Source organism: Haliotis rubra, unplaced genomic scaffold (assembly GCF_003918875.1).
Source record: "Haliotis rubra isolate DU_JTF1 unplaced genomic scaffold, ASM391887v1 Scf15, whole genome shotgun sequence".
NCBI classification, from domain to species: domain Eukaryota; kingdom Metazoa; phylum Mollusca; class Gastropoda; order Lepetellida; family Haliotidae; genus Haliotis; species Haliotis rubra.
In genome coordinates this window covers 1,997,781-2,141,959 of record NW_025765447.1, presented here as the reverse complement: position 1 = coordinate 2,141,959, position 144,179 = coordinate 1,997,781, and the positions used below count along the sequence as shown (strand labels likewise).

Sequence of the window (144,179 nt, the reverse complement as noted above, 5' to 3'; positions counted from 1 at the left end):
GAGCCAGGCTGGATGCAGTTCTAGGTGTACTTTAGTTACATCATGGTGTGTCAGCTTAATGTAAGTGCAAATTCTCAAATTGTAAACATTTGCCACTTAACTAGCTGAGAGACACGTGAAGATCCGGGTTAGAATATTGATCTTCAGTAACCCATGCTTGTCGTACGAGGCGACTAAGGGGATCGGGTAGTAAGACTCGCTGACTTGGTTGACACATATCATCGGTACCCAATTGCGTACACTGATGCTCATGATGTTGACCACTGGATTAGACTCAATAATTGACAGGGTGCCATCATACAGCCAGATGTTACCGAGCGCTGCTTTCAACAACAAACAAACCACACTTCAGTGGTATTCCCACCAGTTAACAAGAATGACCGACATGTTATTAAAGACCCCGAGTGGCTCTTCCCTCACCTTCAGTGTTATTAAAGTCAAGATCTAGACAGTAGATCGTTTATCAAGCACCATCACACATGCTCGTGTGATGAAGGAGTCGTAACCACCAGTGTCTACAGCAGCAGCTACAGCAGGTCAGTTATCATTCCTGACCAGGTACAACTGTCTACAGTCTCTCTCACTGCTGCAACTGCTGAAATAAATCTGCCACAACCCTCCCTCCACCCATCCTTGATCGGTATTCCCCTCCCCTTGAATGTTTATCATGGCCATTCCACTACGGCTTACACAGCTGACTCTCAACAAACATGGAATAACATCCCATACAACACATTGTACAGGCGGTAAATATGCTGTATATATCATGGCAATTGTTGGTTGGTTCCCTTTGGGAGATATGTTCTTCTTCACGATTTCAGCACATTTCATTAAAATAAGATACCATAAGGTTATACTAAGAAGCTAAGACATACTGCAGACACACTGCACAGGGCAGGGGGCTATACCTGATACACAACAAAAACATAATTAAAAAATGTAATAACACTTGAAAATTTAGTTATTTCTGATGCAAATCACTAATGATTTGTTGAATGTTTTTGATGCATTTAAATGCTTATTATGTTACAGGTTGGAGAGTAGGGGTTTGTTAATCCTTGAACCCAGTATCATCAACTTCTGTATTCACACACATAATGTTGTAGAAGTCTCACCAAACTGATGGCCACTTGGTACTAACTTAAGTGATCACTGGATTGTCTGGTCCAGGGGGCCGGTGGGGTCGCCTAGTGGTTAAAGCGTTAGCTCGTCACTCCGAAGACCCGGGTTCGATTCCCCACATGGGCACAATGTGTGAAGCCCATTTCTGGAGTCCCCCGCCATGATATTGCTGGAATATTGCTAAAAGTGGCGTAAAACTAAACTCAGTCAGTCAGTCAGTCAGTCAGTCTGGTCCAGACTTGATTATTTACAGACAGCTGGAATATTGCAGGAATATTGCTGAGTGTGGCGTTAAACAACAAACAAACAAACCAATCATACAACACAGACATGACATTTCATGAAAACCTTTGTTTTATATGTCACTAAACTGGGAAAAAAAGTTTAAAAAACAAACAAACAAGAATTGAGTTTGAGTTCGGCATTATTCCAGCCATACAGTGACGAGATCAAGTCTGAATTCAGAAAAAAAGAAACATGAACATGACAAATACTGGAAAGTACCTAACCAGAGATGGTATTTACGAAACTGATGTCTCAGCAGAACTCTCATGAGTCAAGGTGAAGGTCACAGTTGATCCAAGCATCTTAAGGGACTGATGATTTAAATTCTTTGGAGGCCACCTGGCAATTTAAAAAATACTTTGCCTCAGGGGTACCAACAAAAGAAAATTGTTTGCTCGAATTGAAAATAAATTGGTGAAGCACTAATAAGTCAAGGAATTAGTTTCATCTGAAACTAATTTACGAGTGAAACATTTTCAAGTTGAACCGAAGGTGAAAGGTAGTTGGGTATTGTGTGAAAGATAAAAAGTAATTTTTAGGAACTGCCATGAATGGAACTGGGAGACTGTTGTTCCCTCTGATGAACTCAAGGCAATCCTACACACTATCCATACATCTTTAATGACAGAGCCTATAATTACTTGTGGACATTGATACTTTGTGCTTGTACAGCTCAACATTGTTTCCTCATATCCTGTTTCTCAGTCACCATTTCTCAAGTTTTTGTCCACTCAAAGGAAGCCATGGTAATAAATTGGTGAAATAGTTCCTGAAAGTGCCAGACTACAAGAGCACCTGGCAGATCATAAACTGCAACTGGACCCTTTGCATGGCACCAGTGGTCATCTGTCTGGAAGTGTTACGCATGCTTCCTATGCAATAACGCATAGTCTGGGTTACCCAGGGCATATCTACCTGGTATGCTACAGGAAGGTTATAAAACACCGTATCTTCCCCAAATGTCTTACTGGCTGTTTGGAAAGTCATTTCAGCAATGCCTTGAAGATCATGATTTTGTTACATGTTGGAAGATGTAGCTGTCAGCTGACAATATCATTTACCTGTACTTGGAGAATGATCGTACAGAGTAAACATATAACTCTGACATGACAAAAGATAGGTGTAGAGACACTCTGGGATTGGTTACAGTATACACAGGCCAGATAAACCAATGGAACCAAAGTTTTAGTTTGGCAGACTTTTTAGAGTCTATATATATAACGGACATGATATAATTGGGGATTTAAGTCAACAACAAGGACCATCTTTTAACATGGTTCTTTTAACATCTTTTAACATTGCTTTTTGTAGGACATGGTTGAGATGGTCAAGGAGTCAGTCCACCATCTTCTACAATGTACATCATGTATATGTGGAATACATCTGTATATTTCTATATCTTTGTACCTACTGTGTTCATATTTATAGTTTATAGAATATTGCCACTGTTCCTGCATGGAATGCTATGCAATAAATATCTTATCTTATCTCTCAGCCTTTATTCATAAACTGAGAATCTATACACACTTTTATCCGATAATTAACTTACAATATGTGGGAATACAGAAAGTTTGGAATTTTTCATTTTGGGGTGATTGTTTTGAAAAATAAACCATAAAACAATACATTTGTTAGTCAACGTTCAAATGTGATATTATCCAAAATGCTTCCAAATTCATCTCTAATAAACCTTACTGTCATGGAGTAGAAGTAGCAAAGGGAGTTATTGGAGGCAGTTTACGACCTTGTGTATCAGACAGACAGGTGTGGTTGAGTCAAGCATCCTTGGGCAATTGATCATATTGTGATGCCGACTACAAGTTAAACACCAAACAGCCACTCTTCCTCCTTGTCCAAAACACAGACCAGGTCCTGTCAGTCACGGTTGAGACGAAGTCAAAACAGCCAATTTGTTCAAAGGAAACCCTAGAAGAATCTTACATCCTGTTTGGATCCATCATGGCCTCCCAAACTTCTTGGATGCAACAAAAGGTCAAGGTCATAAATTCTATTCAAAATAACTGTGAAACATCTGTGAAGATGATAAAACAATATCATGTGCTAGGAAATATTGTAATTCATTTATGTTTGATTTTACAAGAAATACAAGTGAAACCTATGAGATCAAATTCCAAACAAATACTGCCAATGTTCGGTTTTTGCTCCTTGTTTGAGTTGAACATTCAGCGCCCCCAGCATATGAAATCAACCACTTCCAACGGGCAACCTGACACCACTTACAATGTTGATAAGCTGGAAAGGAAATTTAAAAAGCCTAAAGCTGAAGAAAACATGTCAAATTATAAAAAGCTATAAAAACTTTTCATACTGAGCTAGAAAAGCTGTAGGGGTTGGGTTTCATTTGAAGATTTTACTTGTTCCTGGAATAGGGAGCATCAAACATAGAAAACTGCTTTGGGTGGGCTGCCAAAAACGAATACTTTTTTATTGACTGAAGATTATCAAGACAGTGTGCACATGATTACGCATCGCAAATGATAATTAGTTTAATTATCGTAATTATTTGAGACTAAAGACTATAATGCAGAGCTCTCTTAATTAAGTGTGTAAAAAAAACATAAGTTAATTTATCTTGATTATTTGAGGCTACAGATTATAATATAACAACAGCTCTCAGTTCAGTGTGGCAAAACATAATTAGTTCAGTTATCTTCATTATTTGAGGATAATGGCCACGTGTCCTGCTTGCTTGCTGCTACACAATGCATCACGAAACATGGGGGTGAGGGGGGTGGTGGCATCGTGGGAAGATGACTGGAAGGGGGTGGGGACTTGCATTTAATACTTTAGTCAACAGTATTATTAGACTAACATGAAATAACGCCACAAGTGATAATAATGTAATAAATACCATAGGCGGATCCAGAAAAATTCAAAAGGAGGTGGGGGTGGTTCAGGGGATTCGAACCCCCTGAACCCCACCTTGGCTCTTCCATTGCAAAACATTAACTTCAATGTGGTCTTTAGTCTTTTCAAAGGGGGTGGGGTGGGGGGGTGGGTTCAAACACCCCCTCTGGATCCACCACTGAATAAAAGGGCTGCGCAATATAACCGGTTTACCGGTTTTTACCGGTTCGGACATGAAAACAATATGTATACGCTGATCGAAAACCGGTATTTTGACATGCATTCGAAAAACTTCGTAACACTCAGATATCTTGATGATTGTGGCAGTTGTGGTAATGGTGGTGGGAATGATCGTGATGAAAATTACATTTAACTGGATTGCTAAGTTCGATTTGAAGTTGTGTCCTTAATTTTTGTTCAAGTGTTTTGCAATGTTTTGGATCTGAATGTTTTAAATATTTACTCATTAATGACCACAGATCCCTGATATGTCCTGACCAGGTCAAGTTGGTGTTCAAACTAATAACCACTGTATTGATATTAAATTGTTCTTTTCCTTGTTTCATTTGTGCCAAATATAATTTACATTTTCATTTTGTCATGATTAAAAATTTATATTAAAGCTTAATCAAGCATAGTGATTTTGTTGTGTTTTTGCTAAATAAATCAAGCATTAACTCAATTATAAGTAGTTTTTTGTTAAACAATACATATCACAATATATGCTTTCACATCACAATCGCAATATGTAAATTCTCTGCAATACCCACCCCTAATGAATACACTCTTAAATTAACTGTCAATATTCTCATAGGCTGACAATGGTATTAATTGTCCTACAGATGATGAAACAATAGATACAGTACTTGCAAGACTATGATAATCAGTAATTGAATAATCCTGCAGTTTTGTTCAGTATAGTGTCTTTCCAATCACATAGCCAGACTATTTACCAAGAGATGATGAATATATCTCCAGAAAACCCACAGGGTGATGAAAGAAACAGGTGAAACGGTGGGTAACAACATTTTAACGACACATTGGCAATATCTCAACCATTTATACCACAGCCGCAAAGGTAATATCTCAACCAGTTATACCACAGCCACAAAGGCAATATCTCAACCAGTTATACCACAGCCACAAAACCATCTTGGACCCCCCCAATACAGTTATCTCAAACCCATGAATATTGCTACCAATTCCATAGACTATAAACCACTACGTCTTGACTAATTCACCTCCTACTTTTTGATTTACATAGGACAGTTGTCTATGCCTGTCTGTTAATGGACTCAAGGTTCTACCCATGGCTGATAGTTGCGGGCTTGGTTCTGTTCAAACTATTCACAGGGATGAGTATCAGCTTCTCCTGTCATCACACTGAATTATACCAACCTAAATATACCTACATGTCCTGTCTCCAGACCCTACATCATACATACAATACTGATCCAACTAAATTCAAGAATAACTAATATCTAGGTTGCCTCAGGAATTTTAAGCAATCTTATAGGCCTCATTCAGATTTTATTTTAAAAATTATTAGCCACTGTTTCCATTAACTGAATTTATTTCAGTTCGTATTACTGACACAGTACATTAAGAACCTATTGGTCATCTGGCAAGTAATTAATTCTTTAAATCCAGAAGTGGATCACAATGTCTTTTTGTCCTATATTTGTCAATTTTTAGAGTGTTCTTTTTCAACATTATTTAAAAAAGAAACATTCCAGATCCTCTCACTACAGACAGAAATGGTCCTATTCCTGAACACAACCTTCAAACAAATGATTGAAGTGTTCTGCTGTAGACCGTTTATGTAACACAGGCTGATGACTTCATCAAAGGTTTTCGCCCCAGACAGTTGCTCCAGGCATTTCTCCCACAATAAACATACCATTGTATTTCTTCTCAAGAAACTGCTTGACTGGCACCAAACCAATCAAGCCATCAACCACAGCCAGGGCTGTCTTAGACTAACAGATGGTCCCCCATAATAAAGTTTTGTACAAGGTCAAACAAACATATTTCTGAAAGAAACTCTTGACTATTATGGATCAGTCAAGTGTCCTACTTTCCCCGAGTTGGACAGGGGACAGGTATTGGCTGGAAGGGATAAGTGACTGAGTATGGTTTTACGCCACTTTTAGCAATATTCCAGCAATATTATGGCAGGGGACACGCCAGTGAGATATGGGCTTCACATAGTATACCCATGTCGTGAATCGAACCTGGGTCTTCGGCGTGACGAGCTAACACTTAAACCACTAGGCTACCCCACTGCCCCTTAAGGGATGAGAATGGAGTCTGTTAGAGAAGCTGCAGGGTATGCTAAGAGACCTGTTTTATTAGGTCCAACTGACCACATGATCACTGGCCAGGACTGTTTGTCCAGCCTGTCCGAATCTACATGAGTTGTAAGGAATGTTGGACCAAGTGTACAAGTTATGCTATCACCCATCAGACAGAACAGCCACACATACTTCCTCTTACCACTTCAGAGAGTATAATCAGCTGTTTTCCTGGAGTAACTGAAAAATTCCAGCTGTTTCTGATCTATTGGCATCACAGGTCTGTACAACACAGCTTCCACAAATGAGTAGTGGTCAAGAAACTATTACAAGTGCATTGAGAGACAACAAGAACTTGATCTTGTGTTATTTCCTTCATATGTTAAAAGTCCTTAAAAAAATGCACACCAAAAAAATCACACTTAACATCCTGCTGATGCAGACAATGTTATTTCATTTTTTTTTTAAATTATAACATTTTATTATTTTGCATTTTACAGTGCTTTATTTTACAAGCATATTGAAGCATATCATTAAATCCCAATGGCATAAATTGATGCTCATGGTGTCAAGCACTGGATTGACTGCTCTAGACTTGATTATTTACAAAGCGCTGTCAACTAGAAGGAAAAATTGCTCGGAGCTGAATGTAAACAAACATGCTGTTGCAGTACATTAAGAGAAACCTAAACAACAGATTGACTGATTCGTGGAATATCTAGTGTTAATCATGGAGTCAGATTTATCATGCCTTTGAACACTATTTTATTTATACCACGTGGGAGCTATCACTTGGAATAAGGAGTGAGTGAGTATGGTTATACGCGGCTTTAAGGAATATTCTAGCAACATCACGGCAGGGACACCAGAAATGGGCTTCACACATTGTAACAATATGGGGAATCGAACCCAGGCCTCCAGCGTGACAAGCCAAAGCTTTAACCACTAGGCTACCCAGCCGTCCCTGGAATAAGGAGGAAAGGTGATCCAGGGAATTGGCACTTCGTACTTCAGTGAACACAGGGACAGGGCTGACAAGATCCTGGCACGGGAAAGGATTGTAACTCGGAACACTGATGGTGGCATCTGATGCACCGTTGGACTACCTGTGTCCCTGCCAGGTAGGAGAAGGGTGGTTAGGTGGCCCAATGGTTAAAGCATCTGCTCATCACACCTGAGATCTAAGTTCAATTCACCACATGGCAGAAATATGTGAAACCTATTCTTGGTGTCCCCTGCCATGATGGTGCTGGAAATGTGCCAAATGCAGCGTAAAAATCTACTCACTCACAGTAGGGAATCGGCATCACATATTGCAACCACTATCGCCATCTTGATGCCTTAACCATTCAACCACAGAACCCAGGCATTGTCTGAGTTGGTCTGTCTAGGTTAACCCTTCAAATACCACTGTGATCAGTGTGACAATCACTGAGTGCATTCTTAATATTCTGAATACTTTTGTAGATTTAATTTAAATTTTGTCCTGTTAAACATATGATTTGATTTGTTGATTATATTAGAGCGCCTTAAGCATGGCTCAGTGCTTTCACCATCCCACGCACTTATCAGCTCTAGAATCCCGCTCTAAGCTTTATGATCCCTACCCATGAAGGTCCGGGTTAGAATGAGCCTTCAGTAACCCATGCTTGTTGTAAGAGGCGAATAACGGGATCGGGTGGTCAGGCTCGCTGACTTGGTTGACACATATCATCGGTTCCCAATTGTGCAGATCGATGCTCATGCTGTTGATCACTGGATTGTTTGGTCCAGACTCAATTATTTACAGACCACCGCATATAGCTGGAATATTGCTGAGTCCGGCATAAAACTAAACTCACTCACTCACTCTATGATCCCATCCCCTTATCAGCTCCAGCAACCCAAACCCCTTACTCCTGAAATTAACAGAAAGTTCAAGCGTTCCTTTATAGAATTATTCTTACATTTAGCTTCCATATTTAAAATCATATTTAGTCCCAAGTATAGTGAGTTTCTACCCTGCCCAATAAGCATGTTCTGTACAAATACTAATTTGACTTATATGGTCATTTAGGGATTACATGTTATTCTAGAGGAGCCCCTATTTTTCTAACACCTCCATTGGTGGAATGGCATGGTGAGTTGAAGTGACCTTCAAGTTTGGGGTCAGCCATGTTCCAGCTGTAACCAGAGAGGACTGAAGTAATATTGACAGAGTTTCAGCTTCCCCTTGCCATCATGCAGTCCTCATCAGTGGGGCTGGTGACAGACTGACTGCTATCACAACACCCCCCCTGGTCTGACGAGGCAGGGTGGTGAATGGCAGGGTACACTCCAGGAGTAATAGAAGATCCCTAAAGAGATAACTTCATGTACAGGGGAAAGGCAAACAGTTCCCTCTGTACATAAATACAGCTCCATTTATCACCCATGTGGGACAATTTGTGAAAACACTTAGAATATTGGTTGATGGTCTTTAACCACAGATGGTCCAATTAGTGAGTGAGTGAGCTGAGTTTTGCACAGATTGAACAATATTTCTGTTAATCCAGTTTAGGCCAACCTTGGTCCAGGAAATAATGTACATAATTATATATCTACAAAATAGAGAATGAATATGAATATAAAAATAAATAAAAAATATATAAAAAGAATTAAATCCACATGGGTTAATTCAAAGAGCTGAGACAATCTAGACATTAGTAGGATTCACCTTTGCACATATTCTCTTAGGTCTGTGATAAATTGACATTTTGATAGATTGATTCCTTGAAATAAAGTTATCATTTTTATAAACTGAAAAAATATATATTCATTTACAAAACAAATAAATTTATATTTCTATCACATCTTTCATGATCTAGAGGTTAGGTTGCTTTTGAAGGTGCTCTTGAAAACCTAATGTGGATTCCTTCCTAGGTCCTATGCAAAAACGTTTTCACTGTGTTAAATTACTTAGGCATCCCTTATTTTTTTTAGGCATTCCATATTTTTTTAGGCATTCGTCATTTCCAACCACAACCAGCAAGAGAGCAGCCAGACAAGAAAAAAAGTGAAAAAATATATTTTAATAATTATTAACTTACTTTATGAAAATTTAAAATTTAGATCACATGGTAATCGCCAATAACTAAATTATGATGTAGATCTAGCAGTTTTCTTGAAACACAATTATATTTTAATAATTGAAGATGAAGAAAGATGAAGACCTGGGTTTTCCTAGTGTTCAAGGGGTTAGTATTTTATTTATCACTTAGGGACATTAATTTCCACAAAGGCAGAGAAAAATAAGATTATTTATTATTGGATATTTATATAGTGCACATATCCACACACTAGTGCATGCTCAAGGTATTTTTCCCCTCGATCATTGGATGTCAATCTCAACGGCACATCTTCTTATCAATCTCAACTCCCTGGGGATCATACAACTCTTGCTGCCACAAGGCGCACCTAGTTATCGCGGCTTTCCCATGCTTACGAGGCACCCTTTCACAGCTGGGTGGACTGGGACACATAGTCACAGTACTTTGTCCAAGTTTACTGCACGTTGCTGTACCCTCAATTAGGTGTTTGCACATATTCATGTGGCCACCATCTGGTCATATACCAACGGATTCGTGGGTTCTTTTAAGTGCACAGGGTTGTGTACTGTACACTAGGGGTTGTGATAACCCTGAAAGAGTCTGCATACAAAATTGACTCCAAGGTTTTTACACCCTGTTACAGGTGGGCTTGATCCCGGCACCTCAACCCGCTGGATCACTGGCCTGGCGCCTTAGCCAGCTCACCCACCGAGCCCTCAACTGACACAACTTTTTATTATTTCACATCAGAATAAAAATTCAGGAAAGCCTTAGATACAGATGGAACCTGATATTGATCACATGACAAAAACATAGAGGTGGTGGGTGGAGGATAATACACAGATTTAAGTTGAATCCTCTCCATACAAAATATAATAATCACAAGAAGCCAAGGACCAAATAATTCTTGCATATTACTCATGACAGATTAGCTACAGGTTTATGAAAGAGTCACATTGTCCTTAACTTCTTTTGAGTGGTATATAAGCATAATTCTGCAAAGCTACATATTTTGTATGTGGTAATAATGAATATTGCCAGTAATACTTTTGATTATGAAATTGCAAAATGTCTTAACCAAGCATTTATTTTTTTCTAAGCCTCATCAATCTTCATGATGTACACAGGTATCTTGTACTAAAGTTAATGAGCGCTCTGTTTCCTGCATCTCCACTCCATCACTCATCATTGTTGTTATCGCCTGTGTTAATCGTCCTGCTAGATATGAGATGAACCGATTGGGGTCAATTCAGAGGTTTCAAATGAAATATGTCTTAAACCAATCAAACCCTTAGTCTGTCTAAAGCCCTAAATGAAGCAAGTCTACATTTCCTCCTCTGAACCTCTCATCTCACTGGGGCTCCTTTTCAATTTAAAAGAAATTAATTGTTCCTATCAAAATTATATATATTCAGAGTGAGTGAGTGAGTTTAGTTCTCACCCGGATCTTCACGGGTCATATATTCATAGAGTAAGCATTAGTCTATCAAACCCTTTGCATTGACACACATATAGCTTATGGCCTTACTGACTTATATACAGAGAACATGTAGGAGAGAATCCTTCATCAGACAAAGGTTACGGAAGTGTACGGAATAGGTCCCAACAGTACATATATCGCCACTTGAAGGCAGTATCAGGTTATCCTGGGGTTGAGACTGTTGAAGAGAGAACAAGCTTAGGTGGAAAGACACCTGAAATGTTTTCTCACTTTACTCCCGGAAACTGAAGAGTGGAAGACAGGTAAACTATTTATAAGTAACTGCCTACATCATTACTTCAGGTATTTATGACACGAAAGAATCCAAAAAACAGAACACCTGAAAAAACATTATCTTTGAAATAAAATGCACTTTACACTATATTTCTTGAAACTGAGATTACCTACTTTATTTGCAATTATTTCAGCTTTATTGTTACAGGTAATCCTCTGTCACAACAAGCAGCATAAATATGTTTTTTGACGAAAAGTGATTTGAAAAGTAGACGGCATTCTTCACCCATACTCAGGATAGGCAAACATATAACCCATGGTCCCTATACCCTGATACTAGCCAATCGCTAAGTCCAATCCCTATACCTTGACGCTAAGTCCAATCCCTATACCTTGATGCTAACTAATCATGCTAATTCTTTCAACACCAGTCAACCAGAAGTATTTACTGCTCCGACACAGTCCATATAAGGGCCTTAGTCTGTCATACAGACCCTGAAGCAAATATATCAAAGAAAGACCACGCAAGTCTAGAAAATGTGTCAAGTCTAGATTTCCACAGCTTCAGGAAATGGAAATGAAGAAATTCTCAGGGCTCCTTTTCCTTATATTTTTTTTTTTTTTACAATGAGCTTTTTTTGGAAAATATGTTCATTTCAGAGACTAGTTGTTAGTCCAATAGGACCTCTGTGGTGAAGGATGAAGCCAACATTTATCAAAGAAGATATCAGCTTGTAAAACATCATAGCTACTACATACACCATTTGAGGGGGCGGTGGGGAAGCCTAGTGGTTACGGCGTTCGCTCGTCACGCCGAAGACCCCGGGTTCGATTCCCCACATGGGTACAATGTGTGAATCCCATTTCTGGTGTCCCCAGCCGTGATATTGCTGGAATATTGCTAAAAGCAGTGTAAAACTAAACTCACTCACTCACATACACCATTTGAAAAGTCTAATCCTACTGTTAATAAACATGAAAGTATTATTTAAATAATACAGTTTATACAACCTAAGTTGGTTTTCAATAAAAATGTAAACTTATGTATTCATAACATCCAGAATAATTTACCACAACTCATATATTCGTCCTACTGCCACACATAGGTTTACAGGTAGAATAACAACTAGTCTCTGAAATGAACATATTTTACAGAAAATAAGCTCATAGTGAAAAAACAAACAAAATATAATTAAAAGGAGCCCTGAGATTTTCTTAATTTCCTGAATCTGTGGAAATCTAGACTTGCCACATTTTCTAGACTTTTCTTGGATATATTTGCTTCAGGGTCTGTATAACAGACTAGTTTACAGGACGATCTGTGTGTGATAACATTATGAACTTCAGCTTGTCCCAAACACAGAGAAATACACTTCTTCTTATCATTGCCTGCAACTGTTTGGCTGCTGTAAATCTGTCTTCAAGACAGAGAGAATAAATGAAATACAAATCCTACTCAAGTCTAAAATGCTTTGACAAGTCTAGATTGCCTCAGTTCTTGGCCAGAAATTAAGGATTGTTAATGAATTGTGCATGGTAGGTAAATATGATTTTTCCAATTTTCTTATAAAGGATTTCTGGGCCCAAATGTCAGTCTAGAGTGCTATGTTTCATCCTTGAGTAAACAGCTTTCCATCCCTAGGTGACCCAGTAAACCTTCCTATCTTTCCACGAGGAACTCAGATTGTCCATGGAACACAACCTGGAGGAACAACGAGTGTTGCCAGTAGTTCCCTTCAGGGGAGAGATATACTTCTTACACCTGGTCAGGTAAGCTGATGGAGTCCAGCTGGAGGGGCTGGCAGTTGGGGTCATAAATGGGGAAGGTGTTTGGTAGGGGGGTATATCTGGTTGGTTGGGTTTGGTTGATGGTGTAGGTGTTGGGTATGGGGGAGAAAATGGGTAGGGGTTGGGTGGGGGTAGAAAGCGGGTAGGGGTTGGGTGTTAGTGATATGGGTGAGGGCTGGGTCAGGAAGGAGGTTGGTGTCAGACTAGTCATGGAAGTTCTATGGCAATGTGGTAAGGAGTGAGTGAGTGAGTTAGACTAACAACTAGTCTTTGAAATGAACATATTTTACAGAAAAAAAGCTCATGGTAAAAAAAATAAAATTTAATGAAAAGGAGCCCTGAGACTTTCTGAGATTTTCAGACTGAAGCTGGGGAAATGTAGACTTGCCACATTTTCTAGACTTGGGTGGGCTTTCCCGGATATATTTGCTTCAGGGTCTGTATGACAGACTATGAGTGAGTGAGTGAGTGAGATGTTTATTACATTGGCAAAAAGTGCAAGAATTTTACTATCAAGATGAAGATCATAAGTAGGTCAAAAGCTGAGATTAAACCTAATGGTCATAGGATCCTGGCACCATTAGGGACCACAACTCAGTACAGGATTTGGCAGTGACAGAGAGGTGTCAATGAGATCAGCTATTTAGGCTGATCCAGTGATGGAGAAAGCTTGTGTTCTAATGTCACATTTTAACTGCCAACACAAGAGTGCAGGCACCACCCAGAAATATGGTTGCATCAAGCCTGGATAAAAAGCAGGTGGCCTGTTCCAAACCTGATTGCTTCAAGTTCAGTTTTTTTCACAGCTCGCACACATCCATGAAGAACAGTGAGTTGACATAATGTATGAGGAGATAGTAGCGGTGGGTACAGACACTTCACATGTTTACAAGATCTTCCTCTCTCCATCCTGCCATATATACAGAGACGTCTGCTTCCTTCTTTCCTGGTTCCCGCCACCAACCCACACAGCAACATGTCTGCTAGTAGTGCTACACACATGGCCATCACGCCCTGGCCGACCTAGGTATTGTTCACGGGATGTATTGTCGTGTTTACACAGGTAATAGAACACACCTACCCTACCTTCTCCTCCGCGGCAAGAATCGGGGCCTTCACGGCTTTATCAGATGTAATAACACTGCCTTAATGTTGACATTGTTAAGAAAGCATACTGATGGTTAACATACATTCTCAGGTATTCTGAACGTTTTGTCCATATTCATGTTTCATTACCTGAGAGATTTGGCCAGTAATGCCACTATCTCTTGCAAACTAAAATAAAGTACAGGGGCGGTTGGCCTAGTGGTTAAAGCGTTCGCTCATCACTCTGAAGACAAAGATTTGATTCCCCACATGGGTACAATGTGTGAAGCCCATTTCTGGTGTGACCCATTGTGATATTGCTGGAAGTGGAATAGTGCTAAAACCACACTCACTCACTCATGCACTTAATGAGTATATTATCTCTGTGTATTGTGTGTTGTGATGAAGAGGAGCGCCATATCTGCCCGATATCAGTTTCATACAGGATTACAATCCAGTATTGTTCAAGAATGCTATTGTATTGAACCAACCCATGATCAGCTGATATTTTTGCTTTCCTGTAACAGTAATACTATTAAGAAGTTTGGAAAATTTGTATTTGCTTAGAAAAAGCAAATAATGATGTTCCAGTTGTAAAATCAGTCAAATTTTCTGATGTAAACTATGTGTTAAAGTACATAAATTTTGTATCTGCACATGAATGCTCCTGTCGAGGGACGCATCATAATGTTCTGTACATGTATCACGACTCAGCGTTTTTAAATAAACAGCTAATCGTGTTCTGCCATCTTAAAACTGTGACAACTGCAACGCCTATTTCTCAGAACCCCCGGGCTGTGCCCTAGATGTGTGGGCTGTTGTACAAGATGCAACATGAGACGAACAGGCTACATCTTGCCCTTGACAAAACAACGGAACATGTCCTGTGCAGGCAGACATGACATTGATACCATTCCGGAGTGCACCTCCCATCTCCCTGCTCCAAAAGTCTGTGGGACTGCTAGACACACTAGACACAGTCACTGTAGAAAGAAGACCATGATAAGAAGCACCACCCTCACTGCTGCCATCACTGGACAAAGACTCTCTTTCCCGGACAACATCACAGTTGCCATCACCACCACCATCACTGAAACCCTGACTGTCGACATCATAATCACGATCTCTGTCACCATCACCAAAACCATCCCTGAAGCCATGGCTGCTCCCTTCACCACCCCCACCAACAACTGAAACCATCACTGTCACCATCACCACTATCATCACTGAAGCCATGGCTGTCACTTTCACCACCCCCACCAACAACTGAAACCATCATTGTCGCCATCACCACTATCATCACTGAAGCCATGGCTGTTGCCTTCACCACCCCCACCAACAACTGAAACCATCACTGTCACCATCACCACTATCATCCCTGAAGCCATGTCTGTCACCTTCACCACCCCCTACAACTGAAACAATCACCATCACCACTATCATCACTGAAGCCATGGCTGTTGCCTTCACCACCCCCACCAACAACTGAAACCATCACTGTCACCATCACCAAAACCATCCCTGTTGCCTTCACCGACCCCACCAACAACTGAAACCATCACTGTCACCATCACCACTATCATCCCTGAAGCCATGGCTGTTGCCTTCACCACCCCACCAACAACTGAAACCATCACTGTCACCATCACCACTATCATCCCTGAAGCCATGGCTGTCACCTTCACCACCCCCACCAACAACTGAAACCATCACTGTCACTATCACCACTATCATCCCTGAAGCCATGGCTGTGTCCTTCACCACCCCCACCAACAACTGAAACCATCACTGTCACCATCACCACTATCATCCCTGAAGCCATGGCTGTTGCCTTCACCACCCCCACCAACAACTGAAACCATCACTGTCACTATCACCACTATCATCCCTGAAGCCATGGCTGTTGCCTTCACCACCCCCACCAACAATTGAAGCCATCACTGTCACTATGACCACTATCATCCCTGAAGCCATGGCTGTTGCCTTCACCACCCCCACCAACAACTGAAACCATCACTGTCACTATCACCACTATCATCCCTGAAGCCATGGCTGTCACCTTCACCACCCCCACCAACACCTGAAACCATCACTGTCACCATCACCACTATCATCCCTGAAGCCATGGCTGTTGCCTTCACCACCCCCACCAACAACTGAAACCATCACTGTCACCATCACCACTATCACCCCTGAAGCCATGGCTGTTGCCTTCACCACCCCCACCAACAACTGAAACCATCACTGTCACCATCACCACTATCGACCCTGAAGCCATGGCTGTTGCTTCACCACCCCCACCAACAACTGAAACCATCACTGTCACCATCACCACTATCATCACTGAAGCCATGGCTGTTGCCTTCACCACCCCCACCAACAACTGAAGCCATCACTGTCACTATCACCACTATCATCCCTGAAGCCATGGCTGTTGCCTTCACCACCCCCACCAACTGAAACAATCACTGTCACTATCACCACTATCATCCCTGAAGCCATGGCTGTTGCCTTCACCACCCCCACCAACAACTGAAGCCATCACTGTCACTATGACCACTATCATCACTGAAGCCATGGCTGTTGCCTTCACCACCCCCACCAACTGAAACAATCACTGTCACTATCACCACTATCATCCCTGAAGCCATGGCTGTTGCCTTCACCACCCCCACCAACAACTGAAGCCATCACTGTCACTATGACCACTATCATCCCTGAAGCCATGGCTGTTGCCTTCACCAGCCCCACCAACTGAAACAATCACCATCACCAGAGCCATAGTATCACCATCATGGACACCACCACCACCATCAATCATTACCTCTTTCATCATCAATACCTCCTTCATCACCATCACGAATACCATCATCACACCCCATAACCATTCCTTAACATAATCAACGGCAGTGCACAAATTAGTCTGTCATACAGACCCTGAAACAAATATATCCAAGAAAGACCATGCAAGTCTCGAAAATGTGGCAAGTCTAGATTTCCACAGCTTCAGGAAAATGAAGAAAGTCTCAAGCCTCCTTTTCATTATTATATATTTTATGTTTTTACTAAAATATTTTTCTTCTGTAAAATGTTCATTTCAGAGACTAGTTGTTAGTCAATGCACAAATTACATATGCAAGCTTCCAAAGAGGCAGAATGTGTGAATATCTACAGAGTTCCTACAGTTCTCCTACTGACTACCTAAATATTAAACAAGACTGAAGCCTTGAATTACTCATTTGAGTCATTCCACACACTTCATATGTAATCTGCTTGTGAAGTGAAGCACAACCCAGGTCTACATGGTTGAGAGTTTCAGCATGTGTTGGCGAGAGTGTATATCACATATATCCTGGTCTGTGGGCGATGACATACTGATAGACTGACACTTGACAACTGAGTCTGTCAGCGATCTGAACCTACACCCAGTATACTTTACAGGTACATGCCTTAATCATCAAATGTCACATCTAAATCTAATTGGGTGGTGGATGTTTCCCTGGTAAAGGCCCACCTTCCTCCATGACTACAACTGATTGCTGATAATGACAAATTTCAACTGACAACTTTGTACCTGACCTTGACCTTGCAACTTCCAACATGTCCATAAATTAACTGCAAGCAATCTCCTTGGCAGGGGGGTCCCAGGTGTCTGTTTGATTCTATTAAATGGCTATTTAAGGGATCACAAATTACCCACCGGCTCCCTTCCAACCCATCCTAACCACATACCAATCATCCTCCTAGGACCAGCTAAGTCTCAAAACAAGTGCAACAACGATCATCAAAGAAATACTCCGTAAGTATACCAGCTCCCATGATGGTTATAGCAGAGCCTCACAATGACTTCAGTCATGTAACAATACAGCGATACAGAACAATATCGTAATACAAGATGCACAATACAATACATTTGTTTACAATAGCTGTATTGCAATACATTTCATTACAAATTATTTTTGTTTAAAACATTTGAATAACCGAAATTATTCAAGAACATCGGAATAGATTCTCTACCATTTCCTGGTCATGTATAAATAGCATTCACACTGCACTTCAAGGTTATAACAGCTCCCCAGCAGGGATGTAGCAAATCCACTATGAGGCAAACATGACACATCTCACGAATATTGGGTAATGAGGTGAGGTGAGGTGAAATTGGGTTTAACGTCACGTTTGAGAATATATCGCTCATATGACGACGTGCGCGTGTGTATGTGTATGTGCGGCTGCTTGTACTAGCCCAGGCTTAAGCTGGTTTTATAGTGCTAGCCCACTGAGATACATGCCGCAGTGAAGCATGAATACCCCACTCAGACACATTATACTGACTCCGAGCCGACCAGTCCTTGTTGTACCCATTAATACTGAACGCCAGGCAGGGACCAACAAGTACCATATTTTAACGTCTTTTGGTATGACGCGGCCGGGGATCGAACCCGCGACCTTCCACTCTCCAGGCGGATGCTCTAACCGATACACCACGGAGGCAGTCAGTATTGGGTAATGAATACAATAACAAGTTAGCAGTATTATTCATTATATTCAGTGAAATGATATCAACTGATTGCGTTTTTATTCTTCTTTGGATATTAATTTATCACAATGACCAGTGACCACATTACTGTCCAATTAAATATACAGATGTGAGACTATTATCTTGCCTGGCCTGGATATATTGCATTTTGCATGTCTCACTTTGATAAATAACACACAAAGTCAAGTAGAAGCAGCATGTTATAATAGTTCAGGACGAAAGTGTGCTTCGATCCTACGGAAAATAGCATTTGGAATCGTTCAAGTACAAGTAAATGTTCAAATGGTACGTGCGAATGTTAACTTCCGCGATTTGGTAAGATGTGTTTTGATTGGTCAATTCAAAAGGTTAGCTGATGTGACCTTCTACTAGGGTTTGTTAGACTCAGTATAGCAGTGTAACAAATAATACTGAGCCTAAGTTTACTTTGCCTGTTCGATTCTAGTGACTGCCATAATGAACTCATGAAGAGATACAGTTTGATTCGCCAAATACGCGAGCGAATCACAACAGCCGTAGTTCTCAACAACCTTTGCTTTTCTTCAGAATGACCAGATGGATCAGACATGGTGATTGAGTTGATATCATAGGATTCTTACTCATAAATTTTTCATCACTGGATTGTCTGGTCCAGACTTATATATTTGCAGTCCATGAACGTACAGCTGAAACATTGCCGAGTTAGGTATTAAACAACAAACAGTACTGTACAGGACAACATTTCATTGAACATGCATAGTGAGAGCGTTCTAAGATGGTATGCCTGCTGAATGAGGAAATAAGATCAGCATACCCATACCACTCAGAAACAGAGAATCATGTGGTCATTGTAATAGTCAATGGTAATACAAAACATTGAGACACTATCTGCTACTTTGTTGCAGTTCGTGTTGTGTAATACATCCTGCATGGTCAATACAAACCCATATATCCCATGGTAAACTTGCTAAGATTAGACTAAGATAATGGCCATAAGTCCCTGTATCCCTGTGGTCCTGGTGCGTATTACACATCAAAGACGTGGAGGAATGTGTTTGGTATACGAGATCTGTGTACACAGCTGGTCCAGATACTTATCGGGCTTATGGTCTTTGACTTACTGGATCACTGATCAACTAGACAGTTAATTAAATTACAGTCATTAAGGCAGACCAAATTGTCCTCATATTATACAGAACTTGATGGTTAACGTGCAAAGATCCCTACAAAGTCAGTCAATATGGCTGTAGACTCACTAGTTGCCACAACATGTACTTCTACATTTTCAGTAAATTACAGCATTAATACATAATGGGCTATTTGCCAAGTTAACAAGACAGAAGAAATGGTTTGAGGCTAAGACACTGAAAGCCTGTCAAACACTGCAATATTACAAAATCTCCTGTAGCGACAGTGTTTATTTGAAACCGATTTCCTGAAAAATAGCTTTTGAAATGAAAATGAAATATGTCCAAATTGTGTGTAACTTATAAGCAATCAAAATTCAGGTTCAGCTTCAACCTTTGTTCTCAAACTTACTCCACATTCACTGAATAATATGTTGTGTGTGATAGTGGTGGTCCGATTAATTGAAATAATCAAAGATTGGTCGTAGAGACTAAACGACCAAGCAATCGATCATAATTTCTCATAATCGAACACAAACAATTCTGGAACACTTGTTTTCATTAACAATATTTTTCACATGGTTGGTTTTGTCTGTTACATTTTGCAAGCACTCCAAGCTCGTTTCAAGTCATGATTGAATTTATCTTAAGATTCCAAGAAATTTATGTTCCCAACATACTATTCATCCTTTAAAGATGTGAAATTTTGCCAAAAAAACCCTAAAAGAACTACATGTTTTTTCCTTATTTTTATGTGCATTAACAAATTTCATAAATGACGCTAACCAATTATTTGCAATGATTGATCGGTAGTAATGAACCAATCATCAATTATGAGATTTGAACCAATTCCCAACACTAGTGTGTGATTATCTCATACCTAAACAGGCTTAATATATAGAACATCTTTATTCGATTTTTGTGGCCACTTACACAAAAATAGGAAGAAGCAGTTTCAAAGTGTGTCAGTATATATTGTGAGTCAACAAGATCAAACACATCATTTTCACAAGTTTCATTTACATAGACAAGAATGTAAATGGGTCTAGCAAAGTCCCATATATCATAAAACAAGCATGTGTTGACTTTCTTTGAAAAATATCTCCTAGGCAAAAACTTGATATGTTCAATGCTTAGGTTTCAGGTGTTTTTTCTACAAAACTGCAAGTAGAAGTTGTGACAAGGTGTCAAACACAAGCCAACCAATGCCTCCAGACGTCTGCTTGACACAAGGGAGTCACAGGGTTGCACTACTGACACACAAACACATCCAGGGGATGGTTCGTTGGAAGATGTCCAAAATGTTCGTCACTACTGTGAAATGTTTAGGACAAAAACTCTGAGCAGACACAGCAGACGCAAACTGCTACAGTCATAACCTTGCTCCAAAAGAATTCTGGGTATTTAAGAACAGACTTCAAAAGTGTTTGCATTTATGGTTGTAAAACTTAAATATACATGAATCACATTTAAGCAAAATGTGCACACCAATTTTTATTTAAAAAATATATAAAGGTCAATTCTTAAAAATAATGTGTCTGTGTCAACTGGCAAAAGAAATATAGTCAAAAGTACAAGACATCATTTAGCCCAATCAGCAATGCAGTCATTATCAGGAAACAGCAGTCTGTTTGGTGTTGCCTATTCTATGCAAATCAATTGCTCAATTAGCCAATCATATTTACAGATATTTGAAATATATTTAGCGTGTCTTAGTAATCACCCAGGCTAGATAGGCCAAGATGATGTATACACAAAAATTGACAGATATTTTCATCAAAACTCATGGAAGTCTAGCAGCACCACTGCCTGGCAAGAAGAAAAAAAAGACAATATTGTTAGCATGTAACCAAGCAAGTGCCCCACGTTCTGGCACATTCCATGTTGTACAAACAAAACAAACCCACAGAAGAGAGGGGAGCTAGGGCGAGTTTATCCCATGTTTATTACAACCTATAGTTCATCATCAACAAGTAAAAAGCCTCCTCTAGGTATAGAGCAAAGGTGATGTTTTCCTTCAACTGACATTCAAGTCGGGGAGAGGCAGAAAATGTTCCTATGTCTGAACACTGATTTATGCTTGACGTGATTATTTGCCGGGTTCTGTTAACAGGGTAAATGCTGAATCCACAGAGATGGTGTTGTCTGTTGAAGTGGAAATTGGTATATTTATATTTCCCTGTTCTCTCAGCACTAAACTCCTGATGGGTATTCCAGACCTAAGGTGTGGTGTATTGGTGAAACAATATGTCATGGTTAGAGGTTCCATGGTGAAAACCTGTAATTCCAATTCTGTAGGATACTGAAATGTTTCTTCAAGCAAGCTGTATTTTGGATAAGAATGAAGGTAAAGTAAACAGTTATCATCGTTTGTTTTTATTTCATTAGGTGTCAGTTTTTATAGTTTCTGGGGTATGGATTCAACCAACCAGAGCCAAAAGATATCATCAGAAAATAAACATAGACATCTTTTATTAGAAACCTCTTTTCCTGACAACTATTTCTAGGGGATTAGAAAAAAATGTGCAGACTGTAAACTCTAACAAACTGTAGCCCTTGGTTATATTAATATTATGCAAATAACTGCCTTGTATGCACACAAAAGATGTATATTCAAAGGCCAATGCAAGAGATAAAGCTTTCAATAACAAGTGTGCGCATAAAAATGCTAGAAAACTTACAATTCGTTAAAAACAATAATTTGATTTCCCTGTGAAACCTACTGACCCTACACAACATTATTTTAATCTATATTTGAAACTGCGAAAACCTATTTCTAAGCTAGTAACCTGTAAGTCGTAAATATTATGTTTGGCCCAATACCAACTGGTTATTTATGATGCCGTAAGGAGGATCTTAAGGAAGGTATAAAACGTTTTTAGTTGGAATACAATACAAATCAAGAAAAGTTCAATTAGGATGAAGAAAAATTGATTTTTTAAAGAAATAGTATTTAACTCTTTAACAATTAGGCAGAATGAAAAATTAAATGTTTTTAAGCAAGTCTCAGAATCACAAGATTTTATTGACTTATGTTGATATATTTGATATCGAAAGACAGTTGGATGATATAAAAATGTCATATTAATAATGATCCAACAGCTGTTATGCAGGACTGTGAGTGAGTGAGTGAGAGAAAGAGAGACAAAAAGACAACATGGAACAATATCCCGGTATATTACAGGGGTGGTGGGGTAGCCTAGTGGTAGAAGCGTTTGCTCATCACGCTGAAGATCTGGGTTGATTCCCCCACATGGGAACAATGAGTGAAGCCCATTTATGGCGTCCCCTGCCATGGTATCGCTGGAATATTGCTAAAAGCAGCGAAAAACTAAACTCACTCACTCACTCACTCACTAGTATACTACAGAGTGTCACTTTAACGAAAAGAGGAATCCTGTGCTGAAGCAGGTAGCACATGATTACCACTGCAGTGAAACACATGTGAAAGGTAGTCTCAGACAAATATCCGCAAGGTCCCGAGCAAGTTTACAATTGTTTGGCAAGTATAAATCAAAAGACAATTGAGGTGTAGAGAAAAAGGACATTTTAAAATATTTGGATTTCAGAGACTAAATATTGCATGGGGATAGTTGCAGTGTTATTGTGTTGCGGAGCAGCTGCGGGATGTATGGACACTGATGGAGGCCCGGCAATGAGTGTTGATGAGAGTGAAGTGAAAATGTGTCGTAAAACAGAATGTTGATGGTTTTATATTTAGCTCAACTCTGACAGCTGCAAAATCATGTCACACTTCCTGAATGTTTGACTTTACCTCCATGTTAATCACGGAAGTGAAGAATGAGTAACATTCAGGAATTTCTCACCAATTTCTCCATCAACAGCTGAGAGTGACTGTTGCTTAACACCCAGTAACATACCTGGAATCAAGGCAGCCAGTACATACAGAAGTCTGGATCCAGCAAACCGATGACTGAATGCATGGGCTGTGTCCATACTCAGGGAAAATGTTACTGAGTTTAGTTTTACGCCGCTTTTAGCAATATATTTCAGCAATATCATGGCAGGGGACACCAGAAATGGGCTTCGCAACTCGTGTGCTTCGCACTTCGTACCCATGTTGGGAATCGAACTCAGGCTTATGGTATGAGGAGCGAAAGCTTAAACCATTAGGCTACCCCACCGCCCTCATGGAAAATGTTAAATTTCTTAAATATCTTAAATACACCTAAGGGACCTGGCTAGCTATTCTCGAAACTTCTTAAGCCCTACGAACTTCTTAAGCCCATTCTTAACACATTGGCTACGATAAAAGTTAAGAATTCTTAGGGCTAGGAACGTTTCGAGAATAAGGGCCCTGAACATGAAACATCGATTGAACACTGCTTAAATAAGCTTTGAATGTGGAATAAAAATATCATAAAAATACATATTGTTGACATCAATGATTCAAAAGAAATCTAGTATACATAAAGCAATCTTGTTATAAATGGTGAAATTGTAACATTACATTTCATATAAAATAGTTCTCTGCACTTTGTATTCCAGATAAAACATAAGATTGTTTGTTGTTTAACGTCTCACTCGGCAATATTTTAGCCATATGGCAGCAATAGATCAAATATATGATTATCAGCATTTGTTTTCATGCCAATAGGCGATACTTTGTCGATCTGTCACTTCCTGGGTTTGAGCAACCAGAGACAAAAGGTATGAGCCAACACTAAATATAGATGCCTGGTTGCTGAAATATATTTTCCAAACAACTACCTCCATAGGATTAGAAAAATAAATACACATAAAAAAATCAAAAACAAAATAGCTGTTAACTTTTTAAATAATTCTCCATCAATATTGTATCAATTATCAACTAACAGTAAATAATCTCTTGTACTTGAGCATGGGAATAATTGACCCATGTATGCTACAAGACTGAAAGCCTTCAGTATAGTAGGGTATATGCTTCAGTCACGCACTCTACTTTTTTGGTACAGCAACATATCATTGGGATTTGAGGATGGTCCCTGGCTGGTGAACGTGGCAAGTTTCAAGTATTCACATACTCCTCCACTTAGGTGCCCAACAAATTCCACAGTCAAATTATCTGTGTCGTATTACAGAGCTGTATTTTGAAAACTTGTCATAAAACCTTCCTGGTGCCTACAACCTTTAGCTACATCAGATTTCTCCTCATCCCAAAGAATGTATCCTCTCAAGTAGAACCATCAAATTGTCATATCCCTACTTCCTGTTTGTCTTTCAGCCCACTATTGTGTCCAGGGTCTATCCATTCTACAAACTTTTATTGTCTCTTGATTCGCCAGTCCTTGTTGCCAAACTCTGAAGTGCCGCATCTATGGCAACCACTGAAGACTTCAGCTCCCTGGCACTAAAGACCTGGGTGTGTTTTGGAAAGTAAACAGTACCACTGGTCTATGGTCAGACTAGCTAACAGAATTATAAACAGACAGTGAATATCTCTGCCTGATCGGTCCACAACCAACCAAGGCAGCAGCCATTAATCCATGCCATATTGTCCATGTCCTGGGCTGAGGGAGGAATTTCTAACCTTCGATATTTCATTGGAACATCCTGAGATCACTCTCTATGTCATAATCAGGTTATGTATATATAACATTTATTTTGGGAATGGAAACCGCCTCCTCTCAGATTCCTCCCACATGGCGCCATTTTTTAAAAAGATTTCTGCAGCTTTGTATTGTTTGCAAGAATTTCCCTGCAGATGCAGATAATGAAACTGACGGCGCCTCATGCAGTGACACTTTTTCAGAACAATGTTGTTTTTAAAAAGAATTTCTTTGTTTATTTTGCAAAATGTGGCGTAAAACTCAACTTACTCTTTGTTTTAATTATTCTTCTTTGGTCAAAGGGGCGGTGGGGTAGCCTTGTAGTTAAAGCATTTGCTCGTCATGCTGAGAGCCCGGGTTTGATTCCTCACAAGGATACAATATGTGAAGCCTATTTCTGGTGTCCCTCGCTGTGATATTGCTGGAATATTGCTAAAAGTGACGTAAAACCATACTCACTCATTCTTGGGTCAAAAGGAGATAAGAAATGGCTGAATAGGATATAAGGCTTCTGGAAAGGGTTCTCTTCCATGACATATTTGTGTCAATATTTTCCTGAGACATCAACTGAAATATGCGTCTGTCTAATAGTTCCTGTACCATAGTAACTTCCCATTCTGCCCAATCCTATCTGTAACGCATAAGTCCGTAGTAAAGCAAGCATATTCTTCTCTCAGGTCCTGCTGAATGTGCCATCACACTGAGGCTCCTGTTCAGGTTAAGTGGGGTTATTAGTTCCTTCATAATAACATATTTTTGGAGACTAAGCATTAGTCTTTAAATATTATGAACCTGTTGCCAAACAATGTTTCACTTAGGTTTAACGTCTTTGGCAGTGTTTCAGTCCATAGCTCAGTATGTCAGTTTGATGTGGACAGTAATCCCAATCTAACGAGGGCCAAAGGCCCACTTGCACAAAGTGAGCTTAGCGCGCTATGATGATCATAACTTCCATACTCTAAGACTTGCGATAGTTGTGGTGCAAAGTGGAGCCTGATCCACAAAGTGATCCTAGTGCAGTGATTAGCGTTAGTCTGTGTTAATGTATGGGAGGTAAAATTGTTTGAGTGACAAGATAAAACTGTTTGAGTGAAAATATAAATTATTTGAGTGGCAAGATAAAACTGTTTGAGTGACGATATAAAATTATTTGGGTGGCAAGATAAAACTGTTTGAGTGACAACACAAAATTGTTTGAGTGACAAGATAAAAGTGTTTGAGTGGCAAGATAAAATTGTTTGAGTGGCAAGATAAAATTGTTTGAGTGACAAGATAAAACTGTTTGAGTGACAATATAAAATTGTTTGAGCGACAATATTTACTTGTTTGAGTGGCAAGATAAAATTGTTTGAGTGACAAGATAAATGTTTTGTGGAATTGGGCCTTGGTCAGCTGATATTTCCCTATGTAGGAAATATCAAAACAAAAATATCATAAGACTTGGACAGTACCAACAGTTGTGCAATTCTTCAAGGAACCATGCTGAAGTAATAAGTTGCCTTCAAGTTGTTTGTCTTTACTGATGTAAAAAAAAATCCCAGGAACAAAATAGACTGAAATAAATGTGAGAGGTTTTCCATCAACTGTACAAACATACAACACTGCCTGTCAAGTAGGTGACCACTGACATGAAGAACAGCTCATCCAGCCAGAATAAGTGAGTGAGTTTTATACCAATTTGTGGGAGCAGAGTATTACTGCCCGTTGCACCCATGTTGGGACTCAATCCAGGGTTTTCAGTGTAACAAGCTAATGCTTAAACCACCAAGGTGCCCTTCAGCCACAATAGGAAGAGTTCCTGGAATACTTCATGGTGTGGCTGTAGAGGATTACTGCTCTACACCATGCTTGAATTCAAACCAGGGTCTCCTGTGTATCAAGCAAACACTGAACCCGCTAGACTATCTTCCAACCAGCCATGATAGTGGAAGAGCTAGTCTGTCTCACAGTCCCTGAACCACATAACTTTCCCTACTGCCAAGCCCTCTCTGCAGTGCTAAAGCCCTAAATAAAGCAAGTCTAGATTTCCTCAGGTTCTGAATCTCTGGTCTCCCTAGGGCTCCATTTCAATATAAATGGGCTTGTTTGTTACTATCAAAATTATATATATTCAGAGACTAAGCCTTAGTCTATGGAAGAGCCTGCAATACTTTCTGATGAGAGTCGGATTCTGGAGTAGGAATGCTGCACTATGTATGCATTGTAAAGACAATGATTTACGGACATTAAGGGCACATGGATGTTTTTCTACCAGTCTCTTCCGTTCCACATCCTCTATGCAAGGCCGTGTGAAGAACATTGTCTGGACTTCCAGTCTAGATGATAGGCTGCCTCATCCTACAAGATCCACATTCCTTCTGTTGGTTTGTGACAGATCTAATTAGAGCCAAGCCCTACATGAAAGGCAGTTGTAAGTGTATGTAACATGTGCATGCATGTCTCTCAGGCTGTCTGGTTAGTGTTCTTGGTAAACCCAAGCCTTTAGGAATTAGCTGCATCATGTTTCCATGAAAACTGTCTTCCTGTGACCACTTCCTGTCTGTCTGATGATAAAAAAAGATATCAACCAATCAAAGTTGAATTAGATAATGAATTATGCTGCTGCTGTATAACAACTGCAAGCCTGTTTCACTTCAGCATGACCACCCATGCTTGTAATCTCATTATCAATTACTGCCATGAATACAAAGTGTCCTCGAAAGGTATCAGCCAGGCGGCCATATTGAATTGATAAAGCTGGTAAAGCACAGATGTTAACATTACTATTTAATTTTCAGACACTCCTTTCTTCCGACTTTATGCTTACACTCACTTTGTCTGTTTAATGTAGGAGGGAAGTTCCTGAAAACCATAGGCACTTACCACTCCTGGGAACAATATTCAATGGTGATTTAGGTGACACAAAACCTTGCTCAGCAGATCCTAAATGGCTAAGGGATGCAACTCTCTATATTTTGCCACCTGAATAAAATATCACTGCTTTCGGAGGGGGGTGGAGTAGCTGAGTGGTTAAAGCATTCGCTCATCATGCCGAAGCCTGGGTTCAATTTTCCGCATAGGTACAATGTGTGAAACCCATTTATGGTGCCATAATATTGCTGAAGTATTGCTAAAAGGGGCTAAAACCTTAGTCACTCACTTGCTGTTTTTGGCTCCCTAGAATGAAATACAAGCATATAGAAAAAGGTTGGAAATACTGGTGGAAGCATCTGGGTCATGCAATCACAAAGAAAAAACTAAATACATTTAGATAGTTAGGTGAGTTTCAAGTGCTCACATCAAATAGATTTTGTTCATATCAGCAGGAATGGTAAAAGATATAACTATCCCTGCCAACGCTTCCACCATCTTACTGTGTGTGATACAACCATTATGACCTCCCTCCACACAGCTGCATGCTGGGACCTTCATAGCAATATGCTGAATATTTGCTATCTGGTGATAACAGAAAATTTAATTACTCTCGACTCATGTGTCTATTATCACTAGTCTTACAGATGTATTTGCAGTTAAATGTTCAACTGCGCTATTCCTCTGGAAACAAATTGCAGAGTTTACGTTTCACCAGAATTCGAAACGGGTGCTGTGTGTGATAACGAAGATAACACTGCATTCCAAATCTAAGTAAATGTGGCTTAAAGTAACAATCCAATATTGCAGTTATACCACAGTGGTGGTGAAAACTAGTGGTCGAAGGTATGAGCATTCTTTGTCATTGAGTTTGATGAAACACAATAACTCACAATTCCCATGAAAATCCCTAAAAGTAATATCAATTTAAATGAAAAGGGAGGAAACAAACTTTCTATATATCTGGCTGATGTTGCCAATCGCACAGAAAATTGGCTTTCAGCAAGATCACAGTTGGATCATAAGTATTCTTAAACACGTAAACCACACTTATATCACACTTAAACCATGTGAACTTGCTAGAGTGAATCTATAAATATCAATGAATACCTTGAACACATTTCTGCCACAGATGTCTGAGAATGATCATTTCAAATTCGTCTCAAGTCAGAAAATGCTCCATAAAATATTTTATGAATAAATAAGGACTTCCCAACGTTTGGGACAAGACCATCCTTCAAAGCCAGTCCCCTGACTGAAGGCACAAGAAGTTGAAATATGCCCCCAGAGTCATGTGTTTTCAATTAGACAGATTGCCAGTGAAGAGATTTTGAGAGCCTACAAGTCAGTGACTAGCCCACACTGTCTTCCTGTGTTATCTTAGCCGGATCCACTTCACAATGAAAAGACCTGTGTTGTTAAAGACAAAGATAACTAAATTGCATTCACATTTTCTAAATCTCGAATATTACCAAGACCTTGGAACCCAGTTCACATCTTTAGACACATCTGGTCGTAAGTATGGCTTCAGGATTAGCATCATTTGGACATCAGTTCAAATTATTTTTAGTAGCGCCATTTCTCCGGTGCTTGAAGGCTGACCTAGCTGGGTCTTCTTTCAACACAAAGTTTAAGTGCCAAGACACTTGGTAAAACATCACTGAATGAATGTGATAAAGTTATCTTTCTTTGCAGTTTAGATATTTAAGTACTAACACTTTTTTCTCCTTTAACTACTGACAATTCTTAAAAAAATATAACGGTGTTAAACTGCACTGTGAACCACAGAACTTTATGGGGTCATATTCATAATACATGTTCAGTTTATTTAAAGTTAGCTAGTTTTGGAAACAAGAAACACAAGTCTGGTGTACAAAAGGACTGACTGACTGACTGAGTTTGGTTTTACACCGCTTTTAGCAATATTCCAGCAATATCACGGCGGGGGACACCAGAAATGGGCTTCACACATTGTACCCATGTGGGGATCCGAACCCGGGTCTTCGGCGTGACAAGTCAACGCTTTAACCATTAGGCTACCCCACCGCCCCTGTACAAAAGGAAGAAACTGAGGGTGGAAAAGTAGGAGGATAAATGAGAAGCACTGGGAAGATAAGGAGATTATGGAGGGAAAGAATGTAAAAAAGGGAAGAAAAGAAGAAAGAGTGGATGAGAAGGAAGAGAGGAGGGGAGAAGGATGTCAATGTGAAGAAGGAATAGAAGTAGAATAAACAGGAGGAAGAGGGAGAACAAGGATGAGAAGATGTAGAAGTTGAACAACAAGAAAAGCATGAGGAAAGGATGAAGAAACAGAAGATAGAGAAGTAGAAGACAAAACAGAAGATGGAGAAGTAGAAGACAAAACAGGAGAAGATGGAGACGTAGAAGACAAAACAGGAGATGGAGAAGTAGAAGACAAAACAGGAGATGGAGAAGTAGAAGATAAAACAGGAGAAGATGGAGAAGAAGAAGATAAAACAGGAGAAGATGGAGAAGTAGAAGACAAAACAGGAGAAGATGGAGAAGTAGAAGACAAAACAGGAGAAAATGGAGAAGTAGAAGACAAAACAGGAGAAAATGGAGAAGTAGAAGACAAAACAGAAGATGGAGAAGTAGAAGACAAAACAGAAGATGGAGAAGTAGAAGATAAAACAGGAGATGGAGAAGTAGAAGACAAAACAGGAGATGGAGAAGTAGAAGACAAAACAGGAGAAGATGGAGAAGTAGAAGATAAAACAGGAGAAGATGGAGAAGTAGAAGACAAAACAGGAGAAGATGGAGAAGTAGAAGACAAAACAGGAGATGGAGAAGTAGAAGACAAAACAGGAGAAGACCAAGAAGTGGAAGACAAAACAGGAGAAGATGGAGAAGTAGAAGACAAAACAGGAGAAGATGGAGAAGTAGAAGACAAAACAGGAGAAGATGGAGTAGAAGACAAAACAGGAGAAGATGGAGAAGTAGAAGACAAAACAGGAGAAGATGGAGAAGTAGAAGACAAAACAGGAGAAGATGGAGAAGTAGAAGACAAAACAGGAGATGGAGAAGTAGAAGACAAAACAGGAGAAGACCGAGAAGTGGAAGACAAAACAGGAGAAGATGGAGAAGTAGAAGACAAAACAGGAGAAGATGGAGAAGTAGAAGACAAAACAGGAGAAGATGGAGTAGAAGACAAAACAGGAGAAGATGGAGAAGTAGAAGACAAAACAGGAGAAGATGGAGAAGTAGAAGACAAAACAGGAGAAGATGGAGAAGTAGAAGACAAAACAGGAGAAGATGGAGTAGAAGACAAAACAGGAGAAGATGGAGAAGTAGAAGACAAAACAGGAGATGGAGAAGTAGAAGACAAAACAGGAGGAGACAGAATAAAAGTAGAAGAAACAGGAGATGGGGACAAGAAGGAGTTGGGGTAGACTAACATCAAGTCTCTGAAATGAACATAGTTTACAGAAAAAAAAGGTTCATAAATAATAATCATGAAATAAAATGAAAAGAAGCCCTGAGACATTCATCATTCCCTGAAACTGTGGAAATCTAGACTTACCACATATTCTAGATTTGCATGGGTTTTCTTGGATATATTTGTTTCAGGGTCTGTATGACAGACTCGAGGTGGAGAGAAGGAGAAGAAAAACTATACACAATGTAAAAGGAACAATTATATTTTAAGGTCTAGAGAAGAGATGCACATCTTCTGTACATGATGAAAGTGATGTGTATACCAGCATGTGTTTAACCTGCTGTAGCTCACTAATTACACCACCATCATGTAACTAATACCTGTAGCATATATACCATGTCTAGAGGATACGGGGAGAGGTGGGCCCGGCATGACAGTTAATCAACACCAACTGCAATGAAGTAATTAGTGTGAACTGATTTTCTCTCTCATTAACTTGTCAGACGAGTACCCTGGGATACAGCTTTTATTAGCGGAGATACTGTTACCGTCTTGTCATTCAGGTATTGAATGTTCATATGCAAATCGTCATGCTCACCCTGTTAGGAGAGGGCGTTATGGGCTCATATCCCTAATACACACTATTACACACAATCTCTGTATTGTCCGAGGCCAGTATACATATTTGTTTTAGTATATGTATTGTTACTCTGATTCATTATATATCTCGTTTATGTAGTTTATAGAATATTGTCACTGTTTCTACATGGTACGTTTGCGCAATAAAATATACTGAGAGAAACAAATAAAGGATCACAGGAAAATTCAAGTATTTCTTTATTATTTTCCTGTTTTCATCACCACAGTGCCTTTCAAAGCTGGTGATGAAAAGTGGAAAATATTAAAGGAATGCTTGCATTTTCCTGTGATCCTTTATTTGTTTCTCTCAGTATATATTTTATCTTATTTTATTAGGACAGGACATCCATTTTTTAACATTACAGATCAGCCTACCTTACAATTTGTGAATGAAAACTAAATGTGTGATCTTCCTACAACTAATTTCATATTTTGCCCATTAATACCTGTACAGAATGAGTTGGATTTTACTGTCTATTTACAACTTCTGTCTCTCCCAGCAAACATAATACAAATATATGTTACAGGGTCGTTTAGTCTTTTTCATATATTGGTCTACAAACAAGATTTCCTTCAAACAAAATTATGTATAATTTTTCAGATTAATACCCCCGTTAAGGCAATAAACACAAAGAATGATTGCAAATCGATTAAGAAAGATAAATATGTCTTTTTATGCGATGACATGATTGCAAATTTCCATATACCACTACTTGAACTGCAGGGATTGAATTAACATTGTAATGAAAGGAAAGCCTTTCACTTGGAATAGACTATCAACAGTAAACTAAACTTGCACGCAGTTCCATGAACACATAGAACATATTTTGTGGTAATAATACAGCTCAGATCAATCTCACACTGAGCATGGTGTGCGATACCTGGCATCTGGAAGGCATCTACCGCAAATGGCTCTACCATCTCTCTTTCCCTCTGCCTTTGTGGTATCCCTCCTCCAGGCCTCTTCTCTCCTCCTTAGTTCCCATTTCTCCTCCTTTGTTCTTCCTCTCCCATCTTTCATTCTCCTTCTCTTCTTTGTTCCCCCTTCTCTCACTCCCTTGTTCCCTTCTCTCATTCCCTTGTTCTTCCTTCTCTTACTCCTTTGTTCCCTTCTCTTCCTCCCTTGTTCCCTCCTCTCAGTCCCTTGTTCCTCCTTTTCTCCTCCTTTGTTCCCCCTTTTCTCAGTCCCTTGTTCCTCCTTCTCTCACTCCCTGTTTCCCTTTTCTCACTTTGTTCCCTCTTTTCTCACTCCTTTGTTCCCCTTCTCTCCCTCCTTTGTTCCCCTGTCTCCCACTCACTTGTTCCCCTCTCTCCTTTCTTCTCCCTTCTCTAACTCCTTTGTTCCCCCTTTTCTCACTCCTTTGTTGTCTCACTCTGTTTCCCTTCTCTGACTTTGTTCCCTCTTCTCTCACTCCTTTGTTCCCCTGTCTCTCACGCCCTTGTTCCCCTCCCTCCTTTGTTCTCCCTTCTCCCACTCCCTTGTTCCACCTCTCCTCCTTTGTTCTCCCTTCTCTCACTCCTTTGTTCCCCTTCTCTCACTACTTTGTTCCCCTTCTCTCACTCCTTTGTCCCCTTTTCTCACTCCTTTTTCCCCTTCTCTCACTCCAATGTTCCCATTCTCACACTCCTTTGTCCTGTTTTCCCTTCTCTCACTTCCATGTTCCCCCTTCTCTCACTCCAATGTTCCCATTCTCACACTCCTTTGTCCTGTTTTCCCTTCTCTCATTTCCATGTTCCCCTTCTCTCACTCCAATGTTCCCATTCTCACACTCCTTTGTCCTGTTTTCCCTTCTCTCACTTCCATGTTCCCCCTTCTCTCACTCCTTTGTTCCCATTCTCACACTCCTTTGTCCTGTTTTCCCTTCTCTCATTCACCTTTCACCCTTTTCTCCCCCATCTCTCATTCTGTTGTTCCCCCTTCTTTCACTCCCTATTCCCCCTTTTCCCCAGCTCTCATTCTATTGTTCCCCTTCTCTTTTCCCAAAACCCAGCTCTCATATCATGTAACAAATCAGGAAAAGCCAGAACCATTGCAAAGGTAGAAGGGCAGATGAATGACTTCTGACCACAAATCGGATGGAGGCATATCGGGGAACATTTATAGAATCCCCCCAGTGTATTCCGTCACCTGACAATCATACTGCCATTTAGATGAAAGCATCACCGTTGTTGTCTGGCATCAAAACAGCAATAGGGTGGCATTTCTACAGCTATTCGCCTTCATCGGAATCCATTTTACCACCTAAACTATACTTAACCGTTTTTCTTTTCCCCATAATGCTTTGCAACAAATCATTATTCAGAGGCTTTATCTCCATCACGTAAAAACGATAGTTCCGTTGGAGGAATTGTCAATGTGGTTATCAAGGAAACAGAATGGAACCGACAAAGCTATTGATAAGACTGCGTAGTGTGAGGAAGAAACAGGATGAAATCAGGCGTGTTCAGAACAGAATGACAGTATTGAGAGATGAAGGCTGCCTTACATTGAGTGTAAGAAACATACCAGGCCAGTGGTGCTACTTCACTTCCTTTACCATCTGTAAAACACTTGAGGCAATGATAACGCTTATATTTAAGCTCCAGGCTGATTGTTAGTTGTTATGCGCTCAACAACAAGGCTGTTCATAACAGCCCGCTATCATCTTTGGGAACATGAAACAAAATTATCGCTGCTACCTTACAGTGCTCTGCTTGTGCTAAGATTAACAGTATTCCTTTCTTTATTCCTTCTGGAGTTCCCTATTCCCATCTCTGTGTATTTATTCATTCACTTTTTCCATCACCTGTTCTGAACAAGAAAGGATTTATAAGGGATCCCAAACTAATTGCCTTGGGTTGGCACATAGGAAAAACTATTGTGACATTGTCCAAAATTGGATTATTTTAATGTTCTTAATTTTGTAAATACTGATAAATTTGGAATTATTTTTATTCAAATTGTTAATTTTTATTGTCGTTTGATGTAGGCTTGGGCCTGAATATCAGGTATAGATAGATCACATCAGGGATGACAGGGCTAATGTCTATGTGTTCTACAGCGTCGTAAAACTGAACTCATTCACTCACTCGCTCATTCAATATTCCAACATGGCAGCATGGCTCTTTCAAAGGGCTTCAGAGGAAGCGTGTCTAAGGGCAAACAGGTAAAATGCAGAAGTAATTCCTTGTTTTTTTCAGATTGGGATCAACATGCCAGCAGACAGGTGGACAAAATATTTAAGACTAATTTACATTTGCAAACATAAGGATAGGCTGACCCTTTAAACCAAAATATATACCCAAATTGCTCTCCTAATGGTCAGTGGTGACATGGCAAACAAACTCTTAAAATGTCTTTTTTGTAAAATCTACAAACATAACAGCCATAAAAACACTGTTTAATCCCCTTCTCTGGGTGAGTGTCTATAGTTACATGCCAGCAGTCACTATCTCCATGTCCCGACAAACATGTCTGACTCACATGTTCTACATTAGTATCAAGTCTCACTTAACCTACATCTCGTCTGTCCTAAATCTTGCCACATTCAGTACTGATTAGACTTGCATAAGTCTCTAAGTTAATAATTAATAGTTTAAATGATAATTTCTAAAAAATATGTGTAAAACACATTTTCCCTCTGTCTGGCGTCCTTAGAATACTGTCTGTTATCCATAGGGTTCTGTATTGGCAAATAAATTGTATTGCAATACATTGCGATTCAGGTACCCTTATTGCGATACGTATTGTGATATATTGGGAACTTAAAGGTCACATGCAACGTAAAACACAACTTTGCAGATTCTGATACCTTTCGGTATGGACGTACCGAAACAAATCATCAAAAACGCAAATTCAAGTTATAAAGTTGAAAAATAACGCGATGGAAAAAAACGCGCGAAATCGGAGTTCAAACGATTCACTAATTTCCCCCCGAACATTTCGGGGGAAAACGGGTTTCAACAGCTGGGCTGCGCTCATAGCATGTGCGCAGTTAAATAGGTTCGCGCAACTTGGAAGCGGGCTGTCTGGTGAATACTCAGTGAAGGCTTTGGTGTGAGCTATTTGGCGCGAGCTTTTTATATGTTATGACAGTAAATAAACTGTTTATATAATTTCATTTTTAAATATTTCACAGAGTCACTTTCTTAGTTCGATACTTAAAAGCAATTCCATTATTTAGCGTTGACAGAATTTCTAACTGTGATATAGATATGTCGTTGTCACAGACAAAACTCAATGTCTTGTTTTATTGACACCTGTGTGTCTGCCTGCCTGTCTGTTAATGACAATATTCAATACACAACTGCGATCACTGACCACATGCAATTTGAACTTAACACCAATCAGGCTATACACCATAAACAAAACGCATTGATTTATGGCCCGAGTTCGGTCTCTGTCACATTATGTAATTACACAGACAGGCAGGTGTGATACTTGAACACATGACATGTTATGATGTCTGTTGATTGCAAAATGTTATACACAAAAAATGAGCATGTATTTACAAAACCCAACATCTCTATATATACACACACAATGAGCTGTGAAGGCAGCATCTGCAAATGAACCAGCCGTTACACTTGAGTGCACACCCACCCGCTCTGACTGGGTTCGGTATCCCGGCTGCTTCGTTTCGAGGGAGGTAAACCCAAGTACAAAATATTGCACTTTTGATTTGCGATTATACGCTTATAATTTTGTTTATTTGTTTTTTCATAATCAGCAATGCATATTATATGTCATGAAGAAGTGATAATTGTGTTTTAATTATGTTTGATTTTTTGGTTGCATGTGACCTTTAAAGGTTTGACAGTGAGTGACACTAATTGTGCATGTCAATCCTATTTTCTACATTATAAAATATATATAAGCCCCTTAACATATATGCTATGGTTCTGATAACAACAATCTCAAAAATATGTTGCATAGTCAGGGATTTAATTTCTTTGTCATACAGTTTATAGTATGCCATTTTGTCATTGAATAACGAAGGAAAAAATATGTTGTGAAGCATAGTATGTGTAGATTTTAATTTATACCATGAAGATAATCACAAAACTTCATATATGTTCTTTACCCAATATATCATTTCTCAGAAAAAACATTCCGATACGTATCATCTGAAAAGCGTATTGCGATATACACGTATACTGGTAATACCGTGCAGACCTAGTTATCCATAAGTTAACGTTTGTCAATATTGCACTCGGGGGACTCCTTATACTGTCCGCTACCTCTAGACTTGCCTCTTTAGAGTTACAAGACATCCATGGACTTAGCACTCAGTACAGCTGTGGAGCAAGGCTGAGTACTTATCTACGGTGCCCACAGTTAATGTCACGGTACACATACTGTCTCGTTCTCGATGCATGGATGTATAGTTTGGCGGAATGGCATGTCAGTCTGTTGATTTCCGCTTGTCTTGTAACAGAATATACATGCCGAGGTAAATAGCATACACTGAGCTGATATTTGTTAACGCCACATTCAGTGATCAGGGCCTAGATTTTCGAAGCTCTCTTAGCGCTAAGATAGTCGTAAGTTAATGTTAATGTATGGCACTTACGACTATCTTAGCGCTAAGAGAGCTTCGAAAATCTAGGCCCTGGACTTTGTATGGCATTTAGAAGTGATACACATAAAGTGGTAATTTTATGGATGTCATCTACTGTAATATGAGGTGAGGTGAGGTGAAAGTGGGTTTAACGTCATGCTTGAGAATATTTCGCTCATATGACGACGTGCATGCATGTGTATGTGTATGTGCGGCTGCTTGTACTAGCCCAGACTTAAGCTGGTTTTATAGTGCTAGCCCACTGAGATACCATGCCGCAGTGAAGCATGAATACCCCACTCAGACACATTATACTGACTCCCAGCCGACCAGTCCTTGTTGTACCCAGTAATGCCGAGCGCCAGGCAGGGACCAACAAGTACCATATTTTAACGTCTTTTGGTATGACGCGGTCGGGGATCGAACCCGCGACCTTCCGCTCTCCGGGCGGACGCTCTAACCACTACACCACGGAGGCGGTCTACTACTGTAATATGAGGAAAATGACATTTCAGAATATAGTCTTACTCCTTCATCAGGTGAATGAAAACTTGGAAGGAGATAGTTATATGTGTAAACAACAAAAGTGATAACATAGCAAAGGCGGACACCTGACAGTGAGTGAATTTAGTTTTACGCTGCTTTTAGCAATATCCTAGCAATATCACTGTGGGGGACACCAGAAATGGGCTTCACACATGGTACCCATGTGGGGAATCGAATCAGCATGACGAGCGGACGCTTTAACCACTAGGCTACCCCACTACCCTGCTTAGAAGTTTAAATATTTGAGGTCAAGTGAAATTTTTGTTTCAGTTTCCACAAACTTTACCAAGAGAATGACGACACTTAAGTGTTTTGTAAGTTAGAGTCCCTTTTATATAAAAGTGCTTTCCACAATACATACATTCTCTCTTTATACTAACATATAGCCTCAAAATATAGCTACAAACCAGGTTGAATCAAAATATTTCTAAAAAATAATCCTTGGGTATTTAGGAACCCTCAAACTGGAGCTGAGGTGGAAATAAATAGAGGCTGAGAAAAGAGTGGCATGAGAATACAAATGTGTTGATTGTTCAATTAAAATATGCGACAAGCACGGGTTGCTGAAGACCAATTCTAACCCGAATCTTCATCGGTTTATTTCATACTAGGGCTGTGTAATGGATCAGTAGAGGCTGAGAAAACAGGGGGATGAGGATTCAAAATGACTTGTTTGTTCCATTAAAATATGCTTGGTGCACATAGACGTGACAACTGAACACAGAACCTTATCACAGAGTATATCCCTGTATAGTCTGTCATACAGACTCTGAGATAAATATACCCAGTGCAGTCCATGCAAGTCTAGAATGGGTGGCAAGTCTAGATTTCCACAGTTTCTAAAAATGAGGAAATTAGCTGGGCTCCTTTTTATTGTATTTTATTTCAATTTACAAACTTTTTTTTCTGTAAAATATGTTCATTTCAGAGACTAGCTGTTAGTCTAATCCCGTACCAAACACTTGGTTAATCATTACGCCCTATGGTCTCCTGGGACAGGGAACTTGTCATCAATTCTGATTGGTTCTCCTCAAAGCTGATGTCCGTGATTACATGCAGTATCTAGTTACACAGGTTACAGTGGTAATGGCTCCACTATGACTAATGCTACAGTTACATAACATCTCTCACAAGCTTCCACTGGTTTCATTATGAATCCATCACACACATGGCTACACTAACCACAAAAATATGATGTAGAAATCCCACAAATAGCTCACAAGATAACAATTTCATTTTCTGAACTGCTGTCAAGACCACCATTTCAGTCTCAGAAGATATGCTACAAATAGCCCTCTAGATTACAATATCTTTTCTGAAGCACCAATGGTATAAATCATTCAATGAAAAAAACATGATACATTTTGTTCACCAACATGTTCTAAGTACTAATGTACCTGTTCACCTCTGGTCTTAATATGCTTAATGTATAGAAGTCTGAAAGCCATATATCATGTATATGTGCTTTAAAACTTTCCAAACCTTGCCTCAACATTATCAGATTTCTAACTCAAGTTTTGTCCCATGTGTTGCTTATCATTTAGGTATGGGAGCAGTTTAACACCACATGCACAAACCTCTGCTTGCACAAAAGCAATCAAGACAGGTTTATGTACAACTTGTATTGTGTGGCCGTGTGTGATATAAATTTTGGCGCTAACTTCAGGGAAAAAAAAAAAATCTTTAGAACTTCTCACAATGCACATACATGTATGTGGGTGTACTTGTGTTAGAGATTATCAAACTATTCCAAGGACAAATAACAGGATTAACTGTTTTGTTTCACAAACAAGTCCACTTTACAAATGATATAACTGTTCTAAAAGATTTTCTGAAAATTAGTTTGAATGAAAATAATCGCCATCTAACCTTTGGGAGGTTGTGGGGTTTTTTTTTTTGTAGGGGATGTTTGTTTTAATCATTGTTAAGAGCCTAACCTCTTAACCTGAAACAATGGCAATGGGATAGACAAGTTGTTTAAGTGCTTGCTTGTGTGAAGTCCATTTCTGATGTCCCCTGATGTGATATTGTTGGAATATTGCTAAAAGCGGTGTAAAATCCTCACTCACTCACTCTACTACATCAATATATCATTTGTATAGTGTTTTCCATTCTACTTCTTGGTGAACTGATACATAAAAGAAGATTTTAAAGGCATGCAGACTAAAAAAACATGTATGCCACCTCAAGACATTCACCATACCTGCTGTCTTCATGAACTAGTTTGAACATATTGAATTCAGAAAACAGAACGAACAAAAGACCATTGCGCAAACAATAAATGGCAAAACAAGCTGCTTGACAGATCTGTATCAAAGTTAAACCCACTTGAAGACATCTTTCAACATGTGAAATGTTTATCAAACCAGCAACCTTTTACCCAACGATCATCAGAAACAAGAAGAGACCCAGGTGTGGTGAGACTTTCAGCGGGCCCACTGTTGTACACCCACGGCAAGCACGCGTGTTGTACACCCATGGCAACAACGCCACACAGCCTGTGGACAGTATTCCTTGTCCCCTAAACTAAAATCAGACCCAGGTCCCCTGGACAATGGAAGGAAAAGGTCTATCGGTGTAATGGCCTATTGTTCCACCAAACTCCAACCATTTTACAAGTTCTCCGGCAGTAAATAGCACCACTGCTGCTACAGAACGGAAAACCAGCATGATGAGTCAAGATTCTTGAAGCATGAAAAGGAAATTGCTACTGTTAGCAGCTGGGGGGACCGTTTATACACAATAGTAACGGCAACGTGCACAAACTGCCTCGGCATCTGGGCTGACACACCCACCTTCCGACGTTTTCAAATTTAAGTGAGGTGATTTTCAACTGTAACCAATTGTATTGTTACTGGAGCTATTTTAAATGTTCCTGGGGTTGTTCTAACATATTTTTTTGTAAAAGAAATTCAAAATGTGATTCACTAAAGATTTCTACGTAGTTCCAATTTAGTGGCCCTAGATGCTGCTTCTTCTGTCTTATACTCTAACTTTATCAGCAGTATTTTTTAATAAATACAAAACATTAATTTACTCTTGGCTTCAAGCCTTTTTCTGTGTACTGTCAGTGTCATATACATGTGTATCAACACCTGTCAAATAAAACTGGTAGGTTATACAGCAAACAACAGTATCAGGAATGTTGTTCCTCATCAATACATTTATAAAAACACTAAAAAAATTAAGGAATTTATGTTTTGCTGGTAAATACACTTTTCTCAAATGCACATCAATGTATATGAACATTTTCTGTTGCTTATTTCATGAGTCAGTCAGAAATATTCTAGCTACATGATAGCTCTGTCTTAAATAATTAAAGCTGGACTAAACAAAAATCAAGGCTGGACTAAACAATCCAGTGACTTTTGTTTGAGGTTATTAAACATTGCACTCAGCAATATTCCATCTATATGATGGCAGCCGGTGAATAATGAAATCTGGGCCAGACCATCCAGTGACTGTAGGCCTGTATTGTCATTGCAGGTGATGGTTCAAGTGTGTTATTGTGAATATGTCTTGAGCAGTCTTCATGGGTAATAAGATAAGTGTCTTAACGGGAAGTGACCAGGTATTAGAAACCCACAGTCTTGTGAAACCAACAAATACAAGTACAGCTCTAACCAATCAAAACATCAGTCATGGATACTTTAGAATCAGAATCTCAAAGCGGCAGATCCTGGCATTGATAAGGGATGCAACTCTACACAGCACATTGTGCTTCCTAGACCACAGGGCCAATAATTCCTCTAATGACATATATACTCATGGAAAAAGAATAAGGGAACACATGAAAGTACAAGTGTTTCTTTATTCTTTTCCAGGTTTCTTCACAAGGTATGTATTGCACTGTGGGTGAAATTCTGGAAATAAAGGAATACTTGTACTTTCATGTGTTCCCTTATTTGTTTCCATGAGTATATCTATATATGAAGGAGTTTAGTTATGTGCCTCTTTTGAGTTATATTTCAGTCATGTCATGCCCAGAGCGAGTAGTACATGCATGGTGGTTTGAAATAGCAACATTTCCTTATGTTGTCCAGGTGCTATTACACATACATGCTCTCAAACAGTCTCCCAGCAGAGTAAGGACCATGACTAATATGTAATAAGTATATGAAGAAATCAGTGGTCCTTAACTTCTTTGTGTAGTATACAATTAAAATGTAATAGTAAAAATTCTAAAAAAACAATATTTTAGAAACATTTAGTGTTGTTCCATGCCATAATATAAATACATATTGCATCAAAACAAAAGATGTTACCTGTGGCTTGACACCATCTTGTCCAAATATTTCATGTGATGCCAGTGAGTACTCAAAAATTCTTCCCACAAACACAAGAACATCTGGTAAGCCGTGTGATATATGGGCTCCCTGGGTATAAAGCGGCACATTGTCTGGGACACCGATGCCTGCATCTCCATGGCCGATGTTGACAAGAGAAAGAAACAGCAACACATATAGCGGAATGTTTGGGAGGGATATGCACTGGGGATCCATTCTGTGTTTTACTGCAAAAACTTTCTTCTTTTCATATCCAAGGAACATCCTCTTTCATACCATGTCCTGAAATTAATAAAAAACAAACACACACAACATTAGCAATGTAACATGTACAAATCAACTTTTGATCTTTTATGACAAGCTTGATGGGAAGGACTTGACTACAAGAAAAACCCTTCTTGCCATGTCATCTTCAACAGTTATTACATGTATTCCTATAAACAGACAGTATACCACAACTTAGTGTGCCATAATTTAAAAGATGTAAAATGATATAAGACACAGTTTTACTTACTGTTAACGAGGGTCAGTCATGGTTTTCTCAGCATGTGATATATTGTGGAACAAATCAGTCACACCCCTCCTCTACTGTAACGAGACCCAGGTGTCGGTAAATGGGACAACCCATTAATGGACTGGTCCAGTCAAAGACATGTGGTATATGCCAGTATGACCAATGTGCAAATCCAGAGTTCTCGACGTAAGAACTAAACGGGAAGTTCCTGCCTCAACACTTTCTAATACTGACTGTCTTTGATTACAGTGGCTTAGACATTATACCCCGCTATAGGAGCAAACTAAACGAGTTCCCACTAGTCTGCAAGAAATTAGGTTTGTCAGCCGTCGGCGTTAAATTTAGGCTTTGAAATACGACACTCGCCAGACAACTCGCTTTCACCGGCACCATTCTTCCCAGTTCACTCTACGAGAGATGTACGATGCTCCACGCTTTCACCAATATCGCACAGCGTTGGTCCATATACTACCATATTTAAACACGATCTATTATGTGTTATTTCAAATATAAATATATCTCATAATTAAAGCCACGTATCAAATCAGGTTTAAAATACTGTCACTTCCATTCATCAATGAGCATGTTGCCGTTTGTATATCCCGCAAGTTCAAAAACGAGAGTCACGTGACCAATCACATGACCGGTAATACAACAGTTATCAACAGCCGGTGGTCGCAATCAGGTGATTGAGGTGCGATTGTGTTGATAACAATGAGTGAATGGCTAGCTGTTGACCCGTACGATCTTTGTGAAGGGTTGGAGAAGGTATCTGTTCACTTCGAAGACAAAAAGCTGATTGAAACGGCAAAAGAATTCAAGGTTTGAGACGCCACTACGGATGTCATGTCTATGCGATAACGTTGAATCATATTATCGGGATGAAGAGAATCATTGTTATTTTTTGGCAGACAGGAAGATGGTTGACTGGTGAACTAGACTACATGACCTGGAAAGTGTTTTGTTTAATCTTCGGCATTAATGATCTGTTTGCGGCCTAGAAATATGAAACCAGTGGTTTCGCTAAACTGTTTGTTACAAAACACACACAAATAATTGAAGAAAAACAACTCGCATCTGAACTTCCAGAATGGCATAACTCCATTCAAACATCGTCATAACAAATATATGGAATATATTGCCAGTGGTGATTGCGTAGGATTACTTTCTAAGGGACCGTTCATATTCATAATTCATGGTGTGTGTGTGTGTGTGTGTGTGAGTGTGTGATATGATATGATTCTATGGAGAAGCATGTACAATATGAATGACCCCCCCCCCCTAAAATTGATGTACAAAGTAAGTGACATCCCCCTCACACACACCTGCATGTCATGTACAAAATCAATTATCCCTCTTCCCATAATATTTAAGCATTATTTTAAAATATTTTTGTGTGCAAAATTGCAGATCCCAACCCCAACCCCTAGTTTGATGACCCCCACCTCCCCAGAATAAAATGGGTGACCCCCCTTAAAATCATCATCACTCCCCCTAGCCATAAATTATGAACAGTCCCTAATTCTGAAGTAGGCCAATGTCTTCATATTCAGTTACATTTTATGGAAAATATACTATTATTCTTATGCTCTATTACCATGTTCATTCTGGCAAATCCTTGATATTATTCAAATGTAACGTTTCTGTAACTAGCTTCCTGTTGCCGCATAAATGCTGGTGTATCAGTCTGTTGATGAGCTGCAGCTGTGCCAGTTGGGAATACAATAACAAGTTCAAAACACTCCATCTTGTTGAGGAGTTTGTACTTTGACATAGTGATGTAGTGTGTTGGTCTGTTTCCAGTTCTGTCATCGAGAACTCAATCATTAACGATGTCAGATAAACATATCTCATGGCAGTGAAACATCTACTCATTCGTTTTGTAATTAACATAGTCTGTTATACAGACCCAGAAGCAAATATATCCAAGAAAGCCCACGCAAGTCTGGACAATGTGGCAAGTCTAGATTCCCACAGGTTCTGAAAATGAAGAATTTCTTAGGGCTCCTTTTCATTATATTTTTTTTTGTGTACAATGAGCTTTTTTTCTGTAAAATATGTTCATTTCAGAGACTAGTTGTTAATCTATAATGTTACAGTCTGACATAAGTATTCACAATTCTAGTGGTCGCTGCTGTGATATGGCTGGAGTATTGCTAAAGTGGTATAAACCCAACTGCTGATTTACTCACAAATATTTGTTATTTGAAACTCCTCAGTGCATTGTCTTCATTAGAGTTGTCTCCCTTGGTTTGTGAATGTGCATTTCAATGAAAGACATGATCAACCAGTGTTCATTTATGTAAAGGTCTGACAATGATGTTAAAAGTTGCTCCCAAGGCAGTCATTATAACAGTTTTCAGGAATTAGTTTTAAATTATTTTGGGGTGTTTCAATTCGTAATTAGGTTTAAAGTGAGTTTATTTTATCACATTCATAGACAGTGGATTACATGTTTGTATTGTGTTTCTGATTTTACTGGTGCTTCAGTTTGAGCCGTCATTCACTCATGTTTGTCTTTTATATTTGCAGTATGTAAGATCGAACATACCTCACAAAGACACTCCTCTGCACGACTTTGAGACTCAAATTTCTGGATGTAACTGTCAGACAATGTGCACCGAAGCCTGTCTGTGTAATGCAAGATTTGGACCAAACTATTCAACCAACCACAAAATCTTACCTGAACTCCTCACAGTGTCCTCAGTGAAACCTATATTTGAATGTAACAGCCATTGCTCCTGTCATAAGACATGTGTTAACAGACTTGTACAGTTTGGAGTTGGTATCAAAATGGAAGTCTTCACATCAGAAGCTAAGGGACATGGCTTAAGGACGTTAGAAGACATTCCAAGTTTTTCATTTGTTTGTGAGTATGCTGGTGAAGTGTTATCTGATAAAGAGGCACAAAAAAGAATTGATTGTCTCACCCAAGAAGATATGAATTACTTGTTTGTACTGAAAGAACATTATTCTTCAGGAACTGTGAACACTTGTGTTGATCCGAAATATATTGGAAATATTGGACGATATATGAACCATTCCTGTGATCCAAATCTAATAATGGTTCCAGTAAGGGTGGATAATAATGTGCCGAAATTAGCCCTTTTTTCTCGATGTGATATTCCAGCCAATCAGGAACTTTGTTATGACTACAGCGGCCAATCAGATGACAGGAACTGTACCGAAGTTGATGAAGGAACCAGGAAGCCATGTTTGTGTCTCTCCAGTAACTGTAGGGGGTACCTACCATTTGATCCCCATATTCTTGAATGATGGCACAGCAATAAAGTAGTGTCAGAAAATGAAAGGATTATTGTCGATGTTGAGTGAATGTGAATTTTTACTGGAAATCGTGGTGTACTTCTGTCTTTTCTCATGCATACACGCACTTTACCATAAAAATTTGGTGTTTTGTTACCTTTGTGCCTGAGTCATGACCTGCGTACGTTTTTTTCATCAAGGTTCAACGGAGGTAACTCTCTCACTTAAACCTTAAAGTGTATTTTGGCGATAAAACACTTTGTGATTCATATTTAGTCGAGTCAAGGCGCATATAGGCCTGTTTTTGGCCAATGTTGCCCCAAAACTATATAACACTACCACTAAAAGTGGATACCATGCTCGAACAATTAGAGAACAATTAGAAACCAAAGGTTTATTTAACAGCAAAAAATTAAGGATGTCGACTTATGTGTGAGGAACACAACATTTATGAGTATATTCCAACTCCTCCAGGATTTAGAGAGCTCATGTGTACAAGTGATGACAGCAAAAATAAGACGATAACGAGGTAGACAATTTAACAAGGGAAGCCAGTTGTTTATAGTACTGATTATAGATCGACAAATGGAAGTAAATAGGAACTGTCTGGTAATGAACACAAGGAAACAAATTGGGTAATTATAACATTCAAAGACACAAAGATTTGTAGTATACTTTATTAAAAAGCAAGCAGTTGCAGCTTTTGGGGATAAAAGGGAGTAGCGAAAGAGATGTACTCAGTATACAACGGCATAGTTTGGGGATCAATTTGCATTCGCTTCAGTTATACGTAAATAAATTATAATAACATGTTATCGCATTTCTATACACACCATGGGATTATATTTGAGGAGATCCATCAAATAGGAAATGGAAAATTGCTTTCAGTTACAAAGCTTACTTATTCCATAGCAACAATCAGAACTATTTCAGCAACCTCACAAATTAGAGTTTTCTCAGAGTTTCACAGTAAGCAGGTATTTTTAATGAAACTTCGGGTTGTACATCCCAATGTTAGTAGTATGCCAGTTTTGGTTGTTACAGACATCCAGCAGTTCGTACACCACATCATTTGCTTTGGTGCTGTCACCATCATCAGTAGTGAGTGAGTTTTACGCTGCTTTTGGCAATATTCCAGCAACCAAATTCCAGACACCAGAAATCGTCTTCACACATTGTACCCATGTGGGGAATCGAACCCTTGTCTTCGGCGTGATGTGCGAACACTTTAACCACTAGGCTACACCACCACCCCACCATCATCAGTAAAGGCAGCTTCAGAGGTCATCATTCTTTTATCTGACCAAAGCAAATTCAATTCGTCATTCCATGATGGCTGTATAGGCCTGTTTAGAGAGGGCATAATAAATGTTCATAAGATGCCACCATACTTCTTTGAGTGACATTTAGAAGCTGGTATGATGAAAAGGAACAGTTTTATGGATAGACAACTTTATTGCAATGGATGCGATGTTTCGGTGTTATCACTTGCAATAAAGAAGTTGTCTATCCATAAAATAAGTGTTCCTCTTCATCATACCAGCTTCTCATGACTTGCTTGTAAAGAGCTCTCACCTGTGAGTAGAATGATTAACCTGAGATGTTCATGATGAGTTTAGTTAAGAGCATGAGGTCACGATGCACTGGTGGACTCACCAAGAGACGTGTTTACAGTAGATGTTAACTGTCTCTATTGCCTTAAGTCAAGGTGCGGTTGGGTAGCCTAGTGGTTAATCATTTGCTCGTCACGCCGAAGACCCGGGTTCGATTCCCCACATGGGCACAATGTGTGAAGACGATTTCTGGTGTCCACTGCCGTGAAATAGCAGGAATATTGCTAAAAGCGGTGTAAAACTAAACTCAATCATTAAAGTGGCACAGGGCCGCCTATGAACATAGCCTCAGAGGATACTCTCAGACCTGTGGTCTATTGTATTGTACAAACAAGCTTAGCCTTAAGGTGATCTAACTCTCAAACCGTAACATAGACGGACAACATTAGTAACACTATGTGTTGCGCAGTGGAATTGAAAACAAAACTACCGTAACTAAAATCGAAGTGTCAAAGTATGCTTGATTAGACTGATGAAATAATTCACACAATAAAAAATGGAGAACTCAATGTGAATCTCTTATAACAAATGCTAACTATCTAGCTCTATTGCAATGTAAAGTCTATCTACTATCTACAGTATCTAGCTCTATAGCAGCTAGCTATATGAAACGTCTATTTTGATGCACTGTTAACTTCTATATCTACAACGAATTGTGGTGAGCTGTCACCTAACTCAAGTTACACCTGAACTCAAGCTACACCTAAACTCAACTGACGTCTAAACTCAAGTCAGACCTTAACCCACGCAAAACCTGAACACAACTGACCGATTTGATCGTTTCCCACGTTGGTCTGACCGTATGGGAAAAGTCATGCTCCTCGGTTTGCCACGAAGCATGGTGCGTTTACGCTATCTGTTCAAACTGTTTAGTTTCCAGACCATGGAGGTTTCGTACAACAGCACCAGGGTCTGTTCCTGGTCTTCATATTTTATAGGGCACTTCCAAGCTGAACTTAATTTCGAATTTGGTAACCATAGATTCATATACACCTGTGTAGTTTTGCTTCGTTTATATATTTAGTTTTCAGCAATATATCACGTGTGATCCTCAATCGTTATGTTCAGTATATCTAAATGAGTATGACATTTAGAAAGATCAGTCCATCATTAATTACTTGGTGATTTCATGAGCAACACAAACTGTGTGCTAATTTGTAAAATATTCTGTGTTAACAATGTATGGTGAAAGAGGGTAATTTTAATTATCATGAGTGACACAAACTCTGAGCTAAAGATAACATGGTGAGAGATGGTGGTTCTGACATTTTCCAAACTTAAGCTATGGAACCTATATGTCTTGGATAGTTGACCTTAATTGAAGGAAACAATATACACTGTTTTATTTGTTTGATTGTTGTGTAACGCCGCACTCAGCAATATTTCAGCTATCTGGAAATAATCAAATCTGGACCAGACAATCCAGTGATCAACAGCAGGATGTACTAAACACTGTGAAGCCAGTTTCATGTGTCTCCTGCCATAATATTGCTGGAATAATGCTAAAAGCAGAGCAAAGGAGTATGTACTAAAACACTGTGAAGCCAGTTTCGTGTGTCTCCTGCCATGATATTGCTGGAATAATGCTAAAAGCAAAGCACAACCATACTCACTCACTCACTCCTCTACACATACCCACTAAAAAAACATGACACGATATATCAACAATTTCTTTAATTCACCTTTCAGCATCCATGATCACTCTGAGAGCATCAAGATAAACATATGCATCCAGAGACAAGTCAGTTTAAGATTAAAGAAAACCTGGTTTTGACAATGTAAACCAGGGCCCCATTGTAGAATGTGACCTCAGCATGATGACTGTCATAAGCCAATTTTAAAGAACTAAAGTTGCGATCTCCTTATTGCTATGAATGCTTCCTGGAACCAGACCCAGAACTGAGGAACAGGGGCCCAATCCACAAAGTATTCATAGCTCTATGTCATTTGTAAGCCTATGACATACTATAAAGTTACAATAGCAATTAACATTACGATTGCTTTGTAGATCGGAGCCGTGTTCCTTAGTTCTGGGTCTGTAAAACCTAGTAACATAGTCAAGGCAAGAGCGTGCATATTGGAACTGGTCATTTATTGTCACAGGTGGTGGTTGGAATTATTGGGATTTAAAACTGTATCCTGACACACACACACAACTTTTTGAAACATATTTTTAACAGCTTTGCCAAATAAATGTAACAGATTTTCATGACCAAATTCAATATTTTAAATTTAGGCGTGAGTGATGGTGGCAAAGTTGTGATAAATTACCCCATACCCAGCCTCTCTCCTCTTTGCCCGTTATTCTTTCAAGACCCTTAGAATAAATGACCAGTCCGTAATTGGGATTCTTATAGGCATTGGTAGCAAATTAGAATATTGGACCAGTTCACCATTCACAAAATGGTAAATGGCCTGATATCCACAAACAGAGAATGAAAGAGAATATATGAAATGGCCAATGTCTGTAGACTGTCTTTTTGAAAGATGCCAACATGCAATATATTACCGTATATCACCATATATAAAGCAACACGACATATAACCCCTTCGTACAATCCTTTAAAATCAATGCTAATTTATATGCCCAGTATATAACCCTAACCAAGCTATTCATCAGAGCATAGATACAGCACAACCCTGAGAGAAGCACATCATCAGATCATATATGATCTCTAATTTGTACACTAAAGGGCCTCATTCCCAACAGAAATAATTAGCAAATGATCTGTGCAATTCATTACAGTATTGAATGACCATGTGATATGATGATATATGGAATGCAGTATGGAGTTTCGAGATCCCAAAAAGACATTTCCTCTGGCTTTCAGATGAGCAAGCAAGTTTGAAATATGAGGATGTGTTTTTCAATTACTTGACATTGCTGGGATAATGGTTAACAAGATAACAGAGGTAATGAGAAAGTCTCTCAGAAATGAAGTCATTGGCACCACAACTTGTGAAAGACCTAGGAGTTTGGATTGGCCGAGGCCTTTCACTGCAGGAGCAAGTCAACAGAATATGCAAATCATGTTATTTTCATCTTAAAGCCATAGGAAACATCAGGAATTACATCACAGCGGAATGTGCCCACATCCTAGTCAGATGTCTAGTGCTATTGGGACTAGACTACTGCAATATTTTGATCGGTCAGCAAACACTCAAGACTACAGAAAGTACAGAATTCCTGCAGCTGTATGAAGAAAATCTGGTGGCCAAATCCTTACATAAAGATATTATTCAAACTTCTCTGCATCACTTTCAGCTGTCAAATCATCCCAGAATATCTCACCCGAGCAACGTCACACATTTGACCCAAATCAAGTTCTAAATTCCACCTTGTTTTCGACCACCATGACCCAACTCTTTGGAACTCTTTACCTACAATCAAACAGTCATACATGGACCTTTTTCAAAGTGCCAGAATCAATTCCAGCAAGCTACATGCATTTATGCTTTAACATTATATTAACCCCACAGACTGAGATATTTAGTCACACTCAGAAGAATTCCAGCTGTATGAGAAAGGTGGCCAAAAGATTGGGCCAGGCAAAACATTGATTGATTTTATCCAGCCTTGGTAGACCACCATGGCTCTTAAATCAAGCTAAACATGAGTCCCGATTCCAGCCTTGGTGAGCTCTTAAATCAAGTAAATGAAGATTTTATGTTGCATCCTCATTATTTCAGCGATATAGTGTCTTGTAAAACAAACACATTATGGTCTTGACTACATAAAACATGTACAGTGCACATCAAAGCTAAATAATGGGATGCAAAATTTTGAAAAAAAACCCAACAGAAATGTTTAGTAATGAACGCATTACAATAGAAACATTGTGTCGGTATGATACAAGACTTTAAACATGTTAAATGTATGACAACAATCCATGTTAATTTAATAACTATTGCATGCTGAGAACAAGGCTGTGTCCATATTAACTTTAGATCCTTCGTTATCAAACAGGCAGCTCACTAAACTTCTAGAAGCGGTAAACATTTTTATTTCATATATATATAAAGAGATCACATCATGTGAATGAATACATGTAAAGAATAAATACATATCAGAAAGACTCATATATTTAAAAATAAAAGTTTTGATTTCATTGTGTGGTTGACAATAAAACATGAACAATGGAAGACTGTATATATCATCTGTTATTGCACAGCCATTGTCTATGAAGCTAATTTAACAGGTTATATATGGGATTACACTTTTCTGTAAATTCTTTTCAATCTTAATGTAATTCAAAGGATAAAACACCACTACTGATGACTAGCTGGAACATGTTATATCATTTTTAATTACCAGATTATATCATTTATGATAGCCAGTTTATATCATTTATAATTACCAGGTTATAGAATTTATTATTACTAGATTATACCATTCACAATTACCAGATTTTTTCATATATAATTACCAGGTTATATCATTCATTATTACTAGATTTCATCATTTATAAATACCAGTTTTTTTATATTTATAATTACATGTACCAGGTTATATCATTCGTAACAGCCAGATTATATCATTTATAATTACCAGATTATATCATTTACAATAACAGAATGATGTGCTTATACACTTCTATGATGGAAACTATGAATAAAATGGGGCGATGTGCAGATATTTGTTACATTAATATCATGCAACTTCTGGAACAAACAAACAAGTTGATGTTGAGAAAACTAACTATGAGTAATGGAGTTGGACTTCTTCAACTATGAGTGGACGCAAGCACCTAATGTGGCACCTAATTGCCAGCACACACAGTCAGCGATCTAACCCACTCAGCCACTGTAATTTCCCCAAAAATGGAAGTGGGACAACTGGTAATCAGTATCACTTACTTTGTGTACCCCTCTGACAAATGTACCTTCACATGGCTCCCACGGCCAAAATCTATGAATACACAATGCCATTTAGAAAGTGGTCAAATTTAACAGTTGTGTTATTTGCGTTTACACTTTCTCAGTAAAGTATACAGATTTGAGGACTTTGGGGGGTTTAGTCCCATTTGGGATTATAACCCACTGAGTCAGCACCTAACTGTCATCACACAAAGTCAGCAATCTAACCCACTCAGCCGCCACTCTTTCCATAAAAATGTAGCTAATTGTTGAACACATCATCAAATGTCAAGGATGTGGCTGTTCACATACTGTCAATGCATAGCTATACATATACCTATGTTACCCATTGAGTACAAGATGTCTTTCACAACTGATATGTATAATTGATGATGGGAAAGTAAAAAATAAATTTTCAGTTTTTATAATATCCATTATTTTTGCAAATACTGCTGTTCTGAACTACAAGAGAAAACATTCATTGGATTTCAGTTCCTTCTCATGAAACAAAATGTGAATATTAGCCTGTGCCAGTTACTTCAATCATCCTAATTCTGATCAGTCTCAATGTTATTCACAAGACAAAATGCTACTACTGTTGACTAGCTGGGACATGTTATATAATCTATAATCACCAGATTATATCATTTATGATAGCCAGACTGTATCATTTAAATAGCCAGTCTATCTCATTTATAATTAGTTTATATCATTTATAATAGCCAGTTTATACCATTTATGATTACCAGTTTATATGATTTATAATAGCCAGATTATATCATACATAATTTTTACCAGAATGATGTGCTTATACACTTCTATGATGGAAAATATTAATACAATGTTGCAATGTGCTGACATTTGTTATATTATTAATATTATGCACCTTCTAAAGTAATACAAAGACGTCGATGTTGAGAAGTTAACTATATGCAATAGAGGTGGACTTCTTCAACCATGAGTGGATTCGAGGAAGACAACTCCCCATGTTTGACACTACTCTCTCCTTCTGTAGCCCTCATCCCTACATAAATGACAAATCTTAGGCCATAAAAAATAATTATTAGATTTTCATATCAGTAGTTGAGTAAAATCATAAAAAGCTGCCTCCTGCATCACATTTTAATAAAATGGATGAAATTCTAGTAAATATTGTTTAAGACTTCAAGGCACTGTTACATTTTCACATTACCATTTTATACAGAAGATGAAGAATAAAATTATTATTAGTATCAAATAACTGTAAAAATATATTCATCAATAAATATGAGTCACTGTAATAGCTGTGGAAAATGTATACAATAAAACACTCACTACAGAAACTGTAGAAGATTATATACAGCACCATTGTGTTTAAGTTGACGGGGACCAACGTAAATATTTTGGGTTTTCTGAGGTATAACACAATCGAAAAATGATGAATAAGAACAAAATATGAAGGGACCAAGCTTTCACTTTGGGACTAATTTACTTTGGGTAGCCTAGTGTTTAAATCGTTTGCTTGTCACACCGAAGACCCGGAATTGATTCCCTTAACGGGTACAATGTGAGAAGCCCATTTCTGGTGTTCCCCTCCGTGATATTGCTGGAATATTGCTAAAAGCAGCATAAAAGGAAACTCACTCACTCACTTCGGGACACACATGTCCGTTCAGTACAATGGCGGTGACTGTACATGGGGTGTGGTAGTTCTTAGCTGCAGTTTCTTCTAATTATACATGACCTGTCAACTCATCTTCCACATATTTCCACTAATCTTTATCTTTGTCATGATCACAAAGGATTCAAGCCATCATTTTTTTTCAAAAGTATTTCCTAAAATGAATATTTTAAAACCAAAGTATGAGTGTTTGTTTGTAGCAAACAGCACTAGAACAATACTGATTCAGTTGAAACCAAGTATTAGCTGTGAATGCTGTTCTGGAAATTTGTGAAAGCCTATTGGTAATACACACTGATCTGATGAAGGGGCAAAATGTAGATCCAATATAAACCCTTATAGTACTGTTTTCCACTTATGAATTTTCCCACTCAAAAAATAAATCCTCATGTTTTTATTGGCCAAAAATGTCAACTTAAAAAAAGTATTTTGGGATTGTTTTTTGCCCCATATAAACTTCATAAATTGCCCTCCTGCCTTTAGGTTTTCTGAGGACAAAACCCCGTAAATCAAGAAATAAAATTGGTCTGGCCTAAACTATTATTGCGTCACATGATTAGGGGTCAAATGATACTACTCAATAGAAGTTAGCACCAGATGTTTTCATATGACAATTATTAATATGTCATGGCTGGTGGACTTGGGAACCACAGACTTCCAGCGGTGTTATCACATCCAATTGTGTTCCTTAACTTGTTTTGAGTATGATGTCTTTCAGTGGCATTTAGAAGTTGTACATTGATGTCCAAGATATTTTTATGGATTAAACTTCTTTTTAATTTCTCTCACAATATGAAATTAAAAAGAAGTTTAATCCGTAAAAATATCTTGGACATTGTTTTGAGTATTATTTATATAATGCTTTGTCATGTGATAACACTGGTAAGATTCCCAGTTTGGAATCATGCAAGTTTACAGAACATTATGTTGGTCTTCTTAAAATTTTGGATTTATGAAAAGATATAAATGCAAAAAAATAAAGTTCTGTTAGGTCCTAAAAATATTGTCATGGCTTTGTAGCATCTCATAATTAATCAGAGATGATAACTTTACCAAAACATACCATCACAATAAACATCTAACATCAAATGTACCATATTTTCTCAAAATGGATGCCCCTGTACCAAGTAATTACTTGAACCATTGACCCTCGTGTATTAGAGACAGAGCATCTCATAGAGGAAACACACTATGAGTTCTGATGGGTTATTCATCAGCTGCCATTTTTCTATGAACTGCTATGTGTAATCAATTTACAGTAAACTACGGTTATAACAAGCTCAAAGTGACCACTAATCATTGGCCGTTTCAACTGTAGTTTCGTATACACACTTTGACTAATATGGCAGGTGGCGGGGACCCCCAAAACAGTTCGTGATATCGGTTAGTTTGTTATAAGTAGGGGTGTAGCTACCATTATAAAAAAGTCCAGGCTTACACATGACGTTTGCTAAAAAGGTTGGGCAAGCCCTCAATACTATGTAAATATAAAGCTTTGCAACCTATTGGCTTACATGAAAAAATTGGCTTCATAGCGCCTGATATGCGTGTTTGTTATAAACATAGTTTACTGTATTCAAATGCACAGTTATTGCGTGAAAAGGCTGAACATAGAAGAGGTTTAAGTAGAAACAAATTATGCATCTATTTAACTACTTAAAATGGATAATTTTTCAGTATCATGGTAGCATGATGAATGGTGGTACGCCTATATTTGAATTGATCCCTTACACCATAAACCTAGTCATCTTTGCACACAAAAGTAATTGTGAAAATAATGAAAAGCTTCAAATGATATACTCTTGAGCAAATGTCTTGACATGAATTATTTTGCGTCTTTCAAATAGCTTGGCAGTTTGCTTGCAGCACATCGGAATCCCAGATTTGCTGCGGAGCTATCAGGCGTATTTTGACTGCGGGCTACACATCGGTACCGGTAACAGTAGGACTGAAAATAGATACATGGAAATCTATGGATATTCCTGTGACATTCTCTTACAAACTAAAATGAAAGCAGAAAAATACCCAAATACCTCCAAATTTTAACAAGTTCAACCTATTTCAACTATTAATCTCAAGCGTAAGTACTTATCCAATGTATAACTTGTTTTAGTCACGAAATAGCTGAAATACTGCCGGTGTGACTAAAATCTTTACTCACTCACACTCACTTATCCAACAATAAAACCTGGTGAATGGAAGAGATTCTTTAAAATAAGAAATATCACAATGTTTGCACCAAAGCCTGCTTAAACAGGGTGAAAGATAGCCTAGTGGTTAAAGTGCTGACTGGTCAGTCCTTTACCTTCTTTTCTTAACATTACTAGGATGTAAGTCTTAGATAGGATTTAGATTTTGGAAGAGCGTGAATATATGACACTTTGTATGGATAACAACTTCATTATTCTTTGTCACAGATTTTCAGAGCCACTTTTCGTTCCATTATTATGGGGGCGGCGGGGTAGCCGAGTGGTTAAAGCATTTGATCGTCACTCCAAAGACCCAGGTTTGATTCCCAACATGGGTACAATGTGTGAAGCCTATTTCTGGCGTCCCCTGCATTGATATTGCTGGAATATTGGTAAACTAAACTCACTCACTCACTCATGAATGGATGCTGCATACACAACAAAGAAGATGTTATCCATTAGAAACGCCATGTATTCATCAGATAACCAAGCCCTGACTTTTCTCCCAGGTAGGACTCACCTCATGACACTGGAATGAACCCCCTTTTTTCACTTTGTCGACTCCTGTGCTTGGTCCTTTCTGTAACAAACAGTATTGTACATTTTCACATCTCCATATTACCATGGTTACCCACAGAAAATGGTGCCCACTATTGCTACAACTAATCCACTATGACCATTTGACCTTTGAATTTTTCAGATTACTCTTTCATGCATGTACAATAACTGGTACAACCATCAATGACCTTACATAATTTTGTTTCATGATATTCACCCTCTCTTGGTTGTCAAAAGACCCGGTCATGCATACACGTTGAATCCTCTACTGATGAGGTGAATAAAATATATATGATGAATATTGTTTGATGAGTCAGCAGTTGAGTGTAATGTTGCATGTAACTGATGAGTTGCGAGACTGTATCTTCAGCCAAAATTCACAGGCAGACTTTTAATCAATTGAAGACTTTCACAATATTTCTCTATGGTAACCACTCACACACGGTATACTGACTCCAAGCTGACCAGTTCTTGTTTTATTCCCTTAATGATGAACATCAGGCCAGGAAACAACAAGTACCATTTATAAAATAATTCTTGCATCACAAAGCCATAGGATTGAACCACAGGCTTTCTTCCAGATTTAAATTGGTACTAAATAACATTATTATATTCAGACATTTTATGAGAGCTTCTTTCACATGGGGCTGACCTCTAACTCCCTATTTCTGAGAGCTACTGTTACCCAAGGTTATATTAAAGACTTGTTAGGACAGTTGTATGTGTTATGAACCCTCTAAGAATTTTCAGGCAACATGATAAATGTCTAAAAAGATTAAAGTTTGAAGTGGAGACAATATGGTTGACAAGAAATGGCCCGTAAAAAAAACGTATCGATATATTTATCGTCAGATAAAGTATCACGATTATCAATACTACGATATATTGTCACAGCTCTAGTAGCCAGTATATATTTGAGCCTGTTGTTGGAGTTTTTCCAAATACATGTAACTGTCATGACCTAGCAATGCAGCAGTGTCTATTTTACTTTTCAGATGAAGTGGGCCCTGGGCCCATTGGATAATGGAACTAGTGGGACATTTGCCATTGTAGGTGGGTCATCAGAAAAACAAGGAAGACAATTTATTCACTCAGTAATTTTAATGATTTTATCATTCAAATTACAGCTGTTCATTTTGTATTATATAACTGTTAATTCAAACACTGTTAATTTAATGAGATGACCATTAAAGTCATTATCTTGTAACTTTATATCTCAGTGACAGTCTGTTTTCATTTTAAATTAGTAGATTTATTTTGACTTTCACGGAACAAAACCCACAGGTGTAAAACTTGCCATTTTGTTTGGAAAGAATGTGAGTGGGATGTCTTTCTCTGTTTCAATCTGTTCTGTTGCAATTTCTGAATTACAATTGCCATCATTTGACCCCACAACTGTTCCCTAATCTTATCTGTCACTTTTTTTATCTTTTTGTTTGGACAAACGAAAGTATTCGCGACTGTCGCTTCACAGCAGCAAACGATTTTGCCCACAGCATTTTGATTCAAATAACTACCTTCAAATTCAGTTACCGCTCTTCCATGTAGAATTTACTGCTAAGGGGTGTAACTCTTATGGCACACAGCATGACTTGAATAAGCTATGTACTATAAGCTCCATGCATTGATTTAGGCACTGCACTGGATGTTGGAAAGCATGCATAGTGCTGTGAGGATTACGAATGCCGACTGATCGCTAGAAAATGTGAGAACAAGTTGAAAATACTGGCAAGTTTGGCAGGGTATGCAGGCTTGTGCATGATTGAGTCATTTGTATTTTTATGGTGCGCCAACCGGACCCACCAGGTCAAGGAATAGTGCGTCATTTTTACCACTATGCGTCAGTGGCACAAGGGCGCGGCCTAAAATAGACTCTGATGCAGCTAGCATGTCTTAAATGTTTAAATTGGAAAAGAGACACACAAACATATAAGGCTAGTATTCCTTTAACTGAAACTGAACAAAATAAAGATGAGGACGTAACTCACCGGATTATCCTTGAAGTCTTTTGTATGCTTAGTCTCCCACCAGTCACTGGTCCACTCCCACACGTTGCCGATGATGTTCTTTAAGCCAAACTTGTTCTGATCTGGGAACGCAGTGACCTGGAATACAATATTACATTACAGAAATATCTAACATGTTATATTTGGGATTACACTTTCTTGGTGCACCCCTCGGGTATAGACTACCAGTTTCGGACTGCTTTTTCGTGGAAGCTGCAGTGGCTGAGCGGGTTAAATCGCTTACTTTGTGTGCTATCGTTTAGGTGCCTGACTCTGAGGGTGTGGGTTCAAATCCAGGATGGGACTCAACCCAACAAAAGTACAAAAATCTGTACTATATATGGGATTACACTGAAAAAGTGAAATCCTATATATAACGTGTCACATTTGACCATTTTCTAAATGGCTTTGTGTATTTACAGGAATGTCGATTTACAAAGAGATTATTTTATGAGTATATTTGTTGTACTGATTTTAGAAAACAAGACACCTAAGATGAAGTTGATGCCAAAATGAGAGTGTCCTTTGCTCCCACTGACAAAGCAACACATTTATATCTTGATATATTGGAGTATGTTGTCATGTCTGGTTCACTGTGAAACAATGACATACAAAACAAAGCTCAAAATAAATTTTTAATAAAGCACCAAGTACCATGTCTTGTGTGGTAAGTTTGTTTAAAACATTTATCAAGCAATTATGACAATGCCAACAGTATATTTCTGCAAAACTGAATGAGTCATAATGGACAGATATTTCGAACAAAATGTCAAATTCTAAAGTCAAACATGAGTGGCTATTGGACACCGATTGACAATGCCAATTAAAGTGATACAGCTAGAAAAGATTGAGATCTTCTACCCCATGCATAAGGCAACCTTCTGTAGCGGCTATAAAATTTCTGAGTCCCGTGCTCGGATTCGAACCACGAACATTCTAATCCGAAGTCGGACGCCTTGTCCACATGACCAAAGAGGTTAACCCCGTCAGCAAGCTGAGAAGGTAAGGATATCATCTGTGGGATGACTCCACGCCCTGCTACATACTCCCCCGTCAACAGAAGGCACGTCCCAAGCCGCATAGTTGGGTACCGAGACTTATTTTGCTCAAATTAGATATGAACATGCTCAGCCCCACGTTGGACGCCAATGTAGTGGCCATACGGACCTTCTGATCCGAAGTTGGATGCCTTGTTCACATGACCAAAGAGGTTAACCCCGTCAGCAAGCTGACAAGGTAAGGATGCCATCTGTGGGATGACTCCACGCCCTGCTACACTTCCATCCAACCCTTCAGACTGTAGGTATGAAAAACACCCCTTATACACGGAGATATACAGTACTTACAGGACTTGTGCCAAAGTAGCCGTCTTCCCTGGTGTTGTCCTTCGGGAATTCCCCTTGCCAGATGTTCATCCAGTGTTCATTCTTAGGCATCATCTTATTACCCCATGGGAATAACCTGAGGTGACACAGAATGGAGTATATATGTTTATTACTCGCCTGTGGAAGATACTGCAATGTAATATTTTTACGGCAATATTACACTAGTGTAATACTGCTAGACATATGATGTCATAATGGTTACAGTTATGACGTCACAATGCTAATGCCTCTGTTGCAATGGTAATAGACCTTGCTTGACTTGCGGAAAATTGATATGAGAGTCATCACACTGTAGGCAGTTTCTATCAATTTATGTTGGAGAGTAATAAACAGAATACTAAACTCACTTCCGTGAAATACCATTTTTATTAAACTTGTGAAATCATTAACTTGTTTAATAAAATTGGTATTACCCAGAAGGTGGTTTAGTATCCTCTATTTATCAGTGGAAGTTTAGTGAACTGCGACAATCTGAGGCACAGCATGAATACCATATCATGAGATTTTAAAAAATACTAACGGTGATATGAAAAACAGGTTTTTACTATAGTCTGTTTGCAGTGAAAACATACCGATGAATTTCACTTTAAACAAAAAAGTAAATCAAATAAAGTGAAATTAAGATTGAGAATCCTCATAAGTTTACCTTGCCAATTGAACATGAAAATAAAGGGTGTGTGCACATTAAATGAAACCCGGAGAACAAGAAGGGTTGGTTTCTACGGTAGTCTAAGTTACGCTCATCACATCACAGCGATTTGAAACTATGATCGTTTGTAAACAACTTTTATCCTAAGTTGAATAAAATTCTGAGATTTAAATGTTCAATTGGCAAGGTAAAATTATGAGGATTCGCAATCTTAATTTCACTTTATTGGATTTACTTTTTTGTTTAAAGTGAAATTCATTGGTACGTTTCCACTGCAAACAGACTATACTGGTTTGTAAAAGCGATCTCAGTACACATTTCAGTTATTAACTCAGTTACCAACTATGATTTGGTTTGGTTTCTAATCTATTCAAGTTTTCATGCATCATATAAAGTATTGTAGCAGAGCATTGGTGACCTCAATGTCTAATGGTGCAATTTGTTATGCAGAGTTGCATCCCTTGGACATGCCAGAATTCCATACTGGAAGATCACACTCCGGCACAGCGATGACTTAACATAACATCACTGCCACAGGCTAATTTGCATATCATGTGACCAGACTTTTCTCTTGTTTGTAATCAAACGAGCATATTCATAATAAGAAGAGACTGGACTCACGAAAGCTTTTCGACGCTCTCTTCATAATGTTTTACATTGTTACATATATATTCTTCCACAACTGCGACAGTAAGGTCTATGACAGTACATAGTTAGATATCAAACTGGCTGCATCGTTTGCTCTCCATCAGCTTCCATCAGAGCACGTGGTGCCGTACAACCTATGTAAACAAAGGATCGCTACGCAAATCGAAATAGTGTTACATGTTTTAGGATATTTTCTCAGTGAAACTAAACCATTCTATCAAAGATGTTTAATTAGTTGTGTAGACTCGTCAAAAATAAAAGAGTTGAGAAATATGTAAATTATATTGAATGGACGGTGCAAGATGTGACGAATCGTCACATTTTTCTGGCCTGTGGCAGAGATACTATGCTGGCTTGCCGCATGGAACTCTGGGTAGGAGAGTGACTGGAAGATTTGAACCCCTCTGCAATTTGTTATGCAGAGTTGCATCCCTTGGACATGCCAGAATTCCATACTGGAAGATTTGAACCCCAGTTCTACCTGGTTATGTTTCCAGGTTATCAACCTGCGAAGATCCGGTTAGAATTGATCTACAGTAACCCATGCTTGTTGTAAGAAGAGACTAACGGGATCGGGTGGTCAGGTTCGTTGACTGGGTTGACATTGTATCCGAATTGCATAGATCAATATTCATGCTGTTGATCAATAGATTGTCTGGTCCAGACCCAATTATTTACAGACTGTCGCCATCTAGCTAGAATATTGCTGAGTGCAGCGTAAAACTAAACTCACTCACTCACTCCAGGTTATCAGCACCATAATAGTGAATGTCTGTGACCTGCATCACTCCAAGGCCAACATGCTCATGTTAAGAGCCAAAATGGGATTGATGATAAATAATTATATAAGTTCAACTATGAAATATTGCTTTGGTTCTATTGCAGTATAGAACTGACCTGTTCTCCAGTTCACCTCTACACGCAAACTCAAACTCGGCCTCTGTAGGAAGCCTCTTGCCGGCCCATGTACAGTAGGCCACCGCATCATTCCAGGACACATGCATCACAGGGTGGTCCATCCTGGGGCACAGATACAAAAGCAGCAATGAATAGGGTCTTAGCTCATTAAACAAAACTAGGGATGTGTGAAAATCTGAGTTAAATTGGTCTTCAGCAACCCTTGTCGGCGACTAATGGGATCAGGTGATCAGGCTCACTGACTTGGTCATATGGGAATCTTGGTCAATGCTTCAAGTCATATTATTAGTCATATAAAGTAGATTTCATGTTATGTGGCTGGTGAGAATGTTGTAAATGTATCTGCTGTAAGTGCAAGTGCCACAAAGTGATTGAAGTGCCAGTAAAATATTGAGTGTTGAGCAACAAGTGGAACTTTGAGTTACTGCTGTAGTGTTTGAAAGAATTCTTAATTCATTTCTGCAGTTTCTTGATTAACCATTGCATTTCAGGTGAAAATCAGCTGATAAAAGTCGTCAACTGAGCTGTGTCAATATGGACTGCTATCCCACAGGCTGTGGAAACACAGCTCCAGATTTACCCCAATATACTGCAATCAATGGACAAACAATGGTATGTTTCAAATAGAAATAAATACTTTTGTCAATAAAATCTATGCTAATTTTAACTATTTCAATAAGAATAATGACTATACCTTGTTTATTCAAAATTTTAATCATACTATCACTTCAGTATTCAAGAAAATAATTTTTCAAGAACTACTGAGAAAAACATTACCGCTCTTTTATAGACGTTTTTGGTCCTTCAGGATGCCTCCAGTCAGAGCCCTCTACTGGCAGCCACCAGGGAGCTGCAGCCACCTGTACATGTGGTCAAACATAGAGATCAGGGCCTTCTTTCACAAAGCTATCTCAGCGCTACGACTGTCGTACCTCCTATACTGTAACACAGACTTACGACAGTAGCACTACTATAGCTTTGTGAAACAGGGCCCAATTCTCATTTATCAAACTGCTGACCTCTTATCAAATTATTTCAGCTCTGGCCTTGACAGATCTTCCATCATAGAATACACAAAGATATGCAATGTAATTTGACTGGTATTTACCTTTTCTTTCATTGGCGCTACACTCAGAATTTTGCAAATATAATTTTCCTTTTATTTTATATAATTGAAGAGTGCATACAATGAGGTTTCTTTACAAAAAGAAACATCCAGCATTGATAATTTATAAGCTGATGTAATGTAAGTAGCCCTCCATGTATCTGTTAAAAACACAAATCTCATTATCCCCTCAATGGCCAGTCATCTGTGGAAAGACATTGGTCTCATTAACTACTGCCTCCAACACAGTTAATACTTACAGCTTGTGTAATCTTTCCTAGTTCTTCCTCGCTGAGATATTTGTCCATTACAAAAGAATTACCGAAACCCTCAGCCTGAAACAACATACATATCTGATATTATGTATGATGTAGTCAAAGACACAGGGTATAAGACACTATTCATAATGAAGAATTAACATAATAGACTTCTGTTATACCATAAGGGCTCTAAAGTTCACCTGAATTTTGAAACATAAATGTTTAAAATTGTTAAGAATACTGTAAGGATTCTGCAATGTCTGGGTTCATTTCAGCTCCCAATTTCTCCCTTCCAGTTTCTGAGGAAAGTCAAAACTAAAAAGACTCTACCAGTATTACATCATGTGAAGGTTGAAGATCATAGTTTGATAATAACATTTCTATATGTAAGCATCAGGAAAAATGGAGATGAGTTTCACCTGAGAAAAGACTACAGTTCTTTCCTTACAACAACGTTAGCTTAGCCATGGGAATTTATAAATGTTGTATGGAATCCCTGTTTTTCCCTATGCCAGACCAAAATTCATAAAACTTATACAGTTTAAATGTTACAATACTAGATATTCTTAAAGCTAATCATCATCTGTCAATAATAAATACTGAATGCAAAAGAGAACATTGATACATCTGGGCAGTCTGTCACACGGTTGACACATTAAGTCAGAACCCTGCTTTGATATGTTAAGAAATATTTTATTCTATATAGATTCAAGCTTTCATTAAAAAATATATTTCCATGAATATTTTTTACACCATTTTTTTTTCATTATTTAATACAACCTATGGCTGCGCAATATAACCGGTTTACCGGTATTTACCGGTTCAGATATGAAAACGATATGTATTGCGATACGCCGATCGAAAACCGGTATTTTGACATGCATTCGGAAAACTTCATAACACTCGGAAATCTTTGGATATTTCTGGGTTTTTTAATTGTTCTTTTCCCTGTTTCATTAGTGCCAAATGTTATTTACATTTTTATTTTGTCATGATTAAAAGCTTTTATTAAAGGTTAATCAATCATAGTGATTTTGTTGTGTTTTTGCTTTAGAATCAATCATTAACTCGATTATAAATTGTTTTTGTTAAAAAAATAATTCTTGCAATATATTGCAATACATATCGCAATATATGCTTCCGCATCGCAATATATCGCAATATGAAAATTCTCTGCAATACCCACCCCTACAACCTATAGATACATGCATATTTCACAGAGACTTGTCAAGACAACTGATATTATCAAACTGCTCAGGAACTCCACAGTCTGGTGTGTGAGGAGCGCGATCCGTTACCTGAAGGAGATTTTCATATTCTTCTACAGCTGTTGTGATAGCTATACAAAACGTTATGTACACTTTTTACCACAAAAGCACTGAATTGATTTTAATTAATCTATGTCCATATGTATTATCTAGGACTCTTGGTATGCATTGTCAATATTTCTCAATGTCCTCTTTATTGTGCATAACACCTGTGAAGTAAGGACAAAGTCTATCATGCAGCTGTTAGTGTTAACCCCCCCCCAAACTAGGAGTGGGTATTGCAGAGATTTTTCATATTGCAATATATTGCGATGCAAAAGCATATATTGCAATATGTATTGCAATTTATTACCCACGTGGTCAACGTATGGGTAGTTGCATACTAATCTCGTACGTCACACGAGTGTCGTATCGCGTTGACCTGTGTTGTAACGACTTGACCTGAGATTCTAACGATTTGATTGGATAACCGATGACCTCTCAGTTAGGTCACATTCTGACGTAACTATTTCTTCATTCATAACAAACACGTGAATTCATTCATTCTACAACTTAGATGCATTGTGGGAATGTAAACATTGCGAACGTTGCCGTGTCGCTGTTTAATTGTGAGTCAAACTGAGACATTATATCCGTCGAAAAACATATCGCCAATGTTTCCACCAGTGATGTTAGCCGAATGAAGCAACTGCAAACCAAGAAGCGGGGTGCTTTCACGGAGTAGTTTACTGTATGAGGCTGTATCGAGTGATGACAACTGACATGCATCATGGCGTTGTTTACCAAGGCAGTGGCGTCATTACAGTGTGGCGTCATGCAAATATTGTACTACAGTACAAAATTCTTCCATAACCTCTTTATGAAACCGGTTTCGGTTTGAAGCCATAAAAATAACAAAAATATGCTATTTTGTCAATTTAATGTATGTAAGGCGTGGGTAATAAATAAAATACCACACTTTCGGTCTCATTACATCACGAATTATCTGAGAACTTCGTGACCTTCCTATGTTATCCGACCTCGCTTTCGCTCGGTCAGATACCACAGGAAGGACACTCGTTTCGTATAATTCGTATGTAATGAGACCTTGTGTAGTATTCTCTATATATTGCATGAATCTTTTTTCTAACAAAAAACTATTTATAATCAGGTTAATGCTTGATTTATAAGCAAAGACACAACAAAATCACGATGCTTGATTAAGCTTTAATAAAAACTTTTAATCATGACAAAATATATCATATTTGGCACAAATGAAACAAGGAAAAGAACAATTTAACATCAACACAGTGGTTATTAGTTTGAACTAGTTAATCCACTCTCAAAAAAAAAAAAGCCCTGAGATTTTAGACAGCAACTTGACCTGGTCAGGACATATCAGAGATCACTGGTCGTTAATGAGTATATATCTAAACATTCAGATCCAAAACATTGCGAAACACTTCAACAAAAATTAAGAACACAACTTCAATCCGAACTTAACTTGACTTCTGGTGTGGAAAACGGAAATATCCGAAGGTTTCCGAGTGTTACGAAGTTTTCTGAATGCATGTCGAAATACCGGTTTTCGATCAGCGTATCGCAATACATACCGATTTCATGTCTGAACCAGTAAAAGCCGGTAAACCGGTTCTGATGCGTAGCCTTACAAAAAAAAACGAATTTATTGTCTGACTATATCATTTCCTTTGATGAAAATGCAAGAACATGAGTTAAGCAAAACCCTATGAAAAATAATAGACCATTATACTTGTAATTAAATACTACACTTTGTTCCATCTTTAATCGTTTCAAATTCATCACATACAGGATGATGTAAGAGATAACAATGGGGTGAGTGAATTTGGTTTTACATCTCTTTTAGCAATGTTCCACGGCGGGGGACACCAGAAATGGGTTTCACACATTGTACCCATGTGGGGAATCGAAACACGGTCTTCGGCATGGATAACAATGGAGTTGTTACTAAACAGACAATAAATGTTAAAACAGTCACCACTCAACACTCATCAGTGATCATGTGGTACAAAACAACTGTAAATATCATATTATTCAATATATGGTTCCAGGAAACGAACAAGTGTCAAAATTCCACATTGAAATACTCAATATCCACAAATTCAAAACACAAACAGTTTATCTCTCACCATTAATATTTGATAAAATCAAATAGCAACAGCTTGCAACAACAAATGAAACCTTTCCCACTTAGCCAAGCATTATTTCTTAAAATAATTAGATCAATAGATCTGTGGATGTATATATCCCAGATGGCAATACAGCCATATACTATGCTGTAACATCAATATATTGTCTCGATCATAATCACCCTTTGTTATTGTGGGTAATATATACATTATGTCCCATTATTGCTGAGGCTGTTTTGTATGAAGCTTCATTGTCATAGTCATGGTCTGTTTACTATGTTATCAACCTGTTGCATGTAACAAGTTCAGTTTTTAGACTTTTCCCAAATTTTCTGATGACAGTCATTGACAGGTCAGTTTAAGAATTTAAATATATTAGATGAGATTCTAACATCTATGTAGAAAGTAAAGAAGACTTTCATTCCACATTTGCTGAGTACCTCAGCATGGAGAATGACAGACAGACAGACTTATTCTGTAAAATGGCAATATAATACATGATAAATTAAAAAATATTATCCTGCATGCACTAAGTTTAAGCTTCCGAAGATGATTTTATAGTGAATACTTTAGATAGATAGAGTCCAAGTTTAGTGATACATCTTTGTCCTAAATATTTTAATTGGCCAAAATTGCTTTGGTGTGCAGCTTTAAGCATCTAGGACTAGCACTTAGCATGGAGAACTGTAGGTATCATATAACAGTGTGATATTTCTTAGGGCTTCAACGAATACACTATGAGGCGAATATGATACGTATCATGAATATTGGGTAACGAATACGAATAATTATTCACGAATACAATATTGTAGTTAAGTGATTGATGCACAATATGGAACGCCCATGTTGACAGTTTTGATTTGTCACAGCAATAACCAGTGATCTCATGACACTCAAATTTGGTATGTAATAGTAATAGTCGACAGTACCATGCGCTGCCTTGGCAAACTAACATGACTTGCACTACTGCAATGCTAGTACATGCTCCATTCTTGCATATCTCACTTTGGAAAAGGACATAAGGGTTCAAGTAAAACATGCTCCCTTAAAAAAATCATAAATATTTGTTAATATTCGGTTCTGGTGACCAAGAATAACGAATTGAATTCATGAAGGGCTACGGTTCGATTCACCGAATATGCGAGTGAATCGTTACAGCCTTAATATTTCTGTATATCACAGGTAACTCTACAATGGAACAAAACATAATTATGTGCCATAAACCATTGTGTCCATTAGCTTAAACTCATCACTATTGTCACTTGAGATCATTTCTGGTTGATTTCAGATTTAATACATAGAAGTCTTTAAGCAAAGTTTACTTGTCTGAAAGACATTTTACATGAACCAGGTTTCAAAATATTGGCGAGAGTTGCAGATAGTATATCTATCATTCACTGACCAGGCTTATGCCCAACATACAGATTACCTTTGGAAAGTTACTCAGTAATATTTTTGGTAAATGTCCAAGTAGCTGTTTGCTGCAAACTGCTGCTTTTTCATTATTAAAAAATATATAAAATGGATCAAAATGTTTTATTTTCATTTTACTTACAATATTTAAAAAATTACCACCTTTCTTTATGCATGTCTTCTATAATGTTTGAAGTGAATGTGTAACATCATGTGCAGGTGTGTCTATTCTATTTCACATTTACAAACACATGTCACCACACCATGAAAACATTGCAAAAAGTCTATCCTACACTATACAGTGAAAACAGATCATTTTCTCTGGAAATAGTTTTGAAATATATGTGTAGGAATTGAGGAATCTTATCTTAAATGGTATGTCTTAACAGGCAACAAACTAATGATAACAACAGCCCAGTTTGATAAGAATGCTAAGGTCATGAAATAAACATGATGGCAAATGGTAAATGTCTCGAACAATCATGAGGTCATAGACGGTCAGGCCGCGTTAGTCCGGTCCCCGATAATCGGATTCCCGCGCCATCCGAACAGACTCAAGCTGTAACCAATCTCGTTTACTATATAAACAGATCAATTGTTGATTCCTCGATGAGACGGGTGTGTCGGCAAAAAACTTGACAAAAACTTGGAAACCGTCGTCAACATGTGCGACTCTTTCAAGGGACTTTCAAAACAAACTCGTCTTGGCGTGTTTTTTTACATCAATGTGAATTTATTTTGTGCAATAATTTTGTTGTTTTATTATTTAAATATCCAAGTTGTAATGTGTAATAAAGTCAGTTGATACATGTATACGTTTTTCTGTCTCTATCAGTCAAGTGAAAGGGAAGTAACTCTACTGCAGTGTGGTGTACTGGACTTGTTTCAGCGAACTGAACGTTTTACTATCAGAACATTTTGTATGAAAAACGGCACTCTTCAGATTAACGCGGCCTGACTCTACCTGAATATAATCACAAATATTCTAAATATTTTACAGATAAGATAATGCACATATAACAGGGTAGGGTACGTCCAAGTGTGAGTTGGAGACACATTTATAATTCATTGGTCCAACATGCATTAATGTAATTTATCAACACAAATGACTTGTGTTTATTGAGCAGAGAACAAGCAAAAAACACTGTTCATGCTTGTCGACACTTGACAACCACCACCTCATCTTTATACCTGCAAGTGAAGTAATATGTTATTACCTGTTACATTGACTGACTCTAAGTTATTTAAGGCATATGATGATATATGGCCATACATTATGTTTGATCAAGAGTCAATAGCCAAACTGCTGAAGTGAGTTTCCTACTGTCTCGTCTCGCAACACTTGTCATGCATGAGATATCATCCAAACTACATTAACCAAGTATGTTTTACATGTTTACGGGCGGTGGGGTAGCCTAGTGGTTAAAGCATCCAAACTACATTAACCAAGTATGTTGGCTCGTCAGTGCATTGGCTCGTCACGCCGAAGACCCGGGTTCGAATCTCCACATGGGTACAATGTGTGAAGTCCATTTCTGGTGTCCCCAGCCGTGATGTTGCTGGAATATTGCTAAAAGCGGCGTAAAACCAAACTCAGTCAGTCAGTAAGTGTACATGTTTACAATTACACAAAAGTGACTTAACAGGCCTTAAACCCAACGCAAACAACTATCAAAACTGACTTCCCCTTTTAACCACATTTCATGTAGAGTATTGCAGGGAAGTTATGGGAAGAGTTGTTTTCATATTCAAACTAAATCATACAGAATCTAACAGAGATAAAATATAGTCCAAGGGTCCTTGTCATGACAGGAATGTTAAAAACTGAGATGCTCCATAGCTGCATGGTGAACATCGTTAAGTTGGCAGGATATTTTTTTATAAAAACACATCTCTCTTTATTATGGTCAATATGGCTTTTAGAAAACAAGTGTCATTCAAAAACAGGATAATTGATGTACTGTCAAATTGTGAAGAAAGCATTACTAGTGGGCCTAGAAAATAATAAAATGAGTACTCTTTTACCTAACTTTAGTGATGCAAAGTTGAAGCTGGGGACATCTTTGTGATGTTTTTGGATATGGTTTCGGCATCAATGTGAAGGTTGAAGAGGACGGACATATATTGTACGATTTAAATGTAGGAATGTACCAAACGTTGAATGCCTTCACATTCACCGATGGCATGCTGTGCATATGTAAGTTCGAGTTTTGGTGAAAGAAGTTGATTGGAAAGACCACCCACTCAGGTTGAATGTTATACAATTTGGTTAAGTGGTAACACTTTTTGTACAATGTAACAGCTGGTGTGGAACCAACCACATAGCCAGCTGACGGCCAGGCAACAGGTGGATTAAAACAGTAGCCTGCGCATCGAGACACAAGAACCACACCTATACCTGCACTACGTGAAATGGTTCTAATAAGGTCTAACGACGTCATTCATTTATCATTTGGGCACCAATGACGTCATTTCCAAGGGACATAAGTCATGGTGTGTTCATTGTGGACATAGAACATTCGGTTAATGTGGAACCTTTGAATTGGTATAACGCAAAAAATAAATTAGTTACTTCTGATATCTGTGTTGTTTTGGCTATAAAACAACTTGACAAACATTTCTCATGATGAAAAAGTGGAAGACAAAAAGGTTAATTTTCGTGTACACTTCCCCTTTAACCACTGTGCTACCCTGACCCTACATATAGTGTAAGTTTAGCAGAATACACGGAATGTCTTGAGCCATAAGGGAATCTAAAAAATTAAACATTTATCCTGACTGTTTGACATTTACATGGCTATGACAGCTTAAATAGAATATCAGTAAATGACAAATGTCTATATATAAAGAGGATTTTAAGTCCAGTAAGAGGGAGAAGATATATCCCAAAGCGAGCTGAATTCGACGTTCTGGTGATTTCGATGATTGCATTACTCACGCTGTATCGGGGGGAGTATGTGTGCGATCGGAGTGCACATGCAGTTTAATTGGTAGGGCGGATGTCCAGTCGCTGTTGTGAGAAGTTTTATTGACAATGGAAATTCGGAAGTTAAGTTATATAAAAAGCAAACTAACAACATGTTATTTACCGGAGATAATTAATACCACTTCAGATGCAAAATCAATTGCCAATATAACTAAAAACAGCAAGCGAAATTTCAGTAAGATCAGTTGTCTGCTAGTGACAAGCAATATATAAATAGGAAGCCACGTGAACACAACACTCCCTTGCAGCATGGAGCGATAAGTATGGCTCATCATCGAAAACCCATACAAAATACCTGATACGATGTCATCAAACCTATTCTTGTAGGAAACACTTGATATTTTTGTGTGAAATTGATGAATATATCCTTTATCACTCAAGGTTAGTAAAATAAAACCTTTAAATGATATTAAAGATAAAAATTGCGTTTTTGTCTTACATCGTGGAAAACCCCCTGACTCTGGGATATATTGACAATAGTACATGAGAGATGTCTTTGCTTTCAATTCGTTAAAAAAGCAAAGTAAAAGCTGTCGTGTTTTCATTTCGGGAAATGGTGCAGTGGGGTAGCCTAGTGGTTAAAGTGTTCGCTCATCATGTCAAAGCCGTGTTTGACTCCCCACATGGGTACAAGGTGCGAAGCCCATTTCTCGTGTCCTAGGCAGTGATATTGCTGGAATATTGCTAAAAGCAATGTAACCCACCATTCTCACTCACTAATTCGGGTTAAAAACACGAAAATTTCAAACATAGTTACCTCAGTTTTATATCCAGTGTGGTCCACGAACAGTTCGAACTCTGCGTTGCTCACTTCATACTTATCAAGATAAAATGCATCAACCTTGACCCTCCTGGCAGGACCTTCGCCGTCTGCTTGAAATACGGGTTTGTCAGTGCCCATTGTAAATGTGCCTCCTGGTATGGGAACCATCTTATTTGTTCTCTTGTATGGACTCTTAATGTTGCTTTGGGGGTGATATTTCTTCTTTGCGTCGTCTGCTTGCACGCCCTCTGAATTTGATGACTTTGATTCTGAGTGTTGTCTGCTCTTAGAACAACCACAGTCCTTTTTTTCTTCACTGTCACATTTGCTGCCGTCATCGCCAGAACATGTCTCAGTCGTGCAACCAACAGAAACAAAACAATGCACAAGAGCGATAGTTAGCAACATCACACACCATCTTGACGACGCCATTTTGCGTTTAGTGTTATCATGTGATGACAGTCTATAATCCGGACGTTTCGAATTCTAACCCAGAAAGCGATAACGGAAAATAGCTCAAGGTTGTGGTGTTTTAGCTTCCGAAAAGACACATATGGCTCTTGACTATCGTTCTCTGTAGTTATCTGATAGTTTGCCTTTGCTAAAACTAAAACCAGCGTCACTTCTTGCTTTGTATTACGATGATTATATGTCGTGCTAAATGAAAGTATTGTTTCCAATATTGACCAACTAACATTTTAATGAAAATCCATTCAAAGGAAAGATCTAAACAACTTGTCGTGGAGAAGGCCAGTCATTGGCTGAGTCAGTGTACCGCCAGATCTGAGGCTCACCCGTAGTGTCAACCATACATGGGTATTACCTAAAATCAATATTTCATGACAATTGTTCACGCAATAGTCCGACATCCTTCAAGCAGTTCACGACTTCATTGCCAAAAGCAAAATATTTTGGTAATTATATTCATATTGAAAGCTTAACTGCACTGTTGTAATTTTCACAGACACCACTTATTTCAAAATATTGGGGGCGATGGGCAGCATAGGGATTAATGCGTTCGCTCGTCATGCTGAGCATCCGGGTTCGATTCCCCACATGGGTACAATGTGTAAAGCCCATTTCTGATGACCCCTGTCGTGATATTGCTGGAATATTGCTAAAAACGGTGTCAAAACTAAAATTACTCACCCACTCAAAATATTGGCTTCATATGTACAGTTGTACAGTATGTTCAGCACTATCCTCTACAATGCATACGTTATGACCCAGCCAACCTGTTACCCGGATTGGTATTCACATAAGCATGTTTTGTTATATATGCGCGTAAACCATATGTAATAAATAATAAGTCATATTCTATAGCGCACGTTTCCAAACACCAAGTGATTGCTCGCGGCGCTTAATCAGAATCTGATTCTTATTACCCCGGATAACCCAAGCTGCCTGTTAGGCGCTAAAAGGTTAGGTTCACATGACTTTATCCAACCGGGTACCCATTTTCGGCTGGGTGAACAGAGGCAATTTGAACAAACTCACTTGCCTAAGGTGAGACCACATGTATCACATGCGCTTCGTTGTGGGGCAGGACTGAAGTCCTAGAAACTCTCAGGAGTCAAGCTGCCAAGCACGGTCGACCATACAAGGACTGTCCGAGCTCGACGTTGCTTAACTTCAACCAGGGAGACTCTATAGAGTAGAGTATCCCTGCTTCAACTGATTCGTGACCTGAGCTCTGTGCACAGGACCACGCGCCCAATAACTGATCTGGTGCCGTTTTTTGCCTGTCAATTTGTAACACTTGTGAGAGTTTGTTGATATCTTATCAACCCATGACTCCATTACCGTATAATTATACATGCTAAATGTTTAGAATAATGTTCACAGGCAAAGGTGACGTACATTTTCAATATGGCTTCTGCGATTGCAAATCTCTCTAATTGTGGACATTAGGCATAATACATAGACAAAACGCTCTTCTTGCATTATATGTAATATGATTCTTCAAAAGCAAAGGAAATATCCCGTATAACAGAAACCGATCAAATGGTCCATTGTTATTGTTACCCATAACAACTTTATTCGGTCTGGTCCGGTTTGAGCAATTATGCAAAAATGATGATTCTTTTCACTGCACTTTAAAACGTCTTAGCTTAGTCTAAGCTTTCCTCAAAAGCAATTAATTTATGCATATACATAATTTCAGTTAAAATACTATACATGTTAACCAGCATTTATTAAATAGGAGTTTTGAAAAATCCAACCAGGGCTCGATGAACAAGGGACATAACTCTAACTGTAAACGTGGCCATTGTTTTGTTTTTTTAGGTCATTTCGTCCTCAGCTCAGTGAAAGATGGAAGAAAATAACTGGGGTTGGCTTGCTCCATATGAGAAATTTGGACGACTTGGTGATACCAAAGACACTTTCAAAACTATTGAGTATTCAGAAGCCAAAACAAAATACTCTTCATTTACTCATGCCTCTCACGGAATGCTATTTGCAAGAGATGACAAAGTGCTTTGGGATCTATATAAAGCACGAGGAGCTGTTCTTGTAAGAATGATATTGAGTCATGCGTTTTACGTGCGCACCTTCTGCATTGTTAGAGTTACTTTATAGCATACATTCTATAAAAATAAACTTAAAAAGAAAAAACGGATAAACCTACCTAACCTAAGTTAGTAATGCTCTCAAGTTGTGCATTTTAAAGATTTATGTTTGCCCTGTAATGTAGTCAGAAAATGTAATTTACTTTATTGGAAAAATACAATTACACTATTTTCAGCTCGCCTCCATTTCACAGTGGATTTGAGATCGTGATAACCAGTCAATACTATGTGGCATCTTAGTACTGTATCATGGTATCACATCATAGTACTCTGATGCTATATAGCATAAATATTGCTAACTGCGGTGTAAAACAAACAAACATTGTGTGTATGACATCACTGCGTTGTAACACTGTTGAGTGTCATCATAGTATTGTATAACATCACAGTACTGTATGACATCACTGCGCTGTATCATTGTTGTGTGGCATAGTACAGTATGACATCATAATGATGTATCATCAGTGCGTTGTAGCCTTGTTGAGATACATCATAGTACTGTACATATGACATCACTGCATTCAACCTTATTGTGTGACTCAATATGACATAATTGCATTATAATCATGTTGTGTGACATAGTACTCTGTAATATAATAGTGGAATTCTGGTGAATATTTGAGGGAAACATTACATTGATATCAAAATCAAAAATATTATATTTGCTTACAGATGAAAGCTCCTTCCATGTGTGGTCAAAATGTTTCTATGAATAACAATTCATGGTATGTTTATGCTAAACTGTTACGATTGGGAGTGATGACTCTCTATGCTTCAATAGTAAATTTTGAATTTGGTAGTTAATCAGTACACCTAGCTCAGTAGAAGGAACACTAACCCATCTATTTGTGGAATAAACACAAGCTAAATGAGTGAGTGTGTTTAGGTTTACGTCGCTATTAGCATCCCATGATGGGAATCAAACCTGGGTCTTCAACGTGACAAGCGGATGCTTGAACCATTGGGCTACCCCACAGCCCTGACAGGTATATGAAATTATCTATATTTTTAAAATATCTGTCTCATAAAATGTTTCACTCCATGGATACAGGAAACATGCATAATGGTCACGTCCCATCAACTGAAGCCTTCATTTCAGATGCAGATGAGGTTCGATGGTGTTATAGGCTTCCCAGGCGGTCTAGTTGAGAAGGGGGGAAGACCCAGTCTGCGGACTGAACAGGGAAATGGAGGAAGAGATCTGCCTTGACTTGACGAGTCACAGGTTCACAGACCAGGATCATGTTGTGTCTTTTCTCAATGAGGACAAGTCACTAGTGTTACACTTCTACAAAAAGGAGGTCTCCTTGGAAGAGTTCAAGGCACTTGAGATTCAGAATCTACAGGCTCCAGAGTATGGTATTGAGGTACGTGTAGCACTTTGTTGCAATGACGTCTCCCTTAAAGAGATGGAATACATCAGGTGAATCCAGCTAACAAATGTCCATATTGGAATTCTTGCACAAAGCATGTACAGATTACCATTGTTTTGAGAATCAACATACTTAAGTCAGTGTCTGACCTAGTCTTCCATTACAATCATGGTGTTGTACCAATATGTTGTACCATAATGTTGTATAGTTACATTGTACCAAAATGTTGTTCCATTATGTTGTGTGCGGTGGGGTAGCCTAGTGGTTAAAGCGTTTGCTCATCACACTGAAGACCTGGGTTTGATTCCCCACTAGGGCACAATGTGTGAAGCCCATTTCTGGTGTCCCCCACCGTGACATTGCTGGAATATTGCCAAAAGCAATGTAAAACCTAAGTCACAAGGCTACTCCATCGCCCCTCTGGTGATGAAGTATTTGACATCAAGTTGTAGTATTCCCCGAGAAAGCTGTTACCTTGACACAATTAATGACGAAAACCAGGAAGCATTCACATGATCAATATGTTCCATCTGTTTCAGACATACGGTATCGTCAGACCACCTCTGTTTACAATGGGGGATGGCTTACGAGGATTTCCTGCTTTTCTAGCCAATCATTTTGCAGGGAATGCTCGAGAGGAACTTGTCATAGGACTGAGTTTAAGTAATCTCCTTAGTCAAGAAGAAATTCAAGCAGCACTCAAAGCTTCACAAACATTCCAAGAGCAATGCTTTCCAAACAAGAAAAAGGCCAGTCAAACATGATCAACAGAATATACTGCTCAAAATAAGTGAAGGAACCCTAGATTCTTAAATATAATTGTATTTACATGGATAGATATTACATGGACAGATAGTAATATTAAAGGGTCAGTAACCCCTAACTTATTTTGAGTGGTATAGATGACACCGGACCCATATCCTGCTTCTTTTATGTTATTTGTTACATTCCATCTACCTGTGATAGTTGATAATTAAATTCACTGTTGTTATAGATGTTTGCATTGTTAGAGGTAAGGGGGGTTTGTAGCTCATTAGATATCATCACCTCAGGATACAGGTTGTTCAGAATCAGCTTTATTTTGAAGGTTTCTCTTTGTTTTTGAGGGTATTTGGTATGTTTTCTTCAAAGTCTCAATTCAGAGCTAACACATATCAACATTATTTTATCCTGTGTTTTGTGACTTTGATTATTGTACGAATAAGTCAAATGCCCCATACTGATTGTAAAACGTTTTTAAAGGTAGAAATGTTTTAGGCAATGGCTGAAGTGAACCAGCTGCTTGTTCTTGAAGGTTTGTTGAAGCTGGTGCATTGGCCACCCAGTCATCTAAGGGCTGCTGCAATTAGAGACCATATGATAAAAATCTATCATATGGTATCTGCTGCAATTAACTGTTTTTTAAGTGTTGATCCCAAAGTTAAAGCTAAAAGTTAACCATTAATCAGTTTTTAAACGAACTCAGTGTGAAACCAGCAAGCAAATAGATGGGATGTAATTAACAACTGTAATCTAAAATTAACCAAGTTTTCAAATTAATGCAAATCAATACAAAGGTATTACAGTGGCAGTACAAAATAGTGTGAGTGAGTTTAGTTTTACGCCGCACTCAGCAATATTCCAGTTATAAGGCGGCAGTACAAATAAGAGTGGCAGTACATACTCAAATGCAGTGTAACATTAAAGCAGTGATGATAGCAATAAAGACAGATATGGTAATATTCCTCCCATTGCAACAATGGTCAAGTTTAAAATAGGTACACAGGGTAAGAATGATCTCCACACAATGCTGTCGTCTTGTAACTTGAGATGTAATGGTAGATGTTGAGAGTTAGCTCCCCTTACTGTGTACTGTGTAGTTCCTTCCAGAACTCTTTTTAAATATAGCACAAGTCTAAATATAGCACAACACTGCCCCTTACTGTGTCTCAACATTTACTATTTATTACTCTTTACACAATGAATAACACTGCTACATTACACTGTCGAGAGTTGCTTCCCTTGACATGCTGTGTTAATAGTTCAAATCCCCGGGTTCATCGAGAGTATGTCTCTAGGTATGTCAGCACCATATTGGTGGGTCCCACCAGAAACCATATACTATATAATATGGTCTCTGGTCCCACCAAAGTGATAAATGTTTAAGGTTGGCATCACTTCAGCCTTTCGTCCCTGATTAAGCTGACACGCTGTGATATAAGTGGAATAAATCCAGCTCACTCACGACATTGAAACATGGGTACTTAATATTTTCTAGCAAGAATAAAATTTGTTAATTGTGGATAGGTAATTCTTCTTTCTAATAAAAAACTGGTAATAGTAAACTGTGTTCCGATCACATTGAATGTGACTTTGTTCTGTACATAGTGAACATAAAGGAGAAGAATCAGGAATACTTTGGGGAAGCATTTTTTGTCTTAAAATTGAGCACACAGTTTCATAAAAATATCACGCAAACACTCTTTTTAGTTCAGTTTGCATCGTTTAAGACCTTCTTTCATTCGAGTTTTGTGATTACTAGCAGGGAATTTGAGGAAGAATCTCAGTACTTACAGAATGTGTTGCAGGTAATATCACATCATCTGACAGAAGGCGCGCTCTCTGTAAACTGAATACACAGTAAGCCCTGATGTCATTGTATAGAACAATAACAGGAGGCAATACGTGATACTCTCACCAAGGTGAGTTATTATGGTTCAGAAATATATGCCAACTGAAAATAGAATTGAAAAATATCTTCCCTCTCACAAGAATCAAAATCATCTCAATCTTGTGATTGAGAGTTTAGTGCTAAAATACTGTAAATGTATTTATCTCAAATATACAGTCCATGCTTCACTTGTTTTAAATATCACTTTGTCAGAATTACTTTCACACTGCCTTAAAGGAAGTATGGTTGTGGTGTAAGATTGTGAACATTATGCAAGAAAATATGTAATAGATATATTATTTTTTCTTTTTGAGGGGCATCACACATGGAAATGTGACTTTTCAGGTCACTCAGTCTGATAAACAGGACATAACCCTGAATTTTGAATTTAGAGAGGAAATAATGTACATGTATGTATATCACAAGAAGGAATTATTTCATTCATGTTGTATAGCACTTAAACCAGAACTACCTATGCCCAACATCTTAAGGTCAGGTATTGTGTTTGACAAGCACTGTAGTCAGGAGAAATTTCATGTTTTTTTTTTATGTCAAATTGTATGATTTTTTATCTCATAACCAAGAAAAGTTCACATATGTGTTTGTGTCACACTTGAAAAATCAATTTTGTTATGTTACTTTATAAAGTTGATATTGATTTGACAAGAAAAGCCACAAATCTGCCTCATGACTATAACACATGCCTGTAGGCTGGGGAAGAGGTTTGTCCCTTACTCAAGTATGGAAAAGATCTTCAGCAACCAATGCTTGTTGTAAGATTTTCAAGTAATGGAATGGGACTGGGTGACTCACACATTTGATGCATGTCACAATATCCCAGTTAGGTAGGTCGATGATCTTGATATCAGTCACTAGATCATCTGGTCCAGACTCAATTATTTATAGACTGCCAACACATAACAGTCAGATTACTGTTGGCATTAACAACGAACAGAGCACTTATGGGGGGGGAATGGGGGAAGAGTGGTGTCCCTTTGTTGGTTCTCACCTCATCTCCACATGATTGCCATAGGTGAAGCCTACAAAAACTGTTGCGTCATATATTTCCCATTCAAAATAATTTTGCACACATGCCTTCATCACCTTTCCTTATTGTTTCTTATCATTTTTGATTGTTGATTATTTGTAAAATATCCAATTTTTTAACCAACTGTAAAATGTATTTGTTCCTGTTGTTTGCTTCATGTATGATCAAGATTTATTTTTTATAGCGCCACCATATTGCCTGTAAGCACACTATGGATTTACCCATATTGACCAACACTATATTGTGTCAGTTAGAGGACATACCAGTCTCAGTTTGAAAAAGATTCTGCTCAGAAGGCAAAAGGTCATTCAATCCCTTAGAGGGGCGTTGGGGTAGCCTAGTGGTTAAAGCATTCGCTCATCATGCCGAAGACCTGGGTTCTATTCCCCTCATGGGTCCAATGTGTGAAGCCCATTTCTGGTGTCCCCCGCTGTGATATTGCTGGAATATTGCTAAAAGCGGTGTAAAACCATACTCACTCACTCACTCAATCCCTTAGAGTGTTCTACCCAAAGATGTTAAAATGTTGGACTTTTTTTAGTCATAATATATGGCTAGCAGGGGTGATGATGATTTTATGGAGAAGCATGTACAATGTGGATGAACTCCCCAAATAAAAATAAAAAATGTACAAAATAAGTGACACCCCTGTGTGTCATGTACAAAATCAATTACCCCCTCCCTTTCCCATAATTTCTAAGCATAATTTTACACATACTTTTATGTACAAAATTGCTGACCCCTAGGTCCCCACATAAAAATCATCATCATCATCATCATCATTCCCCCAAAAACAACAACAACAAAAACAAAAACAAAAAAAACCATAAATTATGAACGGTCCCTAAGGTGACAGTGAGTGAATAAGTTAGTTTATCCAGCATCACGGCAGGGGACACCAGAAATGGGCTTCACACATTGTACTCATGTGGGGAATCGAACCTAGGTGTTTGGCATGACCAGCGAACACTTTAACCACAAGGCTACCCTACCACCCCTCTAAAGTGATAGACAAGAACTAGTCATTTGGTAGTAAGTACATTCAGGGGCAGATGTAGCTTTTTGAGAAAGGGGAGGGGGGTAGGGGGTGCACAGTTCATTTTCAACCATTTTCACAAGAGTTTCAATGGTCATTTAATAAACTTACAGGACAAAACACACACACACACACCTGGATCCGTCTATGTACACTGTCCAAGTGGGGTATCCATGTTAATCTACAGAGTGGTATGCCAGGGGGCTATCACTAATAATAAACCTGTCAGAGGTTTAGACGCAAGTAGTCACACTTTCTGTCTGTTTCAGTTGAGGCAAATTGTAAATTTGACCTCCCTCTTTACCCTGTTACACTGAAAATACCTGATTGTATAAGTCATCTTTCCTTGACCCATGAAGATCCAGGTTAGAATTGGTCTTTAGCAACCTATGCTTGTCGTAAGAGGTGATTATCAGAATCAGGTGGGCAGGTGACTGGGTTGATGCATTATATCCCAATTACTTAGAATTATGCTCATGTCAGTCACTGGATTTTCTGGTCCAGACTCGATTATTTACAGACTGCCATAAATAATCAACTGCCTCCGTGGTGTAGTGGTTAGAGCACAGAGAGCGGAAGGTTGCGGGTTCGATCCCCGACCGTGTCATACCAAAAGAAGTTAAAATATGGTACTTATTGGTCCCTGCCTGGCACTTGGCATTAATGGGTACAACAAGTACTGGTCGGCTCGGAGTCAGTATAATGTGTCATCATATGGCGAAGTATTCTGAAGCCGGATGTTAAACCCCATTTCACCTCACCTAATATTGTAAATAAACATACCACTTTCCCTCATTAGTTTTGAAAAATACCTGAGAACATTTAATTATATCCATGAAGATTAAATTAATGTATTAGAATTTCATTTTACATATATCTTTTAAATATTTTATTTTCTAATTAAAATTCATATCTTTAAATCAAAACATTCATCAGGGTAACAGGAGTCACATCTAAACTGTCTCAACACATTCTCAACAGTCTTGAACTATGTCCAAGATATCAAACCTCTTTACAATTATCTCTGAAACATTCCACTATAAAAAAGTGACCTTGATTCTCTAGCTGGTATGAGCGGATTATGTGACACTATATTAGGTTGCAAATTAGAACTACAAAAATATATTTTGAAGACACGTTTATGTTGTGCTTGTGAATTTTCTTCAATAAAACTGGGAATTTTTAAATGGTTTTTCTTTTGTGCTTTCAAATTTGAAGTTCCAGTGAGACACAGTAGATGTGCAGAGTTGCGTCCCTTCTTCTGACCGCGGGGTCTTCGATACGCAGAGTTGCGTCCCTTAACGGTCAAAACCAAATTTAGCTAAGATACATAGCGTTCACTGTTCATGTCAGTGAACGCTATGTATCTTAGCTAAACCAAATTCCGATATGTTCTGTATAGATAGCCATCGCTTTCTGCTAATCTTGTATCATGGATTTCACTGAAGTAGCAAAGACATCATCAGAATAGGACTGCAGCATTCCATGATGGTCCTTCGTGAGTGAGTGAGCGAGGGTTTACTCTTGCATTTAGCAATATCGAACTCAGGTTTTTGGTGTGATGAGCGAACACTTTACCACCAGGCTACCCCACCTAATCCTTACTCGTGAAGGGCCGGGTTGGTCTTCACTAACCCATGATTGTCGGAAGAGGCGACTAATGGGATCAGGTGGTCAGGCTCGCTGACTTGTTTGACACATGTCGTGGGTTCCCAATTGCGCAGATCGATGCTCCTGCTGTTGCCCACTGGATTGTCTGGTCCAGATTCGATTATTTACAGACCGCCGCCATTATGATGAAATATTGAGGTGTAAAACAAAACTCACTCACCTAATCCTTACTGGGCGTGAAAGGAACTGTAATTTATCGGATAGTCAGACTCGGTGACTTGATTCTCAGGGCGGTATGATCGTACCCAGAGGCCATGGATAATTGTTCATGGTTCCAGACAGGGGCGTAGGAACGGTTTTCAGAGGGGGTGGAGGGTGGGGTGTGTGTGTTAATTAATGAAAAGTATTGAAAATCAAAACGAAATTGTAGTTATGGCCACAGGGGCATGTCACGCTTAGAAACAGCGGTAGAAAGACATATAGGTATATAGACCCTACCCTAGTACTATATATCATATATAGTACCATCTATGGCCGACAAGTGAGTATGATTGCCGAAGGTTTTGGAGAAAATGCCTGCTTTCTGTCGAGGAAATGATTTGTAGATGTTGCAATAAGTTTTTAGACCCGTGGAATGGCGCTGCCGATCGAATCTAGCCCTACATAGGTGCTGTCAACGTGGCTTGAATTAATAAACGAATTTAAAAGGTGAGTTTTCGCTGTCATGGTGATCCATGATTTTGGCTTGGAATTGCGGAGGTAGCTGTTTTCGGTGAGTCGTGGCGTATAACGTTTGAAATAATGATCCGATTGTGACCATTTATAGCTCATTTTGTAGGGAAATCATCTCGCTTTTGATCCGTAGGCCTCGACGGGGCCTTAAAAATAGTTTACGTGGTGAAATCTAACTTGGATTGAGGAGGGGGTGGTTCCGTCGTTACATCCCTTTCCTTTTATATAGTACTAGGGTAGGGTCTATATACCTATATGTCTTTCTATCGCTGTTTCTAAGCGTGACATGCCCCTGTGGCCTCGAACAATTATATCCCTTTGTCACAAATTATAAACCTTAGCTAAAATACACCTTATAGTAACCATTTATTATTCAAGTACTAGTATATTTTCCGGTTTACTTGGACGGTTTTTTTTTCTTCCAATGGCAGATTCTTATTTCAGATTATCAACCATGTCAGGAAAAACATAAAATACCGTGTGATATGTCATATCTGGCATTGCACTTTCTCAAATTCTAGTACTTTTTGTGGTTGAGCTCCACTCGGAAGAGGCGGTGGGGTAGCCTAGTTGTTAAAAAGTTCGCTCGTCAACCCGAAGATATGGGTTCGATTCTCCACATGGATACAGTGTGTGAAGCCAATTTCTGGTGTCCCCGTGGTATTGCTAGAATAGTGCTAAAGGCCGCGTAAAACGATACTCACTCGCTCACTCTCCCTTATCCTGGATATTGCTGAGTGTGGCGTTAAACAGCAAACCAACCAATCTTATTTATCTCACTTGATCACCGCACACAAATATTAGGAGGCAATCTGAGAGTATGGGTTTGAACCCCAAACTAAAAACTACTACAAACTGTGCTTGAGTGAGATAGTTTAATCCTATATATACCATTTGTTACATTTCACCACCTTCTGAAAGATATTGTGTATTCATACTATACAGGGGCGGTGGGGTAGTCTAGTGGTTAAAGCGTTGGCTCGTCACGCCGAAGACCCGGGTTCGAATCCCCACATCGGTACAATGTGTGAAGCCCATTTCTGGTGTCCCCCGCCGTGATGTTGCTGGAATATTTCTAACAGCGACATAAAACCAAACTCAGTCAGTCATACAATACAATTTTTGTTAGAAGTATTTGTGCAGACTCAATCTCGCCATAATCTGATATCTGACGCCAAATCGAGACCTTTTTGTATAAATTGATTTTAATGAGGCTGTAGACAACGAAGTAAACCATCTTGAATCCCATTATAGAATTACAAATATGCACTACCAGTTGTTTCAAATCTCCCCGTGGCAAGAGTGTCAACTAGCCTATATCAAAGTCTAGCTAGGGCGGTGGGGTAGTCTAGCGGTTAAAGCGTTCGCTCGTCACACGTGTTCGATTTCCCTCATGGGTACAATGTGTGAAGCCCATTTCTGGGATCACCCGTCGGAATATTGCTAAAAGCGGTGTAAAACTCACTCACTCACTCTAGTTTTCACCTCGGATTCTAGTTGGCGGTCTCGCCCAGGGAAGCTGATTCTTTCAGAACATAAGATGATTTGATGAGATTACTACAGCGGGGAGTTAAATGAACGAATAATGAAGTAAAACAATTTTAGTGACGTTAGTTTATCTGGAAGCCAATTAAGTATACGTGCAAACAGCGTCATGCAGAACTCCATTCAGGGATTCTTAAAAGGCAAGCCATTTCTAGGTGTATAATCACATTTCACTTTGACCCTGTTGACCTTTACCCTTCTATAAGCTGACCTTATCACAAGGATGAGGAAATTAGGGGGAAATACTTGAATGTCGACCAGTGTCAGGAAGATTTTCTTAAGATACGCCCTCTACAGACTGATCCGCCATGCTTGCTAACAGAGCCCGAAACCACGAACTGTGTGATACACGGTTAGAAAATGCATGCACCCAACTGACGATGTCAACGCTGACAGCAGGTGTTGACGTAGACGCTGTCTACAGGCCCAGTGGGGGAATGGCCATGCGGTTTAATTTAAATTTAATTTACATAAACATAGCATACTGGCCAAGCATGTATATACCACATGCAGTATCCACCTGGAATAAAGAAACCCAGTATAACGTATGGTATGTGTATTTCAATATAAAATCGGCATTTTAAGAAACAAACATTTAATTTTAATTTTCTGACGGAATACCTTTCGTTTCGTTTGTAAAATCAGACAATCCAGTGATCAACATCATGAGCATCGATTTACGCAACTGGGATACGATGACATGTATCAATCAAGTCAGCCAGACAGACCACATGATCACGTCAGTCGCCAAACATGGGTTGCTAAAGACCAATTCTAAATAGGATCTTCATATGACTTAGAACTTAGCTGTTATATTTTTCTAAAATTTCAGAAGGTATCAGCAAAATATATTTCTGTTACCAATTTAAGACAGCGACAACGGAGTAAATGTCGTTCAATCCGCACTTAGCCATGTTTCTACTATACCAGGATGTCTATATTGGATGCAGTATGACGAAATGATTGACTGTAGTAACCCAAAATGACCATACAACTTACCATATACCTCGAAGAATATATAAATGTAAAGTCAGTACCTAGCCTAATATATCATTTATCTTTATATGATGATTATACAGCAGGAATGCGCGTGTTACAGTACACAAACATTACTCCGTATGGGTGAGTGAGTGGGTATGGTTTTACGCCGCTTTTAGCAAAATGGGTGGGGGACAGGAGAATTGGGCTTCACACATTGTACCCATTTGGGGAATCGAACCCGGGTCTTCAGCGTGACGAGCGAACGCTTTAACCACTATGCTACCCCACCGCCCCTAATACGTACGGGTAGACTCATGTGTGATATTTGTACATGTGCATTTTGACGATTTTCAAAACTATTTGGTGATTTCAAGCCATAAAACGTCATAGTGCGTCCTTGTCGGGAAACTACAATGCTATATGACGTCGTCTAATGTTCATGACGTCACAAACTGACTACATGACGTCGTCTGAACTATTTGATTTGTTAGCATCCTTGGATGACATTATTCTAATAGTAATATACTACCGGTAATACATAATATTATAATACATGGAATAACGTATTTGAAACTGGGTATAATATGTCCCTCATAAATAAGTCATGTAAGTACTCCAGGCTCGGGACCTACACCATTCATTAATTAACAGGCCATGCGTGATTCCACGTAGCTCGTTAGGTAAACTCTGATGATTTTCATGACTGTTCGAGGATAAGTTGGTGCCATCATATGAAAAAATGTGTTAACACATTGTGCTTCAATAAACTGTTCTTTCGCTCAAAACGTTCCGTCCAGCGATGCTTCACTTTTGATATCCTTGGCTCATCAGATATAATAAAACGGAGCCAAGGGACTTTCTGTTAAGAAACTGTGGTAATCTATACTTACCAGATATTCCAGACTTGCACTGACTTTCTTGTATTGCATATATTTGGTTTAGAGTCTGTATGACAGACAACGGTCAGCCAAAACCACCTTGAACACAATACTGAACAAACTTCATGGACACAGATGCATGCACCGTTGTCAAGCAGGGATAAAAGAAGTTGTTAGCAATAAAGTTGGTTCAATATTGCACCTCCCTACCCGATTCAAACGCGGTAATCTTTAGGTCGAGGTAATCTTCAGGACACGGTAATCTTCCGTGCTACTTTTTGCCTTATTTAAATTCAGCAACCCATTTATCTATTAACACTTGAATATGATAAGAAGTCATTTCTAAACGTAATATCTTCACGTACTACCTTTCATCAGGGATAATCTACGTCTTCTATTCTCCCTGCTTTCGTGAAGGTGTCTTTTTTGTCCAGTTTTGTCCTATATCTCTAACCCATCATTCACCAGTTGACGTCTAGAAGATGTATACAGCTATCAGTCTGTAAGTTGTGTTTTGACGTCCAAAGGAATTCTATGTTTTATACGGTGTATAAGAGTGAATAAAAGTTACTTTATGCCGCAGAACTAACCCATACATCACAATGATCTGTCAAAAGAGGTGCCAGCTTCATCTCGTCACGTCGACTGATCACACGGATACAATGCATGTGTGTTCCACATTACTGGTGTCTCCGCCGTGATGTTGCTGGAATATTGTGAAAAAGCGGTGTAAGATCCCACTCACTCACTCACTCACTGTCGGAGAAACCTGTGGTTGATAACTTGAGCAAACCATCAGAATGTATGCGATGACAGGCAGCCAGGTCAAATCTCCAGGTCATGACTCAGAGTGCACCCCGTAAACCTACTGCAAGTAATCCATGCAACATCCATGCAAACTATCTATAAAATAACCGCTGTCTAGTCGCTATTTTTGTAATTAAACGTTGTGGAAATATCATATTGTTTTTATTTATACAATAAAAATATTGACACGGGTGAGTACGTATGGAATGGCGGTAGTCAGAAGAAAACTTTCCAAGATACCAACTGTCCAATCGCTCTTTTTGTAACCGAAGCCGGTATAACTACAGTTATTTTATTTTGATGTGTACTGTCAAAATATTGTCCAATTCAGCATAAGCATTGGCAGATGTTCTGTGGCAGAGTTATTCATTGTGTGACAGTGTTGCAAGTGTATTCCATTGTCTGTGTTGACATTCACACATCTATATATGATATATGATGGGATATATACAGACTTGTTCTCTATCATGTATATATTCGTTTCGATATTGATTCTTAGAAGCTATAAAAGTGCTTTATAGCTTGATAACCTTTAGCTTGATAATGGTGTACATCGAAACATCATTCTATGTAATAAAAAAGAAGATAATCCACAAAGTCGCTTAGTCGTATGTGCTTAATTACCATACCCGTGAAGATCCGGGTTAGAAATGGTCTTCATCAACCCATGCTTGTCGTAAGAGGCGACTCACGGGATCGGGAGGTCAGACTCACTGACTCGGTTGACACACGTCATCGTATACCACTTGTGTAGATTGATACTCATGCTGTTGATCACAGGATTGTCTGGTCCAGACTCTATTATTTACAGACTACCGCCATATAGCTGGAATATTGCTGAATGCGGCGTTAAACAACAAACCAACCAACCTTAATTACCGTTGTATATATTTATGACTTAATCCAATCAGTGACCGTGGCTGTGTTTTCTTGGTCCAGAAGACGAAACGAAAATGAGAGGAGAGGGTTCATCCACAGCACATGCAGCTGGTGTTCGGCTAGGTGCTCTGGGGCACTATCATCACCGGGCCATGCACCAACACCACTACTAATATATATGTGCTTACCTGGCAATTAGTGGTTCTTGTATATGTGGTATACCAAATCTGTGCAATTTGCGTGCATTCGTCAAACGCAATGGGCAGTTGCACAGATTGGGTGTAACATATATACTCTTCAAAAAAAGAAACTTGACATAGGTCAAATTTGAATGTTAGGAAAATATTTGACACAAACCAATCCATGCTGAATCCCAGCATGTGGGGGAATGGTTGCCGACGACAAAACGTTTGAAAGAAGAAACGTTTAACAAAAACGTAACGTTACACCCACGTCTATAGTGAATCGCTAAAACGCACCCTACATGAAATGCACGAGCATCATGAAATTGTGTATCACCCTGAGCTGAAGCCTATGACTGTAGGCTTTAAAAAGCCGCATCAATGGTACTCCACATGCATTGTCTTAAGCCACTACAGACGACAAGAGAATGAAAAGACTGATTTAAGCTCAACGACACAACCCCATCGGCCGTTTACAATAAAGGACATCGCAGCATGATGTGGCAAGGCACTTCAGCGTGTCCAGACAGACCATCTCAAACCTATGGACCCGATACAAAAATACTGGGAGTGTTGATGACAGACCCAGGTCAGGTCGACCTGGAGTTACCACCGCCCCCCAGGATCGCTACATCCGGTTAAGACATTTTCGTTCAAACAGCACGGCCGCATCATCCACAACAATCCAAATCCCTGGACTGCTCCGAATCTCCGACCAGACAGTGCGCAATTGGCTATGGAAAAACAGACTTTTTGCCAGAAGACCAGTTCAACGTCACGTCGTTCCCTACATCAACGTGATCTTTGGCGCATGACAATGCTCGACCTCACGTTGCACGTGTTTGTCTTCCTCCAGCAAAACAATGTTCAGTTGTTACCTTGGCCTTCTCAATCACCGGATTTGTCCCCCATTGAACATCTATCGGATACTCTTGATCGACGCTTGCGCCAGCGTAATCCGCCACTGCACACAGCACTTCTGCAAGTGTATCAAAACATTCCTCAAGACAGCATTCGGCATCTCCTTTCGTCTATGGGTCACCGCTGCCAAGCTGTTATCGATGCTCATGGTGGTCACACCAGATACTGACATTTTACTCTGACCAAGCGGCTTTAATAGCCCTCTGTGGTTTTACCAAACACTTTCTGGATAATCATATTTTGGAAATTTATGATGATTTTACTGTAACTGAGCAATGATGTCATGTTTGAATCAGTTATATGCACTCAGTAAGTAAACTCCAAAACAGCATGTCAAGTTTCTTTCTTTGAAGAGTATACATGTCTGTATACCGGAAGCCATCCACTCGCGTTGTCACTTCCTACCGAGAACTGTACACTGATCCCTAGCCTGGATATCGTCTAGTGTGTTGCCAACGCACATGTATCACGCGTGTTGTTAATAGACTATTATAGTGATACTGTTGACCCATGTATACGTGAGGTGAGGTGAAATTGGGTTTAACATCCTGCTTCAGAATATTTCGCTCATATGACGACGTGCATGCGTGTTTATGTGTATATGCGGCTGCTTGTACTAGCCCAGACTTAAGCTGGTGTTATAGTGCTAGCCCACTGAGATACCATGCCGCAGTGAAGCATGAATACCCCACTCAGACACATTATACTGACTCCGAGCAGACCAGTCCTTGTTGTACCCATTAATGCCGAGCGCCAGGCAGGGACCAACAAGTACCATATTTTAACGTCTTTTGGTATGACGCGGTCGGGGATAGAACCCGCGATCTTCCGCTCTCCGGGCGGACGCTCTAACCACTACACCACGGAGGCGGTCCCCATGTATACGTATGGAGCTATAGTCAGAGCTTGCCACGATGACAGATCGGACATTGGCTCTATTCTTTAAGTCGGTGCAACTGGTTATTTTGTATTGATAGCCAAAATAGTTTGATCCATGAATTGGTATGGAATGGAAATAGTCAGAGCAGACCTTCCCCAGATGTCAAACCGCTATTTCGTTTTATTTATAATCGTTTTCAGTGCAAATGGATATTTTATATTGATAGATACTGTCAAAATAGGGGCACAGTTTGATCCATGATTTGGTATGGAATCACAGTTGTCAGAGCAGACCTTGCCCAGATGTCAAACTGTTCAGTTATTCTGGTGCATGGTCAGTGCAAATGGTTATTATATATTGATGTATTGATGTATATATTATTGTCAAACTAGTAGCACTGTGGATCTATGGAATCGAAGGAATCAGAGCTGAAGTCTTTTATTTGAGCGACAAGATTCGGCCATTGCCTGTCGTCAGCTCGATACTCCGGTAAACCGTGGTTGAATAAAACTGTTGCATTTAGAAAGATGCGCCACGTCGCAGTGGCCGGGTGACCCATGCCGCCCGTTGAGTAGCTGACGTAACAGTACAGTCGGTGTTTATTGCAAGCAAGCAATTTGAAACAACATATCGCATGTAGGTGAGCAACAGCGCATTAAAACCAGGCTCGATGCCGAAACTGAGGCGAAAACACCTGAAATAGCTTGCTCCTAATACCAAGTGTGTGCCGCTACAATTGCTTACAAACCTCTTTATATAGTCCAACCAAAGACATTTCTATACAATAATAACCAATGAAGGGTAACCCGTTATCAAAATAACCCGTTGACGTCAGCCTATGACGTCACGGATGATATTCATGACTGTGAAGCTTGTACTGACCCGCCAAGCAGCCGGCACGCTGACTCTGTAAAAGCCAGTCACATTTCGGACACTTTGACTCGGATATCGACCGAACCCACGTTCGCGTGCACCAAAATAAATTCCGTGACGTAGACACGATTAGCGGTATTTCCCCGCCAACCAAAGATGCCATGCGTTTGGATGGCATCAATGGCGGGTCGCAGGGGTCTACGCGGGCGTTATTTACCTTCAGTTGTGGCACATAAACAATACTGAATATAAACGATGTGTTTACTGCGTGGTTGGAATGCAAAACACTTAGTGCATCTCCCTTGGGTTTTGTCAAAGGATACTGGAATAAACATGAAAAAGCATGCAGTCATCCTAATACGATAGGCCATATTCTTCATTTTTAGAAACAAACGGAACGTTTATTCCAGAGGGTGTATCTTCGCCGCTTTCAGCAATATTCCAGCAATATCACGGCGGGGGACACAAGAATGTGCGAGTGAGTGAGTTGCGTTTTACGCCGCTTTTAACAAGATTCCAGCAATGGGCAAATAGGCTTCACACATTGTAACCATGTGTGGAATCGAACCCGGGCCTTCGGGGTGACGAACGAACGCTTTAACTATTGGGCTACCATGGTAGCCATGTTTGAAATGGATCTCGGGCTTGGCCGCGACAGGGTGCCAAAACCACAAGGCTACCCCACCATGTATATCGTGTATATTTGTTTGTAAAACCGGGAAATTGTTTTCGATACGGAGATCTTGTAAGCATAATCTATGCCCATCTATGTTCATTGTTCATATAATATTCCACAGTCAGGGACAGGGAGATCAGTCGTGTATTGTAACACAGTCACAATATATCACCATTGGGGCATTGTAGTTGAGATGGTACAGTAGCATATAGGTTTGACGTGCGAGGGGCGGTGGGGTAGTCTAGTGGTTAAAGCGTTGGCTCGACCCGGGTTCGAATCCCCACAAGGGTACAATGTGCCAATGAGCCCATTTCTGGTGTCCCCCGCCGTGATATTGCTGGAATATTGCTAAAAGCGGCGTAAAACCAAACTCAGTCAGTCAGTCAGTTTGTCGTGCGATCCCACTGCAATAAAAGGCAGATTGTGTGACATCCTGCCCTGATGGTGTGATTCCTTGCTCATGCTTTCGACCTCTGGTTTGCAAGTTGGACTATTGTTGAATTCTAGGTTTAACATTTACTTACTCCCTAAATAGACGACTTTGTTCATAGAAATTATCTGGGAGTCTACAACAGATCTTCAAAAAGATATCTGTCATTATGTTTCTGCGGGCGGTGGGGTAGCCTAGTGGTTAAAGCGTTCGAATTGAACACCGAAGACCTAGGTTCCATTCACCACATGGGTACCGTGTGCAAAGCATTTCTTTTTATTGGTGTCTCCAAATATTACGCTGGTCACAATGTTGCCCGAAAGCCATACATACTTACTCACTCACCCTATGTTTCTGCTTGACGGAGGCCTGGCTTCAAGACTGAAACAAGCGAGAAGGACATTGGTCGTCAACGTGTACACCAATGCCATTCCGTTGTGCGGGAACTGTAGTTGTATACTAGCGGTGGTACTATGGTCCTAGTATGGTACTGTGAGAAGTAAACCATCGGTCAAAAAGGTACACTCTTGACAATTTGATTACATATTTTTACAAATGTTATTTAAACGATACTCTGCTGAAAACATTCGCGGAAACTCTGCACACTGCCGGTCCAAGCCACAGCTGGTGATACCCGAATCTGATACATCACCATCGCATAACCAGTCCTTGTGTGTTTCAGTTTAGCAACCTCAGACATAGGCGTATGCCTTTTTCGTCCGGATATGATGGTTACGGTAGGAGTGAGATGTGGAAGCGCATCAATTCCAATAAAGCCTAATGACGTCAGTATTTTATCAAAAGGCACCAATGACGTCATAAAATCGATTTTACTGTAAATGTGATTAATATTAATCCACTGATGTAAATTAGTTAAGTTTCATTATGTTATATCTCTTGGGCTATGAATCTACGACGTTTCGACTTTCCCCTCCAAAAATACCAACCAAACCAAAATCAATAAAACAAAACAATCAAAATTGGTTCATTTTCGTGTGTCAGTTATATCTTTACAGCATTATACGTGGACACTAAGAGGATATATGACACATCATCACACATGGAGCACATGGGTATTGATATTGAACATATCACAACACACACAGAGCACATGGGTATTAATATTGAATATAGCACCCAAGTATATCACATGGGTATTGATATTGATTATATCACCACACAAATAACACAGTCATTTCATACTATAAGCCATATTCTTCATTTTAGAAACTCACAAAACATTTATTCCAGTGAGTGTATCTACGCCGCTTACAGCAATATTCTAGAAATATCACTGCATGGGAAATAAGGAATGGCTATCACACATTGTAGCCATGTCGGGAATCGAACCCAGGCACTGGACACTTTAGTCACACATATAGTACATGGGTATTAAGATTGAACATTTCACCATAGACACAGAGCACATGGGTATTGATATACTAGCCACATAAAGAAACTGCGCATTGTCAAAATATTATCCCAGTTGATAAGTACGATAACAATGTCAAAGGTACATATAAACTTTAATGGAGGGATCATGAGACCATAACAAGTCGGGAGAATTTCAATTGAAAAGTCAATCACAATGACGTCACGAGTCCACAAGCGGGGCAGGGGTCAAACGACCATGTCAAAAGCTCAATAACGGGTATGTCCACCATCGGCATTGAGAACAGCAGTGCATCGACGACGTATAGAGCCTATCAAACGTGCAAGGAAGGCCTGTGGGATGTCACGCCAGATTCTCTCAAGTTCTGTTGCAAGGTCAAGGACGTTATCTGGCGGATGAGGAAGACGGCGTAGACGTCGATCCATCTCGTCCCAAACATGCTCTATCGGGGAGAGATTCGGTGAATTTGCAGGCCAAGGCAGTAAGTCAACGTTGTGGTGTTGCAAGAAATCCATAGCAACCCTTGCCGTATGAGGGCGGGCATCGTCCTGTTGGAATGTTAACCCAGGGCCATGACGTTGCAGAAAAGGAATTGCCACAGGTCGAAGAATCTGATCCCTGTAGCACACACCAGTTAAGTTGCCCTGAACAATCACCAAAGGAGTTCTTTGGCGTGCTGTTATTCCACCCCAAATCATCACGGAATCACCACCAAAGCGATTCCTCTCCAACACACAGGCCTGTGCATAACGTTCTCCCACGCGTCTATAGGCACGTTGACGTCCATCACTATAGGAAATGTTAAACCTGGACTCATCTGTAAAAACAACATTTCTCCACCAAAACAAGTGTCTGCGGACATGATTTCGGCACCACATTCGGCGAGCTTGTCGATGACGTTGTGTCCGGATAAGCCGTATAGCGGAACGTCGTGGTCTGATCCCGTGATGACGTAAACGTTGTCGAACTGTGTTGGGGTGGATACGGCGAAGTCCTGGGATGGTTCGGGCAGTCATCACTGCAGTCTGAAACCTGTGGCGAAGATGGGTCACCCTTATCCATCTGTCCTGTCTTGGCGTTGTTACACGTGGACGTCCAGAACGTGGCCGATCGATGACGTCATTTGTGTTCTGGTAGCGTCTCACCAGTGCAGAAATGGTGTTCCGGTGGCAGTGGAAATGTGTAGCCACTTGTCGTTGAGACATTCCCCCACGGACCATCCCAATGGCCTCATGACGTTGTGCAGACGTGAGCCTTGGCATGCTATGCGTTTCAATAGCCGTTTAATTTTGAACGATCACAAGGGCAGGGATTGAGCTTTCCAAAGTGACAGTATTGTGTGGCATTCATTTGCTGTGGTTCTCTTTCCCGGAATGCACGTGCAACAACGTATTGCACGTTTCAAGGACGAACCCACTGACGTCACGGAACGTGGCACGTGCATGCATGTTGGATACATGTCACTAATCTCTGAGCTTGAATCCTTATGTGTGTACACAGGATGATAAATTTAGATTTTAAATTTTTGTATGCACAGTTTCTTTATGTGCCTAGTATATATATCACTACACATATAGCACATGGGTATTGATATTAAAAGTAGCACCACACACAGAGGATATAAATGTTAAATATAGCACCACACATATAGCATGGGTATTAATATTGAATATAACACTACATGTATAGCACATGGGTATTAATATTGATTTTATCACACAAATAGCACATGGGTATAAATATTGAATATAACACCACATGTATAGCACATGGGCATTAACACAGATTATATCACCACACATATAGCACATAGGTATGAATATTGAGTACAGCACAACCACGCTTGTATCACATAGTTATAAATATACCTGTACTACATGTGTATTAATATCAGCGGCCTACGTGTTTATCACAGGCTGTTGTTATTGAATGCAATACCGCGTGTATAATATCACAGGGTCACATATGTTAAATATTACTCATAGCATCACGAAACAGAACGTCAGTGAAAATATTTAACGTTTCCTCGTGATGTGCTACTGTAAGAACAGTGCATGTGTCTTGATTGGGCGAAGCAGCCCTTGGCATTGTGAGGTCATGTCACCTAATGTCATGACGTCACAGAAAACACTATCTGACATGAATATCGTCATTTAATGAGTTGTCAAACATAACATGTTATAACTTGGGATTACACTTTCTCGGGAAAGTACAGATCCAAGTATGTTTGGGGGTTGCGTCCCGTCCCAGGTTCGAACCCACACAGTCAGAGTGAGGCACCCTCTTTGTGTGCTGGCGATTAGGTACCTCACACTGTTGGTTCGAAAGCCTGATTGGACACAACCAAAAAACAGTACTGGATTATGAGAAAGTGTAATCCCAAATATAACATGCACGGAACGTGTTACGCTATTCCAACGCGACAGGGGGCGGTGGGGTAGCCTAGTGGTTAAAGCGTTCGCTCGTCACGCTGAAGACCCGGGTTCGATTCCCCACATGGGCACAATGTGTGAAGCCCATTTGTGGTGTCCCCCGCCGTGATATTGCTGGAATATTGCTAAAAGCGGCGTAAAACTATACTCACTCACTCACCCAACGCGACAGATTTAATTCACTGAAAACCCGAAACACAAAGTACTTTAGTGTGCCTTTTCTAGACAAAAAAAGACGAAAAGAAAAAGAAAGAAAAACAACGTGTAACACATAGCATCACATGACGCCTTGGCCTTGGTCCTCGTCGTTTATCCCTAACATAACAGTAAACACGTATGTAACATTGGGACAATACTATCAAATATCGTAGTAGCGTAGTAAAACCTGTAACGGTATAGTATACCAGTCAGCACAGTATTGTATAACGCTACGGATAACCTCGACCCGCCGCTTGACCTCAATATCTGGAGTAGACTAGTCTATATAAAGCATGGTGTGCATAGGGTTGTATTGATAGTACTTCGGTGCATTGGAACACCTTGCGGCAGTAACTTGATTTACCCATGTCTTCAGAATGGACTGTACGGATAACGATCGCATAGTGAGTTTTGCGCAGGTTCTCTTTGTGGGTTTGTCAGTACTGGCGGGAGAGTGTCGCTAATTGCCAGAGACTGTTGTTGTATTATTTATAGTAGCTGTGAAGTAAACAGTCGCACAGTGGAACAGCAGTCAACACTAGTGTATACGATTGTACTTCCGTCACGGTTGTCTGTTTACAGACAGATGTGGTTTGTCAACACGAACATGCGTGGCGTGACGAGTTGTGTGTGTTGTGGAATAACTTTACATCTGTGACCTCCTGGCGTCATGATTATACTTAGAACGTAGTAACAATAATTAGGATGAATCACACGTCTAACTAGGGTATATTAGTCATTGCCAGCGTAATGACATTATGTTGGTAGTAATGAATTGTGTCTAACTGGCGTATATTCGTCATTGTCAGAGATTGTTGGTAGAAAAAAAACTTGTGTCTAACCAATGGATTCGTCACTGTGAGAGAGTATTGCCAATATTTTGGATAGAAATTAGTTGTGTTGCTTGCGTAGAGTCGTCATTGTCAGAAAGTAGGGGCAATGTTTAGGTATACCCGTGAAGATCCGGGTTAGAATTCGTCTTCAGCAAACCCTGCTTGAAATAAGAGGAGGGCGGTGGGGTAGCCTAGTGGTTAAAGCGTTGGCTCGTCACGCCGAAGACCCGGGTTCGAATCCCCACATAGGTACATGGTGTGAAGGCCATTCCTGGTGTCCCCCGCCGTGATGTTGCTGGAATATTGCTAAAAGCGGCGTAAAACCAAACTCAGTGAAATAAGAGGCAACTATAACGAGATTGGTTTTTATTTTCAGGCTTGCTGACTTGGTTGATGCATGCCAACGATGTTAGCGTCTACACAGAAACGTCGCTTCTATTGCAATAAAGAGGTTGTCTGTCCATAAAGGGTGTTTCCCTTCACCATACTAGCTTCTAAATGACACTTAAAGAAGTTATGTCAACGTGTCCTAATTGCGTAGATGAATGTTCTTGCTGTTGATCAATGGATTGTCTGGTCCAGACTCGATTATTTACAGACCGCCGCCATATTGCCGGAATATTGCTGAGTGCGGCGTTAAACAACAAACATTGTTTAGATAGAAATCAGCTGTGCCTAACTTGAGTATATTAGGAATTATCATAGAGCAGTTGCATTATGTTATTGACATATTTTAATGATCACGTGACAACACCGCATGTGCTGGACTTTAGCATGTGTAGGTTGATCATTGCGTACATGGTTATGAAATGAATGATGGATTTCAAGTGAGAGGGTTTTAAATCGGTTTTGAGAAATATTCCACCTATATCACGACTGGTTCATTAAAAAATGTTCTTCTCAAATTAATCACATCTGGCTTCGAACCTGGTCTTCGGTGTTACAGTCGAACACATTCACCACTTCACTATACCCATCGCCTTACTCCGTTTGTCACTGAAAAGCGTCATGAATCTGTACATGGAAGATTTTGATTGATAAAATTCGATTTTGGGAATTTGTATGTTGATTGTAAGACAATAATTCGGTGGTCTGTCAGGGAGTAAGTGAAGCAATTAGTGATTTAGACATTAATGTTGTCACTACGTATGATCGTGTTCTTTACGTAACACAAATAACTCATAGACTGAGTTGCCCTACATAACGTTATGTCAAAGCGACAGGTGCAATGGCCTTGATAAAAGTGCACAGTGCAGATTCGCAGTCATTATGAGATGGCCCCTGACAGGTCAAGTGTATCGTCGAGGGCTTGTTCCACGTGACTGTTAATCTTTAGATGATCTAATTAGCTGTAATTGCAAATTAATGCTAAATAGCAATATTCTGTATTATGTGGTAGCTCTGAGAGCAGTATTCTGGTTGATATTGGGAAGTAAACGTTTACGAGCTGATTAACCCTGACTGAATTATAGAGCATGTAGTCAGCGTTAAATGTTCAGTGTACTTTATAAGTGCATCTTCTAAATAAGTTTCAAATATCTATGAATGCTATTTTATTTCTCTGGATTACCAGACTATTTTCCTTTACACTAAGATCTACTGTGATAGGGTATATAATAATGTTCTGAAAGAGCGGCTTGGTGATGATATCTCTCGTGCTGAAACTTATCACAAAAAAATAGTGTTTAGTGTGAACACACCATTGTGACGTCATCTTATAGAATCACTTCACGTCATGATAACAATGAGGTCATAACACTGTTTTGGTGGAACATAACTGATCTATACAATGGCTTCTGGGAGTTGCTTGTTTTGTTTGTTTGTTTGTTTGTTTGACGCGGCACTCAGCAATATTCTAGCTATACGTGGTGTGCAAATGATCGGACCCCAAACTCCAGCAAATCACAGGATACGGTGACATGCAATCAACCGATTCCGGAAGCTTGACAAACCAATCAATTTAGTAGGTTCTATGATTGGAACCTGTAACTTTACCTGGAATCTTCATAGGCCCCATGTGTAACCCATAAAGAAAAAGTTGATATGACAGAACAAAAAACAATCGTAATATGTAATTTGTTGTCTTTCAGTGGCATTTAGAAGTTGTACATAGATGTCCAAGATATTTTTATGGATTAAACTCAACTGTCAGTTCACCTGATGAAGGGACCTGGAATGGTCTCGAAACGTGAGGGAAATAAAAAAGAAGTTTAATCCATACAAATATCTTGGACATGTAATTTGTTGTCTTGCTACAGCTTATATATGTCTGCATCAGTTGCAATTACGATGATTACTATATATTATATACATCATATATATCAATCATCTCTCTATATATGGGTGCTTTTGGCTATAGATTTAACGCGATACTAGAAATGTCAGCAAAATGTGAGAGGGACATTAAGTCAAAAAAATTCAGGTCACAGATTAAGAAAAGAAGACATATGTGTGTATAATATACTTATTTCAAGCCTGTTGTAGACGTTTATTCTAGACATTCGGGCTCATTATATATGGCACATATAATGGACAGTTAACAGTGAATCCTTGACACGTTTGTCTCGCTATCTTTCCACCAAAGGTAATGTTTTGAATTGATTTATTTATCCTTAATAAATAATTATACCAAATTAAAAACGTTCCCGAAAAGTATCAAATGACATAGAATGCTACATTGCAGATATCCCGATGCTATATAATGTTATAACATAGATCTAGTATACCTTTATACATAACATGTGATATGGCACATTAAATATATTATGACATCAGTCATACTCTCATAATTATGTGAAAACGTGAATTTATTTAGCCTTTATTCGATAGATCCCCAAAGCTATGTATTATGTTTTATTTACGACCAAATTAGGCTAAATATGACTGACAATGCATGAAACGGAATCAAATATTTTCTGATAAATAAACATCTACGCAAGCGCTGATCTCACAGCTGCGTCGAAGTAACGCGAGACTGAGTGATAATTTAGGAGGTCACGTGAGCATATCGTCAAAGCATGTAAGATGGCGGTCGTGCAACAACCGACTATGAACGGAGATATTAATACAAGTTTCACCATAGGGCCACGGGAGGAAGATGCTTACACTACTGGAAACCTTCAAGATGAGGTATAATCTCTTATTTACTCGAAAAATTGTGTTGGAGTTAAAATGATGACCTGATTTCCTCAATTGCGTGCATTTTATTCCAGTGTTCCAGTGGCATAAATGCAAATTTCTGAAAATAAAATAGAAAATGTTATTGTTTAGGTAGTAATTGTGTGTGTCATTGTCATTAATTTCAAGGGAACCTGTTACCAATTAACTTGACGTATTTGGTTCCATGTTTGGTTTTCATTTTATGGTAATATTCAGATTAAATTAACGAGCAGATAGACATAGCTTTGTGCAAATCTTACTCGACAGTAGCCTGTCTAAAGTTGAAGCTAATGCTCATCAACAATCAAAGTGTCTAAAAATATCTCAATAAACCTATTTTAGGGTGTTCAATATTAGTTAGCTCTATTAAATTTTGCTGACAGAAATTGGTATCACGACACTCGAAAAGCATTTGTGATCTAGATTTCTAGATCTTTACAGAAGGTTTAGAAAAATACATTCCATTACTAAATATGAGCTTGTGATGACAGGTGTACAGTGAATATTAGTGTGTGAGATTGAATTACTTCATATAGATTGTCATATTGTGAAGTGTGTTAATTTGTATCATGTTCTGGCATCTCCAAATTTCTAAAACAGTTCTATTTTGTCACAAACATGCCTATTTATAAAAATATAGTCTAAAGACAGGGTAGAGACTGTTTGTGTGTGTGTGTAAAACACAAGCATAAACAACATTTTCTTGTCTCAATTTCACTAAGATAGATCTCTTTTTTATATCAAACAGTTGCCTGAATGTGTTATAGACTTTGTGTTTACGTTTTACATTGTCTCCTTGCATTTGAAAAGTCACATTGTTTGTAGTGTTGCTTTGTTTTGTCCTTTGTTACTGGTCACACATACATTTATGGTGTTTTAATGATCATGATAATATGCCTGATATAATTACAAAGTAAATAAATTGATTCTTTAGTAACATATGGATACATGGTGGATATGTGATTTGCTACAGACATATGGCGGAAGATAATTTATTTTAATGTTTGCTGAGGCATTTTTTTTGTATTATGTAATTGTGTATATTTTTCATTAGAATCTTTTAGACATGTTGAGAACAATCACTCAGTATCTAATTGTAACTAATATAAAAACTTGTAAATCATGTGTAGAATGTACCGGTATTTGAAAATGTGGTCATGTTGCCAGTCAAAACAGTCTGAATTTACTGAGAACTTTTTACTGAGATTTTTAGTGAAGACTATTATATATTCTTATGACAAATAAGATGACATTTCCTTTTCTCATCCTCAGCCTGAGTGATACTAAATAGAACTGGCTCTTTATTGTCTTATCAGGTTATTACAAAGTTCATTGTTATTTCAGAATTAAAAATATCAATTTGTTTAAACTTTGAACTTATAAGGTACTTGGTAACATTTTCCAAAGCTGTCAGTTTTTCCTGTAACCAGGGTATATTTTCTAACACCAGTTTGTCATTCAGAATGTCATATAGGTTCATTTGATTTGATATAGGAAAAGATAAAATTTTGAAAAAATAATGTTTTGAAAATGTTGTGATGTGGTATATGTGTGGCAAAATCAGTGCAATAATGCACATGATGTCACACTTAATGTCATTTTGCAAGGCTTCTTGTTTAGGATGTTATTATTGGATGATCTGATCACCTTATGTAAAGAGCCAATGGGTAGAAGTTTCCTGCTTGTGAATGATTGAACTTTTCCCCTATGCCTCTTTAACAGTGAAACTATAGCTTCCTCTTACTGCTATTTACATTTGTGGGCCCCAAATTTTGTGAGATGGATCTTTTGAATCTGAAGTTGTGTTATGTTTGTGGTCATGAACTTGCGTAAGCTAAATAGTTCAGACTTTCTTTGTAGAATCACTAGGACAGACTAAGGACATGAGTGATGACTAAGACTACATATTGGAGAATTGTCGTCTAAATTTTCTGTACCAACCAAGGAACTAAATTAGCAGAGTTTTTTTACAGATATTTGATAGCTTTGTACAAACACTAGCATTTGAAAATTTGTTTTCTTTAAAATAATGTACTAATAAAATTTTTTCTTAAATTTCTTTTCTGGACATTAAATGTAAAGCTTATGGCAAGGATAATACTGTAAATTACTTCTAATGTAAGTCTGTTTTGGTTGTAACTATAAAAATCCTACTGCATGTGATGGATCAAGATGTTTTTTATTTCAAATTTTAAGTGATGTGTTGCTGATGGAGGGGTCCGAGATGTTGTGGTTTACTGTTTAGGTTTCGGTCGATGATCTTGGTTTTCATTCACATTGCTAAGTTTAATCGCCCGGATTACAATCTATTACTAATAATACTCATTCTTGTCCATGTTATCAGAATGGTAATTGTCTTACTGTGAACTTTTTTTTTATATAATGATGCTTTTCAAATTAGTTTTAAACCCCAAACCTTTCACTAATGCTATTGTGGGGCCTGATTGTTAAGTGTTTGTTCATCAGTGTGTGAAGCCTATATCTGGTGGCCCTGCTTATTTTACTCAAATGGTGTTAACCTCACTTACTCACTCTGTTCACACATCATGTACATTGTGTAAAGCCCATTTCTGTGAAAATGGTGTTAAACCGCACTCTCACTCACTCACTCACTTGCTCGCTCATTCTGTTCACACGTCATGTACAATGTGTAAAGCCCATTTCTGTGAAAATGGTGTTAAATCTCACTCTCTCACTCTCTCTCTCTCTCACTCACTCACTCACTGATGCTCTGTCTGTTTACATGGCATGTTATATGGTTAATTGAGGAGGTTGAACACAATGTCTACCAGAGATGGCATAATTGTCCTGAGTATGAACTAGTGTGGATTAACTGGTTGTGATCAGATTGTGTCACACTGCTTCTGTGGCGTGGGTCACTGATCATTCTATCGACCACTGTGGAACATTTCTGGTTACAAAATATTACACATCCCAACACTTTTAAGCAGCCTTCACACAGCAAACTAAAGTTTGACAACACATGTTAAAATTTTAAAACTCGCGGTTTCACACGCCAAACACATTTTGTCAGACTTTTGTGTCAATGCAATGCAAAAAAGAAATCCAATGCAAAAAAGGAATATAGTGAGAAACAAACAAACGAACTTTTATGTCATTTGAGCGCCATGATTCTATTGGGGCAGTTTGTGTTGAATTGACCAAACGACCAAAACATCATGTGACAATTTCGTTGACTGCGATTGGTTGTTTCTGAACAACGCAAGTTTGACAACACCGAAAGTTTGATGTAAAGTTGGTGAGAATAAGGACTGATCCTATTTCTCAACAACTGTTTGACAGCTCTGAAATTGGTGTTGGTGGTGAGTTGTTGGAATGTCCACACTTTCAAATTCCAGTTTGACAACATGCATCTCTATTCTCACCGACTTTTCCATCAAACTTTCAGTGTTGTCAAACTCGAGTTTTACGTGTGAAGTGTTGTCAAACTTGTGTTGTTCAGAAACAACCAATTGCAGTCAACAAAACTGTCACATGACCGCACCGATTTAGATTTAGGTGATAGTCCTTTGTCCCGTTTTCACTCAAATACCTTCTTTGTTTTTTCAGATGTTTTGTTAATTGTACCCATCCAGTAATCATATTATTTGAATATGATTTTACGGATCCGATTCACTCTCAAGCTTATGTATTTGAAATCAGGGATTTACCTTGAGTCCTGTATTTGAGGGTGGTCCCTTGGACTCATTCTCTTAATTTTCAGGGGTCCTGGACTACAAAATGGAGGTCCCCGACACTTAAACATTATCAATACTCTGTTGTAATATTGTTGAAATTCAGTTACTGTTATTGTATTGTGTATCATGATCATCACATTGTTACAGTAATTAAATTGCAAATAATGTCATAACCCAGCTAGTAGCAAACACATTGTTACTTGATTGGAATTTTAGCAAAAAGTATTTGGACTTTGTCTGCATTCCCGTGGACGCGTTAAGAAATTTTGTTGCGTCCATTGTGAATTTTTATGCATATGGGATGCTGGAATTCGCATACATAAATCCCTGTGAAATGGAGTGAGTTCACAGTAACTCACGCTGGGTTACTGAAGTAGAATGTAAGTTTGTACACATGCGAAGACTATCTAGGTGGAGCAGGGAAGTGGTATGGTTTTGAGTGGTCTTCATTCAAGGTCATGGAAATTGTCATTCTTATGGTAGTGCATGAATGGAAATAACCACCTATGTTAAATGTTTTGTAAGTGTTAGCAAACATACTATCTCAACTTAACAAGTTATTAAACTGTAGAAATTTTTCTAATGAATGAATGAATGAATACTTCATTATTCAAATAGGTTACTAACTAGGTTATTGACATTAGAGATTAACAGGTGGTGGACTTTTCAGATATTATCCAGGGCCTTGGGCGTGAGTGAGTGAGTGAGTTTGGTTTTACGCCACTCTTAGCAATATTCCAGCAATATCACAGCGAAGGACACCAGAAATTGGCTTCACACATTGTACCCATGTGAGGAAGTGAACTTGGGTCTTCGGCATGACAAGCGAACTCTTTAACCACTAGGCTACCCCACTGCCCCGCCTTGGACATGAAGAGATCCTAGTGTTTAGCTGATGGTAAATGCAATCCTCTGACTTAAGACATCTGTAGTACTACAATATCTTTGTGGAATGGAGCCCAGGGAAATGTTTTGTCATATGGTACAGAAAGGTCAAAGCGGAGACCACAAATTGGTCCTGCATTTAAAAAGTTTAAGTTGATAAAGTCAAAGTTTTTGAAAATTATGGCTGTCAGGGATGTGTGGTTATTAGTTTATGAGGTGTGGTTACCCCTAGAGGCTGGAAACAGTGCATGTTTTTCCAGAGATTATACCACCATGCAATCTCACTACTGCCAAACAAACATCTGAGGACATCCCATTACAGGTCCTGTCTTAATGACCTTTCATGTGACCATGGGGCGTTGGGGTAGCCTAGTGGTTAAAGCGTTGTCTCGTCACGTCGAAGACCCGGGTTCGAATCCCCATATGGGTACAATGTGTGAAGCCCATTTCCTGTGTCCCCCGCCGTGATGTTGCTGGAATATTGCTAAAAGCGGGGTAAAACTAAACTCAGTCAGTCATGTGGCCATTAGAACATTGCAAACCAGATTGGGAAAGTGACAGTTGAATATGTTTTCATATCATGCAACCTAAAGATATGTTATGTTGGGATATTCCCAACGACACACTGATTCGGTCAAAATCATTGTCATTTGAAAGGAAGAGACTTTGTGTAGCTATTGGTCATTTGAAAGGAAGAGACTTTGTGTAGCTATTGGTCATTTGAAAGGAAGAGACTTTGTGTAGCTATTGGTCATTTGAAAGGAAGAGACTGTGTAGCTATTGGTCATTTGAAAGGAAGAGACTGTGTAGCTATTGGTCATTTGAAAGGAAGAGACTGTGTAGCTATTGGTCATTTGAAAGGAAGAGACTTTGTGTAGCTATTGGTCATTTGTGTAGCTATTGGTCATTTGAAAGGAAGAGACTTTGTGTAGCTATTGGTCATTTGAAAAGAGACTGAAGAGACTTTGTGTAGCTATTGGTCATTTTTGGTCATGTCATGAATTCAACTTCGAAATGATAAACAGATAATTTTGTCAAAATATTTTTCAAAGAATGATAGTTGGAAACTAGATATCAATTTTGGATCAAAATATTTTTCAAAGAGTCCCTTGAACTGTACCTGATGAAGGGACCTTTCCAGTTGGAGAGAAATAGAGCCATAAAAATACCTTTGTCAATTTTCTAAATGCCACTGAAAGACATCATAGAGCCAAATAGTTTTAGAAAGCTGCTTCCTGATTGGTAATGTCCACATCATGTTTGTTGTTCAATGGTCAGTCAAATTTAATGAGAAGTTGTTCAGATGTTACTGGTAACAGTAAGTTTGTTTAGTGTTGCCGAGATCTAAGGTCAAAGTTGCCTTAAGACTAATTGTCAAAAGAATTATTTTATAGCATTTATTGTCTTAGAAGCTGACATTCAGTCCTAAGTCAGAGGCAGATTACATGACAAATTGGAAATTACGATTTTCCAGCTCATGCTATTAAGGACAATAATATCATGACTTATTATTTAATTCATATCATGACCAAGGAATGGCCCAGGGACACTTGGTTTGGATCCCTGATAAATCCGAGATATTGTTTGATATTATTAATTTATTTTTACATTTATAATACAAACAAACATATGCTAGAAGGAAAGGGAAGGAAGTATTATAGACACATATAGACCAAAACCAAACTATTTTGGTTGGGATGTGCAGAATATATGGAAACACCCTTTGACACATATGTTGGATCATGATGGCAGTACATGTTGCTACATTATAAGTTGTTAGGCAGTCTCGAAGATTACTGTGGCGATGGGGTAGCCTAGTGGTTAAAGCGTTTGCTCCTCACACAGAAGACACAGGTTGGATTCCCCACATAGGTACAATGTGTGAAGCTCATTTCTGGTGTCCTCCACTGTGTCATTTCTGTTACTGCTAAAGCAGCGTAAAACTAAACTAACTCCCACTCGAAGCTTATATAGTGTGATGTACCTTGAGCCATCAGGCCAGGTACATATAGAAATCTATTTCTCAGCCATATTAACGCATAATCTGCAGGTTACTCAAGGTGTGTCCCAGTTGATTTTCACCGTGGACTACATGAAGTTTGTACCCTTTGTGAGTGGGCTACAAAGTAGGCTATTGCCCACTCCTTAACCAATGGGAAGTTGGCAATAGGATGGATCAGTGCTCATCCAAAACAGGCAATCTAGATTGTGTTTGGATTATGTGTTTAGTTACCAGCAGCATGTGCTTGTTATGGTTAAGGGAACTGGAGGGGTCAGGGGTGGATGTGTTTGATGGTACATCATCACATCTCAGTTGTTGATGATGATGTCATTCTTTGGTTTGTACCTGTGAAGGTCCAGGTTAGAATGAACTTTCAGTAACCCATGCTTGTAAGAGGCGACTAACAGGATTGGGTGGTCAGGCTCGCTGGCTTGGTTGACACATGTCATCAGTTCCCACTTGCGCAGATCAATGCTCATGCTGTTGATCACTGGATTGTCTGGTCCAGACTCGATAATTTACAGACCTCCGCCATATAGCTGGAATATTGCTGAGTGCGGCGTAAAATTAAACTCACTCACTCATTGGTTTGTCTTGACCAGTTTTGGTATGACGTTTCATCCGTTCATACTTGATGCATTTATCATATCGTTAATTGTCTTTTGTTAGCATGTCATGTCTTTTATGTTCCATTATCTATTCTCATCTATTTTTTGTTCTTAATTAATTAAAATTCTCTGTTTCACCCACAGATTGAAAACATACAGAAAGTTATTGAAGTCACTCGACAAAAATTGGAGGAAATGAATGCTGAGTTTGGCCGACATCAGCATCCCCCTCCGATGTATATTAAGGTAAGTCTGTCTGTCTGAACGTCGCCCTGAATGGGAACCATATTTCCTCAATTAAATGATGAGACCTGATTGTATGATAGTATAAAGTGTTTGGAAGGCATTTTGGAAGTGATGCACAAAGTGGCAAGGTGAAGGAGTAAAAATACACTTTGACATGTTGTGTTCCTCAAAATATACACGTTGACATCCATAAATTCTCATCTTAATACGATAGTAGTTTTTAGGCACCGAGTCCCCGTTGGTTTTGTGCGTGTGACTGATTCTCTACTTTATGCATACAGAACTTTGTCCTTGCTCAACTAAGCATTTTAAAGAACCTTTACACCACGGTGTGAAAGAGAGATCTGGCCAATCACTTGTCAGAGATAAAAAAATTTAGACACTGTGCCTATATTAATTGCCTGGTAATGAGAGTCTCATAGAAATATATGCCTTGGGATTAAATCAAGGAAATATGTTACTTTAGTGCTGTGTTTATAAATGTCAATGTTCAGCCCTTATCAATGAGTTAACTGATGATCTTATTACAACAGAGTTATGTCCCTTTGGTTGAGCAGTGTTGAAAATTCAGGTGGGGAGTGTGTTGGTTCCTTTGACATTTTCTGCTACAGTATTTTTACTTCAACTTTCATTCTTAGTTTAAAAAGCCTATAACCTTGTCTGGATCGGCTGTCCATATAATTGAATCCTAGATTCATGGATTATGATCTTTGGTTTCCCAGTGCTGTATATGTGCTGGTAGCTTTCAATGAAATGCCAAATGTTCATGGGCTTTTTTAGTCATATTATGCAGGTATTCTATCTCAAGTCTTTTGTGATAATATTTTTGGCATTAGCCTCATTTTTAAGTCTTGAATGCAATGAAACAGCAAATAGTACCCCGATCAAAACTCCCTTGAGTGAGAAAAGTTTTAGATGACTGATGGAGATTTCATTTCTGATGCGAAGATTTAGAGGTACTGGTTGAAGGTATTTATCATTACTGGATTTAGATATAATACACTTGCTAATCGAGCTGGAATAGACTTCTTGCAGAATTAAAATTATGACTGGAATTCTGTTGAGATGAGGTGAGGTGAAATTGGGTTTAACATCATGCTTGAGAATATTTCGCTCATATGACGACGTGCATGCATGTGTATGTGTATGTGCGCCTGGTTGTACTAGCCCAGACTTAAGCTGGTTTTATAGTGCTAGCCCACTGAGATACCATATCGCAGTGAAGCTTGAATACCCCACTCAGACACATTATACTGACTCCGAGCCGACCAGTCCTTGTTGTACCCATTAATGCCGAGTGCCAGGCAGGGACCAAAAAGTACCATATTTTAATGTCTTTTGGTATGATGCGGTCGGGGATCGAACCCGCGACCTTCCACTCTCCGGGCGGACGCCCTAACCACTACTCCACGGAGGCGGTCGGAATTCTGTTGAAAGGGTTACATCTGAATCAATTTCTTTTAGCCAGTTTTCAAGTTTAGTCCTTTCCTTTGGAAATCAGCCATTACCACTTTTTGAAGTTGTGATTATGGATGTCACTGTTTGTGTGAAATTGAATAAGTTTGTGTCAGAAGTAGTAAGATCAAAGACTGTGTCGAAGATTTGAGTCTGCTTGTCCTTGCATTACTCTTAAATACATCATCTAGACACAGCCATAGTCAGTCCTTTAGTCTGTTAGTTTTCTTGAGCTATTTTACGTAAGCCACTTGTCCGAAACGAGCTACAGATTATGTGGAGCTGACCAGTGGTATAATTTAGAGCTATTATAATTTCGTTATTTACCTCTGATTTTCCAACACTACGTTTATCTCCATTCTACCATAACCGCGTTATTGAGATTTAAAAAATATACATACTGTGTTGGAAAATCAGAGGTATGTAACGTGATTATATACCTCTGAATGACTTTGATTAACCAATCACAATTCAGTATTTACTGAAGTCATAGTAGAATAGCAATTGTATCATTTCTCTGTGAAGATTTCAATTAACAACAGCCTAATCATATATTTGATAATACATTCATGCTTAACATCCGTCAACAGATAATGTATACAGATTGCTTGAATTTTTGATGGATATGCCTCCCTCTTCACATTTTGAAACATTTAAATGAAAAATTTGGAAATAATGTGCTTTGGCCTGAACTGCCCAGCTGTATGCAAAACATGTCACATTTGAAATATTAGTCATTTCTAATCGATTGAATATTTGAAGTTATGTATGTGTTTATTTTGCATTACTTTCAGGAATATGAAGAGCTTGCAAACAAAATCCACGAATTACAGACCCGAGAACAGAAGCTCTTGGAACAAATGAGTATTGGGCGTGCCACGCCACCCCCCACCCCTTCTCCAGAGCCTGCTGGTGCCGCAGCAGAACCAGAGCCCCCTGTCCTGTCCCCAGGGCCCCTCACCCCTAACAACAGCTCCAGCAACTTATGGTCGATGAACACAGGACAGCGGAGTCCTCAACTCCCTCTTCGCTCACCTGTCGGACACACCAAACACATCAAGGCATATCTACCAGATAACATGGTGTCAACTGTGAGTTGTCTCCCTTGTATCATACCTAGTTAGATGACTGTAGTGGCACTGGCTTCTTGTGTTAGGGACCGTTGATAATTTATGACTAGGAGGGGTGATGATGATTTTTATGGAGAAGCATGTACAATGTGACTGCCCCCACCCCCCCATTTATGTACAAAATAAGTGACCCCCCTGCATGTCATGTAAAAAATCAATTACCCCCTCTCCCGTTCCCATATTTTTTAATTTTTAAATATTTTTATGTACAAAATTGATGTGCCCCACTAGAATATGTGTACAAAATTGATGACCCCCCACCTCTCAGAACAAAATGGGTGCCCCCAAATCATCATTCCCCACCCCACCCCCATACATTATGAACGGTCCCTTAGAAAGCTGTTATATGATGTTCTGATGGACATGGAATGGAATGGAAAGGATGTAAACTGAACACTTCTTCCTATATATAGCCGGATCATCGTTTCTTCCATGTAATCAGAGCATACTTGTCATGAGCGGCAACAGATTTGGTGGTCTGGACAACATTGATATTTGGTTGTTGACGACTTCTGGTTTGCCTGAACATGATTATGTACAGCCTGATGCAATAGAAAATAGACAACACACAAAGGACAAGGACAAAACATGCGAATAAAAACTGGAAATGAATGTTTTAATATTCTTGCTTTGGACAGTGTCAGTGCCTGACCAATGATAGTGAAAATGGCTTGTCGCATTATCGTGTGTGTCGACCCTTCTTTTTCTATGATTTAGCCAGGCAAATTGGAAATCAGAGAGGGCAAGTAGAATTTTCACATTGACTTGCCTTTGGCAAGTAGATATTTTGGTATTTGAATATGCCTGAGCTGTTTAAAACAATTCTTTGTGATAAACCGATTATTTCCAGTTTTATTCACCTCCCCCCCTACTGGAAATGTTATCTGTTTTCAGGTGAATGCAACGCCTAGTGTAACATTAAGAGATGGGTTGTACAAATCAATGCGCAGAAGAGGACTCGATCCCAACAAATGCCAAGTCTTTCGTCATAAAACAAGGTAACTTTGGCCACCTTTTTCTTTTTGTTGATCATAAACAGCTGTGAGGTGAGGTGAGGTGAAATTGGGTTTAACGTCATACTTGAGAATATTTCGCTCATATGATGACGTGCATGCGTGTGAAGGTGTATGTGCGGCTGCTTGTACTAGCCCAGACCTAAGCTGGTTTTATAGTGCTAGCCCACTGAGATACCATGCCGCAGTGAAGCATGAATACCCTACTCAGACACATTATACTGACTCCGAGCCGACCAGTCCTTGTTGTACCCATTAATGCCGAACGCCAGGCGTGGACCAGCAAGTACATATTTTAACGTCTTTTGGTATGACGCGGTTGGGGATCGAACCCGCGACCTTCCGGTCTCCGGGCGATCGCTCTAACCACTACACAATGGAGGCGGTCATAAACAGCTGTGATAGGCTTTGCATCTGTAAGAATTTTCTAAGGAGGCGGTCATAAACAGCTGTGATAGGCTTTGCATCTGTAAGAATTTTCTAAGGATTCAATAATTGGGTTGACACTTCTGTTTTTCATGAGTTTGTAAGGATTTCTGGATGAAAACAGAAATCAGTATGAGTTTAAGAAATATGAAGGTCCTTTTGAAAACTACACCATTTTCTGTTACTGATATATACTATGACGTAACTGATGAAGGAAAAGATCGGTTTAGACTTTTAAAGTATTTTATGATTTGTATGAGATGTAGAAGTACACTGAAAGTCCTACAGCTCTCATGTGACATGTAGAAAAAGTATATTTAACAAAAACAGTGTGAAAGTGACTGCAGCTAATGAATACCTCTGTAATTGACAATTTTCAGTTGAATAAAAGCATGTTGAATCTTTTGACTGTATTTCATTGGTCAGGATTCCACTGACATGGAACACAGACATGGCTGAGTTGGCCGGACAGGAAGTGACGATCGAGTTGATGGAAAGTGAAGAGGACTTGACCGTTGCCCAGCGAAACACAACACGGGCTGTTATCCTTTCACACAACTTTGTAAGTGAAGATTCCATGTCAGAATAGACCTTGAGTACCCTCCACACTTTGGGTTGGAATATATTCCAGTTGTGTTCACAAGGGCTGTTTTGATTCACTTGTGTTTTTCAATGAATCGTATCGTAAACTTTTATGAATCCAATTCACTATTTGTGATCACTAGAATCGAATATATTTGATATTTTCTAGAAAGGAGTGCTTTTACTTGAATTTGAGTGTATCTTATCAAAGCGAAGAATGCAAAAATGAATATATCTAAGCAAAGCAGGATAATTCAGATATCAACATTCATATATATTTAATTCGACGGTAATTTGGTCACTGGTCATTGTCATGATAAATTAACACTGTCACTGTGGTCACAATATGTCATGCAGGTGTTGGTCACCAAGGAGTAACGTTAATGATACAGGGAATGTTTCGTGTGGCTCTTTTATCATATATGGTTTGGTTTGGTTGTTTTGCGCCACACTCAGCAATGTTCCAGCTATATGGCGGCGGTCTGTAAATGATCAAGTGTGGATCAGACAATCCAGTGATCAACAGCATGAGCATTGCTCTACACAATTGGCATACGATGACATGTGTCAACCAAGTCAGCGAGCCTGACCACCCGATCCTGATAGTCACCTCTTACGACAAGCATTGATTACTGAAAACCAATTCCAAGTCGGATCTTCCATGGTCTTTTATCATGTAATGTTATGAATTCCAGCAATTCCTTCTCTTTTTTCCCTTACCTTATATCTGTGTTCTTATTTGCAGGGTCGCAAGACGTTTTTCTCGCTGACTTTCTGTGATATGTGCCGCAACCTGTTGTTTCAAGGCATCCGTTGTCAGACATGTGGCCTCAAGTTTCATCAGCGATGTGAGGAGAAGGTGCCGCGGACATGTCAGGGTGACCTTGAGTACTACTTCCGTGCTCAGCGAGAAGGATCACGGGAACAAATGAGACAGTATGTACAACTTATCTCAGTGTTTGTAACAAGTAACTTAAACATGTTATAACCGGGATAGACCCATCAACATGCAACCTCCACAGACCGGTCTTAGTGTTAAGAGGATCTTATTTCGATGCTTTAATATTGACCTACGACAGTCATCTCACCATGATCTCTTTGTGAAAATGTTAAGGAACTGTTTTCTCCATATTTACAGCTTTGTTACCCAAACCCATTGTCTCAAGATTGTGTTCAATATTTACTGAAGTTGCAACCTCTAAAAAGTCCATGTTTTCTTGCTGAACCCTCTCTGTCCTATGTGGGATTGGGCACCATGTGCTCACCATGTACATCTATACCTGCCTTGATTTGGCTGCATTTAAGTGTGTGAGTCTGATGCTACTTGCAGGATACTAGTAGAAGAAGAACAGCGCAGTAGAAGCACACGGAGGAACCAGGGTTTGCCATCTCCCAGAACAGGTCATCGTAGTCGGGCCCCAGCTCCACAGCTGGGGCAGAGAGAGCGGTCAACATCAGCTCCAAATGTCTGTGTAAATCTAGTCGATCATGGAGAGCAGGTGAGTAGTAGAGAAAGAGAAAGGACATTTGTAAACCTGTTAATTCTTTCTCGAAATATCAGTAACCTCTGTATGGTTCCTGATAGATCAGTTTTGTAATTTCGCGTGTTTCCTGTTCATATTCTTATTTGTATTATACAGGTCAAAATTAAATCGTTTGAATTATTTCGATTGAAGGTCAGTATTTTGGACAGATTAAGCCCGTATTTCAGCCTAGAGTGTATGTTGTCACAGTGTTTGGAGTATTGTCTATGACAACCAGATAATGTGATGGTTGGGAATTATTTGTGTTGTGTTTCGATGTCATGCATGTTGGTTTCTTTGCAGTTTCTTAAAAACATTTGCACTATTCCCATTCACCTTGTCGTAAGCAATACTCACTTTGCTGGACATATACACATTGTATCTTTGACAGTTGTACTTTTAGCCAATGATTCTTGATTGCGCTGCTTCATTGTGGCAATAAATTGACTTAACATGTTTATAGATATCAGATAGTTGCCGATTCCATACATGGGTACAATGTGTGAAGCCCATTCCTAGTGTCCCCAACTGCGATATTGCTGGAATATTGCTGAAAGCAACGCAAAATCATACTCACTCACTCGGATAGTTGACAGAGTTGACACAAAATACATTGCCAGTAGGCATCTTGAATCCTGTTTGGGAGTTAAAATCGCTGTTCATTATTTACAGGATTTCAGTAGAAGACTGGGAGCACTTGGATCCAGATCGCATCAAGGTAATGTGAATGATGTTCTCCCTGTTTGACAGGGATTACTTTTGTTGAAGTCAAAATTACATCAAAGATCCTTATAGGATAGTGTCTGTTTTCATTACATGAATATGGTATCATTTTGAGAGAAACATTCTCTGGAGAGCATGTGTGGCCCAGTTATCAAGGGCCCTGTGCTATACAGTTTTGCCAGTGATTGTGGATGTGAGTCTTGACCTTGACTATGATCCTTGGTTTGTTGGCCTCATCAGAGAAGTAAACCCCTACAAGTAGCCTGTGTACTTGGGTCATTCTTCCCTCATGAGACACACTCCACAAATGGCACCAGAATTGCTGATGTGGCATTAAACTATATCCTACATGACGCTACTACGCCATGACATAACTGGAATACAGTTCAACGGCTTTAAAACCACATCTCACTTTAACTCATTTTGTTTCATTCATCTGATTTTATCTATGATTTAAATCATAAGTATCTACCCAATAGTACCTACTTCAGTTATATGCTATAGTCTGTTTGCAGTGAAAACTTACTGATGAATTTCACTCTAAACGACAAGGTAAATCAAATAAAAGGCAATTAAGATAGCGAATCCTCATAATTTTACCTTGCCATTTGAACAAGGGGTAATACAAGGGGTATGCCCTTTACATGAAACACCAAGAACAAGTAGTGTTGGTTTAAGTTAACACTCATCACGTACCGCACGTGCATTTGTTTCACTGTTCCATCTACTGTGCTTACCCCCATGTAATACAAACCAATAATAGCGATTTGAATTTATGATCCTTTGTTAAAAACAACTTTTATCCTAAGTTGAATAAATTCAGAGATTTATATGTTCATTTGGCAAGGTAAAATTATGAGGATTCGCAATCTTAATTCCACTTAATTTGATTTACTTTTTTGTTTAAAGTGAAATTCATCGGTACGTTTTCACTGAAAACAGACTAAAAGTTATGTTAGATATTTTGTAGTCAAAGTCCAGAGATCCCATGTTTGTAGTAAACCAAATTGAATTTCCAGATACTCAAAGCAGCAGGGGACATGCTGTACCAATCAGATATACCCAGTATAAAGATAAACGCCATGCTAGTGATAGCAGTGCTCCATCACATAAACATTACTTCTTTGGCCCCGGGCAGAAAGGGGTAGTTGGTGAGAGTAGGCATGAGTTATCTCCCTTTTGGGGATGTGTTTTTATGCACTGCCGTTTCAACTAATATACTGACTTGGTTTGACGGTGCCAGTCCCAGAAAACGTGATTGAGGTGTTATATAGAAATAGTCCCTCCCAGTGTGTGAATTTTAACATACTGTAGATATATAGAACTTTCAATTAATGAAGTTGTGAATTAAGATGAAAAATGTTGTTGCTTTGAATGTTGAGATTAAACATTTACATCTATGTACATGTCAAGTGGCATGATATTTCTTTATTTTCTGAATACAGACATGATCTTGTGTTTATTTTAGGTGTTGATATTAGGTGTTGATTTAGGTTTTATTTTCAAAGCAGTTCCTCAACTAGTTGACATAAGAAACTCCCTAATCTATTGACTGAGATGTTAAATTTTGTATTTAGTGTCCACACATATAGACACTTTAGTTCTTTAATCAAGGGTAATTAAAATTTCATTCTGCTCTAATAGTGAATTAACTCAGCTCCTTCAGAAGAGCTTCAACTTCAGAAAAGCTACAATATAAGAACACCCAATATTCTTCCAAACTTTTGCTTAAATATGATTTGGCTTAACTGTAGCACATTACGTTCCAAATGGGTGTGAACATGTGTTTTATGCAGCCATGGAAAATGCAAGTACTGAAAAACATTAGTGTCCAGTGTTTGTAAGATTCCCGGCAGGGTAGTACGCACCATGTTGAGGAGCTGTTTGTATGGTCTGATGACTAGAGACTTAGGTGGGATGTTGTGATACCCCTCCCCTCCACTGCATACTGTTCTCATTGCTTGCTGTCCAGCACCTGCTGTCTGTCCACCACTCTCTGATCGCTGTTGTGTTTCACCCCAGTTGTTTACACTGTTGTTAAACTTGCCACAATTTGTTGACTAGTAAACACTTGCTATACGTAAGACAAGAGCTACAGTAATGGTATCTCAGGGCTCTTCCTTAATAGCTAGGGGTATTGGGGTAGCCTAGTGGTTAAATCATTTGTCTACACTCCGAAGACTGGTTTTGATTCCCCTCATGGGTACAGTGTGTGAAGCCCATTTCTAGTGTCCCCCACCATGATATTGCTGGAATATTGCTAAAAGTGGCGTAAAACTAAACTCACTCACTCCTTATGAACTATATTCACTTGACTTATCACAACACAGAGCGAGGCTGTCCCACAGTGTTTTCCATAGAGATTCCTGATTCAGAACATATAGCTAAATCAACTCGGCCATAAGGCCAACTTTATGATGTGGTTCCGATTACACCTCTTTAAAATTTAGGGTAGGTAGGTAGGATTTAGTAGTAGGAAGGAATTTTTTTTTTTTTACATTTCTTTTTAGAAGTAAAGTACAAACTAATAGCACATTTATCAATGTGTAATTGTTTATTCAATCAATTGCAGCCATCATGTAGACTTACTCTATCAGAATGACCAATGTATGTTGGTGCTGGGAAAAAACAATGGTATCTGAAAGCTTATTTTATTCATACCTCGTAAAAAACCTAGGGTTGGCACCAGAATTCAAGGGCCGGTCAGGTAGTCGGAACCACAACATTGTTTTTAGGCCTAATGTACATGAATGATAATCCCACTAAAATTGTACACAATTTGTTTCCTGCAACCTGGTTTATATTCTTGATTAAGCAACTGTCTATGTTCCTCCTTAGGATTCATCAGGAGAGGATTTGTTTTTTACCACAACTGCTCAGTGCAGCTGCTGATAGGTCTTTCCAGCCCTCTTTCCAAACTATATTGTTGCATGATCTAAAGTATATGTATAAGTGTTTAAAGGGATGTGTCTTAGGAGCTGAATCATGTTGCATTTGTTGCACAGAGATATTCTTATTGCAGCTGATGGGACACCATCAGGGCCAGTCTCCACTGTTTTCTTACCATTGTTGTTTTCTGTATTCTAGTGGATAAAATTACTGTGTGATTTCCTTTATTGCATTATTCTAAAGTCCTGTCATCTTTGGTTGCATTATTGGTCCATTTGTAATTATTGCTGGGAACTTTGCTTGAATATTCATCTAAAGAGCCACACATTGTCCATATTCCCTCTGGTTAGTGTCAGTTGACTCCATGTTCTGTGATGGGGTGTCTGTAATGTGATGTTACTTGCAGGTCAGCATTTAAACACTTTGACTCTGCCAGGAGGTCACTCGCAGAGTCCTAGCAATAGTCCCACGAAGAGCGCTCAGTCCTCGCCAACCAGCGCATCCAAACATGTGCGCCCAAGAGCCAAGTCAGTGGAGACAGACCCGGGAAAGAGTCGGGTATGATTGACGTGTTCAGAATTAAGGAATCCTGTTGTCCTGTTTTAATCAAAATGTAAAGATACTTAATCTCTTTCTTTTAAAATGGTCCGCCGCCATATCGCTGGAATATTGCTGAGTGCGGCGTAAAACTAAACTCTCTCACCCACTCACTCTTTTAAAATGGGGTCGTGCTTAATTTTGAAAACTAAAATTGTTCTTTCAGATTTTGGATTTTCTATTTCTTTGAATTTCATTGTTTCTGCAAGCAGTTCCTATTCGTAAAAATCTTCCTGATTAACGAGTCAGTGCAGAGAAACATAAAGCTTCCTGCTGTCTTTTTGTACAGTTAGTATTAAACTTTTTAGTTATCTATTGTGTAGCTCAATTAAAACCTAGTCCTAATTTCATTCTTCAGATGTTAATGCTAAATTCAGGATGAACCCTAATTCTCTGTTAAATAAATGCCTCACATTACTTACAAAATGCAATTGGTTGATTGCAGAGACCGAGACGAGATTCCAATGAGGACTGGGAGATTCCTAATGATGAAATTGTTTATGATCAACGAATTGGATCGGGGTCATTTGGAACTGTGTACAAGGGTCACTGGCACGGTCCTGTAGCTGTGAAGAAGCTGAACGTCACGGATCCCACACCAGCCCAGTTGCTGGCTTTCAAGAATGAAGTTGGAGTGTTGAGGTAGGCAATTACTGCTAGTCCATTAAGTGCTAGGGGTCTAGTGGTCTAAGATACAGCAATTACTGCACAGAGTTCTGTCCCCTTATAGATAAGGATTCTCTTACTAGGGGTTTAAATACAGTTGCTGGCTATCAAGAATGAAGTTGTGCTGAGGTATTGTGTGTCTGTGTTAGTTTGACAAGTAGCCATTGCTGCTTTGGCTGCAACAAGAGCGTCAACCTGTAGTCCAGTAAGGGCAAGGGGGCAAAGATGCAGCAGTTACCTCACAGAGTTACGTTCCCTTTATGTATCAGGATCCTCTTATAATGGAGCCAAGATATGTCCTGATAGCACTCTTTGATTTGTCATCACCATATCTGTGCTACTTTGGGCTTGCTCCCATCAATAAACTGACACCCTATAGTATTATCTAATACAAGGCAGTGATAAGTCACTTTGGCTAAAACATGTTCCTCAGGCTTCAGCATGTGTATTTCGTGTGGGTCATTTATTGTTACCCCTATAAAATTAAAACCCAACTCAAGGATTTACAGGATGTGAATTCCTGCGTCCTATACTCATAAAAATTGACAATGGACGCAACCAAAGTTATAATCGCGTCCACAGGGACTCAGAAAAAGTCCAAATACTTTTTTCGTAAAAATTCCAATCAAGTACCAATAAGTTATCACTGAGTTTGCTTCTAGCTGATTATAGTATTATTTGCAATTTAATTTCTGTAACAATGTGATTATCGTAATACACAATACAATAACAGTATTAATAATAACATTTAAGTGTCTCGGACCCCCATTTTGTTGACCAGGACCCCTGAAAATTAAGAGCATGAGTCCCAGGGACCCTCAAATACAGGACTCCATGTAAATCCCTGCAACTCATTGATTATCTGTTAAATGAATGTTTTCTTCATCCCCAGTTGAATGTGTGTCTAGTTGTGTTTGTAGGTAGGCCTGTTTGAGAATAAAAACACAATTCATACCTCTTAAAATATTTGTAATAAGTGCCCTCTACAGTTTGAAAACAAATGTGCCTGAGAAACATTTAGTATTATGTAGCCTTATTGAGTTACTTTCAGCTTGTGGTAAAGCTAATATTCCATAACTTACAGTACCCATGAACATCCGGGTTAGAATTGGTCTTCAGCAACCCAAGCTTGTCATAAGAAGCAACTAGCAGAATTGGGTTGTCAGACTCGCATGTGATTGTATCCCAGTTGCATAGATCTATGCTCATGCTGTTGATCACTGGATTGTCTGGTCCAGACTTGATGATTTACAGACTGCCACCATATAGCTGGAATATTGCTCTGTGCTGCATTAAACAATAAACAAACAAAAACAAAACCTTGTGTAGCAGTTGCAAAATCTCAGTGGTACATGTTTGAATGTTGTATTGCAGGAAAACCCGTCATTATAATGTGTTGCTGTTCATGGGGTGCCTGTCGAAGCCCCATCTGGCCATAGTCACTCAGTGGTGTGATGGCCACAGTCTGTACAAGCATTTACATGTGAAGGAGACAAAGTTCAGGATGGACCAGCTCATCATGATAGCAAAACAAACAGCACAGGGCATGGAGTAAGTAGATAACAATGGAGTATCTATATCGTGTGTCACTCACTCGCTAATGAAGTAAAACTATGACAGTGGTCTATATCAGCCAAGATCTTGGGGGTGGTTAAAGCTGAAGACAAGGGTCCCATTCCCCACATGGGTACAATGTGTGAAGCCCATTTCGGGTGTCCCCTGCCATGATGTTGCTGGAATAGTGCTAAAGCCATACTCACTCACTCACTCTTATATGCCATATCTATCCAGCAAGTCTCTGAGGAGTTATGTCCCTTGTGCCCCAGATTTGCCCTCACTGCAGTCAAGGTGTGTTAGATAAAGCTGTAATGTTTTGATGATTGACAAACAGCTAGCATTGATGAGGTTTGTCTGTGTTTCTTATGTGTAAAGTGTTTTGTTGTACTTTTCAGTTATCTTCATGCCAAGCACATCATCCACAGAGATCTGAAAACAAACAGTATCCTTGCCATTTTCATTCGAAACATTTATCATGCATTTACCCAAACATAAGAGGGTATTGTACTACCCTAGTTGTTAAAGTGTTCAGTTGTCATGTTGCAGATGTTTTGTTTGATTACCAGCATTAGGACAATATGTGATACCTATTGCTGGTGTCTCGGTCATCATATTGTTGGAATATTGTTTGGTTGTCAGGGCTCGATTTAGTGCTTTGTTACTTGCACTGGTGCAACCCAATGTTACACAGTGCAACCTAGTTATTTGTCTAACTTGCACCAGGTGCAAGTCAATGTTTGAGAAATACATCAACAATAAATCTAACATGCGCATAATTATCTCAGCTCATTTTTCTTCTAAACTTTGAATAATTCAATAGCATATTTCTTTCATTACAATTTTCTTTCATTGCAATATAAGCAGTGCAGCTGGAATTTGGCTGGTGCAACTAGGTTTTATCTTAGGTTGCACCTCTTAGGTTAATATCTCTTAAATCGAGCCCTGGTTGTTGTTCAATGCCTCAATCACCAATATTCCAGTTATATTGCTGTGGGCTGAAAATTATAGAATCTGGTCCAGACAATCTAGTGATCGACAACATGCGTATCGATCTACACAACTGCCATACAATGATACGTGTCAACCAAGTCAGCAAGTCTGACCACCCGTTCCCGTTGGCCACCTCTTCTGATAAACATGGATTGCTGGAGACAATTCTCACCCAGATCTTCATGTGTTGTTAGAATCTTAACAAATTGTATAAATGACATTGTGAAGAATGGGCAGATGTATTTATTGTCTACAGTTTTTGATCTCTTACTTAAGTTACATTATTCACTTTATTTTTTACTATTGTATAAGGGAAATGATATTACGAATAAGATGCTTGCATGCAGTGCAAAATAGTTTACAATTCCTCATATCTTCCACACATTTGTAGGGGCGGTGGGGTAGCCTAGTGGTTAAAGCGTTGGCTCGTCACGCCGAAGACCCGGGTTCGAATCCCCACATGAGTAAAATGTGTGAAGCCCATTTCTGGTGTCCCCCGCCGTGATGTTGCTGGAATATTGCTAAAAGCTGCGTAAAACCAAAACTCAGTCCACACATTTGTGGGTAGAACTTACTTTTCGAGAGAAAATATTCCTTAGCCACCCTCAGACATATTCTTGACAGAAGTGCTAACAGAGAACATGACAGTAAAGATTGGAGACTTTGGACTGGCTACAGTGAAGACCAGATGGAGTGGTTCCCATCAGTTCCAGCAACCATCTGGATCCATTCTCTGGATGGTGAGTCGGTTCTAACACATGACGCCTATAACAATCATCACCTCCAGATTACAGAATCACTGGGCTGTTTCTATCAATCTTATTGTTTATTTGCAGTTTTTTTATATGATTTGTACTGTGGTCTTCTCCATGGGATGTCAATGTTATGGCTAGTCGTTAAAAGTGTCGTTAAACCTCACTCACTGATGTTATTCTGGTCAGTATTATCAAGGGCCATTGTCATGTTGGTCAGTATTATCAAGAAACGATATGTCGTGTTGGTCAGTATTATCAGGAGCCATTGTCATGACGTTAGTCAGTATTATCAAGTAACGATATGTCGTGTTGGTCAGTATTATCAGGAGTCATTGTCATGTTGGTCAGTATTATCAAGAAGCGATATATTTTCAAGAAACGATATGTCGTGTTGGTCAGTATTATCAGGAGCCATTGTCATGTTAGTCAGTATTATCAATAAACGATATGTCATGTTGGTCAGTATTATCAAGAGGCAGTTTGTCATGTTGGTCAGTATTATCAAGAAACGATATGTCGTGTTGGTCAGTATTATCTGGAGCCATTGTCATGTTGGTCAGTATTATCAAGAAAAGGTATGTCATGTTGGTCAGTATTATCAAGAGGCAGTTTTGTCATGTTGGTCAGTATTATCAATAAACGATATATCGTGTTGGTCAGTATTATCAGAAGCCATTGTCATGTTGGTCAGTATTATCAGGAGCCATTGTCATGTTGGTCAGTATTATCAAGAGCCATTGTCATGTTGGTCAGTATTATCAAGAGGCAGTTTGTCATGTTGGTCAGTATTATCAAGAGGCAGTTTGTCATGTTGGTCAGTATTATCAGAAGCCATTGTCATGTTGGTCAGTATTATCAAGAGCCATTGTCATGTTGGTCAGTATTATCAAGAGGCAGTTTGTCATGTTGGTCAGTATTATCAAGAGGCAGTTTGTCATGTTGGTCAGTATTATCAAGAACCAATGGGGCATGTTGGTCTGTATTATCAAGAACCAATGGGGCATGCTGGTCTGTATTATCAAGAACCAATGGGGCATGTTGGTAAGTATTATCAAGAACCAATGGGGCATGTTGGTATTATCAAGAACAGATATGTCATATTTGTTAGTAACAACCGCCATTAAGTTAACATAATACAGTAGAGAGCCAAAATACACTGTTGTATACACATGTGTGATCTCAGAAAGTGGAAAACACATCATACACATACTTTAAATATTATTGATTTTATCCTAAGTTGTCTCCCTTGCTGTGTTCAGGCTCCGGAGGTGATACAGATGAGGGAATCCAACCCCTACACCTTCCAGTCCGACGTTTATGCCTTTGGTATTGTCATCTTCGAGCTCATGACACAGGAGTTGCCTTACGCAAACATCAACAACAAGGATCAGGTGAGCTAACTGGTTTATTCCATGCTAAATTAACTCTATTTATGTATAATTCATGCTCATACCCGTAAAGATCCGGGTTAGAATTGGTCTTCAGTAACCCATGCTTGTCGTAAGAGGTGACTAAAGGTACCGGGTGGTCAGGCTCGCTGACTTGGTTGACACGTCACCGTATCCCAATTGCATGGATCAATACTCATGCTGTTGATCACTAGATTGTCTGATCCAGACCCGGGTTTTTTTCAGCCAGCCACCATATAGCAACAAAATTCCGATTAATTGAAATATGTTTTTTACAAAAGCTAATCATTTTTAATCCTTCCTTTGATCGATTTTTGATTTTTTTCACTTATCAGAACATCACTAGCATTAACTGAAATGAGTATTGCCATTAGGGCATTAAATTGCTTTTTTTACAATATATACTACTCCACGTTAGATATGGACGTTTGTCTTTTCATGATATACAGATTCTCATTACGTTAAGTGAATACGTAAATAGACATAATTATCCCTCAATAGGTTTGTATATATGCACTTCTGGGGATATTTGTTATGAAATTATGTGCCGAGTATTCACTACAAAAAGGTGTAAATATTCATGATCCCTTCCTTGATTCGCTTAGTATAGCTAACTGATGTTTTCATTATTCATGAGGGGTGGTGGGATAGCCTAGTGGTTAAAACCGTTCACTTGTCACGCCGAATACCCTGGTTTGATTCCCCATATGGGTACAATGTGTGAAGCCCATTTCTGGTGTACCCCGCCATGATATTTCTGGAATATTGCTTAAAAAAGTGTAAAACTAAACTCTCTATTTATGAAGATTGTTATGTTGACACAATTCATTGTAAACCTGTTTTTCCCTAGATATTGTTCATGGTTGGAAAAGGCTACCTGCGGCCAGACATGACAAGAGCACGGACAGACACGCCCAAGACCTACAAGCGTCTCGTTCTTGATTGTGTTTGTTATGACAGGGAAACAAGGCCCCTGTTCCCTCAAGTAAGACTCTCAATATTCTGTTCAAGTTCTGTGCTTGCTGTTAGCGGCACCTAAAGGGATTGAGTGATCATGCTCATCAAACTGGTTGAGACATGTCAATTGCCAAGTTGCTGCTCATGATGTCAATCCCTGGATTTTCAGGTCCAGACTTCATGATTTATAGGCTAAGGTCATATAGCTAGAATATTGATGAGTGCACTGTTAAACGACAATCTGTCAAAAAGAGCAGGCTTGGACAGAGAAAAAACTGTTCAGCTGTGTAACTTTGTTGAATTTACGTCCTCACGATGTGGAATGTTTAACACTACGTCAACTACTTGTAGATGTGGCCTCCACACACATAAATACCATGTTTACCGCCTCCTATTATAACTATAATATTGCAGAATGTTGTTAATACACCCTTTGGGAGATAGCTACTCAACTACGTTTCACAAGTCATGTCCTAGTGACTATATTTATTCATGAGTCAGTTTGTAAGAAAAGGCATACAGTGTATGAAGAGGGTTTATTTTAGTGTCTTAATATGAAGGTATGATTATAAAGAACACAGTGTTTTATAATTTTCAGAAAAATGTACATCATAGATTATATTGCTTTAACAATTTTTGTGAATGTCTATATTGAGATGTTTCCTCTGTTGCAGGTGTTAGCTATTTTGGAGAACTTATATTTGTCTATACCAAAGATCAAGAGAAGTAAATCGGAGCCTGCCATCCACAGAACAGACTCTTTTGACATGGAATTTAAATATATGTGTGCATCACCAAAGACTCCTATTAATAGTCAATTTGGACATTTCTCATTTTTTTCCCAACTACTGAGTGCTGTGGTGGACGGTGGCGATGTCGGTGGCCGCAGTCACCTTGTGGCCACCTGAACAGACCCGATAACCTGCGACAGCTGCATGTACAGTCAGATGATCTCCTTCCAGTGCCCCCTGGTGGCAGTAGGACAAGACCTTGACAGTCACATGTACGCTGTTGACGGGCTCCCTGCCCGCCTGACCGCCGCCCACTTGCTGGCCTGCTCGCCGCACATGCACGGTGGTGGACTGTATCTACCATGTCTTTCTCATTAATGCAGTAGCCTCATTCCAGGTGCTTGCTGTCCCATCAGAAAGAGGCCGACCCAGGTTGCGCTAAGTCCGACTTAGGGGCTGGTTCAGATTTATGTTCAATTGCAGACCTATGAATCTGTGAGATGAAATATGTTGTCAGTCGTCATGATTGAACTGTTGTTGGCCGATTTTTATGATGTTGCTTTGTGATTGGCTCCTGAGTTCGAATAATGTGTTCAAAATGCTTTTGAAGTGCTAACGGAAGCGATATTGCTGGCGTCTACTCTGACGAGGAAAGGAAGGATTTGTTGATTGATTCTGGCATCAGCCAGAGAGTGTGGAATATAACAGTTTGTGATATCTGCTCGGGAGAGTGACATTTGATGATGGACAAAGTGAAAGCAACTCAGAAGCGACGACGATGATGACGACATCGGTCACCACAACTGACTGTCTTCTTTCTGATCAACAGTCCATCTGTGCTCTGCCAAATTATTTATGGTTGTATGTGTACATTATGTAAATACTTCTCCCTTATGTAAATATGTGACTTCCCACATACTGAATGGGTGGGGTTATATGGGGTTTAGGGTGGGGTCGGGTAAGGGGTCGGGGTGGGTTACTTACGAAAGGGTGGGTCTACAGGGTCAATCCCGACGGCACCCACAGGGCTCCAGCTAACAGGGAGGGGACTGACAATTTTTCAGTGTGAAATTTTTGCCTTAATTTATTACAAGTGTTGTAATTGTTGATGTTGAAGCCTGATTGGGCCAGCCAGCCAGCCTGCCTGCCTGCCTGCTCGGCTCGGGGCAGGTGGGACGGTCTGTGTTGTAGGTGGTTAGTATTTATGCAACAAGCCTCCAGAAAGACTCTTCTGAAGCTTTCACAGAAAGTGACTAGTTGTTGGACAGGCTTATATGACATGTTCTGCCTTCACAGAAAGCTGTGAACAAGTGCACGCCTGCCTGTCTGCCTTCTTCCTCTCCTACTGGAAAGGGAACACCTATTGTAGTCAGTTCTACCCAATGTCTCAAGGGAGGCAACTGCTCCCAGCCTAAAGACCTCACTGAGACCTGGTCGTTAAGGATTCAAGAGTTCTACATCCCACAGAAATACATGAACAAATGTATATACATTTTACTGAATGTTTTCGACAATTTTATGCTCATGACCTTATCATTTTAACTTGTGATTTGAGTTCACAAACCCCGTTGTAATACACAGCTTTAAAAGAGGTCTTGTTTTACAAGTTTTAAGGACATTCCATGTATCGATATGAAGAGAAACATTATTCATCTTTCTCAATTGTACATCACTTAAGTTATAAGTTACGAAGAAGATGCTTTTAATGGTCTATTCGATGGAAAATATTGTACAAAATAAGAATTGATTTGTCTTCTCCTGCATGTGTTTGAAGCAAGAATCGTGCCAATTTAAGGACATCCCGATCAGACATTGGAAGGTACAGAGATAACATTCAGTGTCTTATAATACTATTGTTCATGAACAAAATATCATATGACTTTCTGTCAGCTGCTATGTTTGCCATTCTGTACACTGCCTCATGCCCAGGATTTGTCTCAGCTGCAACAAGCAGCTTCCCCCTCCTACAGTGAGTGAGTTCAGTTTTACGCCACTTCTGGCAATATTCCAGCAGTATCATGGCAGGTGACACCAGATATGGATTTCACACATTGTACCCATGTGGGGAATCGAACATTGTCTTCAGCGTGACGAGCGAACGCTTTAACCACTAGGTTACCCCAAGGCCTACAGCAAATTGACATGAAGCTACAACTGAAATACTGTTCTAAGTGGCACTGAACCCAACTCACTCACTCACCCAGTTTCTTATTATAACTAACGTCTTTGTAAAGATCATTGGACATTATATCAGATGTCATTCCTTATTTATCGTTTCATTCTAATTTGTTTATGAAAAAGAGATCCTGGTTTCAGAGATGATGAGGAAAGATTATTAAGTTTTTGCTTATATTGTTGTTTTTTGGAGTTTGTCTCATTTCCATTTCTCATTTTGTTCAATTTAATGCTCAGTGTATTTTCATTGTCTCGGTCTTTGATATTATGGGAAGAAGGGTATTATGGGATGTAAACAATATGCTGAAGTACAATGATAATGAGTATAGTTTCTTGAAATTTTAACACAAGCACATTACATTGAAAGATCATTTTTCTATGATTGTGCAATGAGAGGTATCAGAGTGATCAAATTTCTGTTGGACCTCTCTAACTTTTGCCTCTTTACACAAAAATGTGTGTATGAACTCATTTGATATCCTACATATTCGTCCACAATTACATGTTTAATGAAAAAGTGGATTGTCGGCAAAAGTTTTAAGTACAGTTTGATTCCCAACATGCTGTTTCCAGATTCAAAATTACGTGGAAGAAAAATTTACCGAAATGTGTTTCAGGTCATATATTGGTGGTAATGTATGGTATGAGATATGTGAATTCAGCATCCAGAAATATCTCCTCAGTATTTATCCAAGTTGTTACATTGCATTGTAGAGCATTTCAAATCCTGGGTACAGGCAGTGCCACAATAAGTGCTTTCTCATCAGTTGCTCAGGATGAAAGGGCTGATACAACATTGCGTCAATGAAGAGTTTTAATTATTTGAGAAAACAATAAAAGGTTATGTCAGTCAATAATTCTATTTCACCTTTATTACAGGTGTATATATACTACTCAAAATACGTTAAGTAACAGCCAGTTTTTTCATGTCATGTTAGTTAATCTAATTATTATGAAATATTATCAGTAGACATTTAAAAAAAAGTCTGGTGTTCCTAGTTCATGACAGATTATCAATATCCAAAATATTTTTATGGATTAAACTTCTTTTTTAAATAAGAAGTTGAGTCAAAAAAAAATATCTTGGACATCGACGTACAACTTCTAAATGCCGCTAAAAGACATCAGATTATCAATAGTCATGAAAAAGTTATGTTTGCATTAACTTCTATTGAGTAGTATGTGTAGTTTCGAGAATGAGTTCCTTAAATTATATTACCTGTAGTCTTCTGTGTAACATTATTTATGGCAGTTGTGAAAAGCAGTAAATGAGTTTCAGTTCACTCCTGGATATATGTTTGTACGGACTCCTGAAATTGTTTGATGTATGTAAAGTTGGCTATTAGTATTTGTAGAGTTACAAACTGTCGTAACTGTATAGTATATTATAGGCTTACGGATATCGTAGTGCTATGAAAGCTTTGTGAATCGGGCCTATGGGTCCTACGTCTCAAAGTGATCGCTACGAACGCTTTAGGAATCGAGCACCTGGGTCCTAATCCACAATGTGATCTTAATTTGCATACATATTATGTCCTAAATTCACACCCTGAAGTATGCTCAAAGCCCTACGTTATTAACCTGGTTGGTGGATCGATGTGCACTCTTACCACTGTGGCCATTAGGTCTATGATAAAGTATGGGAGTGGTGATAGCTGTAGCACAAAGGTTGCTGTGTCAATGGAGGTTCTGAGTGGTGATGTAAAATAACACTGGTCTGGAGTTGAATACCTAGTTTTGGTTTCACCCAAGTGCTAAACGTCTGAGACCTGCATCACTTCAGGATTTTCTCCACATCGAGCTGACACACTGTGATATAACTGGAATACTCTTAAAAACGGCATTAGAACCAACTCACTCACAAAATACCCCTTTATATATCCAGGAGTGACTATCTGGGAGAAATACAAAGTAACTTAATCCAAATGGCTAAATTCATATTAATCACTGCATGACTGTATCAGCCCTAGCAATGCCTGAGTTACATGTGTCTTCTTCCTTCTTTCAATCATCCTGACACCTCCAGGTCTTCATTCCTCCTCAGCATCGACTATCTCTGTCTCTATCTCAGTGTTTCCTCCGTCACTCGGCTCTTTCAATCAGGGCAAGTCGTGCCTGGCACGACGACACCCGACTTCTCGAGTAGTGTCAACTGCAGACTGGAGTGAGGCTTCTCACTCTTTGGACATTTACATTTCTGTTGAAATGATAAATAAATTATTAAAAATATGGTTGCTTTGTGTTGTTTGTTTTAGGACGTTGTAAATGTTTAGTATTCTCAGCATCTGCTCTTGAACCAGTGTAGCTTTCTGTAGCCTGAAACATCCTAAATATATTCAAGTATTGAGTAACCATTCTATTATGATGAATACTGTGGTATATGCAGTACTTCTGTATAGCATGAACAAGAGAGGCGTACACAGTACTTAAGCGGCATGTATAGCATGTCCAAGGGTGGTATACACAGTACTACAGTGTCATGTATAGCATGTCCAAGGGTGGTATACACAGTACTTCAGTGTCATGTATAGCATGTCCAAGGGTGGTATACACAGTACTTCAGTGTCATGTATAGCATGAACAAGAGTGGCATACACAGTACTACAGTGTCATGTATAGCATGTCCAAGGGTGGTATACACAGTACTTCAGTGTCATGTATAGCATGTCCAAGGGTGGCGTACACTACTTCAGTGTCATGTATAGCATGAACAAGAGTGGCGTACACAGTACTACAGTGTCATGTATAGCATGTTCAAGGGTGGTATACACAGTACTTATGTGACATGTATAACATGTTCAAGGGAGGTATAAACAGTACTTACATGACATATATAACATGTTCAAGGGTGGTATAAACAGTACTTACATGACATATAGCATGTTCAAGGGTGGTAAAAACACTACCGAAGTGGGATGCATAGCATGTTCAGGGGTGGTATACACAGAACTTCAGTGCTATATTAACATGTCCAAGGGTGGTACACATAGTACTTATGTGTTATGTATAGCATGTTCAAGGGTGGAATACACAGTACTTCAGTGCTATATATAGCATGTCCTGGGGTGGTATACATATTACTTATGTGTTAGGTATAGCATGTTCAAGGGTGGTATACACAGTACTTACGTTATGTATAGCATGTTCAAGGGTGGAATACACAGTACTTCAGTGCTATACAGTACAACCAGAAATTATTGAGAATTTAAAGATTGTAAATTTTTAATTTTTTTCACTCATTACTCACGTATTAAATGTGAATATTAGCAGAACATTACTCCAGATTCAAAGACATGTGAACAGTTAGTATTTTGTCAAGTCAACATGGGCAGCAATGTAGGCTTTAATGCGTCGGCACACTACTGATCAAAGAAGTTAAAAAGTCGTGGTCCATGCTGTCCCAATATCGGACCACCTCTTCTTTCATTTCAGCAATATTTGTCAGATTTTTCTAATTGACACTTTCCTTCATAAGTCCACAAACATTTTCTATTGGATTTAGGTCAGGGCTATAGCTTGACCAATCTAATAATGTCATATTTTGGGTCCGAAACCAGGCCTGTGAATGCTTTGAACGATGGTTTGGGTCGTTGTTCTGCTGGAAAATCCAAAACTTTCTATAGAACACGTGAGCAGATGGAAGTAAATGTCCCTCGAGAATATCTGTGTATCGCTCACTGTTCATATTCCCTTCAAATTCACCGTTGCCCCTAACACAGATATGCAACCCCACTCGTTAAATTTCGGACTGTACTTTGGGCGCTGATACAAAGGTTTTTCAGTTTGTTTGGTCCAGAATTTCAGTGTATTAGGAAACAGCCACACAGAACTTTCATCTGAGAAAATCACATTGTCCCAGTTAAAATTTCCATGCTGTAAGCACCAGTTCAACCTTCGCTCCTTTTGTTCAGGTTTCATGATCAGTGATGGAATTCCTCGACTTTTCTGTCAACCCATTGCATACAGCTCAGTTCTAATTGTCTCCTTACAGACCGCCACAGTTCCTCTATCTATCATATCCAGCCTTAAGTTTTCTAAACTCCGTTTGTTTTTAGAAACAAGAATACCGACAGTCAATTTTCTGGGCCTACCTTCGCCTTCCTGGTGCTCAATGCCATATCCATTTGCAATATTTTTCGAAACACGATAAACAGTGGACAAAGGGATGCCTGTTCAGAGTTGGTCTGTTGATTTCATGTGACTGCAAAGTTTGATTTTGTTGCATTTATTAGATTTTTGTGTTCGTGAGCAATTCATCGGTCTCAAATGAAGTCAAACGGACTATAAATGGGTTTGAATCATTGATTGTGGCTCATCAAAACATGACCCAAACAAGATTTTTACTATTCCTCCTACCTCCTGCTGTCATACAAAAGCCCCTAGATGTTTCTAGTACAATATTTTTTTCTCCAGATTGGCCCTTGTCACTTTTCACGACCAGAAACCACTCCTTTCCTAACATGCTCTTTTACAATGGATAGCAATGGGATTCAGATTAAGGAACCTATTTGGGTAGTGGCTGATGGGCCAAGTGGTTAAAGCATTCACGCCTACTGCACAGGTTCAATTCCCCACATGGCTACAATGTGTGAAGCCCTTTTCTGGTGTCCGTGCTGTGATATTGCTAAAAGCTGTGCAACACCAGACTCGTTCACACACTCAATGGTCTGGCTTCTTGTCATCACAACTCAGCTGTGTGGACATGCTCATGATGTTAATCACTAGATTGTGTGGTCCAGACTGAACTGTGAGTATGGCATTAAACAACAAACAATATTTGACAGATCACAGACTGGAAAACTCATCTGACATCATTTGATGTCATTTATTTAACAAAGGAATTATAACGATCGATCACAATAGAAGTGTATATGTACAAGTCAAACTGCAAGTGATACATAAAAACATATAGACAGAACCGGTAATCTGCAACCATTTAGGTATCAGTCATTTATGTCATTGGGGGTGTAGATGGGAACAAGGAGAGTTACTCCCCTCAAAATGACACTGTGTTCTAACTAGTGGTGGTCCGATTAATTGAAATAATCGAAGATTGGTCGTAGTGACTAAAGGACCAAGCAATCTATCATAATTTCTCATAATCGAACACAACCGATTTTGGAACACTTGTTTTCATTAACAATATTTTTCACATGGTTGGTTTTGTCTGTTACATTTTGTAAGCACTACAAGCTCGTTTCAAGTCATGATTGAATTTATCTTAAAGGCCCCAAGAAATTTATGTTCCTAACATACTAGTCATCCTTTAAAGATGTGAAATTTTGCCAAAAAGCCCCCAAAGAACTACATGTTTTTTTCCTTATTTTTATGTGCATTAACAAATTTCATAAATGACGCTAACCAATTATTTTCGATGATTGATCGGTTGTAATGAACCAATCATCAATTATGAGATTTTAACCAATTCCCAACACCAGTTCTAACGAATTGGGATGTTTTGTCTTTTGGGTTTTTTTTGCTTTAACTTTTCTAGGAGGACGAAAATAAATAGAAGCATCAGAAGAGGACCATTGTTTTCAAGACGGCCTAACCCGACCCCCATACCACACCTATAATAAATGATAGGTCCCTATAAAAGGTCAAGCTCAACTGAAGAAAGTTCCCTCAGGAAAACTTGGGGACCAATGCTGGTGTACTGATGAGAACGTTGTCCTCTCACTTCCATAGAAACATCCTGGGAATAATACAATGCTACCAATATAAACCTACCCACACACCAATATCATAGACGGTGGGGGTGGGAAATTAAATGGCTGGAATTTTATTGAAAAACGAAATACTTGACAACTTTATTGAAACAATAAAAAAAAAGGATACTTGAAAAAGGAATATGCTTCAAACTCTTTGTCTGGCACCAATAATACCTTGTTGCAAGAGTTTTCCATAATACAGTATTAAGGCTCATAGTTTTAATTAATATATTTAGTCTTCATACAAAAATCTAACCCCCAGACCAGAAAATCACATGAGGAGTCAGTAAGTTGTACTCTGCTCAAAAACATGTCGATTGTGTATCTGAAGATTGCTTCAAACTACATTCCCAAGGGATGATCCTGCAACAAATGTATCTTACATCCCTAGTGTTTATCATTTACCACAATTTGAAAACAAAACAAAATGGTAATGTGAAACGTTTGTTGCCATATTCAGGGGTTCAAAAATCCCATCACCCGACGCCCGGGATAAGTCAGGTTTCATTTCGGGCAATCAAATAATGTCCGTGGGCTACTAGATAATTTCCACTTATGGTTTGAAACTGCAAATAAACTTGGATTTAATTTCATATCTGCTCAAAATGTAGCTATTAACTTGAACACCTATCAATGACTAGCAAATTTTGTTTTATTTTTTTAATAAATAACACTTTTAGACGCGTTTTTGTGTGACAAGCAGAATTTCCCTGTCTGTGATGAGGCAGTCACGCGAATGAGTGACCGTCTCGCGTACACGTTACGTCCTCAACTGATTTAAATTTCGCAATGATAATAAAGTAGAGTTATCTTTCTTTGCTATTTATCATTTTTCAATAAATAGTCCAGTAAACATTAACATCAAATACCATGTTGATTTATTCTTTCATAATTACATCATCATGATTATTTCATAAAATCAGGGCAAGTGGAAAATTAGTCAGGACAAGTTTAAAAAAAAAATTGAACCCCTGCGTATTGTGATGTGAGCTCAGGACAACATGTACAACAAGTCAATGTCAATATAACATGTGACTATTTCACTATAGAATCACACTGTAAGATCAGCAAAAAGTCTGGTTGCCGTGACAATGGGATATATTAGATTGTAATACACTGTTGTAGTTGGTTAAACAAGTCTATCAAATGTTATTGATGAAACAGTTGAAGAAAATTATTCATCCTTTGACAAACATGACGTTAAAATCACACATTTATTCATGTCCAAATGATCTAATATGAACAACAGTCATGAATTCTACACAAGAATATCACAAAACATCTGTAATATTATCACAAAATTTGCAAAAGACATATGGAACTGACTTCAGTGCCATTCTATCACTTTTTTTTATTCCATTTTGAATTTTCTATATTTCTAAAACTGTGTAATAAATACAATATCATCTGATCATGCATAAATAACTTTATAGCCCATCAAGGCAATCTATATCACAATCAATGGATCTCACAGTCCTTCATCTAACTATATAACCTTAGGGATATACTACTCAACTTTATACAAAGATGTTTCATACATGCGCAAGTTACCTGTGTATATCTTAATCTTAAAATATAACCACAAATATGTCAACGTTCACAGCAATTTAGAGCAAACTTTGTATGACAACTAACTAACTCATACTTGTATGGTTTCTCGACACTTTCAGCAATATTCCAGCAATTTCATGTCAGTGTACACACAGTAACCATTTGGGGAACTGAACCCGGGTCTTCGGCGTGACGAGCGAATGCTTTAACCACTAGGCTACCCCACCACCCCCAACAGCTAATGAGACTGTCACCACCTGTCCAAGTATTTAGTATTCCAGCCACTTAAGTAGACATGGTGGCCATGGTTACTGTGTTATAACATGTTAAAAGGTTTATATGTCACATAATGTAATGCAAACTGCCCTGAACAGAAGACACAAGTGCACATGCTTCTATAGGTCATATATCTAATGGGGTGAGATCACAGGAAAAAGCTGCAACCAAGAGACAATCTGTTTCAGGTTGTAAAAAGCAATCTCAAAACTATCACCATTATGATAATGCCAATGATTACCGGTATATTATTTGCTTCATAACAACAACTTCTCAGTACAAGTAATATATATATATTGGACCGCAATAGGGCAGTGGTAAGGCATCCGTTAATCCCTCTGAAGGCCCGGGTTCGATCCCTGGTAGAGGCACCTAGGTTTGGGTGGGCACATTTGCGTAGTATCCTTGGACAGGATACTTAGATCCGCATTGTCTCAGTTAACTCAGCTGTAAAATGGGTACCCGAGATGATGTGCTGGCAATGTGAGTGTTTAGTTCATTGCGCCTAACAGGCAGCATGGCTGTATGGTCCCCATGGAGTTGAAAAGGTATCGAAAAGTATGATAGTGTCCCATGACTGGGGATAGTAATTTACGTAGCGCTGTGAGCAGGCAATGTGCCTGGATATGAGCGCCATATAAGCAGACTATTACTATTACTTGAAGATGAGTAACTCGAATGCTTGAAGTTTACTTGATCACATGTAACTTATCTCCCTGAAGAGTACTTGAAGATGTTTAACTTTAACTCCATTTCCTGAAGAGGTTCAATGGACTATCAATAAACTGCAGTTATCAATGGATTGACGTAAAACATTGCTGACAAGTTCAAATATCAGTTTATAGTTCAGTTCAGTTTTGTGGGTTGTAACGTCAACTTCTAGATGACCAATTCCATTGACAATATACCTGACAAAAATGTAATCATGTAATATAATAAATGAATACATATAATCAACTCAAGAAAGCATGCCATTATTTTTACCATTCATTTTTATTGGGAACCAAATCTGCTTAGAAGTGAACACCTAGTCATTCATCAAGCCCTTGATGATCAAGGGGCATACTTCCATAACTCTGTTGGAATTCAATCTAATCTAGAACTGATTTTACACATTTAATGCCTTTTTGTAAAGCAATCACAACAAAGAGAAAAACATATATTCATGGTAATTGTACACATCTACTTTGAAAATAATAAATTAAAGTAATCTAGACTTAAAACTGTTTAAAACACATTACACGAAGGTCATTTTATCTACTAAATGCAAGACATTATATACAAAATAATATGGGAGGCTGTCTTCCTGTGTCCTAACATATGCCCTTATAATCTACTAAACTGATGAAGACTCTCCATCATGTGATGCAGCTGTTGACAAAGTATCCCAGTGCTGTTTCATTACAATTCACACAACTGAAAATGTTAAATGTCTGAAAATACATTACCCAATTCTTTCATTTGACTATAGTAAGCCTGTCATGGGTAATTCTGCGCAACTGCAATAGCGTTCTTCCCTATCGAAGGTAAACATCGTCTGCCACCACATTTACGCTTGAAATCGAGACATTTCTACATGCGACTGGTTTTTAATCACTAAAGGTAAGAAAATAACAGTAATTGACTGATAAATTGACGGTTTTATGAAAATTTGTTTTCTTCAGACTTTATTATTCATAATTGGATTTAATATGAAACACTTTTCCTTACATTAATGAAGTGATTTTTGAAAATAATCTAGCCCTAATACACTTCCATACTTCGGATCTCCATCTGGATGTTATGCACATCAGTTACCGGACAGCAAGCGATGTCGTCAGAACGCCGGTAAGGTCAACCGTATGGCATAATGCAACATTAGAATCTTATAGTCATCAATAAAACTTATATTTCTAGGTAAATATGATGCATACCAGCATGTTTAGTCATGTAAACCACAAAAAAATAAGAGACGTTAGTTGCCGTGTTGTGATCGATGTGCTTAGGTGCGCGGAATTACCGGACGGTATTGTATAGTATAATGTCCAAGCAGTGACCTCACTGACTGGGTTGATGGAATCATAAACATATTGCGTAGATTGTTTATCACTGGAATGTCTGGTCCAGACGTAACTATGTACATGCCACCGTCTCCCAGCTGGAACAATGCTGAGTACTGTGTATAACAAAAAAAACCCAAAGAAACCAGTACATCATGACAGTGACAATGTCCTGTAGACTCTGTTGAAGCTCTCCAGGATATGGAGGAGGATAAGGCCTAAACAAAAAATGTCGAGGTTCTGATTACCCGACCGACCCTTGATTTCTGGTGCCGAGGGCGGTGGGGTAGCCTAGTGGTTAAAGCTAAAAGCGGCGTAAAACCAAACTCAGTCAGTCAGTCAGTTCTGGTGCCGACCTTAGTTTTTTAAGAGGTATGAATAAAATATGCTTTCAGATACCATTGTTTTTTTCCTAGCACCTACGGACATTGGTCATTCTGATAAAGAAAGTCGACATGATGCCCACCAGCTTGATTGAATAAACAATTACACATTGATAAATGTGTTATTAGTTCATACTTTACTTCTAAAAAAAAATATATAAAAAAGAAAAGAATTCCTACCTACCAACCCTAAATTTTATAGAGGTGTAATCGGAACCACAACATTTTTTTGTTTGGCCTAAGTGTGGGCATGCTAAGTGCACATGTTTAATACTGTCATAATAAAAAATAGGCTTAAACAAATGACATACAAACAAAAGCATTATATCACTGTCATTCAATGGGATACACATTTCAAACATGCATTGCCTTTAATCCTTTTTATGTCGAGGGATAAAGAAAGTATATGTACTACTCAACTTTCAACAGGATCATTGAGATGTGGCATTCTGCTGGTACTAGTGGAGGGATAAAACATTTACACTAATTACAGCTTACCGGTGTGCAGTGTGTGAAATAGTTTCCAAATTTTGCTAGCCATTCGGGCTAGCTATGCCTCAAAGTTACTAGCCCACAATATAATTCACAAGCCCGAAATTTGAATGTAGACACGAGTTTCATCATTAAGCTGCTGATATGATGAACATATTTATTAGGCCATAATATTGCATGATTTAAAAGTGTGCTATAACTTAACAAGTCGGAGAGAGTGATATATTTACAAAATGACCCCATGAAAAGTCTCTAGCCAGTCAGGCCAGTGACTGTGGAGATATACTGGCCCGACTGGATTTTTACTAGCCACGGGCTAGCGGGCCAGTGGTTATTTTGAACACTGCCGATGTGTGCTTTCATTTATGTAAGTGTAAAATGAAGCAGAAAATCTGCCACTTCTGTGGCAATATTGAATACAATTTGTATGACATCTCTCATCAGACATGTTTAGTTGCCATGAGAAAATGTAGTCACTCAGAATAACCCTACCAAAAGCTGAGTGGTGACATATACCACACAAAACAAGTCAATGAAATCAAACACTTGGAAGGCCGTCACCAGCCCTCACAGATTAACTGAAGTCATCATATGTACAAATAAGTTGTCCTTCACTTCTTTTGAGTAGTATACAACTTGTATCAAGGATCCAGACAACTACAGCATCGTGAGCAAGCAGGAAACACGGTGTTGCAACTGCACAAAATTGTCTCTAGAATTGTCTCTGGAATCATAACTTTTACACACATTTCTATCTTATTCAAACTTTGGTTCAGTTGAAAACTGTCACAAGCAGTACAATACTCTTGCCATTGTATAAATGACACTACGTCATGGCAATGAGCTATTGTTCGATCTTCATTGGCTGAATTCAAAGAAAAGATCCATATGGCACTTTGCAGTGGAAGTTCCCCACGGAGACAATCTCACATTCTCGTGCCAACACAAACTCACTGCTTTGTCAACATCACTTCAAAATATGTTATTCCCAATTCCAAGCGGGAATAGGTAATTGCGTTTGAGGTCTGATGTCGGGAGTCGGTTGTAGCAGACATTGTCTTTCTGGTTGAAGTGGAAATGACTTTTATGGAAATGTGCGGTGGTAGTTAAGACCTCAGCCTCACTGTCCTTAAATGCTGCAATAAAGTTGGTGGAAAAGTCTTCATGTCGCACTTCAAGACTGTTCACAACCCATTCCATTTTGACATCAGAGAGCAACCGTGTACCCCGACCTGTCTTCACTTCTTTCATTCTCCGTTTGGTTTTATCCATCACATTTGAGAACTTCTCCCCATCTGACTTTGTTGGGGTCACAAGGGTGACCTTGAGGCCAGTTCCCTTGTTGCGTATCATCAATAACATAATTTGTAGAAGGCGTTCGGAGTCTATCCTTGGTGTAACCACATAAACACAGGCTCCCACACCACACCAGTCGTCGACGAGGCTTTTCCACACGCGCATGATGAAGTCATGACCCATAATTCCTCCACCCTCAGGAATCATGTCCAGCAAATCTTGCACCTGCAAATATGTTGGGATAAAACTCAGTTATTTCAAATTTTGCTTGCAACAGTTAAAGGTTGAGTGAGTGAGTGAGTGAGTGAGTGAGTTTAGTTTTAACGCCGCACTCAGCAATATTCCAGCTATATGGTGGCGGTCTGTAAATAATCGAGTCTGGACAAGACAATCCAGTGATCAACAGCATGAGCATCGATCTGCGCAATTGGGAACCGATGACATGTGTCAACCAAGTCAGCGAAACTGACCACCCGATCCCGTTAGTCGCCTCTTACGACAAGATAGTCGCCTTTTTATGGCAAGCACATGGGTTGCTGAAGACCTATTCTACCCCGGATCTTCACGTGTCAGTTAAAGGTTGAGAAAACGGTAAATTTATAAGTCTTTATAGTCATGCCTTTGTTTGTTTGTTGTGCAACACTGCTCTCAGCAATATTCCAGCTATATGGCGGCGTTCTGTAAATAATTGAGTCTGGACCAGACAATCCAGTGGTCAACATCATGAGCATCGATCTGAGATGCGATGTAAGTCATGTAATATATCACCATAACCTACAAGAAAGACAACACTGTATCTGATCTTGTAAACACTGTAACAAGTAGTCATTCTTGTTTAGCAACGTAAACTTCAACAATGTATGGATCTGACAAGTCAGTTTGTTTTTGACTCCGTCTGACATGTGAGATTTCGTCTTGACTGAATAATCACCATATATACCCTTTATGAAATAACAAACATTATCGCTGAAAACAATCTTTCTGATTGGCCCACTATGAACTCTTTGATCATGTTGATCACATAACTACCTACTGACATGTAGGAAAATATAACATGCATTCCATGTATAGTTATTCCATATTTATAAGCATGGTCAGGATATAAACATGTACCTTTTGGTCTGTTATTTAATGCCACTCTATGCAATATTTCAGCTACATCACAGCGGTCTGTAAGTAATCGAGTCTGGACAAGGTAATCCAGTGATTACATCATAAACATCCATTTGAACAATTTGGATAGGATGACCATAATGACATGCATCAACAATGTCTGGTTATCCCAAGATTGCCAATTAGTTGGCTGTTATGACAGCGTGCATTGATGGAAACATATTCTGATACACATCTTCACAGTACTTAAGTACATGTGATCAGTGAACACCACAAACAATATTTTGATATGACAACACATCAGATGTCGTGTAAATAAACTCTATGACATCACATACACTAGCATTCATATACATTCTCTGAGATGTCATGCTGGTAACCATCATTAAATTATATAAAATAGTTTTGTTTGTTTGTTGTTTAATGAGGCACATAGCAATATTCCAGCTATATGGTGGCAGTCTGTAAATAATTAAGCCTGCATCAGACAATCCAGTGATCAACAGCATGGGCATGGATCAACGCAATGGGTCTTTGACAACTATCATGCATGGCATAGATGACAGTTATTACCTAACCATTGAATAACATAAACCCTTTGATATGAAATAACTCTCAAATATTCCCTCCTATATTACACTGAGGTGTACATCGTTATGATAATCCCAGTACTTACCTCTTCATCGTCTTTATCAAGCTGAAGGAATCGAGTGACGGAACTCTCCGATGCCTCGGTCAACGCTTCCACGTTATCATTCCCATGTTCAAGAAGACTGTTGAAGTTCTCTATAAACCAATTCCAGTGGTTCTTGCCGGTGACTCTCAAAATACCATTTGCCTTGTTCAACTTCAAGCTGACCCCGTATACGGGTTTTAGTTTGATGATATCTCTCTTTTCGGAACATGTGACGTCTGGATAGACAACTTGGAAGATGTCAATCCACCAGGCTGCGATTTCCCGATGTGACGATGTCACAACGATCTCGTTTCCTTCGTCAAAGAAGTCAACGTCACGGGCGGTGGGGGTTCCCCAAATTTCTGCCAACACCCTCCTCCTTTCCTTTTTCGACATATTCTTCACTTTTTAAATCTATAAACTTAATGAACGTGTACACGTAAACACGATATTCAAATCGATGACTTTTCAACTTTTGATCACCACGCCTTCTAACTCACTTCCCTGTGCCTACACTTTCTGTTTACCTGTGATTGGATTTTACCTGTTGTCAAACGCCATTGTTCGGAGACAGACAATTAGTGATTGTGACAACACGCTGGGTTATTTGCTTGATGAAACTGTAATTCCGGTATGTCCTAATATGAATTGTCCCGTCCGTGTAATGGCGACATGACGCAGGTATTGTTTATAGTTCGCGAATTCTGATTGGTTTGCTCCGGAAAACTAGCCAATCGGAGAGCTTTATCTAGGCAGGTAAACATTGGTTGCAAGGTGCGACTGGTCTATAAATAGTAACAAATATGTTAAAGATGACGTCATGTAAACAAAAAAAGAATCTCATAGTAGTAAGAATGTTTCACAAGTTAAATGAAATATAAAAAAACAAATGGTTTTAATACTCCAACACATTATATATGATAATAATATATTAATTAACAAATAAGACTAAGTACGTTCAAACTTTTTCTTTTGCTGTCATTTGTCTGTCTAAAATCAACATTTCAAGCTGTGAGTCACTGAGTTTGGTTTAAACTTTGGCTTGAAGACTTTGAAAACGATTTTGGGACATAACTTGTTAACATGAAAACAAAAAGTACACACGAGTACGATTTTTTAAAAATACATCGATTCCATGTCCACTGACATATTTACGTAAGTTGGTCGTTTATCGCATAGAATGAGTGAGTGAGTGAGCGAGTTTGGTTTTACGCCGCTTTTAGCAATATTCCAGCAATATCACGGCGGGGTACACCAGAAATGGGCTTATCGTATAGAATGAGGTTGTGTAAATCTCGAGTAGTCGCACTGAACGGTGAAGGTCCGGGCTCGATTCCCGAAATGGATGCAGACCATGCAATGTATGAAAGCAATTCTTTGTGTCCCATGTGGTGATATTTCCATTGTTACAAATGTCGTAAAACTCTATTCACCAACTACAAATTGTCATAGAAGTAGTTCCTCCCACCCATGTAGATCTATGCAAAAACAAAACAAAAAGCAAAACGCACATAAACATAACCCATGAAGATCCGAGTTAGAAATTATATTCAGTAACCCATGCTTGTCGTAAGAGGCGACAAACGGGATCGGGTGGTCAGGCCCGCTGACCTGTTTGACCTCATGTCATCGTATCCTAACTGCGTAGATCGATGCTCGTGCTGTTGATCACTGGATTGTCTGGTCCAGGCTCGATCATTTACAGACCACCTCCATATAGCTGGAATATTGCTGAATGCAACGTAAAACTAAACTCACTCACTCATAAACATATATTGAGAGCCATGCACAACGTCATATCAGTAACTTTAATTGAAGAAGCGCCAGTAAAATCCTCTCAATGTCTTCCGCGTCGTAGTTTCGCTTTGTGGTATGTTTGTTGTTTAACGCCCCACTCAGCAATACACGTGCTGTATGACGGCGGTCTGAAAATAACTGAATCTGGACCTGGCGGTCCAATGATTGATATCGTGATCATCAACCTCAGTGAATGAGATACAATGACACACAGGGGCGTGTCACGCTTAGAAACAGCGTTAGAAAGACATATAGGTATATAGACCCTACCCTAGTACTACACACAGGGGCGTGTCACGCTTAGAAACAGCGTTAGAAAGACATATAGGTATATAGACCCTACCCTAGTACTAGTGTCACGCTTAGAAACAGCGTTGGAAAGACATATAGGTATATACAGACCCTACCCTAGTACTAGTGTCACGCTTAGAAACAGCGTTAGAAAGACATATAGGTATACAGACCCTACTAGTACTATATAAAAGGTATAGTACTAGGGTAGGGTCTATATACCTATATGTCTTTCTAACGTTGTTTCTAAGCGTGACACGCCCCTGTGTATAGTACTAGGGTAGGGTCTATATACCTATATGTCTTTCTAACGCTGTTTCTAAGCGTGACACGCCCGTGTTTAGTACTAGGGTAGGGTCTACATACCTATATGTCTTTCTAACGCTGTTTCTAAGCGTGACACGCCCCTGTGCAATGACACGCATCAACCAAGTTACATAGCCACCCGATCCCGTTAGTCGCCTGTGTCGACCACCATGGGCTGCTGAAGACCAATTCTAACCTGCGTGTAGGCCCAGGTTTTAACGGTAGATATTCTGTATTCCATGTTGATCCTTCGTCTGTTTTGTTTC

At 38.9% G+C, this 144,179-nt stretch overlaps 6 protein-coding genes and 2 long non-coding RNA genes across 9 annotated transcripts; 4 read left to right on the top strand and 4 right to left on the bottom strand.

Annotated features, from left to right (window-relative positions):
• Positions 1 to 31,139: 31,139 nt before the first annotated feature.
• On the bottom strand, positions 31,140 to 40,727 carry LOC124270112 (putative protein TPRXL; the record flags this gene model as incomplete). The annotated part of the gene is made up of 4 exons (XM_046705130.1): positions 40,718 to 40,727; positions 39,900 to 39,968; positions 33,185 to 33,464; positions 31,140 to 31,692 (listed from the first exon to the last, which is right to left on the bottom strand). Coding segments are annotated over exons 1-4 (912 nt in total), but the record flags the coding sequence as incomplete, so codon positions are not given.
• Positions 40,728 to 43,839: 3,112 nt separating this feature from the next.
• Positions 43,840 to 46,722, top strand: LOC124270171 (histone-lysine N-methyltransferase SETMAR-like). 2 transcript variants are annotated; one of them, XM_046705202.1, is made up of 2 exons: positions 43,840 to 43,957; positions 45,722 to 46,722. In XM_046705202.1, the coding sequence occupies exons 1-2, from the start codon at positions 43,904 to 43,906 to the stop codon at positions 46,463 to 46,465; spliced, it is 798 nt and encodes a 265-aa protein (XP_046561158.1). In that variant the 5' UTR covers positions 43,840 to 43,903; the 3' UTR covers positions 46,466 to 46,722. The 2 variants fall into 2 exon arrangements, with proteins under 2 accessions (XP_046561158.1, XP_046561157.1); XM_046705201.1 differs by having other exon boundaries at positions 43,840 to 44,011.
• Positions 46,723 to 51,750: 5,028 nt separating this feature from the next.
• On the bottom strand, positions 51,751 to 73,349 carry LOC124270170 (formylglycine-generating enzyme-like). The gene is made up of 8 exons (XM_046705199.1): positions 72,873 to 73,349; positions 64,302 to 64,376; positions 63,714 to 63,796; positions 62,916 to 63,038; positions 60,683 to 60,797; positions 59,319 to 59,435; positions 57,293 to 57,352; positions 51,751 to 56,531 (listed from the first exon to the last, which is right to left on the bottom strand). The coding sequence occupies exons 1-8, from the start codon at positions 73,308 to 73,310 to the stop codon at positions 56,409 to 56,411; spliced, it is 1,134 nt and encodes a 377-aa protein (XP_046561155.1). The 5' UTR covers positions 73,311 to 73,349; the 3' UTR covers positions 51,751 to 56,408.
• Positions 73,350 to 74,904: 1,555 nt separating this feature from the next.
• On the top strand, positions 74,905 to 77,701 carry LOC124270169 (U8 snoRNA-decapping enzyme-like). Its single transcript, XM_046705198.1, is given in 4 exon segments — positions 74,905 to 75,392; positions 76,548 to 76,601; positions 76,603 to 76,815; positions 77,361 to 77,701. Coding segments are annotated over 4 exon segments (693 nt in total). The 5' UTR covers positions 74,905 to 75,191; the 3' UTR covers positions 77,586 to 77,701.
• A 23,093-nt stretch (positions 77,702 to 100,794) lies between these two features.
• Positions 100,795 to 126,754, top strand: LOC124270168 (serine/threonine-protein kinase A-Raf-like). The gene is made up of 16 exons (XM_046705197.1): positions 100,795 to 100,935; positions 108,303 to 108,404; positions 110,654 to 110,950; positions 111,884 to 111,987; positions 112,855 to 112,990; positions 113,756 to 113,946; positions 114,341 to 114,509; positions 115,206 to 115,251; positions 118,552 to 118,703; positions 119,188 to 119,384; positions 120,783 to 120,959; positions 121,361 to 121,407; positions 122,565 to 122,695; positions 123,970 to 124,101; positions 124,970 to 125,104; positions 125,751 to 126,754. Exons 1-16 carry the CDS (start codon positions 100,831 to 100,833, stop codon positions 125,982 to 125,984), a joined length of 2,355 nt encoding a protein of 784 aa, XP_046561153.1. The 5' UTR covers positions 100,795 to 100,830; the 3' UTR covers positions 125,985 to 126,754.
• Positions 126,755 to 128,133: 1,379 nt separating this feature from the next.
• LOC124270167 lies at positions 128,134 to 130,211 on the top strand. Its single transcript, XR_006896695.1, has 2 exons — positions 128,134 to 128,599; positions 128,645 to 130,211. It is a non-coding gene; the product is annotated as an uncharacterized LOC124270167 (long non-coding RNA).
• A 2,580-nt stretch (positions 130,212 to 132,791) lies between these two features.
• LOC124270166 lies at positions 132,792 to 134,451 on the bottom strand. The gene is made up of 2 exons (XR_006896694.1): positions 133,418 to 134,451; positions 132,792 to 133,000 (listed from the first exon to the last, which is right to left on the bottom strand). It is a non-coding gene; the product is annotated as an uncharacterized LOC124270166 (long non-coding RNA).
• Positions 134,452 to 138,657: 4,206 nt separating this feature from the next.
• LOC124270165 lies at positions 138,658 to 142,199 on the bottom strand. Its single transcript, XM_046705196.1, has 2 exons — positions 141,520 to 142,199; positions 138,658 to 139,955 (listed from the first exon to the last, which is right to left on the bottom strand). The coding sequence occupies exons 1-2, from the start codon at positions 141,913 to 141,915 to the stop codon at positions 139,407 to 139,409; spliced, it is 945 nt and encodes a 314-aa protein (XP_046561152.1). The 5' UTR covers positions 141,916 to 142,199; the 3' UTR covers positions 138,658 to 139,406.
• Between the last annotated feature and the right edge of the window lie 1,980 nt (positions 142,200 to 144,179).

Bases quoted from the DNA above. Each gene is read 5' to 3' on its own strand.
- LOC124270171 (XM_046705201.1), top strand. From the start codon at position 43,904: ATGAGTGAATGGCTAGCTGTTGACCCGTACGATCTTTGTGAAGGGTTG. The intron at 44,012-45,721 runs GTTTGAGACGCC...TTATATTTGCAG, and splicing joins AAACGGCAAAAGAATTCAAG to TATGTAAGATCGAACATACC.
- LOC124270170 (XM_046705199.1), bottom strand. From the start codon at position 73,310: ATGGCGTCGTCAAGATGGTGTGTGATGTTGCTAACTATCGCTCTTGTG. The intron at 64,377-72,872 runs GTAACTATGTTT...ATGTTGTTTCAG, and splicing joins ACACTGGATATAAAACTGAG to GCTGAGGGTTTCGGTAATTC. The intron at 57,353-59,318 runs GTGAGTTACGTC...TGTTTGTTACAG, and splicing joins AAGACTTCAAGGATAATCCG to AAAGGACCAAGCACAGGAGT.
- LOC124270168 (XM_046705197.1), top strand. From the start codon at position 100,831: ATGGCGGTCGTGCAACAACCGACTATGAACGGAGATATTAATACAAGT. The intron at 113,947-114,340 runs GTATGTACAACT...TGCTACTTGCAG, and splicing joins TCACGGGAACAAATGAGACA to GATACTAGTAGAAGAAGAAC. The intron at 114,510-115,205 runs GTGAGTAGTAGA...CATTATTTACAG, and splicing joins TAGTCGATCATGGAGAGCAG to GATTTCAGTAGAAGACTGGG.
- LOC124270165 (XM_046705196.1), bottom strand. From the start codon at position 141,915: ATGTCGAAAAAGGAAAGGAGGAGGGTGTTGGCAGAAATTTGGGGAACC. The intron at 139,956-141,519 runs GTAAGTACTGGG...ACATATTTGCAG, and splicing joins TTGATAAAGACGATGAAGAG to GTGCAAGATTTGCTGGACAT.